Source organism: Chrysemys picta, chromosome 12 (assembly GCF_011386835.1).
Source record: "Chrysemys picta bellii isolate R12L10 chromosome 12, ASM1138683v2, whole genome shotgun sequence".
NCBI lineage: Eukaryota > Metazoa > Chordata > Testudines > Emydidae > Chrysemys > Chrysemys picta.
Genome location: NC_088802.1, coordinates 52,183,632 through 52,327,810, shown reverse-complemented (window position 1 = coordinate 52,327,810; position 144,179 = coordinate 52,183,632). Strand labels below are relative to the sequence as shown.

General features: G+C 41.5%; 1 long non-coding RNA gene across 1 annotated transcript; it reads left to right on the top strand.

Moving 5' to 3' along the window:
• Positions 1-73,808: 73,808 nt before the first annotated feature.
• On the top strand, positions 73,809-140,604 carry LOC135974809 (uncharacterized). Its single transcript, XR_010591925.1, has 2 exons — positions 73,809-74,357; positions 138,980-140,604. It is a non-coding gene; the product is annotated as an uncharacterized LOC135974809 (long non-coding RNA).
• Positions 140,605-144,179: the final 3,575 nt, after the last annotated feature.

Here is a 144,179-nt window from a genome sequence, read left to right as displayed (position 1 = left end):
GCCTCAGAGCACCACCCCAGGCTTTCAGTAATCCCCAACACTGCACTCCCTGTTGCGTCTCACTTGCTTAAATCGGAAACATATTTTCAGTTTAGACTAATCCCCATTAAAGATCACTGAAATCATACAAGCTTTTGTGCTGATTCTAATAAAAATAAACATCGTTAGAAGCAAATTAGTCTTGTAACCCAGGCACTTTAATATAATTCTCTGAAAACCACTGCTGAGTCGCTGTGATTAGCTACCTTCCAAAGCTAGTGTTCTGTGAGCCTGTTAAGCCTTTCCCATGTTATTGTTAGGTTTTTAGTTATATGTAATTACATAACATTAGGGTGTTTGGTGAATATGATAACTAATATATGTAAAAGCAAAAAAGCTTGCGTCCTGTCTTGGGGATAACTGTCTACAAAAATACCTAAAACCACTGTATATCGGCTTCTATATGAGATTGAGCTAAATAATATAGGTTAGCTCCTGTGCTGGTTCAAATTGATGTAGCTCATTTGCTATTTTGTGGGATAAGGTTTAATATTTTCTATGTTCTGTAGAAAAGGAAACAATACTCATCAATACAGTATGCTTTTCCTGAAAATCCTAGATCCCCTACAGTCTCCAGCTGCAGAACGTCTCCTGGCTTTGCTACTGTTTAGAACATAGTGCAAAGTTCATCTTCCTAGCCAAGATTGGTTTTTTTTTTTAAGTTTGTTTGTGTGTATTGAGGACTTTTCATGGAGGAATTCTTTTTGGAGCCTGCTTTGTGGTCAATTTGTGTTAAGGTTTTTACTTTGTGTTCTATGCTAGGCACATCTAACCATCACTAAGAGGTGCAAATCCCTTAACAGCATGATCCAAAACCTACTGTGTTGAATGGGAGTGTTTCCATTTTCTTCAACGGGCTGTAAGTGAGTAACCGAGTAATTTTATTATCATAACCTTTGTCCTAACTCTTTTCTTGCCTGCATTTATTATTATCCTCACCTGTTACATCACTTCCGACTTTAGATTCTAAGCTCTTTGGGCTAGAGACAATGCATCTACTTGTATCTGTATAGTTCCGACCATACTTTGGGTGCTCAAAAATAACAATTAATAATATGACAAATTCTTATCATTCTCATCTCTTCCATAAGTATAAATACTGCAACTGGTCATGTAAGAGCCCAGGCCTTTGTAGAAAATCTATTAACAATCTGGGAGCTCATAAGCTTGAATTTCAAAGGGAATTCACTACTCTCTGGCTTCTACTTGCATGCAAACAACTTTGTGTTCATACAACTGCCTGCCTTGTATGGGTGGTAGATTCCAGCACAGGCACTCACAGATGATATCTGAGCAATATTTTATCTACTGAATTAATCAGCCTATGGCACAAGTCTTTGAATACTGAGCTATTACAGTTATACATGTACATTTGGCCTACGTGCTCATCTATTACCATGATAAACACTGATCAAGAAACAACAGTTGAATGCCTGAGGGAAGGCAAAAAGATGGTCTTCGGTTAAAGCATTCAATTGTGACTCATGAGATCTGAGGTCAGCTACCAGCTTTATCTCTGTGAAGCCTTGGACAAGTCATTTAATTTCTCTCTGCCTCAGTTCCCCATCTGTAAAATTGGGGTAATACTTCCTTTCTCCTGGCATTGATCCGTCTTGTCTATTTAGATTGCAAACTAACTGAGGCAAGGATTGTTGTTTGCGATACGTTTATACGGTGCTACCAAAATGGGGCCCTGATCTCAATTACAAGTTATAAATGATAATAAAAATAGGAATAATAATAGGAATCTCGAGAGGACAGAAGGATCCGGTGTGCAGTTCTAAGGCATCTACCCTGTTCATGCATTACATCTGGCAAGCGCATCATTGTAATTTTGAAGGTTGTGTTCCATTTTGGATGTTCTTAACCAGTGCCCTTCTACACAGCATGCTTTCCCACTGATTTGAACAACTGTATTCCATTGTGTCCAATATTCTGTATAAAGACAGGGCCATACTTTATGGCCTCTTCATTCAATGTGTAAAAAAGCAGAGAGAGGATTACAATTCGTCAAATTACTTTCAAGCTGCCCTTGGTGTTTTCCGAAGGGGCTGAAGTGTAATTATATTATTGTCCCTTGTTCTAGGCAGCCTTCTGTGAACAACATTTGCTTTCATCTTGAAAGGTCTACAAGGGACACAGTAGTCTTTGCTGGTAACATTGTTTTACTGCCTTGTAGCACATAAATTAAGATCAGACTCAAGGTTATACCCTAAAGCTACATTTGAAGCCAGTTACTTGCTACTTAATGGATCTTTATGACAGTCTGTGTTGGCTTGAACAGGAATAGCTAGCAAACAATAGTTAAAATTCAAACAGCCGTTAAAATCTGGTTCTGACAAGACACAGCCACTCAGTGACTAATGGACTTTCTCCCACAAAGACATATCTATTGAAGGAAAAATGCTTCAAATACGTGTCTCAGGTGACTCTCCCATTGCTGCTAATACAGAGGCAAATTCCAAAGCCTATTGAATGCTACTGCAGTATGTATCCACTGTGAATGTATACACAAGATTTAAAGAGGTGGCCTTAACCCTAGCTATAGAAACCAGTACAAACCAAAATACTAATTCTCCTCTTGGTGAGCAAGGGATTTTCCTTCATGAGAGGCAATACAAATAGAAAGATAGATCCCGTTTTCAGACATTTCTGCATAAACAAAGAAATCCAACATTCGGACGGTCTTTTCAGCTGGCCAAAAGCATCGATGTGCTAAGTGCACCAAGTGCTGGAGGCACTTGGAAGGAAATGTGTGTTATTCACCAATGCCATAGTGCAAATATGGGGGTAAGTGCAAATAACGGGTGCAACTTTTGTTAGCTGCATCATTCACATTTCCAAAAGAAAAAGAAAAAAAAAAAAACAACTAAAAATAATGACGCTATTTCTAGTTGCTAATTAGCCACACATTTTAGTAACAACTGTCTCTAAATGGTGTCTGGAAAACCTCTATACCAAACCATCCTGGGCATGGCAAATGCAAAGAAAGCTATTAAACCCAAACATGACCCTATCTTTATTGTAATCATACCCTCAGTGCATGTGAGACATGTGCTGTATTTTATGTATATGGTAAATTTTTGCCCACTGTTTTTGCAGCGCTCCTAGCCCCTGTGTGGCTGAGTTTGCAAGGCCCTGCATGGCAGCACACCAGTTCTGTGTAATCCGTCAACAGCTGTTATACCAACCATGCAGCCGTTTCTGCATCCTCCGCATGGTAGCCGTCAATACAAAATGCTGTAGGCTGGCTCACCCACATTACTGCTCTCAGATGACTCGAGGCCAAAGCACCACACACACATTATCTTTGTGTGTTCATCTAAATGCAGAATTAGCAAATTACTTTGGCCAAATGTGTCAAATGTAGGTGCCTAATGCCAACCACCCTATATCCATACTTAGGCATCTACGTGTGTGGCCAGAAATAGTCAATAGAAGCTCAAGTCTCACTACTCTGAAAAACAGGCCCCTTGTTCAGGTGCCTAACTTTAGGCATTTAAGTTTGAAAATGTTTGTGTCCATGTGGTAGCAAAATTAAAAGCCATTTAGGGCACAATTTGTTCCATTTAAGCATGGCCTTTCTTTGGAGTGGTGCTGTTTGTAACTCCCAGGCAGGTAGCAGCCACCCACCACTTTTACACCAGTCTGTAGAGTGTGGCTTATTTCCCCACATAGACAGGGTGGGGCCACAGCCCTGCCTCCTCCTTGGGGTATTCTGTGTTCTGAGGGAAGTAGAGATGGAGCAGCCCCAGTGCTCCAGAGTGGTCCTTATGTGAGCCATGCTGTAGAAATGTAGGGATGCAAGGGAAGGGAGGTTCTGTAGGTCTGTCCCACAAAGGCACAGAGAGTATCCATGTAATGCCAGGCACAATCTTGCTTTTAATGACGAGACTTAGAACAATGAAGTGTGTGTCCAAGGATGGAGCCCAAGCTCATCAAAGGCTCTTTGATAAGAGGGATTGGGCAATTGAGTGGCTAACATAGCACAGAAAAAGTGAAAACTTTCTTTCTTTGATTTTTTTAAGACCTAGAGAGATGTCAGATACTCTATCTACATAGTTCCATTGGCTTCAATGAAGGAACACCAATTTTTCACCACATAAGGATATGGTCCTTATATCTAAAAGGCTAAGAACCAAAGGGACTATGTATAAGACTGGCTATTTATTGAAATATATTAAGGTGAAATCACCAGCACAGGGCAAGGACTGCTTCTTCCTTTGTATACAACATTCAAACAAGTAATAAAGAATGATAATAAAATGTCTCACGTGCTTTGATCCATTTTGTTTAAAATCAGCTGGAGGAATAAAGATAAAATTCAAGTAAGTAAGGCCACACTAGTGCTTTTTCCCTTTCCTTCCGAGATTACCTTTAACTTCCCAATGACAGTATGTCCTGCAGGGACAAACCTTCATTCTCACCTATAAAACTTGCAGCTGTTTTCCTGTTTTTATAGAAAGCAGCAGGCAGATCTACTATATGGGAGTAAATAGTCCAGTGCAAAGTACTGTTCACCTTGAGAGATGACGCCAAATACTTAAATAACTTTACTGGAATAAAGGCACAACCTTAATGACCAGTTGAGATTGATGTGTAAAGGAAGTAAAAAAAAAAAAAAAGGCAAGCCAGTGTATTGTGCACAGTATGTACATGCTGAAACATCAAGTTAATTTTGGTCCGGTCAGATGTGCAGTAACAGATGGAGTCAAATATTAACAAAGCAACTAAGAAAATAATAGTCCTGATAAGGTAGAATAACTTACAAGGACTGCAGTGAGATCTGTGGAGGAGCTAACAGTGTGCCAATCAATATTTAGCAGGGGTGGAGAAGGCAGCCCTGTGTTATGGAAATTATCTAATTATCATGATCTAGTGAATTGGAACTAAGGGCACCTGGGATCACCTAGAACAGTGATACTCAAACTGAGACTCGCAAGCCGCAAGTGGCTGTTTAATGTGTCTCCTGCGGCTCTTTGCAGCACATGATATTAAAACACTGTGTGATTTAATTATTAACCCATCTGAATTATTAACCAACCGGGATGCTTTTACTATGTTATTAACCAATTGTAGTTGATAAAATAATAATACTTGGTCAGTCATTTTGCTATGAGAATAAGATATAGAATATTTCCCCATCATACTGTTCAAATATGAATACATAGTACAATAGTAAAATAAACAATGAAGTCATACTCCTGTGTCTTTTTTGGGGTAATGTTGATTGCTAATTTGGCCCCTGAACCACTTAGGGCTGAGTTCACTGATCTAGATGATCTGGTGGTGCCTTCTGGCCTGAAACTCTAGGATTCTGACTCTGCCCTGGACCTACTGTGTGACTATGGGCAAGTCACTTCACCTTTCTTTGACTCAGTTTCCCCTCCAAGTCTTTTTTTCTGTTTTGTTCATTTAGACTGTAAGGCCTGCAGGGCAGCAACTGTATTTTATTATGTGTTTGTGCAGTGCCTAATGCACTTGGGACCAATCACAGTTGGAACTTCCAATATTTATATTGTAAATATGACAGTAGTTTGGTTAATATTTTTAAACAATGCCTAACTGACTTAGGAGCCTATGGACAATTTTCATAATTGACTTAGGCTCCCACTGAGTGCTGTAATGGTTTTGGTCCAATTCTCGTTGTTAGGCTTCGGGTGTGGATGCTGGGTATTTAGTGGCCTGTGATATGCAGAAAGTCAGTCGAGATGGTCCCTTCTGGCCTTAAACTCCATGACTCTATGAAATGAGCTTACTGCTAAAGATAAAAAACAAGGTAAAGGTAAACCATTGCGTGCTTCAGCAGAAATAACAAAAAAATATCAGGAAGGCAAAATTGTGCTCTTCACAAACTGAGAATGTTAGGGCTTTCTTGACCAGATTCATTGTTCACTGCAATGCTTCTAAAATAATGCAGGAAAACAATAGAGAGCGCTTGCTCTTTGTCCCAGCTGACTTATACATGTAGCACATGCTGTACTATAACATTGGCAGGAGACCAATGTTTCTATTACTGTACCCTCCGTTTCCCTCTTCTCCAATCATTTCCATTAAAAACCCATTTGATGAAAGATCACAGCTTTATTTACAAGCATGTGCCTTGATGCTGCAAGCCCTTCAGTGCCTGCACTTAATTTTGCACTTGTGGGGTGTCCCATTCAAATCAATGGGGTACTCACACGTGTAAACTTAAGTGTATGTGTAAGTCTTTGTAGGATCCAGACTATAGTTTAATGATTCTTAAAAAACTAGTTCTGGTGCCAATTCAAAGTGAAAAGAACAGGAGTACTTGTGGCACCTTAGAGACTAACAAATTTATTTGAGCATAAGCTTTCGTGGGCTACAGCCCACTTCATTGGAAGTGTAGCCCACGAAAGCTTATGCTCAAATAAATTTGTTAGTCTCTAAGGTGCCACAAGTACTCCTGTTCTTTTTGCTGATACAGACTAACACGGCTGCTACTCTGAAAATTCAAAGTGAAAACTTCTAGGGCATGACTAAACTTGCCAGTTAATATCAGTGTCTAACTCATAAATATTACTCCATTGGGAAACTTCCCTTTCAGACAGAGAGAATGCCTACTGTGACAGACCCAGATCAGTGGGGTACAGGAGTCTGGTAGAGGGCAAATATACTGGTCACTGGATGAGTAGCTTTCTGTTCCCCGAGTGACCAGAGCAGGGGCTGCACTAGAGTAATCAGGAACCTGCTAGAACCAGTTAAGGCAGGCAGGCTAATTAGGACACCTGGAGCCAATTAAGAAGAAGCTGCTAGAATCAATTAAGGCAGGCTAATCAGGGCACCTGGGTTTTAAAAAGGAGCTCACTTCAGTTTGTGGTGGGAGTGTGAGGAGCTGGGAGCAAGAGATGCAAGGAGCTGAGAGGGAGAGGGTGTGCTGCTGGAGGACTGAGGAGCACAAGCGTTATCAGACACCAGGAGGAAAGTCTCATGAGAATAAGGAAGGTGTTTGGAGGAGGCCATGGGGAAGTAGCCCAGGGAGTTGTAGCTGTCATGCAGCTGTTACAGGAGGCACTATAGACAGCTGCAGTCCACAGGGCCCTGGGCTGGAACCCAGAATAGGGGGCGGGCCCGGGTTCCCCCCAAACCTCCCAATTGACCTGGACTGTGAGTTCTTCCAGAGGGGAAGGTCTCTGGGCTGTTCCCCAACCCACATGGTGAATCTCTGAGGCAAGAAAATCTGCCAATAAGCGCAGGACCCACCAAGATAGAGGAGGAACTTTGTCACACTACTTATAAAGAACCATGTCAACCTTGATATTATCATTTCTACTGTAACTGCATTTTCACGGTAAAAGTATATTGCAACATATCTTACACCTAGAACGGCAAAAGACAAGCAAAACTAAACAGAACCTTCACCTAATGTTTATATAGATCCTTTCAACTATGGAGATCAAGTGCTTCACAAAGAAAAGCAAACATCATCATTCCTATTTCATAGATGGGGAAACTGAGGCCCCACGAGGTTAAAGCTGACCTAAGGGAGGTCCTCACCACAGTGCATCACTAACCATGCCTTGAATAGATCCTCAGCTGGTGTAAATTGGCATATCACCATGGACTGGAGTTCCGATTATATACAGGAGAGGAGAATCCAGCCCAAGGCTTCTTGATTCCTATTCCCATGCCCTGTGCAGTGATTCACTCTGAGTGTGGATCACATTACACATCCTATCTGCGAGCAGAATTTGTCCCAGCCTCTGGCAAAGCCCAAACAAATGTATCCTGAATGCAATATTATCTTTATTTTATTTGTTAAATCAATGGGACTACTTGTGCAGTAAGTTACTACTCAGGGTAAGGATGGTAGAAATGGGCTCTGTATTAGCTATTATTTGCGGTTTTATAATTGGTCTGAAAAAATACTGCCACACTCCAAACCAAAAAATAAAAAAAGAGAAACATGTTTACTAAAGATATATACTGGAGAAAGGTTTGGATTTTCTGATCTAATCTAGAAAGTGATTTAAAATCTGTAATGGATATAAGGAAAATGTGCTTAAAATTAGCACTGTGTGAAATTCAAAATGTTTGTTTCAGAGAATTCTATGAGGAAAAAATGTGTGGCGTTGTTTTGTTTTATACCATCCAAATGGCACTTTTTGAAAAATCGCTGCAAAATTATTATTTTTCATGTTAAAAAGGTGATACAATGCAAATGTTCACATTATCAGAGCAAAACCATCGTTACATTGGAGTGAACCGATATGTACTCCCGATTGTGCTCATGTTTGCTCAAAATTTGGACCTGGTTTTGTACATCAAATATGCATATTTAGAGTTTTTCATAAAAATGTAATTATGTTGAGTTAATAACAACATGCAAAAAAAGACATACAACTGTTGATATCTTTGGATTATGTTATAACTATTTTGCACATTTCTCTCTAAAAATAATCAGTACCCTCTTCAAATGTCTTAATTTCAGAGCTTCTGCATTTAGGATGCAGTATAAATCCCCTTGAGAATGTGAGAAGAACCCACTTGCCCCAAAAGACCTGGCTGTTGTCCCCAGCAGACCTGAAAATACACCTTGTACAAATGAGCCTTTAGCTCTCCATTTGATTTGATTTCTTACTATACTTACCAAGACATTTTGATAGTACTAAGAACTGGTCCCTAAATAAATACCAGGATGTTAGATTCTAAAGTTCTATAAGGCTCCTCCTTTCTCAGCAGTCCCTTTACTGACTTTTAAGACCAGCTGGAATTGTCAGTTTGGAGTGACAATCATCAGCAGCATCATTTTTTCCTTACACATACACATACACACAGCCTCTTATTACGTTTATATCCAATGCCACGTTAGAACAGCTCTGTGCTAGACTGGAGTTCCTTTCTATTTTGTGTAGCTAAATTAATGTTTCTTTATTAAAATTCAAAAGCTTCAAGCAAAATGCCATGTGCTTTGCTCAGCCTAATTATACCCGGGTATTATTACTCATAGTATATGTAAAACTGAGATCACTCCTACTACACATGAGTGGTAGACCCTGTGTGTTCTTCCCTCATCAGTGACTCTATGGCCCACCTTTGGGACCACTAGGCCTGGGTTCTTTGTGCATGGTCTTTTTTAACTTGTGAGAGAAACTGCGTTAACAGCTGCCCAAAGGAAGCCATTTGCAGTTCCCAACCATTTCTACAAATCCAGGAATAGAGCTGACCAGAACACAACAGTTCCATTTGGTGACAGCTTTGGAGGTTTCAAATTTTGTATTTGTTGTGCATTGGAAGGAAATGCATAGGATGGTTTTTGCCAACCAGAATTGTATAAAAAGAGCTGTTTTCAGGTCAAAATGTTCAAGAACTCTCAATCGCTGAAGTGAAAGAGCTCAGGGGGTTATGAAGCTTTTCTCACCAGGAATAAAGCTTTGAAATGTGTCTGAAAAAATGTAAAGTAATCATTAGATTTGGCATTCTCAGCCTTCTGTGACACAGGTACCATCAAAGCTCAATATAGGAGAAAGTAAAAGCAGAGTTACTCCAGGAAAAGAAAATGCTGCATTAGAAAAACTGACCAAGGTCAATTCCACTTGGACTAGGAGGCCAAGCTGTGTTGAAGTCTGCCAGCTCTCTCTTGCAAAATCTAATATTTCCATGAGTGTTTCTGAGAAACTGCTACGTTAATTCAAAGGAAAATGTCAGCAAATGCAATGTTTCCTTTATTATTTTTTTCAAGGAAAATTGAGAAATTTCACCCAACAGGCAAACACTGGCCATTTCAACACATAACCTTGGCATATTTCCTCATGGAAATGAAAACTTTTCATTTGTAATCATTACTTTTTCTTTGACTAGAAAACACAACTATCTGAGGCAGAAATGCAAATTGTCACACTTTTTGAAAACCAGATGAATTCCTCCCCTCACCCCTCCACCTCCCACCAGCATGTTAAGTATTTTTAAACACTGTAGGTGAATTCTGGTCCCCATTAAAATATATCGGGTACTTTGACAGCCTTACAATTTTTAAGGTAGTTAGGCTCACAGCACCCCTATGAGATAAGACATTGCTATTATACCCAGTTTAAAGCTTCAGAGATGCTAAGTAACTTGCCCATGGTCACACAGGAAGTCTGTGGCAGAACAGGGACTTGAACCCAGGTCTGCTAAGTTCTAGGTTAATTCCCTAACCTTCTTCTCTGATTTAATAATGTTTAGCACTTGCTTAACTTAATATAAATTGATGCTAAATCATTCGGTTCTGGTCCCATTGAAGATGGGAAGAATCCCATGCATTGCTACAGACTAGGGACTGAATGGCTAGGCAGCAGTTCTGCAGTGTACGAGAAGCTGGATATGAGCCAACAGTGTGCCCTTGTTGCCAAGAAGGCTAACGACATTTTGGGCTGTATAAGTAGGGTCATTGCCAGCAGATCGAGGGACGTGATCATTCCTCTCTATTCAACATTGGTGAGGCCTCATCTGGAGTACTGTGTCCAGTTTCAGGCCCCACACTACAAGAAGGATGTGGAAAAAATGGAAAGAGTCCAGCAGAGGGCAACAAAAATGATTAGAGGGCTGGAGCACATGACTTATGAGGAGAGGCTGAGGGAACTGGGATTGTTTAGTCTGCAGAAGAGAAGAATGAGGGGGGATTTGATAGCTGCTTTCAACTACCTGAAAGGGGGTTCCAAAGAGGATGGATCTAGACTGTTCTCAGTGGTACCAGTTGACAGAACATGGAGCAATGGTCTCAAGTTGCAGTGGGGGAGGTTTAGGTTGAATATTAGGAAAAACTTTTTTACTAGGAGGGTGGTGAAGCACTGGAATGGGTTACTAGGGAGGTGGTGGAATCTCCTTCCTTAGAGGTTTTTAAGGTCAGGCTTGACAAAGCCCTGGCTGGGATGATTTAGTCGGGGATTGGTCCTGCTTTGAGCAGGGGATTGGACTAGATGACCTCCTGAGATCCCTTCCAACCCTGATAGTCTATGATTCTACAATTATGGGAGTTTTGCCATTAAATTCAATGAGAGCACAATCAGCCTTTGAGATTTAAGCAAAGTGTCTTTCTTCCTCTCCAAGAAGGAATTTATCTCAAAAATGCAGTAGAGAAAAATTCTCTTTCATGATTTGCTAAAGAAATTCAAAGGCATCTCTTGTCCATTTTCATTTAAACCAAGCAGAGCATCAACCCAATCTTCTCCAGAGGCATCAGATTGCCTGGGTCTCCTGAGAAAATGTATTTTCCTCCAGCAGAATCATCCACAGGATGACTCAACTTTAAAAATAAAGATGGGGGAAAATTAGGGATATGTGCTCAGAGCCAAAAAGCAAGCAACAAAAAGTGTGAGAAAAGAGAGCTTGCTCACCTAATATCACACTTATTTGACATTTTCCAGGAAATATCAAAATACATTTCAGTTTTTTAAGAGTCTTAAGTGAGGTTTATCCAAGAATATTTTAGTCCAAATCTGAGTCAAATAGAATAAAAAGCGGGAAAATAATGTATCCTATGAATTTGTACCGATCAACAGACAAACACACATAACAAGCAGCACTGCGAAAGGTTGTTCTTAAATAAATGTCTTTCTTTCATTTCATTCTTCCTTCTTCAAGCCACTCTGAGCTTTTTGTTCTCCTTGAGGTTTAAAAACTCTTCTCTTCTCCCTAAACTCTAGGTATGGACCAACCACTCAGACACAATATGAATCCCTCTTCTCTAACTCGGTTTTGGAGCTGAACTTGCTTGAAAAGTTGAAATAACTTCATTTTCCCCCACTTAGGACTTCCAACCAGGACTGGTTCCCGGAGAGTTGAAACCAGAAGGGAACCTATTCTCATGAAACTCTGCACCCCATTGTGTAGACTTGGGTAGAGTTGTTGAGATAAGCTTCTACTAAGAGTCCAATCTTCTGGATATGTTTCCAAACTCTCTTCTTTGGATGACATTCACTTCTGTGCAGTGAGCTAACACAAAACCTGTGCATCACATACCATCAAAATAAGGTTTAAGTGAGACTTAATGGTGAATTTCATCCTTTATGCGGTTATCCCATTACCAATAAAATAAGAACATAAGAACGGCCCTACTGGGTCAGACCAAAGGTCCATCCAGCCCAGTATCCTGTCTACCGGCAGTGGCCAATGCCAGGTGCCCCAGAGGGAGTGAACCTAACAGGCAATGATTAAGTGATCTCTCTCCTGCCATCCATCTCCACCCTCTGACAAACAGAGGCTAAGGACACCATTCCTTACCATTCCTTAAAAATCATGTTTTAAACTCCAATGTATAGCAAGCCAAGGGGTTCTGGGATCACCTCTGATTTCTATCACAAATTTCTGGTAGACAATGTGCCCTTAGTCCTTTCTAATACTATGCCCAAGTTTCCCTTTTTTCTTCCTTCTCCCTTTTGTACTTATACATCAATTTAACATCCATAATAACGAGTAATAAGAATGCAACATTGAAGAATCCTGCTTAGGAGCTTCAAAAATGTCTCACCTTGGGAGGCCAAGAGTATGCTTGTCATCAATGTCACCATACTTCTTTTCTGCATGGCCAAGAGGAATAATGATCGGAAGTACCTGATATCATTTCACCCACTGATTTGAATACCTGAAAAAAGATGGGAGGAAGGATAAGCGGGAAATGACTATAAGTAATTGATCAAATGAAGTTCTCTCCAGGTAACGAATTCATCTGGCTCACTCTTAGAGTATATCCGATACTGATATATAATGTAATATAATTATAATATGATACTGAATTTTATAAAACCACAGACTCCGACAACATTTATTCTCTTAGAACTTTCTGAAAATAGGGCACCTGATCTGAAGCCCTTTGAAGTCAGTGGGAAGATTTCCCATTCAATCGGGCATACTACTGACTTTACTTCAAGGATTAGATTTATTTAAATACATTTCACCTGCCTTCTGGTTACAGTGATCTTTACAAGTACCTTGTCCTCACTCCTGTATCTCTTTCAGTTGCTTTGTCAGCACCTGCTCCTGTTGATCGTGGGCTGTTTTTTGTTTTGTTTTGTTTTGTTTGTTTGCTTGCTTGCTTGTTTGTTTTTTAATGGTTTGATTTAGTTTTCCTAGGAAAACTGTGCCTGCTCAATTTTTAATAGTTTGATTTAATTTTCCTAGGAATATTAGTGCCTGTTGTCTCCTAGTGACTAACTCTCTAGATTGTGGCTGTGAACTTTGATATTTCTTGTCTTGTGAAATGTATCCTATTCTCTGAACTGACTAAATCTACATGTTTCTATTGCTGCCCTTTGGCAGCATGCTTTGGATTTGACCACCCTTCCAGTAAAGTTAAAGTTAGTTAATGGACATCATTTGTTTTTTCCAACTAATCAGGATCAGCCAAGTATCTAAAAGGATAATCCCACAATAGTTCAGCACGCAGCCAAATACATGCCGTAAGTGGAATTGTCCACCAAATCTGCCTTGACAAGGCAATTACCTATTTAGAGGGCAATGGAATTTTATAAAGCCAATTAACAGGTTTCCAGTAAAAACAAATCCCTACATTTTTATAGCAATTTACAATAACAACTTCCTTGTGAGTGCAGTAAATGTCATCCATTGCCGTAATCCCAGATACAACTGTGCATATGGAGATACAATACCTTCCTTTTGTTGTTTTACTATGCACTGGAAGTTTTGTTTTCTGAAGGACGAATTGTATCTCAATTTCAAAACACCATGGAATTGTTGTGTGATACATACATGGACTCTGATAGAGGACATAGAACTTTAGAATCTAGCATCTTGGTATTTATTTAGGGACCAATTCTGCCACTCTTACCCTGGGCAGTACCTCACTATTCGAGTCATTCTGTTGGCTTCATTGGTTCATGTGTTAAGGTTCTAACCAGGGCAAGTGTTTTTGCCTTAGTATTGTGCTTTTCTTTGATCACCTGAAACATTGCTCATTGTTGTCAGAAGCTGGGAAAGCTGAGATTTTGGAGCAGAAAGAAGCCACACAGCCTGCTGATTTAAAAAAAAAAAAAAACCCTAGAGTAAAACAGCTCGAATGCTGACCTGAAAACTGCTCTCCTCTCTTTGATGGTTGCTAGCTCCTAGCATTCACTTCTACTTTTAGTACAAGTTAGCATGAAACATGTTCTTTTCTTCTGGCACTACAATGTGTTTGTAGGAGTAAATGTGGGTGTGAGAACGTTGGAGGGATGTCATTTTCCAGAGCTTAAAAACTCAACAATCTGAAGAAGCTACCAAAAATGGAATGTAACAAAAAAGGGAGAAACACAACCCCAGACATTTCTATTTAACAGGGAACAAGCAGGAGAGAAAGAGATAGTGAAACACAAACAGGGCCTCTCCTTATGACACCACGGAGCCCTCAGGCCTAGGCAAATGACCTGAATAGAGGTAGAAATTGTGTCCGGTCCCATCCCACCATGGGTCCATACTAGCTGAAAGTTGCAGGGCGTTCTGCAAAGCTTATACCTTTTTCCCTGTGCATTTGGGCAATGGGAGAGCATGGGGGGAAATACAGTTTGAGGCAGAACAGGGGTATTTCTTCATTTTGTTGCTCTGTGCCAAAACAGTTCATCTTTCTTTTGTTTTCTCTTTCATGACATGCTGTGGGATCCATTTTATATACAAATTAGAATTGAATCATATTGCATTGTGCTCTAAGAACTGCGGTCCCTTGATAAAACTCTGTCTCATACAAATTCAGGGTGGATTTAAGTGGTGTAACTTGTTCCCCTTTCTATCCTTCACTGTGTAAATTACACTCATTTAAACCCACTTGAGTCCATACAATTTATATTCTTGTGTACGTCTTCTTTGTATTGAGTCCAGCTTTGACTGGTTTGGATTCAGCTGACAAGGTTCCACCCCGGGGGTGCAATTCTTACTGAAGCCAGTGATAATTATGGCTGCTGATATAACATGCCTGTAAAGTGTATTGCAACCTTCACTAGTGGCTAGTTCACAAATTGGATAATCGTTTACTGTTGCTTCTGGCTAATGAAGTAGCGTGCCATTTTGTGATTGGCACTTGAAAGTCCTATGTTTGTAGCTTGCCGGCATCTTGTAGTGGGTTCTATTTTCCACCATGGAACTGTATCAATAGCTAGGTTGCTGGGAAAAATACGTGCAAAAAAAAAAAAAAGAGAGAAAGAATCCGCTGGGTGATTTGCATTTTAGTGCTAAGACACAAGAAGGAAGACTAACGAGTGAAGTTCTATGACAGCAGATTCCTTACGGCGTCTTCATTTCATTCTTGTGGTTTTCAGTTGGCGAGAGATTGATGTTACCCTCGTGACAAAGCAGCTGCTTGCCACAGCTCCAAGTGATTGCAGTTGGCTACCCTACTGCACCCAGGAGAAGCGACACGCTCTGCCTGCACTCAGGAACTGAATGCTGTGATGACATGTCATTCTTTTCTTTGTCCTCATGCAACCTCTCAATGTTTCCCAAACAGAGCGCAAGCATCCTCTGATTTAAGGCCAGATTCCTCAGTGGAACAATGTGGAGACTCTGGTAACTATACAGGCCAGATTCGGCCACTTGTGTTCATGATGTGACTTACTCCACAAGTAACCTCACTGAGATCTCAAGATCAGCAGAGTCTGGCCCTATGGTAGTTTGTGGGGTCAGCGGTGGGGCTCCTACTATTTGGATTCATTTGCCTGTGTGTAATGCAGACAGACCCCAGTCGTTGGCAGGCAGGATCGAAGCGAGGATCGCTGGAGCTTAGTGCAAGAGCTTCTACAGCACAAGCTAAAAGCCACCTCTCTGTTAGCTAAGGCTGTAGAGTAGACTCATTTCTCCCTTTCTAAGTGGTCTCGGTGTCACTAGATGGGACAGAACGCCACACCCAGGAGGTGTGTGGGTTACATGTGCATTTGTGTTTTTATTTGATGTGGGCTTTTTAACACCTGGGGTGAAATGCTGAGAGATGTGAGGCCAAATTCATGCTGCCGTAACACCAGTGACTTCAGAACTGCAGGGACTTTGGCTCCCCTGGTATTTCAGTTCCCGGATAGTGGCAATTATGTTAGAAGAGCAGATCTAACATTCTTTTGGCCCCTTTGTAAGCTGCCTGAACCAAAAGAAAAGTCCAATAATTAACACAAATACTGAGATATTTCCTTTTATTTACGTCTGCGTAACCCAAATGCACAGTCCTGCTGCTTTTCAGGATTGCACTATTGCAAAATGCCATGGAAATCTAGCCCTTGATTCTGCTGTTCTTACTCACATGAGTAAAGGAACGGAAATACTTGTGTGAGTTAGTGCTGCTCAGCATGAGAAGAGGTGTCAGAATGGGGCCCGTACTTATTAAGAGAGGAGCTGAAACTCTGTAAGTTCAGCTTGGCTCAAAGTCAGCCCTTTCTTATGTTTTTGTTGTTTTGTTAAAAAAGCTGGTAGATACTAGTTTTTCAACTGCCAAACATACATGGAAAAAAAAAGTCCTTTTCCTTTGGAAAAGGCAACCAAAATAACGATTGGATAAAAATAGTGTCATGTTTATTTAAAGCAAAATATTTTCAAAACACCAGAACAATTTTTAACGGCGAGAGTAATTAACGACTGGAGCAATTTATCAAGGGTCATGGTGGGTTCTCCATCACTGAGCATTTTTCAGTCAAGATTGGATGTTTTCCTAAAAGATCAGCTCAAGAAATTATTTCAGGGAAGCCTGTGCTGAACATGAGGTCAGACTAGAGGATCATGATGGTCCTTTTTGGCCTTAGAAATGTAAAAGACTTCACAGAGTCATAGATTCTAATTAGCATACGTTCATATAAAATACATTTTTAGTATAGCTGAAAATGAATTATTTTTATTATTTTTAAATCCTTTCCGACAGACATCCTGCTACTTTTAGTTTCCCAAGCTATTCTCTGGGCTTCTACTATGTTTCCCATTTAATATCCCTCTCTCTCTGTAACAGGAACATAGGAATTGCCATACCGAATCAGAACAGTCTATCTAGTCCAGTATGCTGTCTCTGAAAGGGACCCCATCCGATTCTTCAGAAAAAGGTGCACGATACTTTGTAGAAGACAAATATAATATTGCCTGCCCATATTGGATTTCTTCCAAATATCTCTTAGTTAGTGGCATGAAAAAATAAATTGTTTTAATATGCTACTTAAAGTATTTCATCATCCAGATACATGTCTAATCCTTTCTTTAATCCTACTAACCTCTTTGCCACAGGGACAGGATTTTTCTTCTGCGTTTCTAGCGCTGAGCACAGTAGGGCACAGGCCATGATTGGGGCTCCTAGATACAATGGTTATATCAGTAAATAATAATATATATCTAGTGGCAATGAGTTCCACAGGTTGCATTGTTTTTAAAAACATTTGTATCCATTCTAAATTTGCTGCTTTTCATGTTCTTTAAAGAGTCCATTGTTGTAGTAGTATGACTAAGGAGAAATAGGAGCTCCTGATTAACTTTTCTATTCAGTATCTTTTTAGGCTCTCTACCTATATCCCAGACAGCCATTAACTCAATATGGATTAATTACAAACCTCTCTCAGTGCTTTGTAGCACTGGTCAGATACTGCAAAATCAATGTTTAAAAACAATTATCCATTGGCCAAGTGGATCTTTGGTTCCAGAATATTTGTAGGATTGTAATTTATTATTTATTATTCTGATCATCATCAAAGTGCTTAAGAACCTAGGGCCCCATTGTGCCAGGTGCTGTACAAACACAGAACAAAAAGACAGTTATAGATTTTAAGGCCACAGGAACCATTATACTCATATAGCCTGAACTCCTGCATATCACAGGCCAGAAAACCTCCGTAGTAATTTCTGCATCAAGTCCATAGCTTCTGTTTGTGCTCTATCATACCTTTTAAAACAACATCCAGTCTTGATTAAGACTTATTCCTACCCCTTTTGATTCACTATTCACAAATATTTGCACAATCTGGTTTTTATTTGCATAAATATTAAGGAAATGGCTATTTGCATGAACATCCATATTGGCCTGCAACCAAAGGTAGTCAATGCATTGACAAGTGTATTCACTACTCAGTGTCCATCAGGTTCTCTTTACTATCAGTCATTCCTTACTCCTCTGTTCCAAAAATTACAATTATCTAGCTACAGTAGAGAAATGCCATCAAGTGATGGGAGTGAACTAATTTCTAACCCACAAATAGAGTTGGGGGAAATTTTCAGTCGAAACGTTTTCTCAACAGAATATGGGATTTCATAGAAATCAGAATTTTTCACAAGAAAATGTCAGTTTTGACAACATTTTCTGATGTCTTCAATGGGAAAATTCAAAACAAAATGTTTTATTTTGAATCAACATTTTAAAATGATGACATTTTCAAATGACTTTTCTGAATAGACATTCTTCAGAATGTTTTTTTTTTTCATCAAAAACTTCTGATGTTTCAAGTTTTCAGTTTATTTCAAGATGAAAACAAATGTCAGGCCGTGGGATGGCAATTCTGGTTTTCCAAACAGATTTAACCATGAATAACAAAGAGTGTAGGTTTAAGATGAACAATTCACAAACAATCCACAGACTGAAAACTGCCTGTGTAAACAATTCAGGAAATACCTATCAGGAACAAACACATTTGCAGATGTCAGGATTGTGATTTCCTCAACCTGGTCAATTTTCCAAGTTTACTTGATTAATTTCTGTTATCACAGTTTATTCTCTGAACTAAGTATGGTGACATGGTGCTCTCTCTTTTTAAAAAATTGTTTGCTTTCTTTTCACCTTAAGGTTTCTGGTGACTTTTGCTGTTCTGGGTTTCCTTGTTTTGAGTAGTACAAGTGTGTGAATGAATGCAGAATTAACAATATTTTGTGTTCAGAACAGAAGTGGTGGAAGCGTCCTAAAAGTGTGAGGGGGAGGCCCACAGGTACCCGAACCATGGCACCGCCCTCCTGATGCCCCTCCCCCTGCACCACCCCTTCTCCCCAAAACCCTGCTCCGCTTGCTTCTCTCTGCCCCTTCCACCTTCGCAATAAGATTGCTCACCCTTATGGACGGTAATTATTTTCTGGACTATCTATTTACCTCTTTCTTTTGCTATTTACAAAATTCACCCCTCACACAATCTCTAGGCTCAGGTATTAAAATATAAAACAAGATACATATCTTAATATTGACAAATTTCATCCTACAAATTTCAGCTCCTGGTAAAAAAAAAAAAAGGCACCTACATGCCTATTTTTCACAAATGTCTCATTGGAGGCTAAGTCAATTATGAAAATTGGACATAGGCTCCTAAGACAGTTAGGCAAATAAAAATATTAACCAAACTATCATCATATTTATAATATAAATATTGGAAGGTCCAACTGTGATTAGGCCCAAGTGCATTAGGCACTGCACAAACACATAATAAAATACAGTCACTGCCCTGCAGGCCTTACAGTCTAAATGAACAAAACAGAAAAAAAGACTGGGAGGGGAAACTGAGTCAAAGAAAGGTGAAGTGACTTGTCCCCTCTATTCTGGCACCCCAGTTCAGAAATCATGAGTCAGCCCTCCCCAAATCATGAGATTGCCTTAAAAGAACTCAACATTTACATGGTTTTTAATTTGCTTTATGGTTTATAAACCTTCAGGTAACAATCGGGCCACATTTTCAAGCGTTTCTCCACAACATTATGGCTGGAACTTTCTTTTTTTTTTTTAAATCAGTTCTTAGACAGCGTCATAATACAAATAACAATACAACACAAATGAAACTAGGTTATCAAATGAGCCTTTGACTCAAGGAGGTGGAGATTTAAGAACAGCCCAAAATATTATGATACTGGTGATAAAATCATGAGAGTTGGTAACACTGGATGAGATTTGAATGAATCATGAAAGGGAGTAGAGTCCTCTTGTGTTTCTTTCTTCTTCCTATGAATTGCTGCAGTGTTTTTCTGTCTATATTTCTAGCCTTCTTATAAACCAACAAAGGACAAAGTGGCACATACTTGCACCTGTGGAAGTTACTCTTGATAGTGCTGATGAGGAAAGGCAGATGCAATGGGTTAGTAACTGGGAACAAGGACTACAAAAAGGTGTATTAAGAACAGAACCGAAATGTCATCAGGACGGGGACCTACCCAAGGAATGATGGTCTAGGGCTGGTTGTAAACCAAACGTTTAAGTTGGTACTAATAACAACTTGGGTTGTGTGTTTATTTTTGATTTTGGTCTTTTCCCCAGTATGAGGAACAGAGAACAAATAAATGCAATTTATTTTTTTCCAAGTGTGTGGAGTATCTTGGCTATTTTACCAGCTGATCTAGCCACTTCGGCTCCTTGGCAACTGTGAATATTCAAAACTCAGGCTTTGTCACCTCGTTCAAACTGATCAGATAAGACACATGCTGTTGCTTCTGTTCCATGACCAGAGGAAGGTGCACGCACTTCCACTGTGAACATACGCACATGTGACTTTGACACCCACTTTGGGCAAACATTTTTGACAGGCAAACATCTGGCACTCAAACATTCACAGAAGAGAAACACACCAGGGGAGTGATGGGGCACTTTGACCCTGTTTAAAAATTTTAATGAATATTTGCAGATGTATTTTTCATTTTGTACCACACACTCATCTCTGCTCATGATGAAAATTGATATATGCTTCAGTGTAACCTTCAAAATAATCAGACATTACCTAACACATTGGCAGGGACTGTGATCAAAGCTGAAATTTCTCTGCCTTATATACAAACACTGGCATTCCACCTGATGCATTCTACTCTCTGACACCTTCATATTATGCTGCAATCAGATCACCATTACAACCTCCCTTACTCACCCCCAAGTTTCTTTCTACAGATACTTTTATACAGTAGTAAGGTGACTCTATTCGAAGTGTCATTGTAAAGGGCAGTGGAGATTATCTGCTGTAAGTAATATGGTGTAACAGCCTATGCCACCTTCCTGTCCTTGTTGGAAATACGTGTTCATATTCTTCACCTTTTGCCTAAATCATGCTTTCTGAGCTTCACTCTCAAATGATGGGTCTCTGTTTATCCAGATCAATGTAGACTAAGCAGGATTATAAAATCAGATTTATCCAGGGCCCATAATACTGTAGTTCCAAGGAACACTTTCTAGTGGGTGTGAGGTACTTAATCTTATAGATTAACTAGAAGGATCTATGGCTTTAAACTGCTGTTTTGCGTCATGTCCCAAAAGCAGCTTTATGAACTGGTTGAAATATTAAAGAGTCAGAGATTAAAAATGGTTTCAGACAGTGGATTCTGCATTGGAAGTCCAGGGTGAAAGCAGTGATCTCTAGCAGTTTGCTGTGATTACAGTTCACCCTTGTCCCAGAAAACTCTGATTGAAATGCACAGCTGAAAGAACATGTTTTGGGGAGTGACTGAATATTACCTGAGAAGTCTATGGATCATGTGCTGATGTGTGTCTTTATCCTGGGAACGTACCTCTTATTAAACCAAATGCCACGTTACTGTATTCTCCAAGAGTGGTCCAAACACTGGCACTTTACCCTACCCAAACTGCATCTTGGCAAGGAGACCCACAAACTCCAGCCTAGAATTTAACAGATGAACAAAAACCAGCCATCTCTCTCACACATAATACTCACTATTTACTCCTTAAATGCATGTGCCACTCACCTGTGTGACTATATTATCTTATTATCGCCCTCATCCTCCCGTCCCCCAAACCTTTCTTTTCTTTATTGCTATTGTTGGGGCAGATTCTCCCTGGTCCTTACTTGAGTGCACAGTAGGTAGCGGGTACACACGTGGCCCTGTCACAACCATAGGTGGGTGGGGGGAGAGACTCAGCCTTGCCAGTGACCAGAAGCTATGCCCCAGCTGAGTGTGTTAACGACTTAATTATAATGACAGGCTCCAGCTGTGGGGGACCAGAGAAAGGGCTACTTAAACAGAATTGTGAACTCAGTCTTGGGGAGTGGAGTTCCCTCTCTAGGAAGGGCCTGGTGAAACTGGGCTGGAAGAGACCCATAGGGAGCAGGTGTGGGGAAGCCCTGAGACCCTGGGAAGGGGATGCAGTGGGGGAAACCTGCTGGGCAAAAGCCACTTAGAAGAAACTCTGCTGGGCCCGGGCGTAGGGACAAAATGGCAGAGAGCTTCAGGGTAGCCCAAAAAGGGAAGAAGAATTATTAGATTAGAGGTTTATTTGAATCTACAATTGGACCTTTTGTTACCCGGAAGGGGATTGAACTTTTAAGTGACCTGACTGGAGGGCTAGGCCGTGGAAGGCCTGGATAAAGGGACTGGTCAACAGCAGGCATTAGAGGCGACGTCCACTGTGATGCCGTGACCTGATGCGAGGGGAGTGCTAAGGCTGTAAGAGCAATTGTCTACAGGCCTCCTCTTCACCCCCTTTGTGTAGTCCACATAACGGCCAAACCGAGAGAGCACAGGGATACTCTGGTTTTACCATGGTGCCTCAAACGGGGCAGAGAGGAGGTGGAACCATGATTCACGCTGGGGTGGCCCGCCAGTCGCAGCAAACATGTAGCCTCTGTGCACCAAGGAGCTCCAAGAATCAGCAGTCTCCACAATGAGCAATTCTCTTGCCCAGAAAGGGATAGCAGTGTAGCATCACCATATGCAGACACAAGGGAAAACTGGGGGACAGCTACACACGCACATACGTGTAGGATGTTTACAGTCAATACTAAACTGACAACCACTCTTTATGCCATAGCTACTTAAAGAGCATGAGTACACCTGATCCCTTATCCCCAGGTGATTTTATTTATTTTATTGCCTCTGTTAGATAGGAGGTGATCTGGACAGCTATCCTAGCCCTGTCCAGGTGGGACCACACAGTGAATGCTTTTCATCATAATGACTTTTTAAAAGGAACTCACACAGAGCAAAACACTTCCCTAAAATTATTTCTAGACCATTAAATGACCATGAATCATGACATAATTAATCCTGGTTATGAAATCTCAGCGTTTTCTTAATGGATTGGCACAGTAGAGAAGAATCCTTGGTAACAGTAGCTTTGGGGCTGGATATTGATATACTGTTTTCACTCGCAGCCTCCTGTACCATGCTTTCCAGTTACAGTGGGCTTTTATCCATGTTTAGGAACCATGTTAATATCATTTTAAATGTGGCTGTAGTGACAGTACTTTGTAATGCAAATTATCTGATTTACCATAGGCTGGAACTGGGTAAATACTGTACCAAAAAAGTAGAGCTGGTCAGAAAAAATGGTGGAGGAGGTTTCCATAGAAACTTTTGTTAAAAAATAACAGTTTGTTGTGGGGGTGGGGGGGACAGTTTTCACTTTTTGGCTAAAAACCAGAAGTTTTCAATTGTTTGATTATAAAAAAAAATGGTTTGGGGCTGAAAATGTGTGTCACATGTACACAATGGGGGACTCTATCCTAGGAAGCAGTGATTTTGAAAAAAAAGATTTGGGAGTCATGGTGGATAATCAACTGAACATGAGCTCTCAGTAGTTCCCTTCAGGGGATTGGACTAGATGAACTCTCGAGGTCCCTACCATTCTGTGATTTTATGATTATGACCAAAAGGGCTGATGTGATCCTGGGATGCTTAAACAAGAGACTCTTGAGTAGGAATAGAGAGGTTATTTTACCTCTATCGTTGGCATTGGTGCGACTGTTGCTGAATTATTGTGTCCAGTTCTGGAGGCCACAGTTCAAGAAGGATGTTAATATGTGAGTTCAGAGAAGAGCCATGAAAATGATTAAAGAATTAAAATACATGCCTTATAGTAATAGAACAAGGAGCTCAATCTACTTAGTTCAACTAAGAGAAGATTAAGGAATGACTTGATTACCGTCATTAAGCACCAACATGGGGAACACACATTTAATAGTAGGCTCTTTCATCTAGCAGAGAAAGGTCTAACATGATCCAACGGCTGGAAGTTGGAACTAAACAAATTCAGACTGAAAATACGGTGTAAATATTTAACAGTGCACATAATTACCATTGGAACACCACTCAGGAGTCATGGTGAATTCTCACTGACAATTTTTAAATCAAGTTTGGATATTTCTCTAAAAGATCTGCTCTAGGAATTATTTTGGAGAGGTTCTATGGCCTGTGGTATACAGACAGTCAGGCTGGATCTTCACAATGGTCACTTCTGGCCTTGGAATCTATGAATCTATGAAAAAACATGATGGAGTATGACTAAAATGGTTCCTTAAGGAAAAAGTGCATGTTAGGTCATTTGTGTGGAGACTCTCTGAAAGTCAATTTTAAATGTGCTTTCCACAGCTGTTCACACAAGAAACCTGATTATAAACATTATAATTGTACAATCACAGGAGCAGAAATACTGTGTGACTTGTGTGGCCAATCACAACAAAGAAAATACAATCTGAATTCTGGTTTCTGAATGGCAAGCCATGGAGTAAATTAAATTCTTCAGAATACAAATGGAATAACACTGAAGAACAAATAACTGACTGGTTTTAGTTACCGCTTCACAACAGCTTCTACATCATTATAGTATTATTTTGATTTCGGTAAACTGTGTTAAGAGCTGATGTAAAGGGCTACAGAGAGTAAGTCATTTGCAGCCTGCAGAAGCTAGCTCATTTTCACAGGCGTTCCCATGCATTTGCATCACATCAGGGAGTGGAATGTTGTTCGCAGCCATTGTGGAAGTGACTCAATGCATCCAGTCAGCCACAACAAAGGATTAAAGCCATTAAAATTGTTTTACTTCTTATACCCTGTTAAGAGCTGATGTCAAAGGCGGCCAGAGGAAGTCATTTGCAGTTCACAACAACAAATTTTATTGGCCCACAAAACCCAGAAAGTATGCTACATATTTGTGAGCGCCATCTCCTGGCCCCTTACCTTTTAACACATACACAAATAAAAAGCACTCCTGTAACACACTGGACTTTTTCCTTTCTTTGCCCAGGGAGCTGCCATTTTGTGAGGGAGAGCTGATGCAACAGCTTATAGGGGACACGCAGTCTGAGTGTTTTTTCACAGGGGATGGAAACGATCTGACCGTAATCCATGTCATCACATCTTATGGGAAACTTTGTAGCCAATTAGACCAGATCGAACATCTGTCAGAAATGCCAGTTGCGAGTCATATTTACCTGAGAAAAGGTCAGTAGGGTGAGTGGCGTGAAAATAGGGGAAATGTTTGGGGTGTGGACGTCAAAACGTTCCTTCAATGAATGATGCTCATTTTCCTTACACTCGCCCCAAATACTTGTTAAGTGTTCTTATTGAGAAAAGGCCATTTTAACATGAAGAAAAACACACACAAGCAGAAGGAAGCCTTTAAAACATATTGTACCTCCTCTCAGCAAGCTGTTTGTGCACTCCTGATGTAACATTTTCCCCCTCCTCTGGAAGATGCTTTTGAATTAAGCATTCTTTAATGACAGCCAGTTGTGTTGGCTTCCGCTGAGCTGCCTTTCAATATAGCTTTTAGCAAATGGGTTACTTTAATAAAAGAAATATAATAACGGACAAGGCTGCCTAGGTCACTGGGAGAGGATGGAACATGATGCACCAAATAAACTTGCTAACAAGCTGAGTGTGCCATGGCCACTGTTCATTTTCTGTACATGTAGCACACAGTGCACTGAGCTCAGCGCTGACTAATCAATAGCAATATTATTCATTAATGTTTGCCCAATGTCCGTCTGCTCTAGAGTGCTCCTGGTTTCCAACCAAGGCAAATATAGATCCCTGGATGATGTTCTTATAGCCAAGCAAAGGGCTTCAGACCATGCCATCCCTGTTTCTCCCCAAGCTCCATTAAGTAACCACATAGTGTGGTTTTGCACTTCTCCTCCAAGAACAGGAGGAGAAAAGATTTGAGAAAAGAAGAGATTCTCTTTAGCCTTTAGAATTCTGCATTGACTGCAAAGTGAGAAGAGATGGATGGATGGATAGATACCAGGTGTCCACACAATCATATTGGGCTTCATATTCATCCTTCTCCTTCCATGTCCCATCCCTGTGTTGTTTCCTCTTGTTGGTCTCACTCTTACTTAGACTGTAAGATCTTTAGGGCATGTCTTTGTCTGCTCTGTAAAGATATCACAGGTAACTTCCATGCTAAATAAAGGCTTAAAAAGATTAAATTTGTATTAGTAAATATCAGTAAACATCGATTTTACTAAACACACAAACCGATAAAAAATATTTTCATTGATGATAATCAAAATTTGGAGATAGTGAAAGTAAGAAAAATGCTGCTTGAGAACTTAATAGAGTTTGATTTAGGTGTCTTTAGTGTGTTTATTTTGACACTGATGTCGACAATTTGTGGTTTAATGGTTATAAAGCTTCAACTTTTTGAATCTCTACAATCATTAGGTAATTATTGTCTGACCCCGTCTACTGTCTGACAAACCCCCTCCCAGTAAGTTCCCACAACTGTGAAAATTTAAATGGATAAAAATAAAAAAAATAAAAACGTTGATATTATCCTTGAAATTATAAAATAATAAAAATTGAATTCTGCCAAACCTAAACATAGGGAAATATCTGAGGCATCTAGGTGTTAAAAGCACCTACCAAAACTAGGTAATTGAGATTGTTGGGGTAGAGATTCTCTTTTTCCATCTGTAAAGTGCCTAGCACAATATGGCCCTAACCATTACTGGGGCTTTTGGGGATATTTGTAATATAAGTAATACTTCATCATCATATTTGTTAGAAAAAATTCAGTATATGCAAGTGCAAGGGAATGCAATTCTATAACAGAGAACACTGAATTATCTCCATCTGTCCACACCATGATTCGGATGAAACTAAGGACAATTCACTGAAGTGCACAACAGAGAACAAGGAAACCACAAAGGATTGATTTATTTTAAGGCGAAATATAGGCATGTATTTGTTGCTGTCTACAAAAATAAGGCCAGCGTCCTCATGTTTATTGTTTGTAAGGGTTTCCAGATGGTCAAACACCATACTATGCTGCTAATAGTTCCACAGGGAAGGGAACTGGTGCATTTAAAGCAATAGATCTAATTTCCTGATATATGAGTAAGTTTGAATCATTCTTAACTAGCACCTTAAAGAGCAGTGACATTAGCATTATAGTTGCAAAGTTTTCAGACTCAGGTGTGCTAATCTTTTGGCATTTCTAACTCCAATTCTGGATGGAAACTGGGTATGAGAGATTTTCTCTCAACGTTATAAATTTAGTTTAAGAAATGGGTGAGCATTCGTGGTGAAGTGGGGTGATTATTTTTTTAAGGGCCACTTAAATTAGTCCTAATTTAACAAATCTATAAGTTGGTGGGGAAGTAATATGTACAGAGTAGTATATGATTATATACAGATGCATAAGCGTTAGATTGCAAAGCACCACTAGTAGAACTAGCAGAAATATAGAAAAAGATACTCCAATTTCAGCAAAATCATAGTTTCAATTCCATTGTTTATCATAAGAACATAAGAATGGCCATACCGGGTCAGACCAAAAGTCCATCTATCCCAGTATCCTGTCTACTGACAGTGGCCAATGCCAGGTGCCACAGAGAGAATGAACAGAACAGGTAATCATCAAATGATCCATCCCCTGTCATGCATTCCCAGCTTCTGGCAAACAGAAGGTAGGGGCACCATCCCTGCCCACCCTGGCTAATAGCCATTGATGGACCTATCCTCCATGAATTTATCTAGTTCTTTTTTGAACCCTGTTATAGTCTTGGCCTTCACAACATCCTCTGGCAAGGAGTTCCACGGGTTGACTGTGTGTTGTGTGAAGAAATACTTCCTTTTGTTTGTTTTAAACCTGCTACCTATTAATTTCATTTGGTGTCCCCTAGCTCTTGTGTTATGAGAGAGTAAATAACACTTCCTTATTTATCATCATGGCCCAATTTCCAAATTATCTGTGATATTTTTTTAATGAAAAAAAGCTGACCAATCAAAATTGACAATATTGGAGAGAATAAAACAAACTCCTGCCCCACCACCCAAAAGCCCCCAAATGGGGGAGAGGGATAGTGTCCTAACACCTTTTCATGTAACGTTTCTCTTGACATTTTTGGGGAAAAGGGGGAAATTTTGAGAAAAAAAATTGAAATGTTTATTAAAAAAATCCTCTTGGTGTTTTAAAGGCCAAATTTTGTCACAACAAAAAGGTTTATTAAAAAAGTAAATCTGCTCTAAACAGCTGCAGTACATTTCTTGTTACCAAATTAATGATCATCAGTCTACAGGCCATGATTCAGGAAAACACTGAAGTTTCAATGGGGCTATAAGCATGCGTTTAAGTATGTGCTTAAAATTGAGCAAGTCTTTAAGAGCCAGATTTTTTCTAGTATTTATGCTCTAAAATGGATGTTAGGTGCCAAGATGCTGTTGAAAATCCCAATAGGTGCCTTAATACCTTTCAAAATCTAACCCTAAGTGCTTTCCAGAATAAATGCTTTCCCAAATCAGGGCCTTAATTCCTAGGATCATCCTTAACAACTTTTGTAAGAAAGTACATCTCTACCCCAATATAACGCGACCTGATATAACACGAATTTGGATATAACGCAGTAAAGCAGCAGCTCCGGGGGGGGGGGGGGGGGGGCGCGGCGGCGCACTCCGGTGGATCAAAGCAAGTTCGATATAACGTAGTTTCACCTATAACGCGGTAAGATTTTTTGGCTCCCGAGGATGGCGTTATAGCGGGGTAGAGGTGTATTTGCCATTTTAAATGATACATTACAGTTTAAATAGTGATCTTTTACTGCTAAGGTAGCTTGTAAGTGGTGGGAGAGGGAAATTATTAAACCAAGCAGCTGTATTGAGAATGAATGGCCGTTAAGTTGGCTGTAAAAAACTTTTTTTCCTCTCTTTTATTTCTTTTTTTGTTTTAATTTAGTTGTGTTTGAACCTAAATTAGAAACCGCTAACGACTGATTATCAGGCAGTTCCAAATTTCAGGCCACTAACTTTTGCGTAATGTGAATGCTAAGCTAAAGTTGGCATGTATACAAACTCGCTCCATTGTGTGAGATGCTGTGATACAACCACTTCAACTTACATTAGCCTGTGGGAATACAAGGAAATACCATGTCTCAGAACAATACAGATCTTAGGTAAAATCCTGGCCCAGTTGAAGTCAATGGAAGCTTTGCCATTAATGTCAATGAAGCCAAGATTTCACTACTCACTTTTTTCCAATTTTGAAAAATATATTGGCTAACTGGTGATAGAGGATGCTCAAAATATTGAATTTGGATGGGGAAAACATTCAGGCTGGAATTTTTAAGGGGAAAAATGAAGCTAGGCACTCAAATCCATTAGAGTTTTGATAGGACTCTCAGTTAATGTGAGTTGGGCACATACTTGTATTAAGGTTCTTTGGATAACACCACCTTCGAGCACTCCAGACAGTGCGGCCCATCAGTACACATCCCAGAAGCACTTTGTTATTGGCTCCAGTGGGAAGCAGGACTAGCCCCTTGAAACTTATCTGAATATATCTGAACTATGGATTTTCAGTGCTTTGTGGATCAGAAGTGAGAACAACCCACCATAGAGTATTTCTGGACAAACTTAAACATTTGAAGGCTGATAAAATTCAAACAAAAAATATTAACCCAGTGTTTTACTTCAAAAATTTTCAGAAATTTAAAGTATGTTCGGATTTCAATAGTACGAGTATATTCTTGTTGTTCTTTCTTCCTTTGTATTACAGGAGCACTTTAGGAGCCCCAATTGTGCTAAGTGTTGTACAAACAGAACAAAAGGACATTCCCCACCCCAAAGAGCCTACAATGAAATTTTAAGACAAGACACCAGCTAGATCAGACCAACTGGGATCACACAGAAACAGTGAGATATTATTGGTCAACAGGATGGACAGTGGTCTGAGCACACCAGCTGCCTAACCAAAGGTTTTCTTTCCAGGCTTCATGATAAAAGGGGAGTTTTAAGAATGATTTTTTCTTCCAACAAGTTACCCTAGACCCACATAGAGCAGGGGAAAAAATCTCTTCTTTTATCCAGCTGCTCTTTTTCAAGCTAGCCCCTTTTTGTCCCTGCTTTGACCTATTAAGAAAAAAAGAAAAGATGAAATCTGTGGGTTTGCAAGAAGTTATGTTTTTCTACATGAGTTTTTCCATGGAATTTGTTTAGGAAAAATGTAGAATGCCCCCAAATGAGATAATTATCGGGTTTTGTATTTATCAAAACCCTTCTTTTTCCTGTGATCTAACTGCTAGTATCCCACTGTCTACTGGAGGAGGACCTGCACGTGCCAAAACAACAGAGAGACAGTCACATATATCCTCATTTTGCAAGTTGCCAAGTCCCCACAACTATGATTGAAGCCAATGGGTTAGACTTTCAGCTGTTGCAAATCAGCAGAGCTCTGCTCAAGTGAACGATAGTACTCGATTTACCCCCGTCGAGGAGCTGGGCCAATGGAAGTCAAAATCATTCAGAACCTTGCAGGATTGGGCCTATAAGAACTCAGGATGGAGGCAAAAAATATTTAGTAAAATAAGCAGATTTATCCCTACTGCACCCCCGTTGCTGTTTGAACAAGTTTAATGAACTGTTTTATCTTTCGTTGGACTCCCCGGTTCCAGATAGGACAAAAAAGAGATATATCAAACAATAAAATATCATTTTCAGCTGGGCCCAGAACTTGGAATAATCAAAACCCTCACCAGGAAAACTGCTCCTTATCAGATTTCCAGCTCGGTTTTGCAGAACCATGTGGTTCAAACAACTCAGAAAAGCATCCAGAGGGAAGTGTTGGCTCCTTTGAAGTCAATGGGAGTTTTGTCATTGACATCCATGCAGCCACGATTTCCCCCCTAGATACTTATATCCATAGCTTGAACTGAATCTTGCCTCATGGAATCTGAAAAGATAGAGATAGAAGGGATCTTGTTAGTGGCTTGCTTCTGCCACCTTTACCGAGTAGTCCCTTACTCGGTTTAATCCAATACTGCAATCCTTACACACTATTCAGCGTTTGTCAGGGTGGTATAATCAGGTAGTCCATCCTTCTACCAGCACTGGATTGTTTCCTGTTCTCCAGTGTTTTGCCCAGTTGGCTTTTAAATGGCCGTCTATCTAGATTTTTGAAAAGAAGTCCATCACCAGTGTACCTGGGCACTTACGCAGCTTCACAGCCTGTTACACATCATAGTCAGGAAGTTTCTTTCTGATACTGATCCTTAGAAAAACTTCTGAATGTTCTATGATTCACCCTTTATATTACGGGCCAGATTCCCAGGGAGGTGTAAATGGACCTAGCTCCACTGATTTCTAAGGGGCTATACTGATTTACACTAGCTGAGGATCTGGCCCATTGATTCCGTATCACTTTCACCAACAATGCAGAAATTTACCTGCATACGTATCTCTGATTCTCTCTTCTACCATGGATAAGGCAGGGCTTCCTGTGCATACCTCCTAGGGTGGATAATAGGGGGGCTTTTGTACTGCACACATGTAATTCCTCCTTGCCAAGAAAAGAGGCCACAGCATTTCATCTGCTTCTCAGCAAAAATTACAAGGGATGAAAAACTATGTGACTGATGGGGATAAAGAGCTGGTGGGGTTAGAGAGGCTGAAATATGCAATTTACAAAACATACAGTACACGTAACTCACTGTAGCAAGTTTGTCCCCTATTTTATATGCTTTTGAACTTGCCAGAATTAAACAAGTAAGTAATCTTATTTTAGCTTGTCCCGTCTTGCCTACCCCCACGGCCACATGAGACAAAAATCAAGGAACAACAAGAGAGAAATTAATGCTTAATCTCCACATTACTTCTGGCTTTCAAAGCATAATTTCATCCAGGTGACTGCAGGGTAGAGCAGTTAGATTCTGATTCACGAAAGCCTCCTTATTCAGGAAAGCATGTGCTTAACTTTAAGCCTCATTGCAGATAATGGGACTTAAACCTATACTTAAAGTGAATCATGTGCTAAGGTAGTTTCCTGAATGGGGATGGCCTGAATGGGGATATGCCTGTGTGCTTTCTTGAATTTGGACCATAGTGTATCAATAGTTTGTGTGAGTGAGTGTGTGTGTGTCAGAGAGAGAGCTCAAAGGATTTAAACTGCCGTGTCTGGCTATCTGAAATTTGTCCGCTTCTTTCTTACTATTCAATGACATTTAAATGTGTTGCCTTTCAAACTGATAAAAAGGAACCGTGTACATTTTACACAGCACGCAATTAACCTCTGCAACCCATTGGCACAAGATAGAATTGAAGCCAAGAGCTCAGCAGAATTCAAATAGGAATTAGAATTGTAAGTCTGGGCAGGCTGAAAATTTTCCATTGAAATTGTTGGTTTTTTATTGGGTTTTCAGTGGAAGGTAAACCCAGTTTTTCATGAAAAGTGCCGGCTTTCCACGGAAAAATGTCATGTGGGAATTGTAGTTCAGTTGCTCCATATCCCCATTCTCCTTTAAGGGATGGGCTCTCTAGACAAACTACATCTCCCATGACACACTATAACCAGAGATTCCCAATGATGCAGATCTTCCTCTCTCCAAGATGAGAGGTGTATCATGAGAGATGTAGCCCATGCTGTGAACCCAGCCTATAGAGGGGAGTGGAAGTTGGAAGCACCTGGACTACAGTTCTGGTGAGATACTGCAGCAGCATTTCCAAACTGAAATTTCAGCTATTAGATGAATTTTTGTTATTATTGTTCATTTTCAGCCAAAATTTACCAGTCTTTGAATTTCTGCCAAACATTTAAATTTTCCATGAAAACCCCTCTCTTTCCTCCATGTTTCAACCAGCTCTCCCATAAATGGATACTAAGAATTCCACCTTAGATGAATTAAAACCTTAGAAATCTTTTTGTTTTGGGGCATACAACAATTTCTAGCTGGTGGAGTTTAGGCCTGTTTTTTTCCCACACCTGCCTACTGCAGGCTTCTTTTATTTTCCTCTCAAGCATCTAGTACTGGGATTGTCAGGGATTGTCTGTACAGTGGGGTAATGCATACTGTGTGTGGGGGGTGGGATTTCTAAAGTGTACTAACATGTTGTGCATTAATTGGTCTGTGTATTAATCAAAATGCAGACTAGCCCTCAGAGACAGGATACTGAACTAGATGGTCCATTGGTCGGATACAATATGACATTTCTTATGTCTCTGTGCTTCTGCTTCAGCATGGGCTTCAGTCGTGCTCCGGTTTTGGCACAAGCAAGTGGAAAAAAGACAGTGATTGTTCAAAACCAATACAACTCCAAATCAAGATATTTCAGTATTGATTATTATTACTATTGGACCTCAGCTCTGGACATGCAGATAAGACACAGTCGTTGCCCCTAGGGGCTTTCCATATAATTCAGACACTAGCGATACAAATGAGAGCAATAGAACAAGCTGAGGACTGCTGGAAATGTGAAGCCATGGGGTTATTTAGGAGACAGCATTGAAGGTAAGGCTTAAGGAGGAAGTGTTTCAAGGAGGGACTTAAAGGAAGTCGGAGAAATCATTTGGCACATAAGAAGAGGGAAATAGTTACAAATCTAAGGCACATTGGTTATAAACTTCCAAACTTAGCCATCCATCCAAGGTATTTTGTTTCTCTAATGTCAAAATTAATAATATTCCCCAAATCAGACAGACTGCAGAAGTCTGGCAGCTGTTCGCTTCCTATTCGAGATTATTATAACTCACATTTGTGTAAATTTAAAAAAATGTTTAATATTTTTTCGGCAACATCTCCCTGCTCATAAACCATCAGGTTCAAGCAAACAGCAGAGGGAGAATGTCGTCCTTGGTACATCATCCTAAAAATCACAGCAGTAAATAAATCCTTACAGTGTCCCAGTAACATACCTGGAGAGAGCCTTCTGATTGAACTAAGCATTTGGGTCCAATCCTGCAGTTCATATACATGCAAATCTCCCAGTGACAGAAGTTTGTACATAGGAATTTTGCAATATTATAAAGGGTCTGATCTAGGAAGGGGCTCGATATCTACAATTCCTACTTAAGTCAATGGGAATTAGAGTGATATTTCGAGAGGTGCGTAGATCCACGGAGGTTTGGCTTTGGGAGCCAGTCAAAAATGGATGATTATTAATTAATTGCGTTACAGAAATGCTTTAAGGCCACGTATGATTCTGGAGCTCCATTGTGCTAAGTATGTACAAACACATAGTGAAAAGCAGTTTCTGCCTTGAAGAGCTTTCAGTCTAAACAAACCAACGTCAGGAGACAGGAAATATTATGAGCACCATTTTACAGAAGGGGAACTGAGCCACAGGGAGCTATTGCGATTTGCCCCAGAGGAGGATTAAATCATGGTCTCCTTACTCCCAATTCGGTACTGTACCCATAAGACCATTCTGAGAATGTACTGAGAATACAGACCTTATTTGACAGCCTTTTCACCACTGTCCCTGTAGCTTTCGCCCATCGCTCTGAGCCTGAGCAGTGTAAACGTCATGATGTCACGTGAGAGAGAAAAGGTGGGTGAGGTAATATCTGAGGTAATATCTTGTATTGGACCAACTTCTGTTGGTAAGAGAGATAAGCTTTCGAGCTTACACAGCGCTCTTCTTCAGGTCAGGAACTCTGTGTAAGCTTGAAAGCTTGTCTCTCTCACCAGCAGAAGGTGGTCCAATGAATGATCGTACCGCACCCACCTTGTCTCTCTAATGTCCTGGGACCAACATGGCTACCACAACACTACAAATATTATGTCACGTGGTCAGGCAAGTACAGATCTGGGTAAGGAAACTCCAAGAGGACAGGGCTGTCTACTTCCCCTGACGGCCGAAGCCTTTTCACTCCCTCTGCCCCATCAATGAGCTTCACTCATGTGAGCCCCTCCCTGACCTTACTCCAGTGTGACACTCACACTGCCCAAGACCGTAGAGCTGGGACCTCCAACTATCAGACTGAATTGATGAATCCCAACAAGGTTAGTTCCGATGGGTTTATTTTATTTTGATCTGAACTCTCTGTCCAGCTATAGGCATTAGAAAGTGTCAGGACAAGTAAGCTGAGCATTTGACTGCAGCAGAGCACAATCGTTAGAGGGGAAGAAAGAAATCCTGAAGAAAGACAGAAAGAGCGAACTCCCTCCAATTCGGATTTAAAAAGTCAGTCGTATGTTTTCGAGACTCGAGAGCCACACACACAGTTTTCACATATTGTAAATTTTATGGACAATAACCAGAGCATCTGAACACAATTACCCCCCTTACTAGTTCCCTTATATTTGGTCCCCCCACGCACCCATCACAGCCAAGGCAGTTATTAAATTGCATCATGGAAAATGACAATTAGTTCCAGGTAAAGCATCACCGAGCTTCAGGCTTTAATTTAAGGGGGGGAAATGGATGATAAACGGAGTTTGAGACCTCTCATTTAGGGGGTATATGATCAGCAGGGGGGACTATAAAGAAAGTTAAAGAGCAATGTGCATATGCAGGTTGAGTCATGCAACTGATGGAGCTGCTTTTCAACAGGATCCACTCTTGTGTTTGGGGAAGGGGGGTGAAGCAAGCCCTGGGCCAGGCTGGTTACTGTGTAAGTCAGACTGAGTGAGAGCAACCGTAGAGAAGTGGGAACATGGGGAATGAGCCTCAATGAAAATAACTGGGAGCCTGATGTCTAGTTCTCAGAGCATCATGTCAACCATCGGTTTAGTCCCTGTGGTGGCAGTGTCTGCTAGTGGATAGAGCACTGGACTGGGACTCAGGGGACCTAGGATCTATTCCCGGCCCTGTCACTGGCCTGCTCTGTGCAAGTCACTTCCCTGCTCTGTGCCTCAGTTTCCCCATCTGTGAAATGGGGATAATGATATAAAGCACGTTGAGTTCTACTGATAAAAAACACTATATAAGTAGAATTGCTATTATAATCTCCATGAATCTTAATGAGTATAATAGACTTACTTTAAGACCTCAGTTTTGCTTTCTGGCACGCGTGGACCCAGATTCTGCCCTGACATCAGTTTTACTCCCGTGTCATCCCACTGATCTGAGCGGAGTTGCTCTTAATTTACCTCAGTGCAACTGAGAAGAGAATCAGAGGCACGGGTACCCCATAATCTGTCAGATCATCTTTTCTACTCATCTCTAATCCAGCAAAGAAATGTGGTGAGACTCACTTTGCTGGGATAAGCAGCCACTGGGAAAGGCAAGAGGTATTGTGGATGCAGCCACTCTGGAAAAGTGGAGCCTGGCATCTGAGCCTGGCAAAATATAGTCTTAGGGGTCTTTACTTTCGACAGTAAAAATAGTGAGACAGGCCAGGGCAAAGATCACTCCGCTGGGGGAGTGGAGATTGCGTCCCCTATTGCCATGCAATGGCCAGAGGTTCTGCTCCCTCATCCACCAGAAGCCATGAATCCCAAAGGATCTGCAAAAGCTCTGGAGATTACCTGGGCCTCCATGTTAGCTCCAGGATTTCCTGGCCTCCCTATGGTTTACCAACAGTGCAGCTCCATAGGACTGCACCTCTGACTCCTGCCCCAGCGATTTCTCTTTATGGGAGGTTTTGTAGGGTGCAGGAGGCCATGCTCCCAGGATGCGTTAGCCGTCTGCTGGATTTTTCATGGGACATGTGCATGAAGGAGAGGTAAAGAAACAAAAGCATCCCCAGTCAGGCCACCCTCCCTGTTTAGTTCCCAATCTGCTTCCTCCTTTGGCCCCAGAGAGAGGATTCCATGGGGAAAAGAGAATCTACAAAGAGAGGCCCCTTAAACACAAGTGAAACTGTACCCAGGCATCTAGGTCAAGGCATTTTATTTGTGGGTACTTGGGATTTATCAGCATCTGGCAATCAAGTGCTAAACACACTGACTTTGAAAGCTCAGTAAGGATTAAACAGGGCCCATGCCCCTGCATAAACAGGATATATTGGTTACAGTGGGCAGATGGAACCAATGTAAACTATATTTAAGGTGGAGGTGAATGAATACAATCCTATTGAAAAGAAACGACTAGTTAAGGCGCACGCGCTCACACTGAAAATCCAAATATATGCCCAAAATTGTAATTTGTACAATTTAAAAGCAGTAAACCCCCGAAAATGTAAATGTGAAACTTTGGCGAACAAGACATCAATTTCAAAAGCCACTCATCAGTCAAAAGCCTCAAATATGCCAGTTTCAATTGGCCTCTTTTCTTATGTGGTCACCTGTTGACTATAACCTGAGCTTCACCAAGTCACATTTCAATTCAGTGAATAGTGGCCATAGAATAGTCTCAGTCCCTCAGTCCTTACCGCACCATTCAGCTGAAATTTGCGTGTTCTTGTTGTGCATGTAAATTTACCGGATTATTATGAAGATATGGGAGCCTTTGGTTATAATAATGGTGTTAGTGAATTGGCATGAGACAAAGAATTGATTTCCCTCTATGATTAACATTACCTCCAGCAATGAGTCTTTTCTTTAATCCACAGTATGAGTCCATTGACGAGAACAGCTCCTCCTTATATATGTCTGCAAAGGGGGAAGATACTGTACATATATGTAGTCAATCTGTTTTTAAAAGTTTTTATAACGTTCTCTCTGTTCCAGATAGAAGTAAATTGGATGCTTTACATAAGCCTTCTTCCTAAAAGGCTGAGCTATTTTAACAGTGCATTCCACCAAAATGAATAATGTTTGGCTTTTGGCGGCAGATAATTCTGTGGTTACAACCTCTGTAGCACATCATAAAATTCCAACCCCATCCTCTTGCTTTTCCTTCATTAAAAAAAAAAAAAAAGAAAACAACCACCTTTAAAATACCACATTTGTCAGATTTGTGCCTGGGTTTTAAATTGTGTGATTTATGCCTTGATTTTCTGAACAACTATACTCGTGGAGGAAAATACCCATAGAGATTAAAGAGACGAAGTGTTGTCTGAGTGTGGTTCATAGCACACCATTATTTATTAACTAGCTGCCTAAGGACCAGCTCCTCCCAAGTTAGGCTGTATTGTGAATAGAGATAGCATATGAAACCAAATCCTGAACTGGAAAACCTCCACATCTTTAGAAATGTGAAATCTGGACTTGTCTTTGGATTGGAATATCACAGTTAGCGTCTGTCTGTGGGGCAGTTTGTCTGTGCGACAGCGCACCCTTCCCTGCCTCCACTGGCCAAGTGCGGCACAGGCCCTGGGGTCCCATAGCCCAGTGGAGCTGTCAGACTATTCCTGGTCCCAGGAGTCTAAAAACCCTTTTTCCAATCCCAAGTCTGTCAGGTGGTTGGTAGGGGAATCCAGGCCCATCCACTCCATTGGGTTCCAGCTCATGGTCCTCAAGTTAGGTAAGCAGGTTCTTCAACTCTGACAGTGCCCTGAGCTTCTTCCTACCTTCCCCTGGATCTCTGCAGGCTCTCCAGCCTATCGGTCAGTTCATCCCCTCCTGGGCTGTTGTCTCTGGGCAGCTCTTTAGTAGCTTCCTGTCAGAAGTTCCCTTCTCCACTCTGCTCAGTCTCTGGTAGCTGCCCCACCCCGCTGCTTCCAGCCCTTTTATCCTCCCAGTTATGAGGCTTCCAATCAGCAACTGCTGGCAGTGCCTGTATTGGTTACTGGGCCTGTGTGGGGTACATACACCCCATGACAGAGTTCCCCCCTTTGGGCAGAAGCAGGAGTGTTCTCTGTGGAAGCGATGTTCTCCCTTACCCACCCACCCCATTCTGTGGAGAAGAAATTCGTATTCCTGTTTTGGTAGCCAGGGCGATGTTCTACTGCAAAAGAGAAAGGTGGTAGGCTGAGGTACCATCTCATTACTCATGCATTCATCTCTTTCATGCGGTTCAGCCATTTTAGTGGGGCGTGATCAGTCATCAACGTGACGTTATTGCCTAGCAGATAATATCTGAGTGTCTCGATAGCCCATTTCACCGCAAGGCACTCCTTTTCAAATATTGCATATGCTTTTTCACAAGGGAAGCAACTTGCAGCTCAAATACAATACTGGGTGTTCTTTGTTGTCATGTTCCGCTTTCCGAGGCGTCTTTCTGGAGTATGAAAGGCCTTTCAAAGTCGGGGATTGGCAGTACCGGTTGGCTGCACAAGATCTCCTGAATGTCCTGGAAGGCCTCCTGGCATTTAGTAGTGCACCACACTTTCTGGGGGCCCGAGGCCTTCATTAGATTGGTCAGCGGTGCCGCCAACTTTGTGAATGTAGGCCCAAACTTTTTAGTCAGCTAGGCCCCAAAAAGCCAAAACTTGGGGGGGGTTTTGGTCTCGGGGGTTGGGCAGTTCCTCAAAGCCTACACTTTATCAAATAAGGATTTTATCATCCCACCTCCCAGCAGGTATCTGAGTTACCACATCTTCCTTTTCCCAACAGCACATCTGGGAGAGTTTGCTGTGAAACCGACGGCCTTTAAGGAATGTAGTATTGCCGTCACTTTCTGTAGGTGGGCCTCCCAGTCCCGGCTGAAGATCACCTCATGGTCTAGATAAGCAGCCTCATAATCATTATGTGGCTGCAGGATTTTGTCCATTAGAAGGTGGCTGCTGTCCCATGTAAGCCAAAGGGCCTGGATATGAACTTGAAGAGTCCCTGTGGCGTGGAGAAAGCAGTCTTTTCCCAGGGTGTTCTCGTCATGGGGAATCTGCCAATACCCCTTGGCTAGATCTAAGGATGTGATATACTGCACTTATCCTAGTCACTCCAGGAGGTTGTTAACTTGAGGCATTGGGTAGGCATCAAATTTTGTGACTTTACAAAAATCTATACAAAACCTGACCAAGCCACCAGGCTTTGGAACCAGTACTATTGGACTGTGCCATTCACTTTGATTATTATCACTCTCTGATTATTACTTGAATCTTTTTTGGTAGGGGCTCTATCGGCTCTCTGACTACCTTCCCTGGCTCAGTCTCAGTGTGGTGGAACATCACGGCCATTTGGCCTGGGACTTCCAAGAAGACATCCCTGAACACGTGGACCAGGAGGTTGGCCTGTCTCCTCTGTCCTGGGGCCAGGTGCTCCTCCAGTTGCACCCTCATCAGCTTGTCCAGCTGTTGCTGCTGGGTGGTATCATATCTAGCATCTGCCAGCTCTGTTGTTAAGCTGCAGCCAGGCCTCCTGCTGTTGTCACTGGGTGGCCGCCTGCAGCTTGTTCTGTCATTGTTGAGCCTGCGACAGCTGTAGTGTCAAGGCCTGCGTCGGCCGCCGCTGCTCTTGTGCTGTGGCTTCCTGGTCCAGGGCAGTGGCCTGCTGCTGGGCCGGTAATTGTAATGCTTCCTTCATGTTGGGCCTTATGAGGCTTCTCAATCTGCGTTGCGGTTCTGTGGGGGACAGGATACAGCAACCGCGCCCCTCACCCACCCTCTGGCCAAGCACGGTGCAGCTCCTGGGCTCCCATGGCCCAGTGAGGCTGTCAGGCTATTCCTGGTCCCAGGAGTCTGAAAACCCTTTCTCCACTCTCAAGTCCACCAGGGAGTTGGTAGGGGAACCCAGGCCCACCCATTGCATTGGGTTCCAGCTCAGGGCCCTCAAGTGAGGGAAGAAAGAGGGTCAGGGTTCTTCGGCTCTGACAGTGCCCTGAGATCCCTCCTACCTTCCCCTGGATCTCTGCAGGCTCTCCAGCCTATCGGTCAGTTCATCCCCTCCTGGGCCGTTGTCTCTGGACAGCTCTTTTGTAGCTCGCTGGCAGGAGTTCTTTTCTCCAGCCTGCTCGCTCCCTTGGTAGCTGCCCTGCCCCTCTGCTTCCCAGCCCTTTTATCCACCCTTTTGCTGTGAGGTTTCCCATAGGTAGTGGCCGGCAGTGACTGTATTAACGTTTTGTTACCTGGGCCAGTATGGCGTACATACACCCCATGACACTGTCTCTATAACATACTGTGTTGGAATGACAGACAAAGCTCTCCGAAACCAATGTGTGACTGTCATGGTTAAGGTCTATTTCTATGATGGGTAAAACCAGGCTCCCAAATCTCAACACTGCCACACTTTAAAATCTGGTCAGCATTTTGTGGTTCGGGCCTAGCTCCAGTTATGGACTGGCTGGTCATTATCACCTTCAATACATTGATCAGATTCTGTTCTCAGCTCTATCGATATAAGTTCTGAGTCACTCCTCTGAAGTCAAAAGAGCAGCTACCTACCAATTTATGGCAATGTAACCGAAAACAGAATCTGCTCCAGTGTGAACACGTGTTCCTTGTCCAGATCCTCAGCTTGTGTAAATCAGCGTAGCTTTCTTGAAGTCAACTGAGCTACAGCTACGTACACCAGCTAAAGATCTGGCCTAGATGTCCAAGGTTCCTGCTGGGAAATGGGAACCAGTCGAGATGAGAATGAACTGCCAGGTGATCATGCCAAGTCTTAAAATTAGTGGTGCCAAAGCAACAGGAGAAAGCTGTTAAAAAAAAAAACAAGATTTTACGTGTAAGTCATTTCAGACGTCTCTGCAAGAAAACAAGGGAGAAGCTAACACAATAGCAAAAAAAAAAAAAAACCATGAAAAGATCCCACACAGGAGAGAAGGCTCCAAGAAAAATATGCTTTCAATCTAAAATACCGAGCCCTGGAAATGTTATTTGCGCTGATTTAAATGGGTTTGTTCGTCATGAAAGTCAGCAAAGCTGCTAGGGATTTGTTTTGGGAGAGGAAGAGACAAACACCAGAAGATGAAGCAAAGAAGCTGAACCTTTCCATCCCATTTCTCGAAGAGCTCCAACAGTGCATGCGAGCTCAGCCCTTCTTCCACCACACAGGGCTTAGTTGCATAGCTCATTTATGGGGTGAATGAGAAGGCTAAAGTGGCAAATTAGGTATTGACAACTTCCAGAAGACTTTGGAGCTGTGACGTTATTCCACGCATCTGAAGAAATCGGCAAACATTTGCAGGGAAAAAAAATAGTTCCTCTTTTGGCAAAAAAGAATGGCTCCAACTGAATTAACTTTCAAAACTGAAATTTAAGGATATTTTATTGGTCTGTTGGATGTCTCTCCAAGTCTTGCTGGAGTCATCGTGTTGAAAAGCTGTAGCCTCAGTTATAATAAAAAAAAAAGACATTATTTTTAATTGTTTCCTCTCGGCATTATCATGTATGGGTACAGACAAATGGAAAAGTAGTTTTCAGTACTCCAATCCATTTTTCCTCCTGCTGTTTAGTTCATATTCTGAGCTGGTCATGACAAACCAAGAGGGAGGGATTTGAATAATGTTAAGAGTTTGTGTGAAATGGAAATCTATCGACACTTGTTCCTCAAACCTTTGAGCCCCTTGAACTGTGGAGGAGAGTAGCACTGTGTCCATCTGTGGATAAAGATAATGCCTCAGCAATATGTAATCATGGCTCCCCACAGTTACTGAACACAAATCTCTACTCTCCAGTGTTGTCACTAATTGCCTTTTAATTCTTGGGGTGGGGGAGATTTATCTCTGGGTGAATTGTTTTTTGCTTGTGTTTTTGTTTTTTCGTTCTAATATTTTCATCGTTTAAGACTGAGATTTTCACGGAAGCGTAAAGATCTGGGCATGTATTTCTATTTGGCTCCTTTGACATGTATTATTATTATATTTATTATTATTATTATTTATAGTGTGGTAACATCTAGGAGCAGCAAGCATAGACCAGGAGCCCATCATGGTAGGCGCTGTACAAACACAGAAAACCCCCCAGCAAGTTTGCAAACTAAGCCCCAGCCTAAAATATTCACATAAATATCCAGGGGTGAGTTTGCATGGAAGAAGGAAAACGAAGATGAACTTGGACAGCACCACGCATAGCTGTAACAAGCCAATGTATCAGTTAAGCTGGTCAGAAAATGGCAAATATATTCGGTGCAAAATTTCAAGAGAACCAAAAAAATTCATTTAAAAACAGTGGGCAAAATTTTCCAGTTTTGCAACAAAAATGAAAACAAAAAACCCAAAACATTTTGGAAAAAAATCATTAGTTTTGTTAAAAAAAAATTACAAATGGTACACAAATTTTCCACCAAAATTTAAATTTTTTAAAGAAGTCCATTTGATTATTGGCAAAAAGTTCAGATAGGAAAATTTCATCCATTTCTAGAGTCAGTTCGGTATTCAGCTTCCAATGTGTGGGATTTCCTTAATAACTGTGTGCACTAATTCTGCTCTCACTGACACCATTGTAAATCAGGAGTAATTCCTATGATTTCAAATAAATTACTCTGTATTTATACCAGTATAATCAAGACCAGCCTTTAGCTCATAATATAGACACACACTGTCTATAAGTTTTATGGTAATGCATTCTAATTGATCCATTGTACTTGGATTAAAGTTTCTGTGAGTGATGTAGTATGCACGCTGCTACTGCTCTATGAGGTAAAGCAATGCCATTTCTGACAGTATGTGGCAAGCTTTTTCAATGCTTGGTTTAGTTCCATTCAGGCTACAAACCAGGGAACCAAACCAAAAAAAAAAAAACCCAAAACACCAAAAAAACTTTCAGAATTTCAACATAGTTAGGATTACCATGTACAAACAATAAAAATTCTCTCTTTACCAACAACAGGAAGAGAGAAAAAAAGAAACTTCATATTATAATTTTTCCATAACAAAAAAGGTCTTTGCTGATCATATTTGGATTTTTTTTTCATAGAATCAAGTCTGTTTAAAAAAAAAAAACTTGGTTAGAATAAAAACAAAAAACATAGAGGGAAAAAAGCATACCACTTATTAAAGGTTTGACATCATATCCAATCTATTAAATAACAGTGTTCTTAAAAGAGAACCATTTACAAATAAAAGAAAGGAAATGGAGGTTTGTGTGCGTTTCCAAGCCCACTGTTGAAGTAGTAAAAGCATAGAAAGCTTCCACTATCCATAGTAAGTAAAGTCATGTCTAAGCATGAACCAGTGCTTCAGTTTCCCAGAATCAGTAATGAGGAAGATACCCGTTCAAAAACATCTGTGACTTACTTTTTATTTATGTATTTCCACCCTATAATTTTTCTGTGGATAAATTTGGTGCTGGTGGAAAAATGCCAACTAAACTGACAGCCTGGGGGGAATGAAACTGTTTATTCACAGATCATTGGTGGAAGAAGGTGCCACACAGTACAAGTAAGAGTAGCAGAATATAACTGTAACGAGTTAACGTGGACTTTGATGTGAGCAGGTCTGGGCTCATAATCTCAGTTGAGGACTAAACGAATTATAACGATGGGAATGTTTAGAGAATACAGACTATAAAGTCAAGTCAAAACCTTCCATTTAACATGCTCTCTGTAGATTTGTTTTTTCCCCACAAGGCTTCTGGGAGAAAAAATCCTCTCCTCCTATATAACTTTGCTAGCTGTTTCCTTCGTACCCTGTCTGATGCTTGAGGCAATACAGCACTGCCCCACCAGAGTGACTGACTACAACTGATAATGTGTGGCAGTGAGTTATTGCCATGTCCAACAGTAAAGCCAAAATGGACAGATGTGACATGAAACAGAATTACAGAAATGACCGCTTTTTGGTTCTTATCTGGACTCTGCTTTTGATAATGAGGCCGGCCTGGTAACAAAAGATTCTGTTCCCCATTAATCCCTATCATAGGAGAAGTCAGGGCATTTGCCCTTCAAGAAAAGAACCCTCCCCTCTTTGATCCTTTGCCATGAAACGACAAGAGATACTCTAATCGAGAGATAGGAAATGCCCATCCTAGAAAGTGATAGTGTGGGGTCCCACTCTGGAACATTGGACAGCACAATGCTTGTCCCGTATGGATAACCAGAAAGTTCTAAGAATGCAAAGAAAATAGAAACTTGATTCTCATCATTTCAATGGAATTGAACGAGGACTAAACAGTGGATTCTTTACACAAATAATAGATGATAAGGCCCAGTGTCCAATTGTTCCTCCCACAGATGCATCACTCTAGTTATTAAATGGTAAATATTAAATGAGCCCGTTTATTGTCATGTAGCTGCCAGGTGCTACTGTCACTGTTCCCCTTGTCCTCCTGCAGCCCTTCAAGTGTCTGTTACACTCCCCTGTTGCAGATTGTCTTAACTGAGGCCGTCATCCTGCAAAGACTTAGGCACGTGCTTAACTTTATGCACCGCGAGCAGTCGAACTGGAGTTATAGCAGGCAATGGTCTTTCTCTGAAAATTGAATTGGGACTGCCTGCAGTGCATAAAGTTAAGCACACGTATAAGTCTTTGTGGGATCAGGCCCTTAGATTGTCATCTCTTCAGGGCAGGAACCGTCTTAGAAAGTATGTGCTAGTATCGTGGCGAAAAGGAATGGGAGCGCTTATTCTCATTGAGGCCTCTGGGGGCGCCTGTACAATCATGGGATGTCCAAAGCAGTCAAGGATTCTCATTCGGTTCGGATGTTGATGCCCACTACTATCGCCCTGCCCCACCCTCGCAACTGGCTCAATGCATAGAAACCAATTACTCGGTTCTCAATGGACATTTTTCCAGATGTAAATGATTCAGCTGTAAATTGCTGCACTGTATATTAGGACAGAACATGCTTTTGTTGTTTGCTTGCTTCATTGATTGATTGATTTGGTGTCCCTGCTAATAAAGGAATAATAGCAATGATCTGAGCCAGTTTTCAAATGCTGCAGATATTTCCCCTACAAAGCTCTGTCCTTTCGCCTCAGACCTGACTTGCAAACCCCATCTTCTAATATTCCAGTCCGAGGCTTTCCTTGGTGTGATGGGATGTTTAATACTCCGTGGGGTAATTCTGCCCTAGGTTACATCTATTCAAACTTCTTACAGTTGTTTGTTTGAATAGAGCATTGTTGCAGCACTGGGGGCGGGGGACTCTCCCGCTCCTCTTGGCAAAGAGGAGCGGGAGAGTCCCCCACCCCCAGTGCTGCAACAATGGAGGGTGGAATAGTTGTGGCTACAAAGTGTGGCGAAAAGGAAGCCCAGAAGAAGAACCAGGTATAAAAAAAAAAGTTCAGTGCCCACCTTTTCTCTACCGTAGGAGGGGTGAGGGTGGGAGCTTCTCAATGGGAGCTGCTGGGTGCGTTGCGCCCATTTGACAATCAGGCAATTTAATTTCGGTGCTGAACGAGCTGCTGCGTGCTGAGCTCTTCTGAAAATCTGGCCCTAAAATCTGAACCCGACTCAGACAAGCTGCCATACCCGTAACTCGAGGGCTCCTTCACACACCTGGTAACCCATAATACAGAGACAAGGGAGAATGGTGTCTAAATTCTGGGAACCCCTTGATAAGTATACACACACTCCAGCTGAAACAGAGCTGTATATTCACATGTTCAATTAGTCTGGAGCTCGAACTTAGTCCATTTTTAACAGTGACTAGAAACCTTCCAGGCAGGTTGTTTTGAAACATAATGGTTTTCATGAGAGGCAGTGTGGCCTAGTGGTGGGGCACTAGACCTGGGTTCTAATCCTGATTCTTCTACTGACCTGCTGCATGACCTTTGGTGAATCATTTCGCCTCTCTGTGCCTCAGTTTCCCCATCCCCAAAATGGGGATAACAGTATTTACCTGCCTTTTTATGCAGCTCTGAGATGTACAATAATAAGTACTATATAAAAACTTATTAGTATTAACTCCCTTTCCACATTTTCAAATACCTTTACTTTATTTTCAAGCAAGTGCTTACACTAGACAAAAGATATTTACCTTCGCCCCAGGCCTCCCAACCACAGGCTGCATGTTGTCCATCCTTGGGTACATAAAGTACAATATAAAGTCATTGTGAAAGAAAGACATCAGCTCTGAATCATTCTTTCCCAAAGACCCTTTCATATGACAACAATGGAAAGTGCCTTTTTTTTCCATTACCATAATTTAATTCCCTATTTTAACCAAGTTGCTTTCTTTCTCCTTGATAACTCACGAGTTCAAATGTAAAAAAATGTATTATTACAAGAGACAATTACGGGGTTCAAAGCATTCTGAAGGCATTCCAGGCTTCCAGCTTCTGGTACTGATATAAGTAGAGGAATACTTGTGGTTTCCTACTTGCATGAAGCAAAAGGGTTCCAAAAGTTGGTGGTAAAAGGCCTAATGAATGTCTGCCTTCATCAGACACAACAAAGATCTCGCATCCTGGGAGGTTAACTGTTTGTATGGCCATGCTGCCCAAGTGCCATAAGACAATTCCCTTTCACAAACAACCTCTTGACCATGTAAGCTTACCCATTCCCTGGACCAGTTTAAAATAACAACAGCAACAACCAGAAAAAGACTGGGTTTTGGTTGGCTTTGTTTAAAAAAAAAACACTTTGGAGTTCAAGGTATTAAGCTTTCTGTTTCCAAAACTTTGTTTTGACTACAGCAGTGTCTAGCACCTTCTCTGTTTTGATTAGTGGGTATATTTTGACACGTACAGGCTATATAAATGACATACAATATAGAAGTACACACAGTCATTGCACAAACATTGCAATGCTATAGCACAGGGGTTATGTTCTACTGAACCTTCTGTTTGTCATTGATTTTTCCATTTTAGAAATACTGATTGGAAACTTCTTCTTGGAAGGAAGACGGAAATCTTGTGGATTATAAACACCAACAAGGGAGAGGAATTGTTTAGGGCAGTGACAAGGGTAAAAGGAGTAAAGGGATAAAGTTAAGTAAAGAATTGACTTCCAAATGCTGAAATCTTATTAAACTATGGAAAATTCTTCCAAGGGACATGTAGAAGCCCCATCATTTGAGCAATTTTCAATTAGACTGGACAAAGGACTAAAAATATGTCTTAAGGAGCAATCCTGCAATGATGGGAGTGGCAGGTGAATGAACGAGATGGCCGAGTATGTTTTCATCTCTAACTCCTGTGATTTCATTAATCACAAATCAATGCATCCCCATAGATACAGAAAAATAAAGATGAGCCTTGTCTTTTTAAAAACAAATTCACTTTTCGCATGTGTTTGGCTTGGATCGATTCTTAGATTGAAGTCCTTGAATTTCAAACAACAAATCTAGCAATGGAATAATAATAGTTATTACTGTTAATAATAATAATACCCATATCTTATATGGAGATTTTGATCAGTAAATCTCAAAGTGCAGAGAGAAGAAGTGACTTGCCTAAGGTCAGCCACCAGGCTAGTAGCAGACATCTGTACAAGGAGGTCATTTTGATGCAGCTGAGGCCAAACAAGAATATTAAGGGTCAAATCTTGCAACCTATAATCACAGGACAAGCTCAAAGTCAATGGTACCTGCTGACATCGGTAAGGGGATTTTAGCAACTGGCTCTAATCGAGTATGCAGTACACTTACATTTACTAGTCAAGTCTTATAAACTATTCCGTGTGCACCTGTTTAAAAAATAATGGTGAAAAAGCAAGTTGAGTGGCAGGATGGATTGGAATAATAGCATGTCAATAATGACAAAAATATTAGACAGTTGTGGGAAAATATAGACTTATTAGGCAGAATGTCAATATGCTGAGGGAAATGTTGATTTTCCAAAGAAGAGAATAAACCTAACAATGGTAATGATTTTAATAAAAGGGAAATCATCCAGAAAGACCAACCCTTTGTCAACAAATGTATTAACATTGATTTTAATGAAGTATTACATACTGCAGTATAATTTTGACTTTGTCAGATCATTACTGCAAAAGAATCCAAGTAACCTCGTACCAGATGGTCCTAGGCTGAACTAATGAATTAGAACTTTAAACATGCCTGTGATTAAGTTACAGACTTATAAAACTACAGATAAACCTGACTAACTTACCAGGCATATTTCTGATTATCTAAATTGCCTGTGCACTTTGTGTAATAGCTTTGAGGATAACATGATGTGGAGATAAAACTCCCGCATGTACAACTATCACAAGTCACCATCAAGCTTTGTAATATTTAGAAGAAGTTATCTGATCTATTTAGCCTCTTTTTCTTCTTGTAAATGATCTACATGCAGATTTCATTTTCCTCAGATTTATTCCTCATGGGCCCGATCCAAATCTCATTGACCTGAATAGAAATCTGTCCACTGACTTTGAGGGGCTTTGGATCAGGCCCTCTTTGAATTTGTTAGACAACCATCTTATATTTTTGAAATATGTAGTCAAGTGATTTATAGAGAGTATTCAAAATCTGAGCTGTGTCACATTGTACTGTTTCTGTTCTTGAATGGATGCATATTTGTTTGTGAAAATTGAAATGTTGGTTTCTCCAAATACTTCTGTGCATGTGTAACTTTGACATTTTTCCCCCCCACTAACATTTGGACCAATAAAACGTGATCACTCAAATGTTCTTAGAAAGCAAAGACAACAGGCGTGTGCAGATGGTCGAAGTGAATTAGTTACACAATTTGAGTGAATAGTCACACATATCTAGCAGCAGTGAAACTATGAGATAATATTAAAGTACACACTAAAACTAAAAGTAAGATAAGATTTTTTTTAAAGCCCTATTTAAATACATGGTATCTAGTACTATGGCAACCTTAAAAGTAGGTGGTTGCTAAGGAGACGAGCTAGTTTTTAACAAGTGGTTGCTAGGAGGTTAAAATTCTGTGCTGTGAAATAAATAGCTGATAATTATAAGTTTCCTGATCTCCGGCTCTCCACAAACAGCATTTGCTGGAGAATCCTGTCAGAACCACTACTCTTAAATTTGTACATTTGAAAACATATAAACTACAAAGAAGCATCTGCATCTAAATCTACAGCATACCCTGCCCTGCCACAATGAGCAATCTTTGCGAACCTGCTAGGAGTCATTCTTCTTTTCTTATTCAGGTATAACTTGAGTACAATGCTGCAAAGTGCTCCTGTGATTGCTATCATCAAAAGACATCAAATATTCTGCATATTACAGTATCAGGACATTTAGCTCAAATTCACCCCTAGTAACAGAGGGCCTGTTTTCTTATAAATTACTAAAGCCCTTATGTGACGTATAGAGCTTTATGTTACTACTGTACAGTGGGGTGAATTTCACCCAAAGACAGAGTATAGAGAGACTCGCCTCAGATTTTCTTATCTTATAAGCCGTTGACTAGAATACTCAGGGATTTCTATAAATAAATATAGAATTTGTCAAGTAAACAAAGTCTCATCAATAGGTGGAGGCAGATCACTTTCTTCTCATTGATGAATATATTTGATTTTTTTTCTGTGGAAAGGAAGAATGGCCCAATGAGTAGGGCACAAGCCTAGAGCTTGGGAAACCCAGCTTCAATGCTCTGCCCCCGACTCTCTCTGTGACCTTGGGCATGTCACTTAGCCTCACTGTGTCTCAGTTCCCCTTCTGTAAAATGGGAATGACAGCATTGCTGTGCCTCCTAGATGTGTTGTGAATATAGATTCAAGACTGTGAGGCATGGTGCTGTGATGGGGGGGGGTATATAGATACTGGAAAAGTTAAAAAAAATTCTGACAGATTTTCAGTATCATATTGTGACTGAATGCACCCCGTATTTACATCCTGCACACTACTGTAATAATCTTTGTGCAAAATATGCCTTGTGGGTTATCATTTGAAAACTAATCACTCACTGGTCAATAATATCATGGTGAAATGCATGTAACAACATTATGTGTGAAGTTATGAACATAAGCTGAAGGTATGACTGCAGTATGGTTACCAGACAAGTCTGGGGAGGGTAAACCAGTTTCTCAGAGACAAAGGATAAGCTGATGCCTTTAGCCAGCTGTCATCAAAGCTGATTGGCAATCATTGGTCAAGTGGCCATTCTTTGGCAATGAAGGAGGGCAGGAACAGATTGATTTCAATTTTAAAAAACGACAACATGGAACCTATTTCATCATGAGATTGCATGTCTCCATCCTAACAGCTGGAACGACTTTATCTAGGAGTAATTTAAAAGGGTGACTGGACTATAAATGGGAGGGGCAAAACACCCCAGGTATTCTTTCTCTCTCTCTGTCTCCATCTCTCGCTTACTCGCTCTTTCACCTGAGAAGACAACGGAACCAGGCATTGGACTTTGGGAGGGGTTCTGACCTCAGAATTTGGCCATCGCTGTTGCTGGGAACATTTGATAAGAATTTCACCTTGAACCAAGTCTAGTTTGGTTAATGTTAGTTACTAGAAAGCGTTTTATCTTTATTTCTCTTATAACCATTTCTGACTTTAATACCTTATACTTGTATCCACTTAAAATTTCTCTCTTTGTGGTTAAATAAACTTGATTTATTCTTTAACCAAAACTAATCCAGTGTTGTGTTTAAACTGAATTGTTTGCTAACTCCAATTGAAGTAGGAAACTGTTATACACTGACCCCTAACAGGGGAAACAAACCTAAAATATCTGAACTGTCCAGGAGAGGGCTGGACAATAAAGAATGCATGTTTTTTGGGGGGAAATTCAGGACTGGGAGTGTGTTGAGGTCACCCTGCAAGTAGTAACCAAGGTTGCTGGAAGCCAGAGTGTGATTGGAGGATGGCTGGCAGGCTGCAGCTATACACAAACACTGAAAGGCTGTTGGTGAGTGGCCCAGATGGGAGCTACAGCAGTAAAGCATTGGGAATCACTCAAGGTTGCAGGGCAGGTGTTGACACAACACCTCACTGGTCTGGATTGCACCCCAGAATGTCACGCCTATTTGAAATGTGTTGATCAACCAACCAATTTCCAGTGGAACGCTGTAAACATCATAAAAACAATCACTAGGTGTTGTTCTAATGGGTCCTCACATTGGCTTTCTCAACTGAGATTCCAGGGACTCAGCAGACTAAAGTAACCTGTTCTCATAGAGCTGAAGGACACTGATGGGACATTTTTGGAGAAGCTTACATTGTTGGTGCCCCGATATATCCGTTATATAGAAAAAAGGGCTTCAGGGTTGTCAATCGGACCCCTTTTGCCAGCACTAAACTCACACCAAAACATTAAAAATAATAATTAATATGTTAATAAGACTTATTTTGGCACTGAAACTATCACAGGTGTCCCTGGTTTTACAGCACAATCAGTGTTTTAGAATCAGGTATCAAATAGCTATTCAATGAGAAAATGCCATCTCAAAATTACCTGTTGCCAAAGATGATCTAGGAAGCCTTCTGAAAGGTCATATGCCTGATCTTGGGAGTATTTTCTTTGGGATGGTGAACACGCTCAGAATTCCACTGAAGTCAGTGACAAAGATCCTGTTGATTTCACTGGTGTGGGTTTAGGGCCATAGTCCCCAGTCCAGCAGAACATGTCTGCATATATATATCTCATAGAGCTGGAAGGGACCTTGAAAGGTCATCTTCATTAGCAGGACCAAGTACTGATTTTGCCCTAGATCCCTAAGTGGCCCCCTCAAGGATTGAACTCAAAACCCTGGGTTTAGCATGCCAATGCTCAAACCACTGAGCTATCCCTCCCCCAACTTTTATCCTTAACTTTTGTACGTTGAAGACAATGGGACTAAGTTAAGCACATGCTTAATTGCTTTGCTCTCCCTTTTTTCTAACTCATCTTTCTTCTTGTTCCCCATTTCTACTTTCACCAACTTGGCTTCAACCCATTCTTTAGTTCCTTCTTAGCTCTAGCCACCCCTTTTCTTCAGTTTTGTCCCAACTACTTTCCCTTCTTCCACTACCATGAACCCTCAAAGGCCACAAGAATTTTCCATTATTCTGCCCTAAAAAGTCTTAGTACATTTTCCCCCACCTCACTACTACAGTGTAATTCTTTCATTTCACCGCCACCTTCGTTAACTCTCTCACCACCCCACTCCGTCTTTCCCCCTGGTTTAAAGACTGACCGGCATTGTCAGCACTGGAAAAGCCACAGGGATATCTTTTTTCCATTGAAAATACCACAAGTACAATATTTCCAATGGAAATATTGTTTCCACTGAACACACCACAAGGACAGTGCTGCTGGGGTATCTAAATACGGAGATGAACTCATAATGGTCATGTTGGATTCATTAAAACTAAAGCCCCTTCTTTTTCAAAAACAGATTCGGAGTTGGAATTTTTATTTATGGTTTTAAAAACAAGAAAAAGAAAAAAACCAAGACTTGGACAGGGCCAGGACAATTTTGCACTTGCTTTGTGAGTAAAATATAAATAGGGTTTAGCAAGTGAAAAAAATTCCATTGAAGAAATGTTCAGAATGGCTCAACAACTGGAAAAGCAACTTTTTTTCTTTTCTTTTTTGTATAACATTTAAAGCTCCTTAGCAGCTGGGAAAGAAATGACTGTAAAAACACTTAACACTTACAACCACTCAGTGGCTGGAAAAGCGACTTGTTATAAACTTGATTTAACATTTCAGTGGCTGGAAAAGACATATATAGACATAAAACTGTAGCGTTCTATAGCTCTGTTTCTAGATATATAAATACAGATAATGTTCTGGATAAACACAAGCCTCCCAGGCATGTCTGGAGATGCCTCCACGGAAGAGGGTCAGTTTTGTTTCCATGCACAACATCCAAGATCTTGTTTTATTTCTAGGAGTTTAAAACTAAGCCATTTAAATTCCCATCGGTCTGAAATTTAGTACACTGTGTTGTCCACTTCAGTGCCCCCGCAATTATGTACCATACCGGGGGGAGTAATTAACCATTGGGGTAATTTGCCAAGGGTCATGGTGGATTCTCCATCACAGACAGTTTTTAAATCAAGATGGAAAGTTTTTCTAAAAGATCTGCTCTAGGGATTATTTTGGGGAAGTTCCATGGCCTGGGTCAGGGATCGGCAACCTTTGGCACGCGCCGGGTCGGTTTGTTTACCTGCCGTGTCCACAGGTTCGGCCGATCGCGGCTCCCACTGGGGGCGGCGGGAAGCAACGCGGGCCAAGGGATGTGCTGGTTGCTGCTTCCCACCGCCCCCATTCGCCTGGAGCAGCGAACCGCAGCCTCTGGGAGCCGCGATCGGCCGAACCTGCGGATGTGGCAGGTAAACAAACCGGCCCGGCCTGCCAGGGGGCTTACCCTGGCGAGCCGCGTGCCAAAGGTTGTCGATCCCTGGCTTGGGTTATACAGGAGGGCAGATTAAATGATCTCCATGGTCCCTTGTGGCCTTAGAGTCTATGAATCTATGAGGCTTGACAAAGCCCTGGCTGGGATGATTTAGTTGGGGATTGGTCCTGCTCTGAGCAGGGGGTTGGACTAGATGACCTCCTGAGGTCCCTTCCAACCCTGATATTCTATGATATTCTATGATTCTATGAATATCTTAAACCTTTTTAGATATAGGGCAGCAGAAAACATTTTGGGGGTGATTTTCTGATCTGTTCAAATAAACACCTTACTTAAACAATTGAAGCGCATTACATTCTGACATGAAAATAATATTATTAAGAATAAACAATATTAAAAATAAACTGCCATCATACTTCTCATCTGATAAGACACATGCTAGGCCAATTTTTTCTCCTGAAATGAATGGAATTGCACTGTTGTAACTGACAGTAGACTTCCACCCAACACAGTAACAAAGACAATATATAAGTATCCAATAAAAGGTTCTATTTAAGTGCAAAGCACTTTACAAATATTAATTAAGCTTAAGCTTAACAGCACCCCTGGGAGGTAAATGTGTAACTGTCTTTAAAGAAGGGACAATTGATTTATAGATTTTAAGGCAAGAAGGTAAAATAAATTAATATGACCTCCTGCATAATCCAAGCCAAAGAATCTCATCCAATCATTTCTGCATCACTCTGTTTGAGCTATAGCTGAGGTTCTCAAACTGTGGTCCGTGGATAGTTGCCCCTAAAGTGCACACCTGCGTGGCCACACATGAGAGAATGAAGGGCCACCCACCTAATTAGCAGAGCCACATAGGCGTGGCTCTGCTAATTAGGTGCCTGGACCTTGGAGAAGACGTACATGTAAGGTGAGGTAGTGGCCTTGGGAGGAATAGGGGGTAGGTGGGAGGGGGCAGTGGGGTGAGAAGAGGGGGTGGGGGGAATTTGGGATATACAGGGTTGCGGCGGTCAGAGAAAGAGGCGACTTACCCCAGCTCCAGAGCTGTGGCTGCCGGGGAAAGATGGCCCTCCTTCCCAGCCTCAGCTCTGTGTCCGCTGTGGTGAGAGAGATACTCCCCTTCTTCCCAGCCCCAGTTCGGGGCCTACTGTGGTGGGGGAGAGAACTTCCTCCTTCCCAGCCCCAGCTCGGGGGCCGCCGCCGCAGGGGAGAGAGGGCACATCCATCACACTAGAAAGGTAAGACTACTGATATTAAAATATGAGTTGTATGCTTTTATTTGTAGAAAAAAACCGTTAACTATTATTGGTTTTTTTATATAGCACTTTTATCCAAAGCATTTTACAATAGCTAGATAATGGTACAAATAACATTTGGAAAAATCATTAAATGGTCCGCCGAGACCCTCAGCAATTTTCAAGTGGTCCATGAAAAAAAAAATTTGAGCACGACTGAACTATAGCATATTTTTTAGCAAGATATGAAATCTAATGTACTGTGCAGAGAGGTTACAGACCTTGCCAAAAATCAAAGTAGCAGAACTGAGAACGATACTAATGCTAATGCTAATTATAATTCGCTCTTGCAGTCCCTGAACCATGAAACATTTCCATACATGAGAAAACTTTATGCATATGAGTAGCAGTGGGAATAACCATATGCATATAGTTCTGTGTACAAGTGTTTGCAGGATTGGGACTTAATAGTGGTTTTAATTAACTGAACCAAGCAGTTTCCTGCTCTAACAGCTAGAAAACACTCCGTCCCTATAATGGGCTCTCACACTCCGGCTTCATATTATCTTCCTACGTCATCAAGCCAAGCATGTCAATAACTAACAACCATCTGCAAGCCAAGCATGATGTAATTAATCACACACAATGGTATAAGTGGTCATGTTTGAGATATATGGTGTATTTATAAGCGCAGTTATTGCACTTATAACAATTATTCTACAATAGAACTGTTTAATATTAGTAATATAAATAGTTCAGTGAATTAAATACAGTTGTTAAATACAGGAATACAATCCTGTCTCCCAGCTGAACACAATCATGTGACGAATCATTAAGTTCTAATATATTCCCTTTAGGAAGTTAATAGTGCTCGGTCTGGAGCAGTGCTAACCAGTTAGATCACATGTGCAAATAAATGCATCTTGACTGCCTGCAGCTGAATTCAGTGTAAACTATTATTCCCCACCCAAGAGGGGAATAGTAATTATTTTATACCTCACATTTCATCACCCTATTTGAATGTTAGTTTTAAAAAACTGTTAAAATATAGAAATCTGTTGCAATGATAGATAGATATCTGGCTATTTTTGATTACAACATTCAGAACCTACATCTTATAAAATAAAAATTAATATGCTAGCTTTGTTAGGAACATTGCAGAGACTCTGGTAATCTTCTCTAGTTATCTAAGTCAGGGGTTCTCAGACTTCATTGCTCCACAACCCCCTTCTGACAACAAAAATTACTGCACGGCCCCGGGAGGGGGGACCTAAACCTGAGTCCATCTGAACCCCACTGCCCCAGGTGTGGGGGGGGGCAACACCATAGCCCAAGCCCCACCACCCTGGATGGGGGAGGGAGGGAGCCAACACCCAAAGGCTTCGGCCCCAGGCCTAGACCCCAGCAAGTCTAAGCCAGCCTTGGCGACCCCATTAAAATGAGACTGTGGGGTCCCGACCCACAGTTTAGAACCGCTGATCTAAGTGAAAATCAGAGATCTTTTAAACTCAGCTGCTGTTGGCTAATTGTTCACAAAACTGGAGAGATTATCTATAAGTATTTGGAGGCATATACTGCAAAGATGGAGAGAAATTGTTTAGGGTAACCAGAGGGGGAAAGGAAGGAGGGTATACCTAGAAACAATAGGGAGAATTTAAGAAAAGGTTTCCTAACAGTAAGATGCATTCGACAGTGGAATAGTTTTCTCTATGAAAGCAGTGGAAGCCTATTCCTTCAGTCATTAAATAATAGACTGGGCAAAGAATTAGCAAATAGAAGAATCTTCTACTGGTGGGAGAATGGGATGTAGGATCTAATAGGTCTTAGACAAGGAATTGTATATACATTAATGAAATCGCTATTGCCTCTGACTTTTAATTATCATAAGATCATAGAAGTCAATCACACTGGACCTAAAGAACCCAGGCATGTAATACAGCTTTATTACAAAAACCAAACACAACTATTGAGAACACGAGGGCTACTGGGAGCAAGAGAGACAGGATTTCATGGGCATACATAAGATACACAATCAAGTTAGCAGTAGGCCACAAAAGCCAATGGAGGTGAGGGGGTATAGGAGCCAAAGTTAGATCTGGAAAGTAAGAAACAAAAAGCAAGGAGGAAGAATCAAGAGAGTGGATGGGAGGGGAGAGGCTCGGAGGAGAGAGAAGAGGGTCCTGGAAAGGGCTCTTGCTTGGCAAGATCCATGGAAAATAAAATTACAGAATAAAAAACTGTTTTAAGAACAGTTCGTGATCCACTGCCAGCAGTAACTGATTTGTACATCAGGGGCTACAAGAAACAATGTTAACTGTAGTCTATGAATGAGCTTCCTTGTAGTACATTTTGTGTTTCCTGGATGCATAACCAGTTTTAAATCCTGGGCAAACAGTAACTCTGATCTTTATTGGCTTTTATACCCCAATTTAAATGTAAGCTAAGTCTTGACAAAGGCAGACACCTCTGAATACTGTGATGTTTGGAAGATGACGAGTATAGATAAGCCAGGCTTTTGTTGCTGTTGTGTTGTATGTTGGGGGGGGGGGGCTCTTTCTTTTTTCTGATGATTTTTCTAAATAGTTTATTTTAACTTTATATTTATAAAATGTAAAACATCCCATAATTATAGAATACAAAATGGTTAAGCAAGTTATATATGTTAGAGCAGCGTTTCTCAAACAGGGGTCGCCGCTTGTGCAGGGAAAGCCCCTGGCGGGCCGGGCCGGTTTGTTTACCTGCCCCGTCCGCAGGTCCAGCCGATCGCGGCTCCCACTGGCTGCAGTTCGCTGCTCCGGGCCAATGGGAGCTGCTGGAAGCGGTGGCCAGTAAGTCCCTCGGCCTGCGCTGCTTCCAGCAGCTCCCATTGGCCTGGATCAGCGAACCGCAGCCAGTGAGAGCCGCGATCGGCCAGACCTGCGGATGGGGCAGGTAAACAAACCAGCCTGGCCCGCCAGGGGCTTTCCCTGCACAAGCGGCGACCCCTGCTTGAGAAACACTGTGTTAGATGGACACTACCATGCCATCCAGAGTCTTGGGGGAGTGGGAAGGAAACATAATCTGCTGCATTGTATCAGATACTTGAATGACCTTCGAAGTTTATAGAATGCCATCCGGGAGGCTTCTTAACAGAACCAGCTCTTTGGGTCTGATTCTGTACTGGGGAAATATCTCTTTAACTTCCCCCCCTCAAATTCACATGTCACACATAGGTTCAAGTTCCAGAGATTTTAAATGAAAATCCCTAACTAAGATCCCAACCACACCATAAATTTTATCAGCAGCTCAGTGGTAAATACATTTGCAGTCAGTCTTTGCCTTTTTTAACAACGCAGTGGTATTTCAGATGTCTCTAGGCCTGGTTCAGAAACGCTTGCACATTATGAGCACCGTTTACTCATGCTTATGATCACATCGAGGAGTCAATGCTACACAGTGTGAATTAAGCGTTAACAACTGGGCCCAGATTTTGACATCATCACCCTGAGTAGGACTTTACTCCTAGAATAGTCCCATTTGGGACTAATCACAGAAGGCCAGATTCTAGTACTCTTGCTCTGTTTTAGTAGCAGCTTATTCCACAAATAGTCCTATTGACTTATACTGGTATTGTTCAATGTAGCTTAATGGTATCAGAATCTGGCCTTGTAACTCCACAACTATTTCATATTCTAAGTAGAGAAAAAAAATGGCACCTCATCGACTTCTGGGACAAAGCCAGCTCTACATGTAACTTTTTTAAGCAATTTGTTATGGCCTGGGTAAAAATAAGGTTATGGTTGATTAATTGTGAATGAAGTTATTGTATAAGGTGCCCATTGCGAAAACATTGGACGGAGAGGTCCATCACTTCAATGCGTGTCCATGGTGTTGAAGATGCAAAGTTTGATGTAAATATTTATGTAAATATTATGATTGAACTACAGTTGATTCAGAGGGAACTCATTAACATCTGGCTACAATATTGCTGTTAATGACATGTGGGGGTCACTGTTTTGTGAGCATCGTTGCCTTTAGCTGCAACAAGGAGACAATTGGTATTGTGGCTAAAAAGCTGGCCTAGAAGATTTGGGTTTTATTCCCAGTGCTTCCACTCACCTGTTACATGACCTTGGGCAAGATCCTTCACCTTTCTGTGCCTCTTTTCCCGCTTCCAGACTTTCTCTATTTAGATTGTAATCATGGAGCTGATAAGGAATTTTTCAGCAAATGATTTTTCATCAAAAAATGCTGATTTGTTGAAACCTAGTCTATTTGTGATTGGGGCCAGGTTCAGCAAATTTCGTGACTTGAAAAAAATCTAAAGGAATTTTTTTTTTCAAAATGTTTCATTGAAACATTTTTCCAGATTGAAATTACGCTGTTTCAAAATGTAAGTTAATTAAACTGGAGCCAGGAAGGTTTTTTCTAAAAGATCGAAATAAAAATGAAATATTGCAAGTCATCCAATCAAAATGTTTTAATTGACTCAGTTTTTTTAAAAAATCAGTATTTTAGATCATGAATATTTTTGAGATTTTTAACTTTTCATCCCAATTCTAGATACGAAAAATTTTGAAGCCTCCAAAATATTCACAGAACAGTTGTCAACTTTCACGTGGTAAATAAACACCTCGACTTTCACAATAAGCCAAAAATTAAGCTAATCCCATTTCAAAACAAGGCCAAAACAGGCCAATCCCTCAGAACCCCAACACTCGAAGTGACTAGATCCCCCAGCGTGCAGTCTGGGACTGTTGTGGTCCCGCTGTGCACCCCTGATTCTCTCCTCTCCTTGCCCCTGCTTGCCCCCCCCCCTTCCTCTGCTTGCCAGGAGCTGATCAAAACAAAAGAAGCAACAAGCTACAAGCCAAACAAGCAACAAGCTACAAGCCAAAAACTAGCCAACAAGCAACTCACAAGCCAATTAAGCCAAAAACAAGTCCAATTTCTGTGTTTTTTTTCCCACGGGTTTGGCATGTCTGATCACAGGATGGGACAACTGTTTCCCACCCAGTTCTGTGTAAGCTCTTTGTTTTACTGTAATCCCCAAATCAAGATCAAGGCCCAACTGTGCTGGATATAGTAAGAGACTATATAGTATGTGCTAGATATAGTAAGAGCCACAAACAATAATAAGGGAGCTATAAACAGGTTGGGAGTAACTTTGGGTATCTCCCATTCCAGGACATTTCTCCAGCACCAGAGAGGAAGAATATTCAGTGCTCTTTATTGATTCTAGAGCAGTCATTAAAAAATGGTCTGATGGAAGAACACTTATTTATCATCTTCTTTCCTTCTCAAGGGAAGAGGCTACCAACGGTAGACACTTAAAGGGTCTATAAGTCTTGAATAGGTAAATGGTGGGTATCTTTCTTCTGGAGTCTACATGGTATAATCAGGCCCAAGAAACAAGAGAGACACAACAAAAGAAATAAAGCTAATGATTAGATCTCCTATAAATCTCTGAATTTTTACTGTGGTGCTTAGAATATGGAAGACTTTTTCAGAAGTCCCCAGGTTTGAGTTGCGCTATAAAAAACAATGCTGCTGAAGATCAACACCAATCAGAAATGTTAATGCTTTTGTTAACACTTCATCATTTTCCTAAAATCTAATCTGTATGCAGTCCAATGCTGATCTCACTATCATATTTGAAATGTAGCTAGATTAAAATCCATCAGCAATTTGAATTAGAAACTTATTTGATCAAGAGTAAAAGTGGCCTGAGAAACAGACCAATTTTGGATGCCAAAAAAACAAAAAACAAGACCAAGTACAATGGTTTTTGGACCTCCATAAAAGTTGGGAACCCTTATTGGCAGCCATAAAGTTAGAATATTTGATCTTCACTGTTTGACGTCAAGAATGGCTTTTAAACCTCCCGGTATTTGGCTGGTTCCCTGTTTAACATTTAAGGCACTTATAGATATCATAGTTAACAATGTTGATCAAACATACCGGTCAATAATTATAGGAAAAACATGCACCTTACTGTAAAAGCCATATACCAGTTCATGTGTTTTTCTCTCCCCCTCGATCCTTGAAATCAAGTGGGTTTTACTTTATGAAATAGCCAAAAATATAATTCTTCAGATGCATGCTGCTCCTTTTGGCAAGTTTTGTGTATATCTTCATGTAAATTCATTAGTGTTTTATTGGGCTTGTTGAAAAAGGATTGGGAAGCAATTTTTGGAAAAAAAACAAAAATAGAGATTTTGGGATTTTTCAGGAATAAAAGACAAAATATGTGACTTTACTAAACAAAAATGACAAACTTTTTCAGTTTCTGAGCTTTTTATTTTTCTAGTTTAGATATTTTCCTCCTGTTCGCTCTCTCTTTTCTTGCCCCTTCCCCTCCCTTTTTCAGTGGTAAAATAGAAAAAGGGGGAATATAAGTACAAAGGGGGAAAAGAAGGGAAAAACAAAGAAAAAGAAACAATTCAGATTTTGATTTTTTTCCTCCAAAAATCTGAAAAATTCAGAAAACACAAAAATTTTCCATGTACATTTTTATTTCAAAAAGCCATTTTCTTTATATAAAAAATTGTGACCAGATGTTGTGTTTTCTATATACTAACATCTTGATTTCTGATTGGAGAGACTCAAGCACTCTGTATAGTTATAATTGGAATGACCAGTGCCCCATGTAACTAGAACATTACAGGAACCAACCTCCTTGAGTTTCTTACTATTCCGCTTAAACATGGAACAATGACCCAGAGATGAGAAAGTGGAATAGAAGACAAAGAAGAACTACAATGTGATAAGAGAAAATAAGGAAGGATGAGGATTAATTTGAAGATCTTATTTTTTAAAAAATGAAGGAGGCACAGTATTCATTGTGTTTTCACTGGGAAAATTTGGAGCTTTTTTTTCAAATTTTTCCAGTTTTAAATGGAGTTCATAGCTTCAAAGGAATCCTTGTGATGATCTAATCTGAACTCATGCATAACAAAGGCTATAGAATTTACCTCATTAATTCGTGCTTCCCATATAATAGCTGCACATGAACTGGAGCGTATCTTTTAGAAAAAAAATCCAATCTGGATTTTAAAATGTCCAGTGATGGAGAATCCACCACAACCCTTGGTAAATTGTTCCAATGATTAATTACCCTCATTACTGAACATTTGCAGCTTATATCTAGTCTGAATTTGTCTAGCTTCAACTCCAACTACCGCTTCTTCTTTCATCTTTGTCTGCTAGATCAAAGAGTCCTCTATTATAAAATGTCTGTTTCCTGAGTAGCTATTTACAAGTTATGATCCAGTCACCTCTAACCTTCTCTTTAATAAACTAAACAGATTGGGCACTTTAAGTCTTTCACCAGGCTTTCCAAATCTTCACTCATTTTCCTCACTCTTCTCTGAACCCTCTCCAAGTTTTCACCATTTCAACAGCAGTGTGACTGAGGGGCAATATTGGCTCAGTATATTTCCATTTCAAAGTTTTGGCCCATACCAGATTGGTATGTTTTGCACAGTTCTGTGTTACCTTCGAGCTTTCTGGTCCTGTTTAGATTCTCCCTTCTCAAATGGCTCTACAATCATTGCCCACACTGCTCTATCTCTGCACATTGTCACCTAGTTCCCATTGGTCTGATATAACATCTATGAGCCTGCTGGCAGATGCTACTGTGCTACTGGTAAGCAGTGTGCTATGTACAGATATTTAGAGCACTCTGGGATGGAAGACCAAAAAAAAAAAAAGCTCACTCCATTTTTATTAATCAAGTTCACAGCCAACCGTATGGCCCAAAGATGGAAGCTGCCAGAAGCCAGTAAGTGAACACTTCAATCTCCCTGATCATTCTATTACAGATTTAAAAGTCACTGTCATTGAACAAAAAAACTTCAGAAACAGACTTCAAAGAGAAACAGCAGAACTAAAATTCATTTGCAAATTTAACACCATTAATCTGGGCTTGACTAGGGACTGGGAGCGGCTGGCTCATTACAGAAGCAGCTTTTCCTCTCCTGGAATTGACACCTCCTCATCTATTATTGGGAGTGGACTATATCCACCCTGATTGAACTGGCCCTGTCAACACTGGTTCTCCACTTGCGAAGTAACTCCCTGCTCTCCATGTGTCAGTGTGTAATGCCTGCATCTGTAACTTTCACTCTATGCATCTGAAGAAGTGAGGTTTTTACCCACGAAAGCTTATGCCCAAATAAATCTGTTAGTCTTTAAGGTGGCACCAGACTCCTTGTTGTTTTTGTAGATACAGACTAACATGGCTACCCCCTGATAACTGGAACAGTGTAATGTTCTGAGGCCTGCAAACACTATTAATTATTTATTATGATTATTATTTATTAAGACTGTGGTGTCAAATCTTTAATAAATGAGCATTTCCTTTGTGAGACCTTAGTATCACTCCTTTACTCGCCCTTTATGGTATCAACAGAGGCCCTTTAGTTCGACTGACATACATGCCTCAGTTAAAATGCATTGTAGTCTGTATTTATTCATTAGATTCTTGGCAACAGGTTGGGTTTGTTAAAGGAATTGCTTCATTTTATGCAATACGTTTGGGAGATTATTTCATACGATCTTTGCTCCGTCATTCTGATATAAGACATTTTGGCAGGCCACTTGAAAACACGGTGATGTTTATTTGTATTTATTTAGACTTAAAATAATGAAGATGCCTCGCCACGGTTCGAGGTGCCCTAACATAATTAGTTATGTAATAAATGCTATTAAATTAAACCTCAGCAGCATTAAAATCATCAGTTGCACAGGAACTCAGCCAGCCATCTATTTACCCCCTTCATCACGTAGCATAGTAACAGTTAAGTTTATGGATAGGATATGATGAGAGATGGGTAAATGGACTGCCTCTAGGACTGCGAGCCAAACAATCCTGGGTTCAAGGACTACTCTATGTGGCTTTCAGGAGGTTGTTAATTATTTTTGCTTCAATTTCCCAGTGTGTAAAATGGGGGTTATAGCTAATCAGAAGGGTGTTGTAAGTAGTAGTTTTATGTGGATGTAACAAACAGTCGGAAGGAATGGGGCAGGGCAAACAAGAGGAACAGTCAGAGGAAATATATGGTTACACAGCCTAGCAGTGAGAATAAATTCCCATGAGAGAACAAGGCAGCACTGGCCAGGGGGTGGAGTAGATGACCTAAGTTTTTTTGCCTCTGTGATTCTATTGTTCTTCCACACCCTCTGCTGGGTGTTTAAGGAGGTAATTAGAGCCCCATGTTAAATGAAGTCCGAAATCCAGTGTAGGTTTTTTTCTCTGACTTCATTCCAGTGAAGTGAAGCAGCAGACCAAGAAGAGAGTTCCGTTTTCTATGGGTTCTTTCATATTCAGATTATCTCAGAGTGCTTTGTAGTAATGAGTCAGACGGTAGTAATACAGGAACTGTTGTAGGCAAAAGCCAGAGCCATTATGTGCTCATTGCAATAGCTCACAATAGCTTTGGATGTTTGAGACCATTGTACTGAGAGGAGGCCAAGACACAAGGTTTTCCCTTATTCTACTAATTCTGCCATGGGACAGTTAACCTAGAGACAATCAAGACCTTGCATGTCTAAAAGTAAAGTATTCCTAGTACATCATGGCAAGGGTTAGGAATGTAATACAAAAATCTCAGGCACATCCTTGGCTGGTGCAAATTGTCATGCCCAATATGTCTAGAAATTCACAAGCCAGTAGATCTGGGTGATGCTAGGGAGAAGTTCACCCCAGGCAAAGAAGTTCAGCAATAGGCTTACATGTCACTTTAGGTCTAGTTTGAGGACCGACGTGGGTTTTAAAGGAGGCATAGATATTGTGCTGGACCTCAACACAGGAGTAAATTTCACCCATTATCTCCAAGATACAAATCAGACCAGATAATTTTTTAAAATCATGTTTTGACATCCCACCCCAGCCTGTAAGGGGTGCAGGCTTTACATTTGCCAATAGAAGGCTGAAATTAAAACAGAACCACAAATAAATAAATAAATAAAGCCAGCTTCCAGCAACTGCTCACTCTGAACAACTTGAATTGTGGTTTATGTAATGTACAAATGCTGAAGAAAAAACAAGAATACATCCTGCAGCTGAAAAACAAGGTTTGCACGATTGTAAGAGAGAGCCACATAGTCACCCTGAGCATTCCTTTGACTTCGCATGCCCAAGCAAAAACTAAAATAAAATCAGTTGATCAACCTAAATCCTGATGGTATTTTCAGACATCCCTCTTGATGTGGTTGCAGATTGGAAAGCAACTTGACATTTCATAGCTTAGATATTTCCTCCATTGCTTTCTGCTTTCAGGCCTAAATCGTTTCCACCAGGAAAGAGTTGCCAACTGGATGAAATTGGAACCAGAGTGGATGTTATAAAATACAGGTAGCTCAGTCCACTGTGTGTGATGTCGCCTCATGTTTTGTTTTGTTTTTCATTTTAGTCTCCTGGTATCCCAGCAGAGTCTCTGAAATCTGCAGTGTGGCACGACCCATCTTTTCATTAATATTTCCACGTTTATAAAGGAAGAGAAACATGCTTGAGGGTGGGTGCGTGTGCCCAGGCATGTGAGTGAGTATGCTTTAGCTTTTGATTGCAAACTGGAAAAATGCACAGTGGTTTTTTGTTTTGGTTTGTTTTTTTGATGCAATATTAGTCTTCCCGGCTGGATTGGGGTGAAGGGTCACACTTTATCCCTCAAGAGTTTTGATGGAAATTATACACCTGTGTAAAATGATCACTCAAAACTATTTTTAAGAACATGGATGGGGAAATGTTTCAATTCTACAACTGCATACCCTTGCAGTCTACACAGAGACAACATCGTTGGATCCAAGACCCTGAATCTGACAATTATCTTGTTTTACCACTAAAGAAGGACATCGGCCGTAAAAGGGGAAGTTGCTATGCTTTCCTTGCCCTGTTTAGCTTTGTCCTGAGCAAGGAAATCTGTGGGTTTCTAGTTATTGAGATCAAGATATATTGCAGCTGTCTTGTCTTTTACAGTTTAGGAAATTACCTCCAGCTCTGTTGTCCTCCTAGGATTTCTCCTTCTCATGGGGCTTTGATAGCTGACTTAGATAAAATAAATTCAATGCATTTACTTCAGTGGGAGCTGCTAGGCACTCAGCACTTTTGGAAACCTGGCCAGTGATTCTGATGCCTAAATGGAGCCCCGGGTTTTATAAGTGGACTCCAATTTGGAGTGCCTCCGTTTTGATTGTCTACATTTAGACACAGTGGCCCCAATTTTCAACTTCAGACGAGGCGTGCAAAGCACAACTTAAGAGGTGGGGTGAAGGGTTCAAAGGTAGCCTTAAGCTACCACTACAATTCCCTGAGCTTGGATTGGTTGTGCACTTGGCACAATTTAGAGCAGCCCTTACCGGGTGCCAATGGTATTAAGGGGCCATTAAGACAGACAAGGTTACTGGGGTGCAGGGAAGCTCCATACAATTCTCTATGCCAGCCACCAGGTTAGAGAGTATCGTGGGAGCCATGACTCTGGTTCTAAGCTGCCAGAAGATTCTCCTACAGCGGGCAACCCTCCTGTGGTCATCTCTGCTCTCTTTAGAGCCATGTTGCAAGAGCAGCAGAGCACTAATTGACCTTAACCCAGCAAAAGACAATGCGGCCAGTGTTTAAAAGTGGGCAAACAAAAATGGAAATATCCAAAACTATACGCCAGTTAATGTAGGCTTCAGTGAATTGCACAAGCTCACACAATGAGCCCGTGACAGGACAAGGAATAGAACCGAGGCATCCTGACTCCCCGTCTTCTGCTCTAACCACTATACCCCATTATTTTATTGTCGAAATATTTATGGAGATGCCTTCCTTCCTTCGGCATTTCATTGCAATTACTTTATTAGTGTGGAACACAAGGAAATGTTCTTTTCGAACTATTACCTGCCTAACCAAAAATTGTGTCATCTGTAATAATAGCATGCCAAGGTATGGTCCTAAAGGAAAGATGCTTTGTTTAGATATACTGTGGTCTGACTACATGATTGACCAGAGCTGTGACTCTCCCAGGCGAGAGTACAAGTATTGTTACTTGTGTGGGACTTTGCATTTCAGTGATACTGAGAATGATCATTCACTGCCAATGCTCAAAGCTTGGAGCAGGTTTCTTTAGGAAGTAACTCTGGTAAAACATCCGCTGTAGTATGTAAACATTTTTTTCCCTCTTCGGTATAGTCAAAAATTAAAAAAAGGAACTGTGTAAACATCTCAGAGCTGCTTTGCTTGTCCTTCACTCCTGAACCACAAAGTAGAAAGCTCAATTCAGGAGCTGGTACATACTGTAACTTCCTTCTGATCTGTGATCCAGCACAAATACAGAAATCAAGTCATATTTCCAACAAGTCAGTCCAGGTTCTCAGAGAGGAAAAAAGTCCTTAGGAGCTGACCCAGAGCTGACCTTGCATTATAATAGACCTCTTGAAACAGGTGTTGCCAAGGAACTCACAAAACAATGTGAGAAGTGGGAAAATACCAACACCACAAAAGCATTTACATTGTTACCAACCTTTGGAGGAAGTATTCTTTATTCCAGGTCCTAAAATGTATCCGTTAAAATAATCTATACTAACTACAACATTGTGTATGTGTGTCTATCTGTGTGCACATACAAACAGAATTAACATATGCATGTCCATTTATTCTTAAAAGATCCTTCCACGCCACCAACCTGAATGTTGCTGTCTCTTGGGAATAACTAATATATCAGATTCTCTGCAACTCAGAGTTATTTGGTGCAGACATACAATAACGATTTAACAGAAATATAGTGGCTTCTGAAATGATGTGCGATTCTTATGCTAAACCACTATTAATAAGGCCTTTTAAAAAATGGCTACCTGCAGAAGAATTGTACAGAGAACATGCAGATGATATGGTCAGCTAACATACAAAGGGCACCGTCTCCCCATGAGATGTGATTTGTTGGTCTTCTGGTTTGTTTCAATCAGCTGTTAACCTCCTTATAAACCAAGGATGGAGTCATAAAACCATCTAGTCTATCCCTCTGTGCTGAGGCAGGATTAAATCTATTTAGACCATCCCTGACAGATGTTGGTCTAACCTGTTCTTAAAAACCTCCAATGACAAGGATTCCACAACCTTCCTAAGTAACCTGTTTCCAGTGCTTAACTGTCCTTATAGTTGGATTTTTCCCCCCTAATATCTAACCTAAAATCTCTGTTGCTGCAAATTAAGCCACTTACTTCTTGTCCTACCCTCAGTGGACAGGGAGAACAATTGATCACCATCCTCTTTATAACAACCTTTCATATATTAGAAAACATGGCCTATAAGACAAGGTTGAAAGAATTAGGCATATTTAGTCCAGAGAAGAGAAGACTGAAGACTTTTATCAGGTCCCCCCTCAAAGTCTTTTATCATCTTTGTTGCTCTCCTCTAGACCCTCTCTCATTTATCCACATCTCTGTTAAAGTGTGATGCCCAAAACTGGACACAGTGATGCAGCTGAGGCCTCACTATTACTGAATAGAGAGGACCAATTACTTCCCATGTCCTCCTGTTAATACAACCCAGAATGACATTTCCCTACTGAAATAGTTGAAATGGCATCTATTACTGGCATGCTGCTTAGTTTGAGATGATTTTGATGCAAGATTAGGGGAAAATACTTTAAAAAGCCAACCCCCTGATCTTTTCCTTTAATGCTTATAAACACTGCCAAATACAGCTTATCATCCATCCCAAGTTTACACAATCAGTTGTTTGGAGAAATGTATTGAAGAAATGCTGGTTGACCAAATCTGGATTAAAGAAAAAAAAGGACTTCAAGTAAAAAGCAAGGAGATTAATTTAGGGTCTGGTTGACTCAAGGGGCATGGAGACTGGCTATGGAGCCTTTCATCTTTAGCTGATTCATACCATCCCCAAATAGGTGTACCACTTAGCACAGGGGTTCTCAAACTAGGGGTCGGGACTCCTCAGGGGGTCGTGAGGTTATTACATGGGGGGGTCACGAGCTGTCAGCCTCCACCCCAAACTCCGCTTTGCCTCCTGCATTTATAATGGTATTAAATATATTTTAAAGTGTTTTTAATTTATAAGGGGGGTCGCACTCAGGGGCTTGCTATGTGAAAGGTTTGAGTGGTTCTCAAATACAAAAGTTTGAGAGCCACTGACGTAGCAGATCCTTAGAGGCCGATGTGAAATGAGCTGATAACCTTGGCGCAGTGTCCATATCACAAAATCTATCCTGGGGCTGCATTGGGAAATCTTCACTCTGTAGACAGAGGCCCTGATCCAGCGAAGCAATCACAAATTGTTGCAAAGCTACTAATAAATCTTGGCTACAATAGGCCTTACGTTATACACAGAGTTAAGCAGTGCTTAAGTACTTTGCATAAGCAGGGCTATTATTATTGTTCATTCATAAAAATACAGGGTAGGATTCTCGAATGAGCATAAAGGAGTTAGGCACCTAAATCTTATCGACATTCCTTGGAAATCCTCTATGAAAATCACATACCAGAGGCCTTCCGCATGAGCTGCTTACAATTCACTACATATCCGAAAAAGTAGGTTCATTGTAAAGAAAAGAAAATGCAAAATCTGATTTAATCTACCCAGTTAGCAGAATCATATCTTTTTTCCCCGGTTGCATCCTCATCCATGGTTATTCTTTTAATCTTTTGTATGGATTTTAACAAACAACAGGACAATTACAAGCTCTACGTGATGTCCACCATTTAAATAAAGTGCAATAGCAGATGACAGACTCAGATACATAGATGACTCTGTTGGGCCTATCGAATACAAGATAAATAAAGGAAGAATCAGGTTGCATATTTGGGATAGCAAATGGAAAAGCACTGAATGATGGGAATGCTGGATGCTGCGGTCATATTTCTATCCTATCAATTAACATTATTAGAGGAACAGGATGGTGGGACAGGTGGGCAAATTTAAGAATGAATATCACCGGCGGAAGGAAGTTTCTGTTGTATGTTCTTTTGTTCATACTAGAGACGGTGTACATTTTTCATTCAAAACATATATATTTTTTTTGGCAAAAAGGAGCCATTCATTATGAAAATCAATATTGTGGAAAAAATTTATATTAAAAAAATTCTCATTTTTACCAGTATCAAGAACCTTCCATTTTTTAAATTCAAAACATTAGCAAATTTTGAAATTTTCACCAAAAAAAATCACAAAAATGACAATGTTTCTTGAGACAGCATTTTCAGTCAGCTCTCGCTGATTCAAGTTATATGGAGAGAGCATTATTTGTAAGCCCTACGCCTGTGCAGAAACAGTAGCAATGAGAGTCCACTCTTGACTCATGCCCAAATATCTCTGACATTTTGATATTCAAAGACACACACATTTCAGTTTGTCACATACACCCCCGTTAAACACACAGCAAGCATGCTAATACTTTCAGTAGAGGGAATTCAGAGCGGGGGATTTGAACATACATCACCAGGCTTTCTTAGATGAGTTTTCTCTCCATCGTGTTAAGAAGCAGTTCTGCTGATCTAAAACAACAGGTTTGTTCTTCTGCATTAGTGGCCACACATCTACTGGTAGCAGTGAATACACACTAAGTGTGGGCTTTTCAAAAGTAGGTTACTTAGGAACACACGTCCTATTATCTTTCCGTGGGACTTGTGCTCATAAGTCATTGAGGTGCTTTTGAAAGGCCCACCCTAAGTACACCGGTATGTAGGAAAGAATATCTTATATGTGGGATTATCAAACTTGCTCAGTTTTGGACTAACTCTGTGCCCATGGTAGTCATCAGTAACAGCATTGACCTAATAGAAATCATTGTGAGTTTTACCATAGACTTCTGTAGAAGCAGTTAGACCCACTCGATGTGCTTTTGAAAATTCCACCTTCTGTGTCTAAAGCCTATATTCCTCTGAGTCTTGTAAGTCAGATGGGCTAATTTAAGAAAGCAGAGAGAGTTTTGTGCTGTATATCATTTACAATTCCTAGCAGAGGTTCTAAGAAAACAAAATAATGTGGTCCTTCCTGAAAACTTAAAAATAAATGTGTAAAGAAACACCACCAATGATTAAAGACAGAAGTTACACTATTTATCTTTATTTAGACATTAAAATGCCAGTGTCTGAAAAAAATAATGGAAAGTTAAACAAAATAGACACACCCACAGCATTTAATCAAAGGCAGGTCAAGAAGGCCACACCCGGTACATTTTATCAAGGGCATGATAGGCATGTTGGAGTAGTAAAATGCTAATTACCTACAGACTTTTGTTTTAAACTTACATAACTCAAGAAGAGACCTTTATGGAAAAGTTATAGAGAATTTAAGAGAATGAGTCCCTTTCCATAGGTTTCTTTAGCCATTTTATGAAATGAAATTTAATGGATTAATGCTACAAAATTCTATAGGACTATTAAAAAACACCCAAAAAGGATCTTAGTATCTTCCAGAGGTAGTTAGAATAATATCTATAGAACATTAGTCCATTTCTATAGATACCTAGCCAACCTTATCATATCCTATACGATTTTCCTGTACGAGAAATGAGAGAGCATCACAAAGAAAGGATGAAAGCTGAAGCCATAGAAAGGAAGTCATTTAATGACATTATCTTGCAAGTGTCCATATAATGAGAGGTACCTCTCAACCTTTAGCAGCCAGGTTGGCTATTTCCAGGAGTGATTCCACAATGATGAGCAGGGGTTTTGCCTGCCAGGGAGTTCATTGCAGGATCAGGCCCTTAGAGCCAGGAACCTACTCCCACTGTTGTTAGAAGTCCCGTCATTTTTACAGAGGAAACAAAAAGTTGTACTAAATAAAAATCACACACTGTGTCCTGTCAAGGAGCGGGCTAGCGGGTTAAAGTGGCAGCTATCATTATAGGAGCTACAGGTTGCTTGCCTTTGGCAGCTTTAAATTATCTTCATTTTTACATTAAAAGCCAGGGGGACTGTGCTTTCAGTGCCCGGACCATTATTATAGTGGAGTGGTAGCTCTGTTTTAAAGGTCTGTTTAAGGTCAACCTTCCTAAATCCTGTGAAATTATCATTAGCGATCTTTTCCATTGGTGTCCATAATGTGGTAGGTGCTGTACCAACCCAAAAGAAGGCATTGTCCCTGCTCCCAAGGTTTCGCACACTAACTCGCACCATCACACCCAGTACCCTTTCCTGCAGTTTCAGGCAGGTGAACTACCATGACGACCTAGAGGCCTTCTGGCCTTATGCTCTGTGACTATGACCATCCAGTCTTTCCAGGTTAGCTCCAGGGTGGGGGTATGTGGTCGGCTTTCACCTCTCCCCCACCCAGGTCATATCTTTTTGCTGCATAAACAGGGACCTTTGGTTTGCGAGTGTAAATATGGAGCCTTCCACCGGCACTAAATTTCTCTTATTTTGTAGAAGGGATGTTTCTCATGGGATTATAATGTCACTTTCAGCCATTTGGGAACATTGCTCATATTCAGAAGTTCTTGGATAATCCTTTAGACCTAGATTGTGCCTGGTCCTTACCCAGGTCTCCAGGGATCAGGGGGAGGAAGGATCTTCCCCTGCTCTCCCCTGCCCATCCTCACCCAGCCTTCTTAAGGTCCAGCCAAAGCTGCAGTCCCTGTGCTCAGGGAAGAGCAGAGACTTACCCTTCCCTTCTCCCTTGTGGGCACATAAGGTGAAAATTTCAAAGCACCCAAGTCACTTAGGCAATGTCTACACTGCATGATAAATCCAGGTCTGTGGAACCCGGGCTTGTGGCCTCGGTATTTCCAAGCCTGCACTTGAGCATCCACATTGCATTGTAAACCTGGGTTTACAGTCGCCGGACCTGGGTCTCACCCCCATGCTAACGCATCCGTACCGCACTGTGCAGACCTTCCAACTCGAGTCTGTAGCTTGACCTGTGTCCACACTGCAAAACGACAGGGTGTGGCCACAAGTCGCAGCAGGACTCAGGACTCAGACCCATAGGAGGGTCCTAGGACCCAGGTCCTGAGTGGTTGCTGACCAAACTGATTTGTGTGTGGAGCTTGGGCTCAAACCTGAGTCAGAACCTGGGCTTAGTGTGCAGTGTAGACATATCCTATAGAAGCCTGAGTCTCATCTGAAAAGTGACTTAAGTGTCACTGAAAGTCATTGGAACTTAGGCTTAAAAGGGCCAGATTTCAAAGGTGCTTAAAGATCGGCACCTACTGGGATTTTCAAAAGGAAGTTAGCTGCCTACCTCTTCTTGATTTCAATGGGACTTTGGCATTGAACCTGCATAGGCAATTTTGAAAATCCCTTTCAGTGTAGGCAACTATCTGCATCTTTAAACGTCTAAACACCTTTTGTAAACCTTTCCCTAAGATCTTTATCTCCAGGCGGCTGATTCAAGTCGAGCTCCGGCCACAGTAATTCCTGTTGGGTGGCCTAGATGAACTGACCATTTATATGGCAGTTGATCAGACAGATAGAATATACCTCTTGTGGACTAGCACTTCCAGATATCAGTGGGAAGGGCTTTGGAAACATTTGTTTGCACTAAATGTCATTAAAGCAAATGCAGGAGCAAATTCTGCACTAGATTATACCCCCTCTGCAGTTCCGCTGAAGACAACGAGCTGCATCAGTATACAGGAGGGCCGAATTTGCCCTGTATTCTGTAGTAGACTTAGTATCCCCTATATTTTTTGTTTGTTTGTTTATTTTAAAGGAAATTGTCAGTGCTCTATATTGAATTATATATTTTGTTTCTGTTTAAAAACAGCAATAGCAATGCACAATTCACTGACTACTAATTTCACCCTCGCCCTCACTTTCTCTCCCTCATGCTAGGGAAAGTGAAATGAATCACATTTCCATGAGGTAAAGAACTGAAGCTTATCAGCTCTGCCTCTCTAGCCCAGCAGATATCGCTTCAATCAGTGGGAGTGGAGAAAACCGGCTTCCCTGGGACACAGGTCTTGCAGGAGCTGCCAACAAAAACAACAGAACTTTGTTGTCAACACAGCCTTGCACTTACTAACATGAATGAAATATAAATATTGCACAACCAGGCATTTAAAATAAAGCTGCTTTGAAAATATTATTTTTTTACATTATGAGTGGCTAAGTGGAAGCAGCAACTTTTTTGTTTTGTTTGTTTTTAAACCACCAAAAGTTAATGTTTACAGCAGCCGGGGAGCTGGAAAACCAACTTAAGAAACACTTAACGTTTAGATCTACTTAGTGGTTGGAAAAAACAACTTTTTTAATGCTCCGGCAAGTGGAAACAGCAACTCCTTGAAAACAAACCTTTACCATTAAGATATTTCTCAGCAGTGGAAAACCCTAACTGCATGGAGACATATTTCTTAGACATTTCAGAGACTGCATATCAGCGGCTTCAGGAATAAGCACATTCCGTCGGCAGATACATCAATGATCAACGCACAAGAAAGAAGAAATAGTTTCCATACGGTATGCTCGATGCATGTTTGTTTGCCAGTAATTTCCTGTAGTCACATTTCTGTAAACTATATGGATAGTATTGAGGATAAACAATCTGATTCAACAAATGTATTACTCCAGTTTTACTCTTTGATGTCAGTGGAGTTATACCAATATAACACAGTGATGAGTCAAGCACCAAAATAAAGAACGGTAGTAACATTCTGCCAGTAACACTGACAGTAACACAACCTGCTCTTGTATAGGTCTCTCTCCTACAAAACCCAGTTCTCAACCCATGAAAAAACTCCATGCTTTGTATTCCTTTACGCTGCTAATCATGAAAAGCTCCCTAGCGGTGAAATATATTTAACAAAGGAATAGTTTTCCAAGACAATGGTGGAAATCCCATCTTTAAATGAGACATTTAAAATTAGATAAAGTAATGTGTCAAATAATCCTACTCTGGCAGGGAAACAGTAGAGAGGAACTAACAGGTTTATTTTCTGTTTTTAACTTCCTTACCTACTGAAGCCTCACATTTTGGCCAAAACCCTTTCTCACACTTCCTTCAGAACACATCAACAGGTTAAATCAGCCACTGAGGGTGCTGTTGAATTACATCCTATTCCCCTTCACTCCCATACACTTCACTTATCCACAGCCCCTTCTGCCATTCAGCCCTGGACTCTCCACTTAAAATATTAGCAAGGTCCAACTAATGTAATTTGTGCTACCTGCTTATGTGACCTAGATGCCTGTCCATTAGGAAGTGGATGGAGATTTCATTCAGGCCATTGAACAGTTTGTCGGTCATGACCTATTTGGAAGTGGATTTGCACTGGCAGTCTACATCTGAATGCTCCATATTCCCTGAGTCCCACCTCCAACCCCACAGCCAGCAATGCCCGGCCCAAGAGTGTGATTTTGTTAACAGACCTTTGTAGAATAGCAACATGAGCCAAATGACCTCATGATTCCTTCTCCACCTGCTGATGTAATAATATATCAGCTGAGAATTAAGAAAATGTCACTACGATTTGGAATCCTATTTAGGGCCAAACCCAATAGGAAGCAGGGCAAGGACAAATACTAACCACCGGGCTTAGGAAGTGCCCCACCAGCAATGAAGGGTGTGTTCCTTTTAATCAACTCAGAACAGGTACTGTACGCTCTAAGTCGTACCGGCCAACGGAATTTGAGTAAGAACATGCGCATGGCCCTTTCCTTCTAATTCTGATCTATTGGAGGCCTTCCTCTTCTTCCTACTTTATCCTATTCTTTCCGAGAAGGATTGCCTTTCCTTCTTCTGGACTAGAAACAAGAGCTAATGTACGAGGCACTCATACTATGTCATTTCCTTTTCTTGAAACAATTGGGTCTTTGATCCAGTTATGTGAGCAAAAATCTGCTGCTGTTCTCACTGCTATTTAGGAAAGCCTTCAGTATAACTATATATATATAGTTATACACATATATAATATATATAATGCAACTAACAATGCTTACTGCAGTGGCAAGTCATTAATTCCTGCCTCTGACTAAGTCTCTATCCTAAGGTTAGGTAATTTCCTACCATAAATCTCTACTTTCAAGAGGGATTTTAAACAGACCCTTCCTAGTACCAGACTCCTCTTGGCTGGATTTGATTCTAAAGAAATACCTGGTAATAAACGAATACCTTGTTGGGATCCTCATCCTTGTCAGAGATGACAGTTGACTACAAATATATTTTTCTGCCTTTTCTCACTTTCGCCTTTTTAGGTTAAAAAAACACCTCTTCAAAGTAAACTGTGCAAGAGGCAGGGCTAGGAATGCATTTCATTTCAATCAAAACATCGCAACGTTAGCAGCCATGGAAGGACCGCATTTCATCCGCAAGTGCCTAACCTTCCAGAACACCTAAACCATCGCTACGCTCTTTGCCTATTTTTAAGCTTCCATTTGGTCCAGTTTTCATATACAGTTCATGTATAAGCAGGAACTGCCTAGAATCCAAAAAAAACCCTGCTGATTGGGTATCATTTCTCCATAAAGCTCCATTTGGTCTAAATTGGTTTCCAATGAAATCAGTGGGAAAACTCGGATTTACTTCAGTTCAATGGGAGCAAAGTTTGACTAGTATTTTTGAAAATACCACTCTGAGCGTTTGGAATCCAAGTCACCATTTTTTGGAAATGACTGTTTGGGGTCTTACCCAAACACTGTTGCTTCCATCTGAAACATTCCCTATCGGAGGCTGAGTCCAGAAACGTGAGGAGATTTGATACAGAAAGAGGAGATGAAAAAAAAATGACACTTGAATTGTTTGGAAGGTTTGTTCTTTCCAAAGGGGGCATTTCCCACTCACTCTGAATGAAGTAGCTTCCTAAGAGAGAGAACGCAACCATGGAAAATGCAAAGCCATGCAAGTCTGTCCACGTTATTCAACTGACGACATGTCCTGTAGTCAGATTTCAAGGGCTGCAGAAATATGGTGAGCCAGGTGCCATTGATGTTGAAAGGAATCACTCACTTACCCCCAGTCAGAAACAAAGCTGTTTGCTCTGCCTCATGCTCTTAGGCGTGTTAGAGACAGCAGTTGGGGGTTTCAAAAGCACTTAGATTTGGTCTGCCTCTGCTGCCACTGACGTCAATGGGAATTTTACCTAAATAGGCCAACACTGAGCGCTTTTGAAAAATCTCACCTTCCATGTAGATGAGCTTTCTCAGAAGTTCCTCAGAATGTATTTGGAGAAAAGAATGGTGCAATCCACCACACGGTTGGCATTAAGTGGGGTTGGACTGATGGGTCTGGTGATCACTACTGTAATATGGAACCTTTGACCCCCACATCACAATTTAGCACCGATTGGCAAAATATTACATTAAAATAGGCTGAGGGGAGGGGGAAAAAAGAAACTTTGTTATAGTGGTTAAACTACCATGTGCTTCGATTGTAAGCATTCTGGGGTGGGGACCAGCTTTCTGTTCTGTGTTTGTACAGCACCTGGCATAATGGGAACTTAGGCACTATTGCAATACAGTCATGGAGCTTGACAGTTGTTCAGCCTACAAGGTCAGTCACAGTAGGTTTTTTTTTTCTTTTCAATTCCAGACGCACAGTAATGCTGTATTAGAAAAGATGAAGGTAATTTTGTGCTTTTCAGGAGAGCCTGATCCTGTTCTCCTTGGGATATTTGACATGGAGTTCTTTATGGGCAGGAGCACATCCCTGGCACACAATAAATGCACCCTAAGCACTTGCTCTTTGAGTCCTTTAGGTGGAACTCATAATGCAAATAGCTGGATATTCCTCAACCACTGCATGGAAAAAATAATGTAACTTGAAGTACAGTATTCACATATATTTTCATCATACAGGCTTCAGACAAGACAACTTGCCATGATGTTCATTGCTCTTACACATCAATTCTTGGTTGGCAAATCTCTATGGAACCACCTATCTGCTATAAGAGGAGTAACAATTAAATGAGTTCTCGTTAAGTCAGTACAGAAGCAGTGCCTTGACATGGTCTTAGCAGATACGGTGATGTTGAGCATGCTGCCTTTCAGATCTGATGTATAACTGAGGCCCTAACCGCTTGTGGTCGTGAAAGTTCCCACTGAACTTTGATAAAGAGTAAAGGTGTTAACAGTGTTCTGGACAAGCTCCTAAATGAGTAATTACTATCGGGCTTCCAAGATTCCCTGCAATTTCACATGGAAAAAACACTAACTCCCTTCCTTAATGTGTTGTGTGCTAAAGAGTTGTCGCGTTTCACTCAAGAGTTGGCTGCATTTCAGCTATGAGTAAAGGGATCCCTGTATGTAGCTGGTATATTGGTTTCCTTTAAACACTCTGGGATCCTTCTGGATGCAAGAGTCACTGCAGAAATTCAAGACAATCATCCCAGTGACCTTTGCTAGTACTTTTCTACAGAAATCAGTGAATATTTGTATTCAGCAAAAGAGCACCTAGGACCCATGGAAACAAAAACACTGACCACAATTACAAATGGTTTGATTTTCATTTACAATGAGGCCCCTTTGCACCATTTTGGTGGTGCAAAGTGGGGTAAAGGGAACAAAAGAGTCTTTAACAGGAGGCCCAAATTTTCTCTTTCCCTCAAAGCTGTTTTCCTTTTCTTCTTTCTAATTTTCTCATCTTCCTTGCCTCCCTCTTCATTGCTTTCTCTGTCCTCAATGCACAGACTCAAAGTTTCGGACTATTAGCATATTTGGTATAAGAAACAGAATCCCATATTATTCCTGAGTAGAGGCAATGAATTCACCTGGCTTTCCCTGTAACTTTTAGCGAAACTGTTAGAATTCATCAGCTTAGCTGAGCCTACATCTGTTACATATAAGGAGCTTAAAGTCTCAAGGTTACCACTGTCTTTTGGAGCATATTCACGTCCCTTGATTTTGCTGATGTAATGGGCAGAGGTTTTTACATTTCCCAGAATCTGGACATTTTCTCAGTGGTGTATTTTTCAAGGTTTTTTGGGTGTCATTGAAATCTGCACTCTAAATAGTCCAGTTCTTCCTCTAACAGTCTGGAAAAGCAAGAACAACACAATACAGCCTCAGACGGATATAAGCAGATTCTGTTTTAATTGGAAACATAAATCTAGTCCAGGATTTACCTGAAATGTTTTAGCTAATAGCATCTTCAGTAGTGTCAGCTAGTTAGATGATCTATACCCACTTAAAATGAACTCAAGCTACATTTTTAAATCAACAGATGAAATGCCCAGTTATGTTATTTAACAGAGATAGCCTATGGACCTGAGTTTGAATTCAGATCCCTGTCCCTCGATCTGGGGGTTTGATTCAGGGCCATCTCTACTTTTGAGGGCCAGTTTATAGTTCTAGGAAGCAAGTGCCAGATAGATTATGATCTAGCAATCATTGACCAAGGGCTTCAAAGCATCAGATCATATTTACTTTAGGGGATTTGGGAGCAAATTGAGGGGGTTTTAGAACAGTATTATCACTGGTTTCGCTAGGGCATAGGTATCATTTTAATTAACATGATGGTAAAAAGGCTGAAAGCCACCAGAACCTTGTCCGCACTGTTGTTTATATCAGGGGTTGGCAACCTTTCAGAAGCGGTGTGCCGAGTCTTCATTTATTCACTCCGACTTAAGATTTCGCGTGCCAGTCATACATTTGAACGTTTTTAGATGGTCTCTTTCTATAAGTCTATAATATATAACTAAACTATTGTCGTAGTAAAGTAAATAAGGTTTTTAAAATGTTTAAGAAGCTTCATTTAAAATTAAATTAAAATGCAGAGCCCCCCGGACCAGTGGCCAGGACCCAGGCAGTGTGAGTGCCACTGAAAGTCAGCTCGCGTGCCGCCTTCAGCACACACGCCATAGGTTGCCTACCCCTGGTTTATATCAATGCTAACATTAGTTCAGCAGAAACATTGCTAGAACAGATGGGTAATTTTCCCTAAAATTCCCTAATATAGTTAAAGTGAGTGTACATTTAATTTAAGCCAAGATTAAGACCCTGTTACACTGGCACAGTGGTATAAAGGAGCTGTAATATAAATTAGAATCAGGCCCAAAAACTTTAAGGCCCTTTTATCAGGCCAGAGAGGAGTAAAGTGCCCTTGGTGTAAAAGGGAATCAGATCCTTTGTCTATGAACCTATTTTTATTTCTATTATCATTTAACTCAGCTTGGTACAAAAAGAATGTACTTTTTCAAACACAGTTTCTCTTCCCAGTATTGTTTCGGAAAGTTTCACTACGTTATGTAGAATAAAACAATGAAGGATCATTTAGAAAAAGCAATGGGAATGCAACCCATCATTTGGGATTGCCTCTCAAATTACATCTATTTGATTTGACTTTCTGCCCAGGTTTCAGTGGAAACTTTTCTTTTTTTCCATTTAACGAGCAAATCTCATTCATTGAAAACAACTCAGACTAAAAAAGTGCACTCACATTCTTTCTTTTCATCCAGCCATGTTTTTATCATTTCATTGTTTTCCCTGTTGGAAATCAGTGACTACAAATAATGTTTTAAAAAACAGGCAGTGAATCTTTGGGTGAAAAATATAATCATTTGTACAGAACTTAAACCTGGGCAATATGTTCTCAGTTCATCCGAGTTGTTAGTTGTCAGTGGAAGCACATTACCTGTCAGCAATTTGGGGGAAAGCTGGAAATTTTAATGAAATCCAAAGCAGCTGTAAGAAGTACAGTACACACTGTACTTACATTATAGACTGTCCACTACAGTAAATGCCATCATCAGGAAATAGGGCTGGTCCATTGGAAACAGCTCTGGTGTATGTGCCTCATTGAAGAAATAAAAACGTTCTAACTCAATTTAAGAACACACTACATATTTTAAGTTAATCATAGCAGACTTCAGCTGTGTGCTTTTGTCTCTCTCTGACACAGACCCAAACACGGGATTTTAGGAGTAGCTTCAGGATGGGATTTTCAAAGGGGCCTCCGGGGCCCAAATCCCATTGAAATTCAGCCAGAGTGGAGTGCGTAACCACCTTAGATGACTTTTATAATCCCAGCCGGTGGGCAACATTTTTAAAAGCACTTAAGTGATTTAGGAGCCTAAATCCCATTTTCAAAAGTGACTCAGGTATTTAGGAGCCTAAATCTCATTGAGAGTCAGTGGAACTAGACGCCTAAACCCCTAAGGGCCAGATTTTTAAAGGTACTTAGGTGCTTACTAATGAAGATAGGCACCTAGTGAGATTTTCAAAAGCAGCCTAAATATCTTTTCAAATCTGGCTCTCACCCACTTTTGAAAATGGAACTTAAGCTCCCAAGTTATTGAAGCACTTTTGAAAATGTTACCTTAAGTCTTCTACGTGAGCACTGTCTGTATGTCTGTGTGTGTGGGCAAGCACTGAAGTCCAAGTGAGTTAACTATGTGCTTAAAGTTAAACGTGCTTAAGTGCCTGCTGAGTAGGGCCTACATTTATAAATAGGGCATGCAATTTAAAAACAAATATATATATATATTTTTCCCTTGCTTAATTGCTTAAAAAATAAAGATATTGCTAGAAAGGAGCTCAATTCCACCCTTTCATCCCTATCCAACAAAAATTAGGAAGGCAGAAAAAAGTTCACTTGCAATGCATTTCTTTGCACTTGCTTTACTTTGTGTGCTCTGAAAATGCATTATGCTAAGACTTCCTGTAATTACATGGTGGCCCATGTCATAGCCAAAGGAGAGGAAAAAGAGAATGCAAACATCATAGAGTGAGGAATACATTTAAATCCATTATTAAGGCTTTTAAAAGGCCAATGTGTAAATAAATCCTCAGATAAACAAACTCTGTTTGCATCACTCAAATAAAACCTCACTAAGAATAGAGCCCCGGTAGTACTTTTTTTCTTCTTACTTGCACGTGAAGTTCTATTCAAGTCATCAATAGTCTGGAAATCTGACACTATGGCACTGCACCAAGTGTACAAAACAAGCCCCCAGCCAGTGTAAGTAAGTGCCTAAAATAGCACCGGCGATATTCGATTTCCAGGTGTGTGTTTTTTTCTTTTTGTTCTCTCCCCTGTAATGGGATTGGATTTTTAGCACATTGGGGACCAAATAAAATAATATTAGTTGCTGCCCTGGTAAAAGAATCCATAACATTGAGCACCTTTCCTTCATCCGATGACTAATAAACCACCACCACCCTGAAATTAGTCTATGGGGATAAGTGGAGTAAATTGTTCAGCAGCCAGTGGACTTTGAGCTTTGAACTAGCCATCTGCAGATGGAAAGAGAAAATGATGTGGAGGAAAGCAAAGTAGCTGAATGGCATTCATCCAAAAGTCATCATAGGTTCAGAGTCCAATATTAATAATAATATGTCGCATCAGAGCTGCTTGCCCCTTCAATGAAGTGGCTCAGAGTCTTCAGTGAGCCTACCAGTTACTGAGTCCCACCACCAACCCAGCAATACCATCTACTATACTGTAAGAGAAGGAAATGGACCAATACTCTTTACCATTTGTTTCCAGTATGAACCTAGGGAGGCGGTGGAATCTCCATCCTTAGAGGTTTTTAAGGCCCGGCTTGACAAAGCCCTGGCTGGGATGATTTAGTTGGGGATTGGTCTTGCTTTGAGCCGGGGGTTGGAGTAGATACCTCCTGAGGTCCCTTCCAACCCTGATATTCTATGATTCTATGATTCTATCGATACAGTACAAAGATCAATCCTGTTCCTAAATCTCTGGCATTTCATGTAAAATCAAGGAAAGAAAGTAAGCTTAAAGGCAGTTAATGTTTTTCTGGGTCATCATCAGCCCCTAGAAAACAAAAGGGACTTACACAGCCATTGCAAAATGCTGTAAAGTGGCAAAATGTGCTCTCCCACCTTTGAAACTAATTTACTTTTGCTGGTGTTTTAGTGCTGATTGCTGATGGCGCATAGAATAAGAAGGTTAGAGCAGAGAAAGAGGTTTTGGCTCAAGATGAAGTGATCTAACAAATGTAGAAAAATGAAGAATAGAAGGGAATTTTCCCTGCTTTGGAACGAGCGCGCCTTTTTGCTCGCTAACAATCCAACACTCCGTGCCACAGTGCTGTTTCATATCAAGATTTCAAAAATCATTATAAATTGCGTAGGTATTGGAGGTGCAACAGATTAAGTTTCCTTTGTTGTACTTAGTCCATGGAAAATATTGCGAATGTCCTGTGTCATGGGAGATTCAACTGACCCCACGGGCCCAGCTTGTCTGTTGGTGTTTTAGCAAGCCTGACCCATTAAATACTCCCCTTTGTTAGTTCACAACCAACCCTTTTTTAAAAACGAGACATTTGACTGTCTAAAGCTCAGTTCAGGCAAAGGAGAAATTCCATGACATCATCTGCAGGTGGGACAGGGAGAGGTATCTTCACTGTCAAGTTTTCACTTGACTAGCTCTTCCCAGCAAAATAAGTTAAAAAAATAGACCACTGGCCCCCAGCCCAACAGCAGCATCATTTCAGATGGACATCTACTCCAGCGGATGAGCAGCCTTTAGAAAAAGAAGCCAAAGAAACTTTTTTTTTAAAGAGGACACTTTTAAAAAATCTCGGATTATTTTCAATCCCAGAACAACATTTAAAGCACAAGGCTTTTCTTTTCTTTCCTTTTCTTTTCTTTTCTTTTTAACCTCATCAACAATTCCAAACAGAGATTAGTTCTGGGCAAATCTCAATGCCAGCCTTTGGTTTGGATTAGCAGAAAGAGGTTGGCATCAGCTTTTGAGATCAGTAAGACTTCAGTGGAGTTGCACTGATGCAGGTGGGAGAATCTGGCCTCGCATTAGAATAGGCTTTCTGTTCAGACTCCTGACACTTCCACGTCTGGTCACAAGTGGACATACCATCCTACTAAAATAGCTAACCTTGCAATATTTCAGCCAGACAGACCTTTAAGAATGAGGTATTTACTTTTTCCAAACAAGTTTGCTCAACCTAGGACAAGTAGGACTCTCTGGCACCACCATTCTAGAGTATATTTCAGGACGTTCATCAACTGATAACATATAATGATAAACTACTAAATATAAGGCCTGATTCTGCCCTTTTGGAAGTCAATGGCAAATTCATTAGGTCCCATACTTCAAACAGCCTGTGCATACCTCCACTCATTTAAGAGGTCTTCGGCTGGCTTTCTGAATGGGGTGATTTCACCCCAAGTGAAGTTGGAGGCAAAGTTTTATAAGATTAAAGGTTCTTTTCACCCAGCAAAGCAATGGGGAAAAATGTGGGGATCTATTTTTTTGTATGGTGAATAGTATTATAGGAAAAGCATCTGGTTTATAATTCTAAATTCATGTAGGTCAAGGTTATAGGGTACAAAGTTCAAAGTGAGATTAAAATGGTTATTAGCGGTTTAAAATGCCTTAAGAAAAACATTTCAGACTCCTGAGTCTTCCAAATGATTTTCAAAGGGGGAGGAGAGAGAGGAATTGATTTAAAGCCTTGAAGAAACCCACTTTTAATTCCACAAGTTATAGATCCATAAATCATTCAACTAATATCATGCTGGCCACAAAGGCTAATATATCTTATAACACCAGTAACTGAAAAGGGGCTTCTCTTGTTCAGCCATATCCATAATTCATTATAATTGGGGGTAAAGTGGATGCTTAGACAATTTTAATTTATCCACAACTGGCAATTGTATTCCTTGAGAAGAAAAAAATTAGAATGATATGAAAACCATCTGGTAACAACATTTCTTTACCAGCCTGGTAACAACTTGATGTGAATGGATATTGTTCTGAAAGTTGGAAGACTGAGAGTTAGTTATTTTAGTTAGTTAGTCTGTACCCAATCCTGCAAACACTTTGTCCACATCCGATCTGCTGGCATGTGGGCATCTGTGGGAGTCTATGTGGGCTAATCTCATGTAGGGGTGGATCTGTCCCATTGGTTTGATCCAAACATAGCGCAAACAAGGCCTTTTAAAATGCCCCCACTCCACTCTGCCATTTCATCTTATTACTGTCCCCAACAATCCAGCTAGCCCACCCAAGGATGTGAGGAATACACCATCAAAAGAGATGAGTCTGAACCAAAACTTCTGATTCAAACAGCCTTGAAATGTAGGGAAGTTTTGCTCTAGAGCTAAACTTTGGGTCCGGCCTCCATGTCTATAATGAGCTAAATAAAACCTTTTATTATTACTGCTAAGATTGATTCCTCTTTGCAAAAGGGGTCATCTGTTTGTTCGGTCTTTGTACAGCACCTAGCACAATGAAGTCCTGATCCAAGATGGGGGCTATCACAATACAATACAAATGTTATGATTATTTCATTACTGCCTAGAGGTACAATCCAGATCAGGGTCTCATTGTGCTAGGTGCAGTAAAAACACATACTACTACTTCTCTCCCTTCCTTGGTCTATCCTATCTATTTAGATAGTAAGCTCTACAAGGCAGCCACTTGCTCTTACTATTATCCCCATTTTACAGAAAGCAAACTGAGAAACTCCTGTATCTGGCTCCAAGGTGACGCCTTATCCTTTCTGTACTAATTACCATGCAACAAAGCTTGCCAGATCAGGAGTGGAGGTGGCTTTCCTAGCTGTCTTCAGCAAGTCAGCTTTTAAAAAGACCCTTTGATTAATTCCTAGTGGATGGAAACTGAGAAACTCTCCTTTCCCTTCTCTACCCCACTTCCTTTCTTTTGTCTTCATTCTCATTTCTATACTTTTTTGTTCTTTTGTCTTTTTTGGCTCAACAAAACAAACAAAAGAAAAAGAATAAAATCTAAATCAAAAAGAAAACAAAATGGGGGGAGGAGGGAAGGAAGTAATCCCTTAGCATACGTCTACACTGCAGTAAAAAAAAACCTGTGGCGCACTGAGTCTGTGAGCCCGGGTCAATCAACTGGGGCTTGCAGAGCTCGAGTTGCAGGGCTAAAAATTGCAGTGTAGATATTTGGGTTTGGGTTTGGACTCAGGCTGGAGCCCGGACTCCGAGACCCACCTCCCTCATGGGATTTCAGAGCCCAGGCTTCAGCCGGAGCCCAAATATCTGCACTGTCATTTTTAGCCCCCGGAGACTGAGCCCCGCCAGCCCGTCAGCTGACCTGGGCCTGCTGTGGGTCTCTTATTACAGTTAGGGTGCCCAGACAGCAAATGTGAAAAATCGGGATGAGGGTGGAGGAGTAATAGGGGCCTATATAAGAAAAAGACCCAAAAATCAGGACTGTCCCTATAAAATCGGGACATCTGGTCACCCTAATTACAGCGTAGATGCACGTTCAACAAATGCTTGGTTTGTACGTTTTGTTTTGTTTTTGCATACCTTACACTTCCTGTCTCTGGCCAGAACAGGAACCGGAACTGCAGAAATACTGCAGATGGGGCTGTTCTTGGCCTATTTCTGGCTATGGCTGAAAGAAGAGGTGACCGAAATCTCCAGAGAGAGACTGCTCTGGTGAGTTCTCCCGCCCAGTTTTGTAGACTCAGGCGGTTCAGAGAGCTTGGCTGCTCTTTGGGTAAGCATGTGAACTTGGGAGTGTTTGTGTGAAATTAAACCCTAACTTGGAACCTTTTTGAGGCCTGCCTGTCAATAATTCTGACATCAAATGTGCATCCCCACATCAAAGCACAAGCCAGCTGCTGACTTCCTACTAAGCAAAACAAGGGAAAACAGATTTTCGATGTGTGCTGTTTATTTTAACATGTTTTTTAGCATTTGATTGATTTTCTAAAACAAACCTGAAGGAGATGGCTTGCTTTATCAGGAAATGAGAATAAATATACCCTAGCAAGTTAAGACTAAGCAGGCACACAGCGCAACAGTTACTTCCTCAGTCTGGGGGCTAGCCACTGAGGGCAGAATTCAGGCTATAGGTTATGAGTGAGATTTTAGGAAGTGCTTAGTGATTTTGTCACCTCTTTTGTTGAGTGCCCAACTTGGGAAACCTTGAATGGAGCTGATTTTCAGAGAATCCGCTGCGCAGCACATTCTGGGAATCTGGCCTCTATGTCATTTAAAACCAAGCATTCAAAAACAGTCATCCAAAATCACCAGCCACGCTTGAGAATCTCGGTCTATACTCTTCTCACTGTGAAAAGCTACAGTGGATTTGCTTGCTCAGCGTGTTTTAAACTCACTATTCAGCCTACGTTGAACAGTTTCCATTATGCCAACAAATCAATGACTTTAAGGCTGTTCTTGGTTCATGAATCATTCACAGAAAATTTCCAATTTCTGCATATATATATATATGATGAGAGAATCAGACCCTTTATGTTCACTGATGATTCTGGAGTTATATATCGTGGGGTTTGTCTACACTATGCAGGCTCTGCTGATACAGATATACCAGCGTAGCTATACTGGGAGAGCCCCCTAGTGTAAACACAACCTATGAACCAGCTCTCTGGCCCCATGGCACCTTATATATATATATATACACACATGATGGCCTAATTTCTTACAAACTATTGGAACTAATGAATGTTATCTATCTGTCTAGAGATAGATAGGTAGATAGATAGTATTCATTAGTTCCAATAGTTTATAACAAATTAGGCCATCATGTGGCATTTAGCTTGATCCATGATTCATTCCTGACTGTTTGAAGCTACTAAAGAGACAATGACTGTTATAGCATGGGAAAAGTAACAGGATCAATTAAAAAGGAACTGTACAGGAATGCATCCTTTTTAAAAACCTGACTGCAATCAGTGAGTGCATTCAGCAAACCAGAAGCTTTATATCAGTTCCATTTAGCCAAATATAGCAGTCTGGTTTTGCAAAATTGACCAGGTTCTCCCACGTTCTGCTTCATATTGCACTGTCTTGAGTCAATGCTCCCGATAATAAGATCATGTTCTGTGCTTACATTTGTGACTCCTCCAGTTTATCGCTCAAATCTCTCTTAGAGAATTCTGTTGCCCGTGGTAATGAACTTCAATTAGTCATATTAAGTGAAACAGTATCTCAAATGAATCAAATTTGGTCTGAAGGACTGAATCGCAGCAAAGATAAGATCGAGAAGAATGTTAGAAGAGAACACAGCCGATGCAGACTTTGAAGGAAATGAATTAGCAGCCATTAGTACAGCCTCTCTGGAAGGAAGTGGAGAGTGCTGTATGTTTAGAGAACTGCAATGAGAAGGCATGTTTCTTTAGCACACTCTGGGTTTGCAGCTCCTTTGCATTCACTCTGCACTGGTGTACATAACTATCTCAGGTACAGGGCAAAGTGGGTGTAAAATGATGAGAGAATCAGACCCTTTATGTTCACTGATGATTCTGGAGTTATATATCTTGGGGTTTGTCTACACTATGCAGGCTCTGCTGATACAGATATACCAGCGTAGCTATACTGGGAGAGCCCCCTAGTGTAAACACAACCTATGAACCAGCTCTCTGGCCCCATGGCACCGTATAAATGCAAAAGAGTTGAAATAAAAATGTCCAGGGAGAAAGGAAAATGTTGAGAAATATTAAAATTCCATTTCTGGGCAGCACTGGGCTAAATCCAAGAAACCACCCACGCACTACACCCAGAACTAACAAATGGCAAAGTATCTTTGAGCTGTTGTCCTGTGCAGAGCCCATGGAGGAGGGATACTATGACGTCAAGAGTTAAAAACAGCACCAAGCAAAATTTTAGAGCCATCAGGAATGTGAGGACATTAACTTCCCCCCAAAAACACTGTTTCTCAGGATATTTGAGTTCACTTTGTCTGGGTCTCATTCCTCAGTGGCTTTATTTCTGGGAAATTATAACCCTCTTTAGCTGCATGTTTGTTCATTAGTTAAAAAAACGTTTGAAAATACCCCTTAGCTTTTGGCTATTGCCACTGAACTGTTCTCTGAAATGCCATCCTGAAATATTGCTGCTCCAGCCTTGGAGAGCCTTGTACTGAAGTCTGGAGGACTAGAGTATTTCCTGGATCTTTTTTCGGTAGGCAGAAGCTCATAGAAATAAACGGTGCTCAGAACTGAGGTGATGGCAAGTTGATTTCACTTTGATTTCATCCTTTTCTCAGTGGGTGATAGTCCCAGGTACCATAACAGCAGAAACACCATAAGTCTCACTATATTTCTTTAACTTTCTGACACAGTTGAAGTGCAAAGAGATGGCTTCCTTTAAAGATCCAGAAGGAGGATGAAAAACAAAACAAAACCAAAAACAGAGCTAACTGATAGACACGGAGGGGGGTGGGGGGCCATCTAATCTGGCCCTGCCTGGCCGTTCGAGTGGTGCAGATTTGGCATGGAACAGCCGATCCCAAAAATTAAGTCTCAGTCACACAATATTGCCCAAAATGTCCCCCGTGCCAGAACCCTGGTATCTGGAATTGTTACAGTCTGAAGTCATTTCGGAAATTAAGAGTTCCAATCAACTGCATTCCCATGCCCACTGTACCCATGTCATTCCCTGTTTTACAATAAACTGTTGTACCTGTCATTGTGTGAAAAATGAATCACAATTCCTGTACGGATGGGGAGGAGACAAAAATACAGGGAATTTGCTCAGTCTCTGAAGTCACTGGGAGTAGGCTGAACTAGCAGCGACTCGGAGGACTTGGCTGAGTCCATGTGTCAGTTCTTTCACTACTTTGCGAAGGAGTCATTGTAGTTTTACCTGCGAGTCCATCCCACAATCAGACGGAGAGCTGCACCGCTTGCCTTACGGTGAGATTTTACACCCCTCTATTTAAACTACACCCAAGACTGAGTGGGCACTTGGAGTTTGGTCCAAACCAGGCTGAGTTGGGGTTAGCGTCAGTCAATAGGAAACGCGTGCAGAAGGGACGCAGGCCAGTGATTAAATCTCTAGCATGGGAGGCAGGTTCAGTTCTCCATTCTGTCACAAGCTTCCAGTGTGACCGTAGGTGCGTCAGGTAGCTTCCCCGTCGGGGTGCTGGCACAATCTGTACAGTGGGGGTGTCGAGAGCCATTGAACCAAACTGTAAAGCCTGTATATAATGGAAACCCCTTCAAGCTAGGGGGTGCAGCAGCACCCCATCACCTCTAGTTCCAGCACCTATGCTCCCCGTGCCTCAGTGCCCCACCTGTACAACGGGGTGAATAGCACTGCCCTACCTCACAGAGGGGTTGTGAGGATAAATACATTAAAGACTCAGAGACAATGGGCACAGGGGCCATAGAAATGCCTAAGGGAGCTAAAAAGGGTAACATGGATGGTTCTGTCATGGTTTTCAGCCTCACCTCCGTGGCGTTCTTCTTATGACAAGAGCTTGTATTTAATAGTTCCGTTATTTGTATTTAACTATTACATAGCACTGCTAGATTCTGCTCTGCCCCTGCAGCCCAGGGGCCACGTCCCAAAATGGAGAATTCCCTTGGCAGCCACACCCCATCCCCTTATACAGTACTACGGTAGCAACTGCCCCAGAAAAGCCCAATGGGAGCATGGCCTGGCTTTGTACACCTGAGCAGAATACGGCTTGCAGGGCTTTCTGCGAACTCTATGCCAGCTGCACTGGCTGGTGTGGGGAGAGAGGAAAGACCATAGACCTGCTTCTTCCTTGCCTCCTCCCGCCCCCCAACACACACACGTGCTTTGGGGTGACTCATGATTCAGAGGATACTAGCAGGAAGCATTCCTGTGCTTAGGGATAAAGATGCCAACCCCTGTACAGGAGGCAGAAGAGAAGAGGCTGCCCATTCCTTGTGCACCCACACAGAAGCCAACAGCGCTCGGGCCCTAGGAGCAGCTGTAATTTGGGGGTGGATAGGTTCATTGGGTACATGAAGCTAGTGTCTAGTTCTTTTTTCCCACCTTTAGAGACTTGCATTCAAATCCAAGCTGAGGACAAGGCTAAAGGCAGCTTCAGGATTTTGGAAACTCCACCCCCCTCACACACACCTTCACACAGCTCAGTCGTTCATGGTGTGGAGATTCTTCTTTCCTCCCACATCACTTGTAGTCTGTCTCCCTAACCCCCACTCCATTCTCTCTGAAAAGCAATGGGAGTAAGAGGGACATAATCCTTCCTTCCAGGTTTTGGTATCTTGGGGATGCCTCCCCCCACCCAATCAGTGCAGCTGCAGGACTAATCTCCTGTCCACCCCATCCTCCTTGAAACCTTTCTATGTCGTGGCATCGCAGCCTTCCATGGTCAAGGCTTGCAGGTGGCAGCTAAGTCCCATTAGAACGTGTTGCTCTTGCACCAATTTGCAAAATGTTTCATGATTCCCAACAACCAGTTCAGAAGAATGTGGATTTGCTGGCCTCCCAACTAGAACAGGGTGAATAGTTGGGGAGTTGTGGGGAAGGGGAAGAAGGAGTTATTCCTGAACGTGGTACTGAAGCACCATTTGATCCAGCCACACCTGGGCACTTTTTGGGTTCACTTTGTGTGGCCAGATTTGCTTTGCCTGAACATTTCCGGAGGAAATTTTACTTACTGTATGCAGTGAACTTAATGGGCTTCTGAAGAGAGAAAATGAATGCAAAATCTCCTACAGAGCCTATAAACCCACTTTACAGCTTGCTCTGTCCTGCAGGAGAAAACCCAGAATTTTTTTTTTAAATCTGGAGTCTCAGTGCCATATAAAATACCATTGCTTGTGCAAAAGATCCCTTGCTGTCTTTGTGAACCAGCCACTGTAGGACAATAGCAGTCACCCCCTTAAACGCACAAAGCCAGAGTATCCCAGGTGTTGCATAAGGTTAAAGTTGGGGCAATTTGGGTCCATGATACTGGTTGTGTTTGGGTAGCAAATATCAGAGTGTTCATTTCTTTAATGGCATGTACCTTGAAAGAAGATTGATGGGATGAAATACATTCACCAGGCATGAGGACAATAGAGATTTGCAAGCTTTCTGACACCGAAAAGAAATTCAATTATATGTGTGATGGGGTTAAAAGCTCACTGAAAACAGAGAAGCAGAACAGTCAGAATTGCAGGTGGGGCTGGGGAGGGATGCCACTTGAGAACCTGCCTGCTAAGGAAAATGAGAGGCTTAGCCGGGGACAATCTGAGAAAGCCCCACCTCCTCTAAGAGGGAATATAAAGCAGAGAGATGGAAGCAGAACACATGGTGACTAAGGGACAGGACATGCCTTGTTTGTTCATATCCTGTTTATAAATTAACTGAACTTCCCTAGTGTGTGAATTCCATCTGAGGCATGCAATTTTTTTGGCCTAACAGCCACTGGACACGGCATGAGACTTAAATACATTTCCTCAGAACAATGATCTTTATTTAAACAAGCTACTGGCCATGCCCTGCATCTAGGCCTTTGTGCAAATGCTGCCTCATACCTTTCTGTAAGGTCTAGCCCAGGGGTCGGCAACCTTCGGCACGCAGGCAGGGCAATCCGCTGGTGGGCCGCGAGACATTTTGTTTACGTTGACCGTCCGCAGGCATGGCCGCCCGCAGCTCCCAGTGGCCGCAGTTCGCCGTTCCTGGCCAATGGGAGCTGCAGGAAGTGGTGCGGGCTGCAGGGACATGCTGGCCACCGCTTCCCGCAGCTCCCATTGGCCGGGAACAGCAAACTGTGGCCACTGGGAGCTGCGGAGGGCCGTGCCTGTGGACGATCAATGTAAACAAAATGTCTCGCGGCCCGCCAGCGGATTACCCTGATGGGCTGCGTGCCGAAGGTTGCCGACCTCTGGTCTAGCCCGAGGCACCTGCCTGAGTGAAATGAAATGGAGGGGAAACACAGGCACACTTAGGGCTGGATTTGCTATGTAAGCAGGGTCTGAATGAATGCTCCCTTGACAGCTAGCTGGGAGGGGGAGAGACTTTGGGTGTGTTTATATAAATACAGTTTGCTCCTGCTCTGCTTAGATATTTAGCAGATAGAGCAGTGTCTAGGTAATCAATTTTGGTTGGTGTTGGGTACCAATCACTTTAGTACTGAATGCAGGGGTAGTGAAATGCTGTTACCAACATGTTGTAATTATTGTAGGAATACAGGGAAGCAGGACTGTGTTTAACCTGTCCCAAATGCGGGGGAGGGTCACCTTCAGCTGAAAGGACCTCGTTAAACCAGGGGGTTGAATGCCAGAGCCCTGTGAAAGTAAGAGGTGTGTGGACTCTCCCTAGGAGTCCCCAGACTGGTTTGATCTATTTCTCCCTACTCTTCAAAGAAAGAGCTAACTAGACTTCATTGGGAGCCTCTTTTGTTATTTTAAATGCTCCATCATTGAGCCTGCAAAAAGCTGAAAATCACTAAGTGACGGATGTGCAGAGTTCACAGCAGAGAGGCAGGTGGCAGCAGATGGTGACTGATAAGTCAGCTGGCGAATGAGTGGCTGGTGAAGTGGTGAGCAGAGTGAGCGGCCAGCAGGGCGGCTGGCGGAGAGGCGCAGCAAGCAGCAAATGAGTGCCCAAGCAGCGAAGCGAGTAAGGTGCCTCCTTACCTCCACCTAGGGTGGGAGGTGAACTCTACAGATGCATCTTTGAACTCTGGGTCTGCACTGACCAAGGACAGCAACTGTGAGTAGGGTGCAGAGAAGGGACAGGCACATTAAAGGGACTTTTGGGTGGCTGGACTTAAGAACCTGAGGGGAAAAGGACACTGCCCAACTTACTTGGGGGTGGGTCTTTTGCTCATGGATTATGTTTATGAACCCTGTATGCGGTGTTTTCCCAAATTAACGCTGAATTACCCCCCTCCTTTTATTAAAAGTTTCTACACTCATCCTCTGTGCTTGCGAGTGGGGAAGTATTGCCTCTCAGAGGCGCCCGGGGTGGTGTGTAATTTTCCCAGGTTACTGGGTGGGGGCTCAAGCCGGTTCTGAGTTGTATCGATGGAAAGGAACCCCTAGATATTGAACCCTGCCCTGGTTGCTGCTGGCTTCGCCTGGCAGAAGGGTTACAGCTGTAACGATAATACTCGCTCTTACACGGCACTTTTGTAAGTAGATCTCACAGCGCTTTGCAAAGGGGATATGAAAGGATCATCATCCCCCTTTTGGGGGAATGGAGAAACAGAGCGTGACAAAGTGTCTTGCACACAGCAGGGTGAAGAATAGAACTCAGGTCTCCAGGGCTCTATCCTTTAGGCCACGCTGTCTCCATTAGGCACCCAAATAAGTGGCCGGCTTTTCATAAAGGGTCGGGCGCTGGATGCTGAACGTGTCTGAAAATTCAGCCACAGTCAAGGAAATTGAACTCTTCTGAAAACCTGTCCCTCTCTGCTGCCCTTGTAGAAAAGCCTCTGTAGTCATTGCTGTAGGAAACACAGCAAGGAGGTGGCTGCTGGTTTGTTTGTCTTTGCTGCATTCAATTATAGTGCTGTGATCTCCAAACAAGAATTTTTTTCTATCAGACACGAAATGTTTATTTTGCTGGTCAACAATTAATCTGCTGCCTTTGATATGTATGGCATCTTACATATTTCTCTCTCTACTCACTCTCAAGTGACTTGATATTCCAACAGATACTTCTGCAAAAGCGGGAAGTCAGATGGCTTGGAAGCTAATTAATCAATCAGTTTACTAGATTAGCAACCTGAAAGGAATTCTGATGTGGGCCCAATTCTTCAATCTGCTGAGACATCTGCAGCCAATCATGCTTACATTACCCCATTAACAAACAGCATGTGTGCTAAGCAAAACACTGAGTAGTTACACTGTTGAGAAAGCTTCTTAGCTTTTCCTGCAGTCTCAACGTTACCTATGTCTTTGGGGGGCAAAAAGGCGCAGAAGCAAGGGCCAGCATCTTTCTGATGGAAAATCTTTGCTCTGATGCTGAATCTTTATGTTAAAGCTCATTCTAGTGTCCATGTTTAGTTCTTAGATACTTTTATTCTTTCAAAAATGACTTTGATTGAAGCCAAGTGAAGAGAGGGTTAGCCTCTGGAGCTGTAAAGATTTAGCAGCTTCTAGATGTTGTGATAATTGATGCTTAATAAGGTCCTACTAAATTATGGAATGTCCTCTATTGTTTTACTGTTATAGAAGGTGCTTTGATCCTTACTTAAGCCAGTCTTCTAGTTCTATGTGTTTGCCCTGTAGCTTGGTGAAAGGCAAGCTGTATGGACTATAGTATCAAGGATTTGATTTCTCCTATAAGGCCAGCTTTGTTTTGTTCCCCTTATGCAGTCAGTAGCAGCATAACCCCCAGACATAGTCAGTAAAGAAATATCTGTCAAAGGGGACTTTTTTACAGGCATGGCAGAAAAAGCCACCTCTCCCTGTGAACTTTAACATTGCAATTTATATGAAGCTGCTAGGATCACATTAGATAGCACCGTGAGCTTCCTCCACATGCTCAAGGCCTATTTCCCAACCCCATTCACCATATCAGAGTAGAACAGTGAGCTCTCAGTGTCTTAAAGAAGTGGAAAGAGGAAGGGTAACTGTAGGATACACACATGTTGATCCCCTCGGCAGGAAGGGCTCAGACAAAATGATGCCCCCTGGCAGGTTTCAGTGGGAGCTTTGTGGGTCACAGTGGGGGATTTAGGTGCCTAAGTAGCTTGGTGGATTCCAAAATTGAGCCAACAATTTGATCACATTGTTTTTGCATGTGTGTGGGGAGGGCAGTTAAAAGTAGCTTTTGGAGCAACTCAGCCCATGGCATTATACCGGTGTAATCAGCAGTAGAACCATTTGCTTCAGCTATGCAGGGGAGACACTCTCTAGTGAGTGATGTAATAATGGATGGCTTTGAGGGATCCACTCTGTTCTCTCTGACCATTTGCACTCAGTGTCCTGAGCATTCTTGCATATGCTTGAAATAGCAACATATTTGGCTCTGTTTGCTTAGCTGTGGGGTGCAGACAGGGCAGGGGCCTAGATCTACAAAGAGATTTAGCATGATTGATTTCAATGGGAGTTAGGCACCTAAAGACCTTTAAGGATCTAGGCCAAGATCTTTACTTCTTACCTTTCATAGACTGTGTTGAGTATCAATGTTTTTCATCATGGCCCAGGGCAACAGAAAGAGTTTACCTGTTGTATGTGGCGCTGGGGCACAAAATGTCTCCTCTGTTTGCTGTGAATAATTCTCTGAGCTCCCAACAGTGACAATAAAGGCAGGCTAATGAATGGTTTGAATTTATCATGCCTGTGGGCTTGATTTAGATAAGCATCTATGTTTTCACGGGTATTCCTAGTAGATATGGGTCAAAATGCTTCAGCAAAGCAGTGGGGGGTAGCTCCTTCCAAGACTTTAGGCTGCCGGAAATGTGTTTGTTTTTAATTCACTGAAGCAAAGCTCAGGTGTATTAGGTCCTCACTCTGAATCATTAGCTATATTGGCCTCTACCACCGCTGAGATATTGGACTTGGTGGTTCAGAGTCAAGTGGTTTCAATAGATGTAGGCTGGCATCTCCTGTATCAGCCTTCAAAAGGCTTCCACTGTGGTCCCATGAATAGACCACCAAGACAGAACAGGAGTCGCTATGAATAAAATCATGCTGGAGCCGAAGTTCAACTAAGGGAAATTTCATCCAGGTTTCCCGGAAATTCTGCAGAATTCCTGGGAAAATTTTAGCCACCCAGGAAATGCTTACTAAGATATTTCTATGCCAAATGCACCTCAAAGTCAATTTTTTGTCAGGTGTAATATGAAAAGGCTGCTTCCTGCCCTATAGGATGGGACTCTTACCTTTATTACAAGGAGTAAACTCTCAAAAAAAGGTATCGGTTTGTTTTCTCGGCAACATTCTGCTGTGCACTTAGCATCACGTAATAACACGGACTGTCCAGTTAATCAAATACATCATACTGTCTACTAACAGAACTGTAGGCAACTAATATCTCTCTCAGCAGTGGAAGAAGATAGAAGCAAATGTGCTGAATTAGGTATGGTTTGGAGTTAATCTGAGCCATATGTAGTTCCAGATTAGGTCATAGTCTCATGATAAGATTATTAATTTAGCCCTCCATTTTGCATACTATACTGCATTTCTGTGATCTCTAGTAGCTGATCCCCATGCATTATTTATATGGTATGTATTAGTCAGAAGATAAGCAATTTTTGACTAACATCCAAGAGTTTTATTGTTAACATTAACAGGGTCGGGATTTCCCCTCGGATTTGGTAGGAGGTGTTTATGTTATACTATACAAGCCTGATCCACTAACTCCCACTTAAGTGGATGAAAAGATTCCTATTGACTTCAGTGGCTGCTGGACTCTCCTCTCACTGTTCCTTCATCCAAAATGCAATAGTCTTCCTTTGACAAAATAAAAACACAAGATATAGTTTGCAGCTTTTCATATCTCTCAATCTACACTTTGATGTCATCGAAAATCATTTGCCAGGTCGTGAAATCTATTACAGTACACATTAAAATTGAAGATCAACAGGGACACGCAGTTTATACTAACAGCATTTCTTTTAAGATCTTGTCAAAAAATGGTTGTGTTCTGATTTGACACAACCTTCAACTATGGTGTCTTTGTTCCTGTACAAAATAAGAAGGAAGAGTATGACTGCCGTATGAGGAGAGATTAATAAGACTGGGACAGCTTGGAAAAGAGACGACTAATGGGAGATACGATAGAGGTCTATAAAATCATGACTCTTGTGGAGAAAGTAAATAAGGAAGTGTTATTTACTCCTTCTCATAACACAAGTACTAGGGGCCACCAAACGAAGTTAATAGGCAGCGGGTTTGAAACAAACAAAAGGAAGTATTCTTTCACACAACACACAGTCAACCTGTGGAACTCCTTGCCAGCGGATGTTGTGAAGGCCAAGACTATAACAGAGTTCAAAAAAGAACTAGATAAGTTCATGGAGAATAGGTCCATCAATGGCTATTAGCCTGGATGGGCAGGGATGGTGTCCCTTGCCTCTGTTTGCCAGAAGCTGGGAATGGGTAACAGGGGATGGATCACTTGATGATCACCTGTTCTGTTCATTCCCTCTAGGGCGCCTAGCATTGGCCACTGTCGGAAGACAGGATACTGGGCTAGATGGATCTTCGGTCTGACCCAGTATGGCCGTTCTTATGTTCTTATGAATTAGTCTTCTTAGTGCACACTAGGGTTGTCCAAAATGAGGGTGGGAGTGATTCGTGGAGAAATGTTGTGTCGGCATTTGAAGTGACAGTAGTTCAATTGAGGGTATAATGGCACATGGAAATAGACATCAATTTCTGATCATGCATTTATCAAAAGCACTTATAAATCAGGAGAGGCAATACCGCATAAGAAGCAACGAATGCATTCAGATATATTCAAAAGTACATATGATTGAGGTTTATATTTATAACTAATGCAGCATTTCTATGACAATGTAGTGTACAAGGGAGTATGTTTTCAAGAGGTCTCCATTTTTGATGATACAATTTGCATCACAAAATTTGCACCTACATTTTTACACTTACTAATGAACTGTTGGAGCAAATCAGAATCCTCGTGTCGATCTTTGCATTACCTGATTTGTACCTGCAATCGGGTAGCTAAGTTGCAAGTACCAAGACCTGTGACCGAAATCTAAATTTTATGGGCACAAATTGCACTGGAAAAGAGAAATTATCCTTTTATCTGGGGCAAAAATCTGTCTGGGGATTGGTCCTGCTTTGAGCAGGGGGTTGGACTAGATGACCTCCTGAGGTCCCTTCCAACCCTGATTTCTATGATTCTATGAATCTTTTGAAAATCCAGTGCATGAGAGAGGCTATTGATGCCCTCCCAAATGACCTGCACCAGGTTCATAGATATCCCAAGTAGAGCACGCAATACCTGGCCTATTAAACCAAAAGCAGCTTTGCTCTACATTGTTGTAGCCTGGTTTGGATATAAACCAAGCAAAGTTATATAACACAGAATGTAGCTTAGAGGCAAGTTCCAAACAGAAAACTAAAGATCAAACCAAAGTCAATCAAGTATTTAATGGGGACGTCAATGCAGCACTGAATGTTCCCATGTAAAACTCCCCAGTAATAGCTCTGGCATTGATACCTGAATATCCAGTCTGTTTCCCAGAGATCAGTACTTTGCAGGCACCTATAAATCATGGAGAGAATAAAAATATATAGTGATGGACTAAGCAAGAAGCTTGGTCTCCAGGAAATATACAAACAATGGAAGCAAGTGTTCAAACTCTTCTTGTCCCTCAAATACAGACATGGCCCATGGAAATTTATTCCACAGTTCAGTGGTATCTTTGGCAGCTGCTGGTTCACTGCAAAGCCCGGGACACACAATCCATCCCTTGAACATCTTCAAATAAGGAGCAACCATGTAAATAAAAGTACATAAATAAATTAAATAAATGCTTTGTTCACCAATGATACTGCACAAGAAAAAAGGTTTACATTCATCTGAGAAATTAATTTTAGAGAATAATTCAAAGAGCTCTACTAATTAAGCCAAATAAATGCAAATGTGTGAATCAATTTAGTTTAATAGGCAAGTAATGCTATTTTACACTTTAATATGAAACGATTATTCAAAACACATCTGTGGAGTTTTACAACCCACGCAGAGGATAAGTCCTGAAATAATGCCTTGGGAAAGAATACAATGTGACCTTCGACACACTTGCTGCAATCTCATCTATTTAATTATTTCACACAACTACCCACCCTAAAACCCAAATTAAATGCATAATTAAGAGTCTTAAATGAATGTGCTATCACAATCTGACATGTAATCATTTTGGTTTGTCTTGGTTTAGCCCTACTGGTTCAATGTCACACTTTCTACATTAGAAAGCAAGATGCTTAATCTGTTTTTCCCCCTGTGCACAAGTCCTTTTTCTACCAGCATGTTTGTGCTAAATAGTTGCCAAATACCTGCCTGACAACAAGCTGGCTGATCTGTGAGCACGAGTTCTGTCTGATGGCAGTGTGATGTGTGCCAACAGCACCCTCTGGACTTTTCATAAGAGATTAACTTCACTAGTGGAGAAATGCATCGACGGTATTTACTCCCAGGACCAATTTTAGAACATAGACTGTACAAAGAAGGTCACACACCCACAGTCTAACTGCCTGGACACATAGGCAGCATCACCTAATGGGTCAGCAGCATTTATTTAATAAGTAATACAGGCGCTGGAGGGATGAGATAACCGCTGTCTTTGCTTGAGTCAGTATTGTACGTTATCTTTTCGCATGTGGGATATCCGGGCATGTAGTTCTCCTAAACCCTTGGTCCATTGGGAGAGGAGCACCTTTAACCAAGGCAGGGGGTAGATTTTCAGGGCACCGTGTAGAGGACCAGCTGCGTAAGTAAAACAGTAGTAAAACTAGGAGATGGTTGACTAGAACGCTTTGTAAATTCTCCCCATTGAGATGAAAATAAAGTATCAATAATAATAATCCTTGACCCCCCATTCCACCCCCCTCCAAAATAGAATGTTAAGTGTAGCAAATAACACATGGGGTTCCAGGAAAGCTGTCCATGAGTAATGAAAAGCACGGCTAACTTTGCCGCCACTAAAATAAATTGAAGCCGTTCAAAACAATGGCTTTTAAGGTTAATCTCTGATAAACAGATAAACCAAGAATGAGAGAGAGCAATGCCTATAGAAAGAGCAAATGGGGGTGAGAGATATGAAGAGTAGGCTCTGGGGTCTGTAGGCCAGATTTAAAGACAATGGAGTTATGCTGGTTTCGACCACCTAAGAGTCTAGCCCTGTACATATTTCAGAAACTGATTTTGATCTCATCAGACTTTTAAAGTAAGAAATAGTTTACTTCTTTGTTTATTGTTCATTAACATATTAGCGAAGGTTTTTTCATTAACATTCTGGTTAGTGTGCTTTTAAAATAAACTGAATCCACAGAAAGCAGCAATCGCTGGTAGATATTAACATTTCTTGTAACCAAACTGGATGAATGGTCCTTAGGTAAATCTCAGTCCATTTATCTAAAACAAGGGCTGCAAGGATCAGGAAAGAATTTTCCCAAACTGCACATCTTTGAATCATTGGTCAGGTGCTTTAACAGGGGTTTTTTGCCTTCCTCTGAAATATCCAGACACGGGTTGCTGGACTTGATTGCGTCACTGGTCCAATCTGTTATGGTGAATCTTATGTGCCTATAAGAATTACTGCAAACTCTGCATAAAAAGGAAGATCAACCCACACTATTAGTCACACATACAGTAAAACTTGTAAAAGTAAAATAGCAAAAATGCACATTAACTCATTCAGTTCCATGCCCAATTGTGTCAAGGCTGAGATCTCAAAATGGAGAGATGTTTGACCTATCCAGCTTTTCAATTTGAGTTCTTTATTTGGGGAAAAATTCTCTGCCTGTCGCCATGCGCCAATGTCCATGCATCAATCGCCTTGATATCTAAGCACCGAACACAAGAATCAAAACATCTCCATGTCCTCCTAACAGGCCTATAGTCTAAGGTCTTCCTTCATTGTAGGATTCGTTCATTACTCTTCTTCAGAAGGATATATAAGTCACCAGTCAAGGGCAGGCTTTTGTGAAGAGATGGCGCATCTTATGTTGTGTACAACATGAACCTTTCTGGACCTCCTATACTAGATAGCTCCTCAGATGGGCATCGATCATTCAAAACATGTTCCACCAAGCTGCAGATGTTTTCAGCCTGGGTAAAATAAATGCCAGTAAAGGCTGGTGAGAGAATGAAAACTCTTTTGTGATTTGTCAACTCATTCATGTGTTTGATTTTAATAGAGAATGATTTCAAGTTAAAAATACCCTGGCTACCACCACCACTGCATGTTAATTGATTTAATGGATGTGTTTTATGGCATATTTTGTTCACTGAGGCTAAATATTTTCCCATCAGCTAACTTGTTTTTATTATGCTTTGCAACTGTCCATTTTACTCAGCCTGTTCCAAGTGGCTAGGCAGCAGTTCTGCAGAAAAGGACCTAGGGGTTACCGTGGACGAGAAGCTGGATAGGAGTCAACAGTGTGCTCTTGTTGCCAAGAAGGCCAACAGCATTTGTGGCTGTATAAGTAGGAGCATTGCCAGCAAATCGAGGGACATGATCATTCCCCTCTATTCGGCATTGGTGAGGCCTCATCTAGAGTACTGTGTCCAGTTTTGGGCCCCACACTACAAGAAGTATCTGGAAAAATTGGAAGAGTTCAGCAGAGGGTAACAAAAATGATTAGGGAACTGGAGCACATGACTTATGGGATAGGCTGAGGGAACTGGGATTGTTTAGTCTGCAGAAGAGAAGAATGAGGGGGGATTTGATAGCTACTTTCAACTACCTGAAAGGGGATCCAGAGAGGATGGCTCTAGATTGTTCTCAATGGTACCAGATGACAGAACAAGGAGTAATGGTCTCAAGTTGCAGTGAGGGAGGTTTAGGTTGGATATTAGGAAAAACTTTTTCACTAGGAGGGTGGTGAAGCACTGGAATGGGTTACCTAAGGAGGTGGTGGAATCTCCTTCCTTAGATGTTTTTAAGGCCCGGCTTGACAAAGCCCTGGCGGGGATGATTTAGTTGGGGATTGGTCCTGCTTTGAGCAGGGGGTTGGACTAGATGACCTCCTGAGGTCCATTCCAACCCTGATATTCTATGTTCCCTCCCATCTGATGTTGATATTTGGTCTGGCAGTGGAAACGTAGAGTGTATAGAATGCTATGGAAAGCAAAGACCGTGTGGAGTCATATTAGTCTAAGCCACAGCTTGGAAATGTCCTATGCATATACATTAGTCAGTGAAAGAGTTTTGCTTGGCAAATCTACCAGTCCAAAGGCCAGATGCTCTTTTCTTTCCCCCCACTAATGACTGTTCAGAATAATAGCTTTCAATGAAGAAATATTTAAACAAATTAAGGGGTACCAGTAGTGCTGACACACAACAGCCTCTGCAATAACAGAAGAGAATGTGTCATCATAAAGCAGGAATTGATGCTTTAGGACGTCATTATTTCTGAGGGCAGTAAGTTGCTTCAAATTCAAACAAACCAGGACAATGCTACATCAGAAACTGCGTGTTGCTTCTCAGCAGAATAATTCTAATATCTGATGGACTTCAAAGGACATTACAAACTTTAGCCACTTAAGATCTGGTTCCCTTGCCACTGAAGTGTAGACCACACTGGGATAGAACATGGAAACAGTTTAACAGTGCACAGAAAGACTATGCAACAGCTCAGGATAGGAAATGAAAGAGAATATCATATCCAACTGATATGATACAAGGTATGGAGGTATATAGGGAATAACAGATAATGGTGGGTGAACCTTAAGAATCTCCATATTTGAGTTTAGAAAAGCAGCCAAAAGGTCTGGTAACTGTCTCATCTGAACTCCCTGGAGTGCTTGAGTCTACAAAATTGAGCTGGAAATCCCAACAAAACAGGATTTCTCGTAAGATTTCTGGCATATCAATCAGTGATCCCAGCCAAAAAAAAAAAAACCCACAAAAAAATTGTTTTTGTGGTGTTTTGGCTGTTCTGTTACCAGTCCCTGGTGGAACCTAGAAGTGAAGACAGAGAGAGAGAGAGATTTCAAAATCTTCCCTTTCAATTTAGTTATAAAAATTAGCATAAATTCAGGGTGCAGAAGTTTCCTATATTTTATGCACCTGTTTTCTCATCGTGCAAATTACCTGAATTGGAATGGACACAGACACAAAGGCTAACACCTGTAACCATGCATATCATACCACCAATGGAGTTAAATATATATCCAACATTTCCAAGAGTTACCAGTGATTTGGGCTGTCTCCATTTTTGGGTGTCCAAATACCCTAAGGGACTTGAGTTTCAAAAGGCCCAGCGCTTTCTGAAAATCAGATGCCTTTGAGACATTTCAAGTTGGACTTCCAAAAGCACTAGTCTCTTCGGGAAATCTTTATAAATATTGAGAGAAACCCAGAATTCTGAGTTAAATTAGTGATCAATAGAGTCATTAAGGTTTTCTTCCCTATTGCTTTGCATCACTGCATATCCACTGACCCAGAATGTATTGATACTAGGCAAAATTAAATCTGATTAATAGCATGAAATGTGTGAGCACTAAGCAGTGGGCTCTATGAGTGATAAATACATGACAATCTGGAGGCCATGTTGGACTCCTGGATGCAATTATGGATGTTGCGTAGGGTTGCGAGGAGTCCAATTTTCAACCAAACACCCGGTCGAAAAGGGACCCTCCCCAGCCCTGCGAAAATGAGTGAGTGAGTGAGGGTGGTGGAGAGTGAGCAATGGGGGGCCGGGGTGGAGTGAGTAGGGTGGAGCCTCAGAGAAGGGGCGGGGCAAGTGTATTCAATTTTGTTTGGTCAGAAAGTTGGCAACCCTAGTTGGGAATGTCAAGTTGATCCCCTGGTGGTCTGCTGTAAATGTGGTGCTTCTATGGAAATGATTCCACAACATGTTCGTTCACTATTTGGTGCTCTCATGTACTCATACATCTCTCCCCTTGCACAATCTCCTTACAGACTTGAGGTCCTTCATTGTCACTAGGTGTTGCCATGACAAAAGGGACATTCAATATTCTATATTTCTCACCCACCACAAGGACTTAGCAAAGGGGAATGGGACAGAGAATACACTAGACTGAGAATGGATTCAGCATGCAATCTGGATGCTCAGTATGAAGGCTCAACGTATTTGAAAGTCTCACATGAATAAGATGAAATAGCCATTCATGAACCAGAACTTAAGCTATCTGTGGTGTCTTGTTACAACAGAAGCTTCTTGTTGCCCCGAAACATTTTATTTCCCAACATTATTTTCCGTGAATAATTTTATCAGATTCCTTCAGAATTATTCAATGTCCTTCTTTCCCTTGCATGGTGAAAAATCACACATCCACAATTGTTATTCACCCGCTTTATAGACATCTATGCACAAAGTCCATGCACCATTTAAATTCCACTCAAACCCTATTTTGTGGATTGAAGTAAAATGTAGGAGCTGCATAAGCCTTGAGCTGGGCGTCTACAAACAAAATGATTTAGAATGAAATCACCTTAGGGCTCTGGAACCTGGTCTTACTGTCCGCATCAGTAAAGCACCTGGACCACTGTTGGCACTACACAGAGAATTATATTTAGAAAGAGACTGAAAACACCACAGTTGTGTTGACATTTAAGTCTCATCATTTTTTCCAGGGTTTACAGGAGCTATTTCCACCTGCTAACGAAACAGGATAGCAGTAAAATACTTCCTTTGAATGACACACAAAGCTGTGTCACAAATACTGAGGCCCAATGCGACCAGGATGACGTCTTAGATAACTGCTCGTTTCTTGCCTCTTGGCTGTGACTAAGTGGTATGCTCCAATGTTTTTATCCTCCTGCATTTCCTGTTTAGCATGTCTGTCTAATTGAACCAAGAAGTAGGGATACTCACTTCAAATTCTGAGCATTTCCGGGAGCTGTCTACAGTTTGGGGCTCTTGAAAATTTACAGAGAAATAAAAACCCGCGCAGAAGCATTCAGCCACCCTGTACTTTATTAATGTGTGAGAAATGACATGGTAAAGGTAATGGAGCCATTACACGGTCATAAAGAATAAGGCCACAGTCTCTCCCCTGTGGATTGATGCTCTATATGGTGCTCTAAAGGCCAAATATTTATCTGGCCTCCTTTATTGAGCCCACAGTCATTACCAGGAGAAAAAAAGGTGAGGGCCAAAATGATTAGTGTACGTCAGCATAGCTGCCCTCAGATCATGCACACAAGTTAATAAGATAAAGGTGTGTAAGAAATTGTACAAACAGACATTGTTACCTGTAGTACAATGTGTGCATTAAAGGAGGCTCTTTGAAAATATGGCCCTAAATATCACGGTTAGGTCTTTAGCCAAAATAACTTCATTCTAAAAAAACTCGACTGCTCCTTCAGTTGATAGCCCGAAAAACCAAAGAATTATTTGCTTTAGTAAGTCCCAACTGAGGCTTTTTTTTCACTGACATAGAAGCAAGGCGAAAGCAAAATGTGAAAGTGAATTATTATAAGTTATGGGATCCAGAGCCATCATTTCACTTCCCTCCGAGGTTACATACAGTCCTGTGGTTTCTGACTGCAGGGTCTGGCCCTGTTTATTATCCATCTGCTTCAGATACATGTAGGTTTCCATGAACTCTGTACACTGTGACTTCTTCAATGCCTGAAGTCTGACCAAACATGTTTTTAAATATTTTATTGGTAAGGGGAAAGGATTTAATGTATTTTCAACCCAAACCATCTATAGAATGAAATCCTTCCCCTCCACAGAGATTGACAGAGTTGAGTAGGGAAATTTGCATTGCTGGCTTCAAGTAAATTAAAGTACGCTTCACTTTTTCCAAAAACGTATTGACATTTTCCATGAAAACCAAGGGCAGTTTCCACAGATGAAAAGCTGCCATTTCGCTCCAAAGAGTTAGTTTTGATGCAAATATGCTACAATTTCCCTGCTTAAAACAAAATCCTATAAATACATATTTTTAAAAAAAGATATTTTGACTCCTAATTAATATAGACTCAAAGCCTGGGGAGCTGTAATTAGCAAAGTTTCACTGAAGTAACTAGGGCAGTGCCAATTTACCCTGGCCGAAGTTCTGAAAAATTACAGGAAATTGGGTACTCAGGTATACAAGTGTTAGGATTCGTATTTCCAATTAATTGCTGACCCTCTAAAAACAAGAATCAAGTTGCGGCTCATTCATAATAGTCTTTTTTTTCTTCTTTCAAAAATGTATGTGAAGCTGAGACATTATTTAAGATTTTTTTTCCCCGCTTGACATATTTAGACTAGCTACTAATCAAGGAAAGAAATAGCATAAGCAAATTTCAATGGTGGATGAAGATTAATTGCTACACGTTGGTAGATTGTTTTCCCCCAGACTGCTAATAATCTGCACTGAAACGTTGTGTTTTTGTTTTCATTTAACTGGAACGTGCCAACCAGACACTAGCTGAAGTTGTGTGGTAGACATACGAGTAATTCGTTATGTACTGCAGTCTTACATTAACAAAGTTCCCCAGAAGCCAAGTGGAACCAGTTGTCTTACAGTGTGGTCACATTTGTTAACAAACTTTTCAACTGAGCTGCTGTTTTCCCCCGTTGAGTCACCAATTTGCCCTGGCCATAACATTGTTGTGGGTTTGGGGTTTTTTTTGTTTGTTTGCGATTTTTTTTTCCTTCCAAAACTCCTGAGGAGTATTCTGTGTAATGGCTGAAATATGCAACAGAAGGTTTCAAAGTCTATGAACCAACTTGAGAAACTTAAAAGTAAATGTGATGCCTCAGAAAAAGCTATTCTCATGCACATGCAGAAAAATTTCTGTGTTCCTGTAAAGAAAAAGAAATGTTTGGGGTTTACATAATGTGGAAGGCTTATGTAAGTAATGAGGAATATGCTACTGTGACCTCTGATCAGCTCATAACAGGACCACCAAACCAGACACACAATCCAAACCTGTCATAGTCTATATTTTCCCGCCACGCAGGGGGAGAAGTTAATTGCGAGAGCTGACAAGTGAGAATGAGGAACTACAAAGGTTTATTGTATTTCAAAATAATTCACACTAGCCAAGTGAACAACTGCCTTCAAAGAATTTTTATAGTGAATTCCAAGGCTTTTTTTCTTGCTCAGAAGCCATCATGAAAATCAACCCAAAGATAGCAGATCACAAATTGAATGTGAATCAACCATGCGATGCTATTGCGAAAAAGGCAATTGTCATTCTGGGCTGTATTAACAGATGTCTCATATGTAATGCACTGGGGGTAATTGCTCCATTCTGCTTGGCACTAATGAGGCCTCAGCAGGAGTACTGTATCTAGTTTTGGGTACCACACTTTAAGAAGATGTAGACAAATTGGAGAGAGTCCAAAGTAGAGCAAAAAAATATTGATGAGATTTAGAAAACATAACCTGTAAGGGAAGAATTGGTCCTCTCTATAGAAGGTGGACATGATAACAGTCTTTAAATATATAAAATATTGTTGGAAAAATGACAATGATCAAATTTTCTCCACATTCACCAAGGGTAGAAGATGAAGTAATCAGCTTAATTTGCAGCATTCAGATTTAGGAAAAACTTTCCAACCATAGAATAGTAATCACTGGAACAGTGGAGGTAGGGTGACCAGACAGCAAATGTGAAAAATTGGGACGGAAGTGGGGGGTAATAGGAGCCTATATAAGAAAAAGACCTTAAAATTGGGATTGTCCCTATAAAATCGGGACCTCTGGTCACCCTAAGTGGAGGTTGTCTTGTGATGACTCCCTGGTGCACAGGTTTTAGAGCATGCCCCCCTTGTCAGCTGTCTCAATAGAGAGGCTGAGGGCTGGATTTTCCTAATCAACACTAAGACACATAGTTGGGGCACAATGGGGAAGCTCATACCACCACTTCTCTGTTGTACCTTCTGCATGTATTGGCAGAGCACTTCTGTCTCCAGGGCTGCCAGTGACGAGCATCAAACTCGCAAGAGCACTGGTCAGTCATGGAGGTGGAATTTTCAAAATGCTCAGACTTGGCTTAACTTTCTCCCCATTGTAGACAACATGGTAAAATTCCCACTAACTTCAGAAGGAGCAGAATATGACCAGCATGAAGCACTTTTGAAAATCCCACCCTAGATTTACGCAGACACATACATGCAAAATTAAGACAGAAAACAATTAATTCAATGAAGATAAGATACTTCCTGACTTTGGGCCAGTTCTTATAGACAACAGAAAAAATCCTGAACCTGGCCACACCTAGTATGTGAAAAATGTGAGGTTCTCCAAAAGCATTGTCAAATACCTGCTGACAAGCAATGAGCATATTAATAGATACTGGATCTGCAGTTACACAATATGGCATCCATACAGACTTCATCTTCATCACAGCCACATGTGGTTGTGTCTCATCTTTCGGTCCCTCGCCAGGATTCCGCACTAAACAATATTTAGTGCAAAAATTAAAATCAGTCACATACTTGTAGGATTTCCACATTAAAGCAAGATCAGAGCAATGGAAACTCTGACTCAGACTCCCTGTGTCACAGCCATCAACGCATTTTTCCATCTGGAAAAATATGGGCTTAGCAGGGTACCTGGAAAATTAACAAATCCAGGTGCTAATGGACCCAAGGGAAAGCAAATTCTGTAGTTGAAGAACACACTGCATAGCATCCTCCCTACCATCGAAACTCCAGCATTAAAGCATGCTATTAAATTATGGAGTCACATGCAGTGTTTCATTCTGTATGCTACTCATCCCTATGTAGAGGGCCATCCCAAGGTGTATGTATCATTATGTCCCACTTACGCTCTATTTTGCACATCATGACCATTGCCCGTTGTGAACGCTTGTAGAGGAAACGTCACAACGAGAATTATGTGTCAGCAGTTACGGGCTCAGCAACCCAGTGCAGTCCCAAATCACCATTTCATTCAAGTTTCGTCAGCTCAAAGGAAAGTGAGAGATGAAGGGAAAAGGGGGAATATTTTTTTAAAAAATTAGCATTTCCTAACTACAAAACAACCCTTGTAGAGGCAGTGGTTGGGGGCAGGGAGTGAGGAGACCTGGGTTTTGTTCCAAGCTCTGCCTTTGAGCTGCTCTGTGACTTTCAGCAAGTCGATTTTCCACTCTGTGCTTCAATTCCCCATCAATCAAATGGGGTTACGTTCCTTTGTAAAGGTCTATGGATAAGAAGCATAGAGAACTAAGTGTGTTTTTGTTAGCAAGGGGCTTACCCTTGTGACACCTTCCTGTTTTCATTGAATAAGGCACTGAAGCTAATGAACACATGAGGCAGAACAAGAAAGGTTTGCATTTTTAAAAGATCCAAGGTAACCAGGGGAAAAGATGAAATGCAATGGATGGAAAGCCAGCCTGTTTAGGATGCCATGCACTTTGCTAAAGACCATGGAAGAAAGTGGTCAGTGGGCCACTCCAGCAATTTAATAATTCCTGGGCATGGAAAAAATGCTATGAAATCCCTTAGAGGGAAAACTCAGCCATTGAAGAAGATGGAAAGAAATACAAACAGAATTAGCAACATGGTGTTTTGATTGTTGCAGTTTAGGAAATGTGGAAACTGAGGAAATTAGATGAAAGGGGAACTGAATCAAATTATTCTATTCAGCCTAACCATTTACAGCAATTAGATGTTGGTGGACTCCCAGGGAAGATTCATATTCCCATGTAAGCATCAGTGCTCGGTTTACGAAGCAGTACATGAAAAGAACCAGGGTGGTCTTTTTGCTCTCATGTCTTGGTCATGTTACTGGGCCCATAACAATCTGTCTACTTTAAACTGAACTGAAGAACAGGAAACGTCACTGCTAAATTTGCACAGGCCTCTATTCTCAATGCTTCCTCAAAGCAGAGGTTCTCTGCCTATACTCTGTGGGCCATTGAATAAGTCAGGAATCCTCTGTCTTAACAACATAAAGTTTCTAACAGCATAAAGTGCAAGGGTTTTCCTTATTGACTTATTGAGTGAAAGAGCTACCGCTGCAGCCACTGAGCTCTAAAGCAGATAAAGATAATTTTAACAAGACAAACTCAGTTTTCCTAGGTATTCCAAGAACTGAAGGAGAGCGGAATGCATGCATTTCCCTTTCTCTGTTTTGTTTTTTTAATAATTCAGGCTCACTGTACCTTGAACTCCTAATCTAATCAGGCTACTTTAATCTCAAGTCATTTACCATTAAATAGACCATATGACACCAAAACAAGAAAGTATCTGCCTCAGACCTCTGATTTTCTTACCAAGAAATAAGGAGACCCCTTTGCCCTCCATCCCAACCACTCAGGCTCCCCCAATGCCTGATCAAAAAGATGAGCTTTGTACCATGTGTGGAAGGCCAAACAGAATCAGGTTGTTTCAGTCCAAGCAGGTAAGTGGACTCAAAAGTCAAGGGCCCCTCACAGACTTTGCTTGCCAAGATCTCACATTTACCATTACTTGTAATTGCACTAAATTGGCATGAGACATTATCTCAGGCCATTCAAGGCTTTATATGTCATCTAAATCCAGCTAAGAAGCTAACCTATTCCTCAGTTACCTTAATGAGAAGTGGTAGGCAAACACCTAGAGACCTGTTATGGTCTCTGCCATCTCCGGTGAATAGTTCAGCCACCCCCCAATATTCGCCTCAGTTTTTTCCAGTCTGAGGTTCAGCCATGCTCTGTCCCATGCCCAAATCTCACTCAAACACCAATAGAGCCCTCAGGGCAGAAGAACAATTACTCAACATTTTGAGATCAAGCCGCTTAAGGGCTCAGCCCATCTCTTTGCACAGATATGTCAGCAGCAATACCTTCTGGTGCATATAGGCCTGATATGTATCTTTTCTTCATGGCCAGTAGTTCTGCACAAGGAAAGTGTCTATTTAATGAAAGCTCCACTCCATCCTTAGAAAATTACACTAGAAATCCCATTCCCCCACACGTCCTAAGAAATCCAGTTTGTGTGCGCAGGCACGTACAAACCATAGATGCTGAGTAAACTCGGAGGAAGAGCTCATCCAAACATGAGCATGTTGCCAACCATGGATAAAGTGCATCTGATTCATCTGCTAGGGAGGGAAGTAAAATTATTCCTCAATCTGTAAACAGAATGAGTACATTTTGCTCACGTTCCTGTTCTTATAATCAATGCACTATGAAGAGCTGCTATCAGTGGAGGGTTGTACAATCAGCAGTAAAAGGAGTATAAGCAAGACTAGCCTATACTAAGGAACAGACTTGAGGACTATATCCACTTGTCAACGCTGGTTCTCCACAGGGAAGTAACTCCCTGCTCTCCATGTGTCAGTATATAATGCCTGCATCTGTAACTTTCACTCTATGCATCCGAAGAAGTGAGGTTTTTACTCACGAAAGCTTATGCCCAAATAAATCTGTTAGTCTTTAAGGTGCCACCAGACTCCTTGTTATATTCACTTGATATTCAGTTAACTGTCCTGATCCACCATTGTTGCCTGGAAAAAGCAGACTATTATTGAAAACTGCTCTGCTAGTAACTATATGTGTATGAGTTTATATATATGGTGTAAATACACATTTGTAAGCAAATAATATCTACTGTATATAAGCAAATATAGAACTATTCCAGCTCTACTGTAGTTTCATGAAAGTTTTCCCACTAGTTTTTTATTATTATTATTATAATTTGAACACAAATTTCCCTTTCTTTGCTGGCAATCTCCCCTGGTAATTACAGCAAATAAAAGGTGTGGGGGGAAGCCATCTTAATTCAATCACCATCAGTTTGTTGACTTTTGACTTAGCATGTTTCACACTTCAGCATGAAGAAATTTACAGAAGCCCCAGTAGCGCCATGGCATCTTTACATTTAAGAACCACTTCAGGTGATTTTACTAACCCTCCACTTTGGGATTTGACAGGGACCCCAGTTTAAGACAGAGTTCAAAATTGGCAGCTCATCTCAGAATGTTCTTGTCCATGATATCTACAAAACATATTATGAAAATCCAGGGGCTATCAAAATCGGAATGCTAAAGCTTTTGAACAAACCTGTATTTCACCTGTCTCTAATCAGATCCTTCCCAAATATCCAGAGTTAGGTTCTAAATTCCCCAGTGCAGAAAACAAAACAAAAAATAGGAGTTTAATTTTCTTGGCTCCCAATGTCAAGATGGAGGAGACTGCATCATTGTATTCGGCTCATGTTGTTAACACACATGCTTACAAGTGTCTCATTCAATACATTTGCTCAAAGTGCTTCCAAAGAGGGAAAAAAAGAGAAACGAAACCACCAGGTTTCTCGGTCTAATGCATTTGATCTGACAACACGCATCTATAAGGTTTTCTATAGAAACACACAATTCTGGCAGCATTCACTAGAACTTTAGTTCTCTTGGTTTCATGTGGATCTTACTCAATATGCCATAGCATTGCTTGGAGATAAATGCTTTCATGCCATTCTGGGTGAAAATATCAAGGTCTGGCGTACCTTCTTATAAAGCTACTGTAAATCGGAATATTTTCTAATGTCTCTACTCAGACATACTGAGAATCTTCCAGTGCAATTGGCTTCTGGTTTGTTTTGTTCTTTAAATATGTCTGCCAGATTTATGCTGGCCTGGAGCCTCAGCTGGTGTAAATTGACATAGTTGTATTGAAGCCAGCAGAGCTATACTAATTTACCCCAGCAAAGGATCTGGCCCATTATTATCAACTCATCATGAGAGGCAGCCTGGTCCAGTGGATAAGCACTAGACTGAGCTCTCTTGCGGCGACTGTAATATAAATAATAATAATGTTAGAATCAAAAAGTCTGATGCCTTTCCCATAAGTTAACTGTTACTTTCAAAAGATCTACCTGAAACTGGCTTACCATCCCATTCAAGATGGCTCCATTTGACCCCTACATGACACAGCCAACTAGAGTGACCACCAGTCGGCAAGTGTGAAAAATCAGGACGGGGGTCAGGGGTAATAGGAGCCTATATATGGAAAAGATCCAAAAATTGGGACTGTCCCTATAAAATCGGGACATCTGGTCACCCTACAGCCAACCCTCATAGCTGTCCTTGCCGTACGACCTATACAACCTAGCTACAATGACATTCATCAAAGGATTATGAATTATTCGTCTCATAGCTATGCACATCCAAATGTGCCATGCATTTGCTTACACGGAATGGGGCCTGCTTCCATTTATAGTAATTAATCACTATTGCATTAACAGTTTCATGATTAGGAACAGAGCAGATGTGTTTCCACTAACAGGTCCCCAAGTGGACCTTACCCAACGTCTGTGAAGTTAATGGAGATTACATTGCCTAAGTCAAGTTTTAATTTTCAGCATCCTCCCATTTCTAGCCACACTACCAAGCAAGCAAACAAAATAAAGTGGGAATCCTATTACAGACAGAGTTACAGTATGCAGGAGAAACTTACTGCCAAATAATAAAATGTGTCCACTCGTTTAATGTGATTAGTAATAGCTAAAACTTGCATTGGTATTTTTACAAGGATCTGAAATAAAACATTAAAATAAGCATGCAGACCTCTTTATACTATGGTGGTAATTCCAGGCTCTAGACTTCCCCCAATTAACCTCAATATTTCAGCAATGAAAGGGAGTGGCAGCTGGCTCCATGGGGGAATGTCTGCCTTCAAAATATTATTCCATCTCAGGAAGTTTTCACACGCAGCGGTTGCCATTAAAAAGTCAACGCTTCTAACAGTGGCAAGTATGCAGCAAACTTTTGGGTGCTATAAAAATAATGACTAACTAATGATGGTAATCATAACAGTTACTGCACAGTGGCATTTTATCTATCTTTCTACCTTAGGGTTTTATCCTGCTGCCTGTCACCATAGTATCTGAGGGCCTTCCCTTTAAAATCAAGAGCAGTAGTGAGATTCCTAGTGGAATTTATAGTCTCTGGCTCTTCCATCTTTTGAGAGTAAAAAACTAAATGCTGATGGTAGGTAGAAGAGACGTCAAATTGTGGGTGTTGTTCTTGCTACAGCAGTAAGGTTTTTTCAAAGAGGAAGATTTTGCAGCATTTCCTAACACTGGTCAGATTAAGATGGAGTCACCTGATCTTCTCTGGAAGTCATTACTATTGTTATTATTTATTATTTGTAGTATGGTAGCACTGAGGAGTCCTAAACAGATCCTCACAGCTGAGGATACTTTGTCCCCAATAGAGTTGGTTGGGAATTTTTCTAAGAAACATCTTTTCATCGGAAAGTGTTGATCTGTAGAAACTGAAACTTTTCGTAGGAAAGGGTCCTCTTCAATATATTTCTCAATTCAAAATATTTTGGAAAAAAAGTTTCAAGATTGTCAGAACATTCCACGTCAACATTTTCAAAACAAAAAGTCAATTTCTGTGGTTCAAAATGACGTTTCCTTTTGAAATTGAAACTATAGTAAAAAATGTTTTAAATGGTGGCAGAAATCAAAATGAAACAGTTCAAAATTATCAAAACAAACAAATCAAACAAACTTTGACTGAGTTGAACTGATTCTTTTTAGATTTTTGGTTCATGAAAAACATTGAGATTTCAAATTTTCCCTTCTATTTGGGACAGATTTTTTTCTTTTTAATTTCACCAATTTAGTGGGATGGGAAAACCATCTAGTTTTCTAGTCCCCACCTCTCACGCACTTTGAGCTCTGCATTGTCCCAGAGGAGTGGAGCTATCTCAGCAGTTTATACAACGTGAATTGGTCTTTAATATAGCTGGAGCTTGATCTATTAATTGCTTCAAAGATTAGGACCAAAACCTTAAATTAGCATCTGAAAATTACTGGCTGCCAGTGGAGGAACTTGAGCGCCCGCTTGATGTGACTGTAGCAGCCTGCAGCTTGGAGGAAGTAGACAGTTGACATGCTACTCTTGTTCCTTATACTTAGAACAGAAAATAACGGAGAGATCTTAGATCTGTTTGGGTTTTATTGGTAGAAGCTGACATTTTAATGGCAAGCTGTGTGTGTGAGCATGTGCGCTTGCATGCATGCTTGTGGTGACCCTGTGTCTTCACAGTAGTCCCTTATGGATCAGACCTTCAAGATCTGTTACGAAAAGGATATAGGGTTTTTAAAAATATCCTGTAAATTTTCATAGATGTGACTCAAAGCTCCTCCCTGGTGCTTAGTAGCTTCTCCCCATGCTCTCCGTGCATGGGTTCCATTTTGTGATGCCTGGTGTCTCCACACAAGGTAACTCCTCATTGTGGCTGACACAGGAAGGGTGCTATCCTTTGGGGAAACTGCATAATTCTACCACTGCCAGTAACAAGTCTAAAACCTAGCGCAGTAAAGTACATCCACACAAACCCCAGCAAAGAAATGATGCACCCAAAATAACAAACGAGGACTTTCCTTCGCCAGATCCTATTTACCTGTTCCCAGTAAAGGGCTAAGATTAACTAATATCTGCTAAACAATCATAAATCAACAGATTCCCACCTCCAATCACTCAGAACTTTTCCCAACCCCAGCTCCCTCCCCAGTACCTTCCAAGGCAGATTGTAAATTGGGGATGAGTCCGGAGAGGTCCTTATACAGGGTCTTCAGCCATGGCTGGGCAGGGTCCTCCCCTGTCTCCCTGGACTGGAGTCCTTTGGAGGTCTCGACTGACTATTTGGTAGCTGGTGCCAGGTTGGATTTCTGCCACTGTGGACGCTGGTCTCCGCAGGGCTGGAGCTGCCTGACCCATGCCCTAGATAGCACAGCAGTTGAAAGATTCTCTTTGTGGAGAGTGGGAGTTAATCAGAGACTCCCACCCTGAGCAGTGCTGCTTCTCTCTCAGCTCCCCAAACTCAAAACTGAAATGAAAATTAGTCTCTATGTCTCGGAGTCAGGCTGTCTCCTCCCACTGAGGCTCTGAGCAACCCGGGCTCATCATTGGCCCAACAAACTGCTTTTCCATAGCACCCCATGCACAAGCCTCCATATTAGTCTCAGCAGAGGGAGTTAGTCCATTCTGTCCCCACCCCTCATTCCAAGCCTGTGGGGAAATGATGTCAGCGGTATCTCACAGCCACTGTAGTTGTAATCCAAAATGGTAGGACCCACTAGAGGCTCAGTACAGCATTCCAGGAGCAGGTAAACTCCAAGTGGGGGTTACACAGAGAATTAGACCTCTGCTCTAGAATGCTACAGAATTGTTCTAAAATCCTATAAGGATCACATTCTCTGTTAAATTCTATACATTTTACAAAAAATGTCTATGGACCCCTCTTGAATTTCTATAGAACATTATTGGTTTTGGCTCTGTTAAATCGCATTGGCTTTTTCATTAAGATGGGTGAGGTTCATAGCCTCTGTAGTCTGCAACCACTAGAAAGCATGGCTGAGAGGTGTCAGGGCAATAGCTTGGATAATAGTATTTGGCCACTAGAGGGTGACAACCTCGCGGTGATTCATATACACACTGTAAGAGCAAAGTCAGACACACCAATATAGTGTGTTGTTATTTAGATTGCATTAACTCAGTATCGTTTACTCAGTCCCTGCACGAAATTCTTGCAATATGAGAGAACGGAAAAAAGATTAAGTCTCTCAGATACACAAAAATAACATTGCCCACAAAAAATAAAATAAAATAATGATCTCCTTAGCCATGTCTCTAAAAAAAAAAAGCCTCCCCCAAAGTGTCACGTTTCTAATTAAGGCTCAATAAATTTGAATAAAGTGAGAAAATCAAATCTGGGCTCTTACCGCTATGGAACTTGTTACCACAGCATGCGTGAGGTTACGTCTGGGACGAACTTGTCAGCTTTGCTCACATATGGGACCGGGTATGAAATAAAACCCAAGTGTTTTTACTCTCTACAATAAAAGCCAAGCTAACGTAAAATAAAATTAATTGCAACAGCGGTAACTGCTTTCATTTCCCAATGAACTTTTTGTACAGTACCAGTAATCAAGATCAGTTTTTTTCCCCTTCAGAAAATGTTTCAGCAGAGCAAAACTATGGATTCTTAAGATACATGTACACATCTGTTCTTCCAAATGATCAACATTACATCCATCTCTGTGTGATATGCAATTAATCATCCCAATGTATTTTGCTTTGTAGTTTTATACAAATCCGGTTGTTTATGGTTATTTATGTAATAATAATATTTTCCACCCCGACAGCAGATTGTGTAACAGAAGTGAAGAATATTATATCCAGTTCACTGCTGGAAAAAGTTAGGTAGGAAGTTGGAATTTGGCCTGTACTGGAGTGAAGATAAGGGAGGTGTGATTATTATTAATTATATGCAGCCCTTTTACATCTTCAGAGCAAACAATTATCACCACAGTCTAGTGCAGGAGTTCTAAAACTTCATTGCAACGCGACCCCTTTCTCACAATAAAAATTAATACACAACCCCAGGAAGGGGGACTGAAGCCTGGGCCTGGCTGAGCACCACCGTCCTGGTCTGGGAAGCCAAAGCTGAAGCCCAAGTGTTTCAGCCTCAGACCTGGGCCTGTAGCCCAGTCCCCCCATCCAGGGCTGAAGGCAAAGCCCAAGCCCCACCATCCTGGGCAGTGGGGCCGAAGCCAAAGCCCAAGGGCTTCAGTCTCGGACAGGGGCCTGTAGCCAGAGCCCCACCCCCTGGGGCCAAAGCCAAAGCCTGAACCCCGCCGCTCAGGGGCCGAAGCCCTTGGGCTTCAGCCCCCGGCGGTGGGGCTCGGGCTTTGGCTTCAGCCCCAGCAAGTCTAACGTCAGCCCAGGCAAACCCATTAAAAACAGGGTGGCGACCCACTTGGGGGTCCCGACTCACAGTTTGAGAACCGCTGGTCTAGTGACACTGGCAAGCATTGCCATCTCCATGTTGAATGTATAGAAAACCAAGACATGTCCAAAAGTTATGGTTCTTTCTTTCTTTTCTGTCTACGTTTGTGTCCCACACTCATCATCATGGTATACCCTGATGAGTTCACAAGATCCAGCCCCTCCCCCCGTTTCAATTGACTTGCGCCTCAGGAAGATATTCCATCCACCAGTCTTTCTTCTGTGGCATGTATGACATACAATATTTTAAATGAAAATAGACTAACCACAGCCCTTTGAGATATTTACCACAGAAGAACGTCTTACAAGAGAACACCCAAGATCTGGTGACGGGCACATTATGAACCCAGCACCTTTTGGGTTTCCTCAGCACAAATGCTGCTTCTGTGCTGGTCAAGACAACTGGCCTGAATGCCAACGCAACACATCAAGTGAGTGTGTGTCAAAGATTAATCTGCACAAATACAGTAAGATAAGGGTTAAATATTGTACCCCTCTATCAATCTGGGATGCAACCCAGCAGCATGGACTGTTCCAGAAATATAATTCATTGCTGAGGCTATTACCACGGGCACAAACTCCTCAAATAGGTTGCATCATTCTTAGCCTAATATTGCCATTCCTGGACAGTCTGCATCTGCTTTCGAAGGTTGTTGGAAATTTGCATCTAGTTGCTAGAAACAGTTATATCAGTTGCTTATTATTTTTACAACCCTCAGCAAAATACTGTTTTAGCTCTGTGTGCCAAGAACAAAAACGCACACACACTTTTTAATATATTTCAGAATAGAGAATGCTGGGGAGGATGTTTCACGAGTATGGATTCTCCTAAAACTACCTAATACTGGCTAAATAATTTTGATAATCAGACAAACAATAGCAATATGTGTATGTCCCAAAGGCTATTGAAATCAATGAGAGTCTTTCCATTGACATCAATGAGATTTGGATCAGTCCCAATGAGTGAGTGCAATTTTGTTTTTTAAAATACTGTTCTTTATTTTATTTCATTTACCCCGGCATGCAAATAGTCCCTACCTGGAATTTGGGAAACAATCAACCTACTTACATAATGGTGATATAGAAAAGATATGTTTTTCAAATGTAACTTTTGTTTCTGGTTAATTTCTTTTCGGTATGGTCAAGTCATGTGGATTTGTCATATAGCTGAATCCTTACGGGTTTACAGTCCACGACCCAGACTCCTACATATCCAGTCATTTTTGCCCTAGATCAAGTATGAGACTTTTTGTCATGGTTTGGAACTCCGTCAAGCCCCTTACCCGGCCAACTAGGGGCACTGATCTGGCAATTAAACTCACCCTCCCTAACCATCTTGGCAGATTTTGACACTGTTCCTGCAAATCCTTGAGCAGCATGGAGCGGTGCAGGATGTGCAAGGTTGAGGTGCCCAGACCCGAGTGAAGGCTACGAGAGGGCATGAGGAAAGTTAAACTTAGGCATTGTCCTCCACACTGAATCGTAACAAATTTCAACTCCTTTGTGCATCCATTCACCCATAACGTCATATGGTAAAAAAGGAGAGGGTGGAGGTGTTTGAGACGCTTTGGTGGCCAGTTCCCTACTGATTGGCAGCTATCATTGTCATGTACACCTTTGCTGAGTGGGAAGGTACAGCCAAGCACCTTCTTGGCATCTTAGGCCTCACTCTTGCTACCGGGGAAGAGATGGCCATGTAGCAGTGGATTATCATGATCGTCACTGCAGGATCAGAATTCTGTGTCCTGCTCATCACCTTACACTTATATGCATGGTACTGTGTAAAATCTAGCCCACAGATGGCATTTAAAAACAAGAATATAATAAAAAATTATACAATCCCTCCCCCCCCCCCCCCCCCCCCCCCCGCGCGCGTGCACACACACACACACACATTAGTTGCTCATGAGGAGTTGGGTACACCAAGCATCTTATCCAGGCCATTTTTCATGCTGGTCTTGTTCCTTCCTGGGTTTTCCCACATTTTAAGGCCAGAAAAGACCATTATGGTCATGTATCAGAGGGGTAGCCGTGTTAGTCTGGATCTGTAAAAAGCAACAGAGAGTCCTGTGGCACCTTTAAGACTAACAGATGTATTGAAGTGGGCATTCACCCACGAAAGCTTATGCTCCAATACATCTGTTAGTCTTAAAGTTGCCACAGGACTCTCTGTTGCATTATGGTCATGTAGCCTGAACTCCTTCATAACACAGGCCAAAGAAAGAAAACAAGAAAGAAATGTGTATTTGCATATTTTAATATAGCATGTTCACATTTTTATTAAAGAATATAACATTCAACAGGCTGTGATACAACAATTCAGACTGTTTGGCAGTAATAACCCAGTTTCCATTTGTTTGAATGTAAGATTTAGGGTGTGGAAACTTTCTGCTTCCCTGGAAACTCTTCTGGAAATGGGTTTTCACTCCATTCAGCATCTAAGTGTTTAAGAGGTGACTGAAATTTTGAAAACGGTCAGACTGGTTTTGTGCCATTGGCAACTCCCGTAAACTTCTCACTATGTGAGGGGGGGGGAGGAAAATCCATATTCTTAAAAATGTAGCTTTGTTTTATTTTTTATCTTCCTCTTCTTTGTGTCCTTTGAAAAGCAGGAGCTGAAAACAGCACGTCACTTTTCACATGGAATTATTATTCACCCTCTGCATCCAATATTCTACATATGCAGCTTCCTCTTCATTTCTGATGTGATTGCTCAGCACAATTGATTAGTTGTGGCTGGCTAAATGCTCTGTTTATCCAAAAGAAGCGTTAGTAAATAACCACCACCATACCAGGGATAGGTGAGGTTTGGCTTAGTGCTCTAGCATCTGGAAGTATATTTCAAATGATGACAGATGGATGTTGCCTTTTATGGGTCTGAAATGAAAAGGGTACTTAGCATCATAGTCCTCCTCTACATGGACAGATCGGTTTTGTGGCACTGTGCAACAGCCTTGTTGCAATCCAGCTGGTGCTTAGTGATACTTTGCCCATGGACAAGAGTTTATACATACAAGGACAGTCATGGGGGGGGGGGGGGAGAAATCATTAAACATGAGCAAGAGAAACCCAAACTAAGAAACAAAATCACCAAAGACTTAGGGCTTGTCTACATGAACATTTAGTTTGCAGCAAGATGGAGTGTGAATCCTACCCCACACTAGCCTGCCACGGACTGTACTCTGCTCTATTTTGTTTCAAAGAGGACTAGATAAAAAGTGTATTAACGGAATCTCAGTGCACCTCCTCAGGGTCCACACAGACAGCTAGTCTGTGTCAGGCTAGTGAAGGGTAGATTCACATCCCAGCTTGCCACGAATTAATTGTTAGTGTAGACAAGCTCTTAGAAATCCCAAAGCAGGAATAAAATTGGTGGTATTTAGAGTCTGTCCAGCAACAAATATGCCTCCCCTTCCTCCAAACCAGGGCTGGATTTTCCTCTTATTTGTGCCTGATTTATACAGGTCTCACTGAGAGATGAATTGGGCCCGAAGTTCTTTGTCTGAAGCTTCTGCCTTCCCAAACTCCAATTCTAGACTGAGGGTCGATGGAATTCTTATTGTGGCAAGAGGCCTCCACCAAGATTAGGTCCACTGTGCTAGACAGTGTATGTACACACAGTAAGACAGAGCCCCTGCCCTGACGATCATAGAGACCTAAACAGACAAAATGTGGGAGAAAGGAAGAACAATCATTCCCATTGTACAAGTATGGAACAGAGGCGTGGAGAGATTAAAGGACTTGCCCAAGGTCACACAGGAAGTCTGTGTCAGAGCTGGAAATCAAACCCAGGTCTCCTAAATCCATCCGCTGTACCTTAACCACAAGACCATAGTTCCTCGCAGAGCAGCCTTCTTTTCAAAACATCTGTCTTTTCTTTTCTTGTTGGACTGTGGCCCCATAAGCAGGAGATGGTACGAGGCATAGAGGGACCAGAACTCCCAAAAAAGATGTAGTACAATATGACGCTTGATTTGTAAAGTGTTTTGGGTTGAAAAGTGCTCTAGTATCATGTATGTAAAACACAGCGATGATCACTATCGTACTATAGCCATAATTATTGTTCTGTTAATGTTTTGATTCATATCTCATATACTGTATAGGTGAGACACTATCACATTTTAATAGATAACTATTGAAACCTATATCCAAATAACTTTCTCTTTATAGCTGTAGTTGAAACACAGTTGACAGGATAGAGAATCATTCCATTTACCATGATATGAAATATTTTCACACGGTAATGAGAAAGCTAATCAGTTTTGAGCACCAGTTTCCATAAGCTGTCTGCCTAGTTCACACTGCCTGATTTATCCATCCACCTGTCTTTGGTTTCTGTTCTTTCCCCATTTCACTTCCCTTTCATATATTTGCATGCCTTACCTTTGGTTAACCTTCATTATACAACAAAAATTAATCCTGAACAAACTAACATTGAGAAGGTTAAAGAAATAATTCTTTTCCGAATGGAAATATCTCAAATTCCTCAGCAAAACCATGAGAAACTAATCTTAAATTTGATCAGATTTTCATAAGCGATTTTAAGTGGTGATTCATGCTTTCCTAGTAAACAAAGGAAACTTGTCTATTACAGTTTGGGTATCTCTTCTTCAAAAAGAAGGCATTATTTGCTTTGCTACCTTTGTGGTTCCAGCTAGCGGAGATGTATCTTTCTTCTCAGTTGCCAATACATTATGAATATTAATAGCGCTCATTGAAAATGGAAGGCATATTGAATGCTCTAGAGTCACACATAGAAACTTAACATTTTGTATTTGCCTACAAAGGGGAAAAACAAAATAAATGGCAGATTGCTCCAGAGATAGTTTGTGATCAAACCAAAAGAGCTTTCTGAGCTTCACAGTGACTTGATACAGGGATAGGCCAGAAATATTCTAACGAAATATCCTGGGATAGTGCCCATGTCAAGGGCATTAGCCTGACCTCCTGTTTTTGTAATACACATGCTTCCTGGAGCTGAGTCTAGATTAGCAGCTGGAGCAGATGCCGTGGCACAGAATTTTCAGTTGTCACGGGGCGGCATTTCCTTTTGTGCCCTGGCTGAGGTCTTGTTCCTCATCAGGATTTTCATTAAGGATTTTGGTAGGTCTCTCTGATTAACTAACCCACCGTGTTTGAAATCAATCTCATAGGGCCAGATTTTCATCCCCTTTCTCATGTTGACTAACACCTTACTTCATAAGTAATTGATTTTGACTGTGATTTTCATTGATTTTGACTGTGATTTGTGGGTAAGTATCAGAATCTGGCCCACTGCGTATCATTGCCCATGTTTGGTATAGCATATTCTAACTATGCTGCAGTGCAAAAACAACGAGGAGTCCTTGTGGCACTTTAGAGACTAACAAATGTATTTGGGCATAAGCTTTCGTGGGCTAGAGCCCACTTCATCAGATGTCTGAAGTAAAAGATACAGGAGCAGGTATAAATACATGAAAGGATGGGGGTTGCTTTACCAAGTGTGAGGTCAGGCTAACGAGATAAATCAATTAACAGCAGGATACCAAGGGAGAAAAAATAACTTCTGAAGTGGTAAGACAGTGGCCCATTACAGACAGTTGACAAGAAGGTGTGAGTAACAGTAGGGAAAAATTAGTAATGGGGAAATAGTGGTTCCTGGATCTAAAATCTGTGCTCCGATTACTAAACCTGTTCCTCTATTATCTGCTAGATTGTCTTTTATTTTAAAAGATATTTTATCCATTTACAGAAGCCCATTTAGGATTTAAAATAAGTCCCTATATCATCCTTCTCTTCTGGCTTGGGAATGAAGGGTATCAGTTGTTAGGAGCACAGTATGTTTGAGTGATGATGGCAGACATCAGACATCAAACTAATGTCTCATGAGTCTTGGGAGTACCAGAAGGATGTGCTATGAGAGTGACATGAACATAGGCCCCAACCCTGCCAAGACTTAGGCATATGCTTAACTTTACTGTGAGAAGCCCCATTGACTTCCCTTTATGATAAAGTTAAGCATACTCATAAGTCTTTGCAGGGTTGGGACCTTAAAGCAGAAGCTAGTAAAGATGAAAGCTGGCTGGTGAATGTGTCTGCCTTGGTGAGAAGGAATGAGAAAGCTAAACTAACTATGAGCACAATGAGCCACTATCTCCAATTTAAGAAACTCCCTATCCTCAAAATGTTTTAGCAGAGAGAAAGTTGAAAACATACTGAATAAATAATTCCTGCAATATAATTAATTGCAGGAGTGTTGGAAAATTCTGCACTAGCATATTCAAACCATAAACATGTGCAAATATGAAAAACTGTCACCTGGCCCTTTCTTTATATTTGGCATTTTACACATGTATGAACAAGCCCCTAAAATGATAATAATAAATAGCGTGCTAGCTTGGATGCACAGATCCTCCACGAACAATAATAAAGGAGGCAATTGAAATCATTTGTTTTATAATTGATTATTTACAAAAAATAAAACAAAAGCCTATAGCCATCTGTTCTTCTCAATTTAGCTAATTTAACATATGATACAAAGCAGACTGGCCAACACTGACCCAGATTGTGTTTCTGGTTTTCTAAACTTATACTACTCTTGACCTTTATAATTAAAACCTAAATAAAATGTGGCTATTTTTAAAAGGCAAAGATGGCTTAATTGTCTCATCTGTTGAAATTATGAGTAATTGTTCACTGCCATGCCTCCTTTTGAAAGGGAGGTCCAAAAACAATGAGATTGCACAACAGCATATGTTGGAAGAATGCGATTCACTTTCGCTGCTCAGCTAATACTATTGAAGCCGGTCTCTTGGGTTCTGCTGGCTGCGGTCCCACTACTCAGTTAGCTGCAGGGCTAGAAGGCATCAGCAATTGAGGATGGCATCCAGAGGGAGTAATGTACCTCAAAATTGACTAAAAGGGTTCTGTCTGAGCAGGTGGAAGCATGGTCTACTCGCCGTCCCTGTTGAGTTTCTTGGTCACTCTGCATTGAGATTTTCCACAGGGTGCCATGTACAATGGTAGTGGTTGTTTGATGTATGGGATGTTGATGGGCTTAGGATGGATGGAGAGATAGGCAGGCTGGCAGACCCGGACCAACAACTTATTTCATATAGGATACTAAATAGCCCTATATCCCAGCCAACTAATTCTCAGGACCCCTGAAAGGAATCAGATTTGTAAAAGAGAGTAATTTCCTGGGATTGCAGTCTACTTCATCACATATTCCGGGTCCGGCGGTAAGCAATCGATCTTCTGGGATCGATCCCGGAAGTGCTCGCCATCGACGCCAGTACTCCAGCTCGGTGAGAGGAGTACGCGGCACCGACGGGGGAGCCTGCCTGCCACGTCTGGACCCGCGGTAAATTCGAACTAAGGTACTTCGAATTCGTAGCTGAATTTGCGTACCTTAGTTCGAAGTGGGGGGTTAGTGTGGACCAGGCCATAGATTCACTCTGATTTAGTTTTCAGGGCTGTAATCAAGTGAAATTCATCCCTAGGCAAAGGGGCCTCAAAAGGCCCACTCCCACACCTGCTCAAGTCTCATTGTAAGAAGTTAAGTGATGCCTTCAGACTTGTACAGACTCTCTACATTGGGATGTGAATTTCACCCATTCTGAAGAAGGTCAGCTATCTCACATCTCCTCAGAGTTAAGGACAACAAGACCAATTTTTGCACCACCTCAAAATGTAATGATAAGCATGGGGGAAGAAAGTGACAAAGATGACACACACTGTGTGTGACAACCAGACAGGGAGGTATTTGAAATAAGCCAGTTAACATGAGTCTACTAGTTCTCAAGAGTTTGAAAGGAGTTGGTGTCGAATGGGGGGGGGGGGAAAGATCAGTATTGGGTGTGTTCTTAATTCCCATCTTTATGAATGATCTGGAGCAAGCGGCGGGTGACTGAAAGTTACTGATGATTAAAACAAGAGAGGAGTCGCAAATGCTGTTGAGGACAGAGAAACACCAAGGGCCCAAGACAGAAATATCTAAAGATTGATGGAAGGAGTCCAGAGAGGAGCAATAGAATGACTAAGCAGGACATGACCTAGAAGGAAAGATTGTAGGAGCTCAGTGTTGAGTAGCATGGCTAATAGTTGACTATGGAGTATGGGGGAATAATGATTAAATTAACATTCTTTTATGATATACTAAAAGGAATTGTGAAGATACATGTCTGAACCTCAGTGGATGCATATTCAAATGACATTACGTTACCTCCATTGCCCACCTCTTTGTCTAGCTTTGGGCTTGATCCTGCAAGATACCCAGTGTCCCCAACTTCCTTTGACGTTACTAGGGGATGAGAGTGTTCAGCACCTCTGAAAATCAGGATCAGGACCTTGCCTTCTTGAATTCCCTTGTAAACCGACTTTCACACCCTGTGAGACTGTAGGTGAATAATAACTGGGGAAGGAGACAAATTGCTCAGGGTGCTAAACGAGGGGGAAAGTAGAAGTTCTGAGATGAATTAAGTTAGGGGAAATTTAGCATGAATATCAAGGAAACTACACTAATCAATCAAGCAGCCTCATAAGGAAAATGGAGAAAATCCCATTATTTGTGACCCTTTCAATTAGACTAGACATTAAAATGTTAACTAGAAAATAAATATACTGTAGGGAACAAACCTTTCTGGATGGTAGATGAACTGGATGACCTACGAGATCTTTCCTATCTGTAATGTCTGTTTCTAGAAAGATGTGCCGTGTCATGTGTTAGCACTCTCAGCTCACGCTCTAGTATCAGATAGATTTAGGAAGGAATGTAATCTGCCTAGATCAAGATTAGGTCCTATATAAGCAGTGGTAGTATCTGCAGTAATAGCAGTTTAACTTACATTTATTTTACATCAAGGAAATTTAAGCCAGTAAAAGAACATATTTTGGCTAGCCTGAGTCCCTAGCAGCCTCCTAATGGTTTACCCAGCTGTTTATTTTTGAAGAACAAACGCATTTGATAGAGTATGCGTTAATAACTGTGAGAGAAACTTTTTTTTCTTTTGGCATTTTCTTTGCTAGATTTGTTCCAGTTTGTTTGTTTGTACGTTTAAATTGCACCCAAGTAAGAGGTTAAACAAGTGCAAAGCGGGGGGGGAGACATTAAATTGAGGAAATCCAGGCAGCCAGAAAAGTCTGGAACAGCCTAAAATATGTCCTGAATTCTGCAAAAATAATAAATTTCACAAAGTGATGCCCAATTGACAGAACATATCCAAAGGGTCTTTATTTTGAGCGGCATGTTTGAGATTTACTGCAACACTTGCATGAAAATAATCTACTTCACTACATATCACTTTATAAGATAGCTGTATGCTATATGTGTTCATATGCAATGAATTGCTATTCACCTGCCACCTTTTTCTAGGTTTTGCATGTCCCATGCAAAAATACGGCAAGCTAGAGAATTCTGTTACATCAGGCACCCTTCTGCTCCTGATTTAGTTTGTATCTGAAATACATATTAAAAAGAGATAGGGCAAATGCTCCTAATGTGACTTCCATACACGTTGGCAAGTCCTTCCCCTATATTCCAAATCTCAGTAGCCAGATTTGGCACACAAAATCCTATAGTCTGGGCTCACATCTATGATGTGACTGCGACAGTGCTCCAAGGAGTGACTCAGGGTTTTCACACCCTTAATTGAGAGCATAATCTTGCCCCCTGTCTCTGAGCCTCTACTACTAGAGGTGTGCAAGAACAGGCTGGATGAAATGCTAGCAAAGTGATCCCACTTTTGGTTTACATGCCTTTATCACCTCCTGGCTGGGCTACAGCAATGCAATATACTGCAATATGCTCTTTACACTGGATCCCACAGAACAGCGAGTTAAGTTCAAGGGTCTTGGTCCTTGGGCTTAATACATCTAAAAGATCATCTTAAATTGTGGGGTGAAAACTGTGGACAACTCCTCCTCTCAGGCACAATGGAACTTTGTACCATGAGGGTAAAGCTTGTCTTCAGAAGACAGTGCTTTCTCAAGGGACGGCCCAAGATTGTGGAACAAACTCTCCAAGATACTATGGACCATCACAAGTTCACCACTTTCTCTTCCAAGTGCAAGGTGCCTTTCTTCACCGTGTTCTCTCTAACATAAACACAGAGCAGCATAGACACTTAAAACGCCCAAAACAAAACCCGATGCACACACAATTTTCTCTCTGGGGAGAGTATGAGAGAGAGGACAAACCATTCATGACAGATGTTAGTCATTTCACTTAATGAACTGCTGGAGGGTGGTCAGCTACCACCGTGAGGAGAGTGCTGTAAGAATCAGTATAGAACAGCGTTCAGTCTTTGAGCATAAAAAGAGAGAACCAAAACGATGCAACATTCAGGCTTATCCTGTTCTCTCTAAGAACTCTACTTTCAGAAAGGGCTGGAAAAAAGTTCCTATACATAATCCTACAATAGCGTCCCCCTCCCCATTGGGAAGCTATTTATTGTAACAAATAGAATCTCAGTTGGTATGTGTATAATATCTTGGCAGATGTGTTATAGAGGTGTTATGATGTCCATTGCTCAAGACAGCAAAGGTGAAAGGCCTTTTGAAAGAGGTAATAATTAGCCAGTATATAAAAAACAATTTGGTTAATGTACAATCATGCTCATATTAAAGTCAGTGGGAGTAAAAACAATATGTCACCTAAATAACAAGCCATAAAACAGAACAGGATTTTATAGCACTTCACGGGATGTTACCCACATAGCATTGTGAAGAGGGTGTGTGGAGATGGGTCCATTCCCCGGCTACCAGAGGCAACCTCATCATATAATCTCATTCACAAACTTATCAAGCTCCATCTTAAAACCAGTTAGATTGTTTGCCGCCCCACACACATCAGATTGGAAGACTGTTGCAGAATCTCATTCCTCTGATGGTTAGAACCTTCTTCTAATTTCCAGCCTAAACGTATTCATCGACAGTTCAGGGAACAGTAAGAGGCCTGTAATGAGTGACTCATGAAGAAAGGTTAGAAAAGTTAAATATGTACAGCTTGGGTTATGTATTGACAAAGTTGGGTTGGATAAATCCAGAATAACAGCACTAACTTCAACAGTTACGCTGGGGACATATTCTGGGCTGGCTGAGATCAGAGGGCTATATCATCCCATTGATTATTTTTTCAGGCAGAAGTCCACTCTGAAGGCAAAGCCCCATGTACCGTCTATTGTAGAAGTATAGTCTTGGGGTGACAAAGGCATCAGTCATAGTAGAAACATACCGACATCGGATAGTCACAACCTCCTGGTCAGATGAAGATGGAAAAAAGACCTCACTTGACTCCACAGTTATATTATCAACTAAGAGATGATAACCAATAGTATCCCCCAGACTATGAACACTACTAACAAATGGTGAGCACATATACTCAATAAAAGGGGTAGGTATTGTCCTCACCATAGTCTCCGATTGCTTCCCCATCCTATCAGCATAACCTCAATGTTTTTCACACTAAGCTTCAACCAGTGAACTCTCATCCTCCATGCCCCATTTTCAATAGATACAAGGTCAGGCATTCGACAGCACTGGCTAGATTAGATGATAGATTGACTGGTGGTTGGTTGGTTGGTTGGTTGGTTGTTTTTAAATCGCCATTCCTACCCTTTCCTCACATCTGCAAAGCCTCGGAGGGACAAGCGTGGGCCAGTTGCCAATTGGCCTTACAGATTTAAAAGGCGAGCAGCCAATTGGCTGCTAGTGGGTTATTCAAACTGAAATAGAAAACAAACGTCTTGCCGTAATTACCCTTCAATGTCTACTGTTTACCCCAGGAATAAATTAATTGCTGCTGTAAAACACCATTCCCTCACTGTCCAGCAGCAAAGTCTGGGAGGGATGAGGGTGAGCCAGCTGCAAGTTGGCCTATGCCTCTGAATGGCCCGTCACCAACTGGCAGCCAGTTTGATATTCACACTGGACTAGGACTTCAGCATCTCACTACAGATACCCCTCTTGCATTGTCTCCTGTTTACCCTATGAATGCCCAAAATGCCACAGCATAAATCATTGTTTCCCTTATGTTCTAACGAACCCTGATCACCGACAACAGGCTCACATACCGTTCCACCTCCCTTCCACTGCCAAAGCATTAGCTATTGGGTGGCGTGGGGAAGGGGTTTTTTGCAGCAACCGTTAATTTATTTTGGGGGTGGAGAGAGGAAACTGTGAGGTAAATACAGCAAAATGGGGGGGAGGGGATTTCTCTCACTTCCATAAAAACACCCAATGGGCAGTTAGGTGGTGATTCAGGCCCAAACAGTGCTCTTTTGATCCCTTTATTCCTGGATGTTTGGGTGCTGGGATGACAGAGGAAAGTTTGGGGATTTAGGGTTTCACATCTGTACATTTGAGCCGAGGCAGCCAGTCGGTTTTACGAAGTAAGTAGCACTAGTTACACCTGGAGGCGAAGGACGGGCTTGTGATTAAGACGCTGGATTGGGACTCGTGATATCTGGCCTCAGTTCCCAGCTCTTCGACTGATTATCTGTGTTATCTTGGGTGAGTCACTTAATCTCTCTGTACCTCAGTTCCCCATGTGTAAAATAGGAATAGGGATACTACCTTTCAGCCACCATTTATCTGTCTTCTCTGAATAAACTGTAAACAGTCTCTCCCAGTGGGAATCTCCATGGGGCACTCCCATAAAACAAACGGACAATAACAATAGTCCGTCCACTACATTCTCTACACCAATCTTGGCAAACTCTGTTCATCCTGGTAAAGTAATTTTTTGATAGGTGAGCGAACGTATTCAGCTGGTTCCTTAATGTCGTCACGATAAAGAGGAATGAGAAAAATTAGTGAATGGGCTAGTGAACTGGCAGGACATTTTCCAAGGGGACCTATCTGAGCTGTAAAACTAGGACCTGGGTCTTGTGGATGTGAGAGGTACCTTCTTTTTGGAAAAGGTGAATTGAATGTTCAGAAAAGTAAAGGCTCGTCTACCCTTGAAACACCAGAGCAGCATAGCTGTGGCATTGTAACGATTTAGTGTAGACACTACCTACACCAACAGGAGGTTCTCCCATTGGCGTAGATAATCCACCTCCATGGGAGGCAATAGCTTGCTACTTAGCGCTGTCTACACCGGGAGTTAGGCCAGCTTAACTACGTCGCTCAGGGGTTGGATATTTCACAACCCTGAACGACGTAGCTGGGTCAGCCTGACTTTTGAGTCTGGACCAGGCCTAAGGATCTGACAACAGATCTAAAGCAGCCCGAAAGAGGCCGGCTCAGGCCTCTTTTGCCTAGCTGAGATTGACAGTTGTATCACATTGCATACTGGGGGTTTCCCACTAGGGACAACACTCAGCAAACTCAAGAAGATAAATCTCGGCTACCGCAGCTTGCGCCAAGACCACCAGAGAAAGAAAGTGATGTATCGACCACTCAGGTGCATTTGTTTAAATTCACATTTTCTCTTCCCAGCATTTTTGTCCGCTTCTTGCCTCACCCCAGAAAAATGCTGGTTTTAACTGCAGCATCTACTTGAAAACTGTGGACCAAATCCTCAGCGAATGTCGATGGAGCGAGGCCAATTTATACCAGATGAGGATCTGGCTGGTGTCTTTTTTTCAAAGCCTCAGCATACGACCAGCGTGGCCAACTGTGGCACATCATTAACATTCATTCTCCTTGGAGAACAAAGGAGAAACTGCATAATGTAAAAAAAACTATCCTGCATAATGTAAAAATCCTCTCAAAGCACCCCTTGCTTTAAACAGAGGATCATCCTCTTGCCAACGTACATGCAACCTGCTTTGTCATACAGGTAGAAGAGCTATACAGTACTGCCTTTCGGTGGGCTTATCCAGGCTCCCGAAGGGAGGTTAGAGAGGGCATGAAACAGAACAGCTTACACAGGCAAAAAGAACTAGAGGGCAAAATGCTTGGACTTCTCTAAAGCCTTTCATCCTAGCGTCACAAAGTAGTACACAAGTGTCAATTAATCCCCACCACATGCCTGAGAAGGAGTTAAGTATTATCCTCATTTCGCAGATGACGAATCGGAGGCAGAGAGGTTAAGGCCAGTGGTGGATTAAGATTCCCTGTGGCCTAGATCCAAACTCATCTTCGGACCCTCCTCCACACAAGGCACTGCGGTTCCCAGTATACACACAGGGGCAGCAGGGCCCAAGTAGGGTGAAATATTGGGGGTGATGATGCATGTTTCCACCCACACAACCTCTTGTGGAGGCAAGAGCGGAGCGGGACCCAGCTATGTTTCCTATGTGCGGGGGACAGAGATGAGAGGGGGACCCAGAGGAGCTGGAGGGGCCACTGGCCTGCAGTGCATGAGATCAGACCAGCTGCTGGGCAGCCAGTAGGACTCCTGGGCACAGCCCAGACCCACCTTCCAGCCACTGTGGGTCCCAGCAGAGATACCCTGTCTGGGGGAGGGGCAGGGGCACATGCACCAGCTGCTAGGGTGCAGTGGGGGACATGACAGAGCTCCGGCACCTGGGCTGAGGACATGGGGCACATAGGTCACCAGCCACCATGGCAGAGTGGGGGATGGACAGAGCTCCAGCCTCTAGGTGGGGCATCAGGGACAGAGAGGTGTCAGTGAACAGGCCACAGCCGCGAGGTACTGCCATAGCAGTGGCAGTAGAAACTACCAGGATGCCACTTCCCAGATGGAAGCCAGCTGCCCCCTCTCTGCCCAGACCCTCAGACACCGAAGTGGCTTTGAGTCCATACATGTTAGGGGCTTGATTCTCCACTGGGAAATAAATCACCCCTCCCTTCTTCTCCTCCACCCGGCCCTGTCATGAGTTAAAGCTGCAAGGAGATGGCTTTAACTCAGCTACTGGCAGTAGGTCCCTCAGGAAGGCCATCACACTCCACCAAACTCTCACCCTCCTCTGTCCTCCCATGACACACCCCTTCCTCACCGCTTTCTCCACCCCTCATACACACCCTGCCTCATCCTGGTTTAAGCAGCCGTTTCAGTGCAGGAAGTGGTGGTGGTCACCCAAGCATATACCCACATAAACACAACATGACTTTCTTCCAAATCGGCAGGTGTATCAAGCCCTCACCCCTCACACTGCCACACGCATGCATGGACGTACAGTTGGCAGTCTGGTTCAAAATCCTCCGCTCGGATCCAAACAGTTGCGCTCCTCCTAGGTATTCTGTTCCCACCGCTTGTGTAGATTTCCCAGTGATAGGAGTTGGTATCGTCCACATGTAGAGAGAGCAGGGCGCTGAAGCTGTTGACCGGTGCGATCACCTGAGAGTCAAGTGTTTGCCTTGTCAGTAGACTCAGCAGAAGGGTCACAGCTTGAATGGGCCAGGGAAGATGAATAAATTATTAATAAAAGAGGGCTTTGTATTGTTCCCGTTGAAGCTAACATCCCCCCATTGATGTTAGTGGGGCAAGTCTGAATTACAGTGCCAGGTTCACTGGCACTATACATAGGGGGACGGATAGCTCAGTGGTTTGAACATTAGCCTGCTAAACCCAGGCTTGTAAATTCAGTCCTTGAGGGGGCCATTTAGGGATCTGGGGCAAAAATCTGTCTGGGGATTGGTCCTGCTTTGAGCAGGGAGTTAGACTAGACTATCAGGGTTGGAAGGGACCTCAGGAGGTCATCTAGTCCAACGCTGAATGGGCTTGATTTTCCAATGCAGCCCCTTCTACATTGGCACTGGCAGTATAAATTGACTCTAAATCCAGCATAACCTCCCAGTTCAAAAGTGATCCTCTGGTGGCATACACCATTCCCCTTCCTGTGCCACCATGGGTGTGACATGCCTTCACCACCTCAATCCTCAGCAGTGTTTTCAAGTCCTGTGGTCATCTGTAACTGGCGTAAGTTACTGCAACCCTTAGGCTGCTCTAACATAGTAGGCAGGAAGTGGTCCTGTGCAGAAGTGCACCAATCTCAGCAGCAGGCAGAGGTGAAGTTGACACATGCATGCGCATTATGGGCAGATCAGCCAGACTTGACCGAGAGCTGACCCAATGTAAGTGAAGGTGGCAGAATTGGACTTGCAGCTATGAAGTAATCGTTATCAATGACAACGCTGTAGCATGGTTGGAGTTTAACTATGTTTTAGAGAGATGCACACGACATACACACACTAATAATAATAATCAGACCTAGCTTTTATTTAGCGCTTCTCATTAGGAGATCTCAAAGTGCATAACCAAGGTCAGTATCATTATCCTCATTTACAGATGTGTAAACTGAGGCACAGTGAGGTAAAGTAACTTGCCCAAGATCGCCCAGCAGCCCCATGGCAGAGCCAGGAAATAGAATCTAAATATCCTGAGTTCTGGTCCAGGGATCTATCCTCTAGGCCACACTGCCTCCCACACTGACAACTGATTGCTTAGGGTAAATTAGACAGCATAAGAGTGTAGACATAGCAAACCTTACAGCTCTTCAAAGGAAATTCAAAAACAGACATAAAGGAAGGGGCTAAAAATCAGATCCAAACCTAATTATCCCTAAAAATGCATTTTCCTCCCTTTGTAAAATGCTGACTTTTATTAGTAGCTCGGAAACCCTCTAAATGCTGAATTCCAACTTTTCTTTGTCAGATTTATGTAGTCCTGTTGAGAAAAAAAAATAGGACCTGTGTATATTGCTGAAAGATTGTAAAATTTAATAGCAAACAGATTACGTACTTAGCAATAGACTAAGCACAATTAGGCCTCACATTCCTCCCACTCCTATAAATAACTCTCCGTTTCCTCTCCATGTCTGCAAATTTCATTAGTATGGTGGAAAGAAAGGGGAAGAAAAAAAAACAAAAAGAAAACCCAAGCTCCCTTGCCTCACAAAGCCCAGATCCCATCAGTCAATCAAGAGCTTTGTTCAGCCTGGGGGGGCAAACTAAAATTACTTTTCCCCTGCACCCTTGGGCCATGTGTTCTTGGTCAGGGAGGGAAAATTTTCTACAGATGGCTTAGGAATTCACCTGCTGAAAAATGACAATAGTCTATTCACATAACCTGTAGCTCAGGCTCCTGACAGGAGCAGCTCAGCGATCTCCATATTTCCACTGCCTTTAGATTTTTTTTATTTGCCTTTTTTTTTTTGTTCTCAGCAAAAACTCTGTGTATTATTTATTGTCTGCAATTTCACACCAGAGTCAAATTCACCCCCAAAGGCCTGTGCAACATTAGTGTCCTGAAGACTTCAGGCTAGGGTTTAACTGGCTTTTAAGAGGTTCATAGGCATTGAGCTGGGCCTCTACACAGCAGTGAATTTCATCCTCTAAAGCAGAGGTCTAATCACAAGACCCTCTCTCAAGGAATGAATAGGGGTTTACGCAGTGCATAGGATATTGTGGAGACCTTTTTGCGTTGATGGACGGGCATTTCACTCCCCTGCAGTGAGCCAGAACAAGGCCACTTCAGCCCCACTTAAATCTTCAAAGTCGGTCTTAAATGGGACTTTAGTGATGCATAGTGCAGGGCTATCACCTTGAAGTGACTTTTACCTTCAGAGTTCTAGTGATTAATAAAAGCCTCTACTAACACTTTTGTTAACTGTAAGAAAAAAGATCAATTTAGGACGGCACACGAAAATATAAAATGCTGGAGGCGAGGGGTGAGACATGCAGAAAAACACAAGCAATCGAGTTGATCATCAGCACTCCCACAGCCTTCTGCCAGTTTATTAGATAACAGGGTGCATGAACCTCAGAGTTAGGGAAGAGCTAAATCTGTTTAGCTGGATTGGCGTTTAGATTGAAAAGCAAGAGATCTGAGATCTGAACAGATGCTTAACAAGTGTTCCTCGACTCCCTCGGACAAATAAATTCAGCCACCTTCAGCTTTCTGATGGTGACAAGCCATTTTCAGAGGAGAGACATATCACACCCAGTGTGTTCCTGGTAAACAAATGGTGAGCTCACTTCTGTTTTTGTGCTAAACTTTGTTGCTTTATGACTCTCTCATCTTCCCAACCTCCCCTGCCATGGTCTGTTTGGCTTCCTGTCTGACATGGAATTGTTAGCTCTCTGGCACTAGGACTGTCCATGCTGATATTTTTCTGTACAGCACCTACCACAATAAGGCCCTGATCATTGATTGGGATTCCTAGGTGCTACCATAATACAAATAATTAGTCTTAGTCACACTGATTATTAATATTTAAGTCCTTTATAAGTTCCTTGGACGTTTTTCCTGCTAATTTGGGTATAACTTTCCAGCTGCTGCATAAACGATGTCAGAAGAAGAAGAAGAAAAATCTGGTTGTTTTTTTTCCCTCGACAGCAGAGATATCTTTGTTTTCCTTTATGTAAGTTCACAGCGGACTTGCACATTATCCTCTCAAACCATGTTGCGTAATTAATAAAACCAATACAGTCAAAAGAATTATTTTCACTTTTTCTAAGAAAAGTCAAGGTTTCTATTCCTTCCCTTCCCACAGGCTCCCTCCTTCATCTTTTGAAGAGAGATGCTTATGAGAAATGATGGGCGAGCTTCCAGAAATAATTAGACAAAGATGGTGGAGTAAACCTCAAAAGAGAAAGAGTTGGCTGTTGCAGACAGGGATTTTGCACTTGTAGTGCTAAATGTGGCCTGCGGGAAGAAACACTGAGAGTTGAGCATGTTAGCAATCCAAGATACAGATCCCTTACTATATCAGCTGAATACAAAGGCCTAAAGACAAGTAACTATATCCACATTTAGGTACCTAAATATAATTGCCTTGATTCTTAAAAGATCTCTTCACCCACAATCCCTGTTGAGACATCTCTGAAAATGCAAGTTATTTTTATTTGGTGGCCAGAGATGGTTTTAGGAAGCCTAACATTCAACATCCAACATTTTGGCCAAAATGTGTTTGAATCATCTATAACTGGTCAGAAAACCTTTTTTTTTTTCCCCACAGAAAATTTTGACAAATATGAAAAAAATCAACCCCCCCCCCCCAATTTTTTTCAGTTCATGAGTTTTCTGATAAAACAAAATCAAACCTTTTCAAAGAAAGCAGACACTCTGCAAAAATTTTCATTTGGTTGAAAAACTCAGTTCTCCTTCAGAAAAAAAATTTCAACAGAAAATTTTCAAGCAGCCCATCTCTGCTCTTCTTGGGGGAATATATATACAAATATGAAAAAGAGGTACATATGTAGTGTTGTTGTAACTGTGCTGGTCCCAGGATATTAGAGGGACAAGGAGGGTGAGGAAACATCTTTGATTGCACCAATGTTTGTTCGTGAGAGAGACAAACTTTCAAGCTACACAGAACTCTTCTTCAGGTACGTAGACAGACCCTCCTAGAGTTGCTAGTTTGCCTTCCGGGCTTCAGGGAAGACAGTTGCCTTTCTTAAATCTGTGGCACTTACCAGTTCGTTGTCTGACACTTTATGCCAGGGATTTTTTTTTCTTAACTCGGGAACTACAATTACCTCAATTTACATCTGATCTCCTTATCTTGTTCTCGCATTATGATTTGCATTAACTTTTTAGCAATATAAAAATAATTGCATTGCTTTTTTCCAATGTCTGCTCATCCCAAAAAAAGAAGAACAGGAGGACTTGTGGCACCTTAGAGACTAACAAATTTATTAGAGCATAAGCTTTCGTGGACTACAGCCCACTTCTTCGGATGCACGAAAGCTTATGCTCTAATAAATTTGTTAGTCTCTAAGGTGCCACAAGTCCTCCTGTTCTTCTTTTTGCGGATACAGACTAATACGGCTGCTACTCTGAAACTGCTCATCACAAGTGACCGGTGGACACTGTGATTGAAACATCCAGTTGACTTGGAGAGGGAGTTAAGGATTGGAGAAACCTATCGTTCTGACTCCACATTTAATGAGCTCTGGCTCACTCCGTTACTTTCTCTTATTTCTACACTCCTATCTGTAGAACAAAAGTGGTGTGCCCCTGGACATGATCCAGCTCCTTTCTTGTCTCCTTTTATCCCAATGGGGAAAACAAAGTTATCTCTATTGGGCTAAAAAGGCAAATGAATGTGAAACTTTGAGGTTATATAAAATTCCAGTCAACTGTATCAATGAGATGAATCACACAAAATGGCACACTATGCAAATCACATTCTTTTTTTTTAGAATGGTCAAACTGAATAAGGCCGTACAGTGGGAGAGAGGCGGGCCTGTTAAACAGATAATGCCAAATTTGATGAAAAAATACTTTATATTTCCTCTGCCTTGAAACCCTAGCTTATATTTTCCACTTGGACTGGAAAGAAACAGGTTGTAAGATATCACTTAACATTTGAAGGGAGAGGAGCCTCCCTTTTCCAGATGCAGTTACACAGAGACAGCACGCATGATGGTCACTGATATTGTTTTACACAGTATGAGCAGTTCCCATTGTTAGAGTACCTGAAAATTCTGGATAAGCACACAGGCTAGGAGACGGCTGTTTAATGTCTTTCACCACTTGGCTTAGAAGGATTCTTGTCTCCAGGGGAGCCTACTGATGAAGGACGTTTTCTTGCTTTGTTCAAGTTCATTTCAGCAATGCTCCTTCCCTCTAGCCCTGTGGTTTTGCATTACCTATATCCATGCATTCCAGTGTGCTCCTTTAATTCATGAATTGTGACCTTCGCCATCTGCTCTGCAACCTGTCATACTTGCAGACGTCAGTGATGAACGATAAACAAAGTAGCTCCTACAAATCCAAGGTGGGAGGGCTTGTGCATTAATGTTGACTTCGCATCTAGACAAGACATTAGTTTGCAGGCTGAGATTTACCATGTTCTGATTTCTGTTTTAACTGCCTTCCCATTTCCTGGGCCCAGATGACTTGTTCATGAAGAACTATAGGCATCTGTAGTCATTTCTAACGACTGAATCAAATTCCTAACCATTGGCTGTTAAAAACATTCAGCACAATGAAGGTTTAGAGCAAAATTCACCTCTCTCTCCTGCACCGCTGATCTCTCACCTGCAGTCCAGCTCTGTAGTGTGTATTTTGCACTTGTTTCTCCACATGGAGAATAATTGCATTCATTTGCTAGTAAGAACTCCCATTGGTAACGATGGCAAAGTACTCATGTGAGACTCGTATTCAGGACAGTGTTTTGCACTTGAGGTATAAAACATAAAACACATTCTGTAGACAAACAGTTCTGTTAAATGCATTCCTTCTTCTGAATATGGTATTAAAAACCTGGTTTCCTTAATTTCAGATCCAATGTGCTTCTTCTCCTCGGCTGGGGCATGACAGTAAATGCTGACGGAAGAATGCTAAGCAGAGCTGTTTAAAATGTTCTCCTGCCTCTGGATTTTGTTACAAGCTCCAAACTAAGACCAGATTCATTGATAGGTTTGCTGAGATAAACGAGACTTTCAAGCAAAGCTGGTCTAATGGAGGGATTCGTCGCAAAGCCAGGTCAAACTCAGTGGTTTTGACTGAATTCCAAAACTCCAAGTCAAACGCAGGAAGTGGGAACTGACCTCATAGCAACACAAAATAAAATATTCCTATGGGCTGAAATTCACCCCAATGCAGAGGGAGCCAGCACAAGCGTCCCACATAGGTCCTTTTTTTGAGTGGCACATAGGCAGTGTGTTTCACTGATCTCTAGCTGGAAGGCATAGGGCAGAGAAGAGCTATGCAAGGTTCCCTGCACAGGGCTACCAACACACTGCAAGATCAACCATGCTATTCCAGTTGCTCTCAGCTACACCTTAGTTTTTAATTGGTAGAGATATATGGGGAAGTTCCTAAATGCAACAGCACAATGTTCCTCAGACTTGATTGGCAGCAAATTTGTTCTTCCAATCCTGGTCTTTTCTTGATCAGAGATTGCCATGTGTGGCACATTGGTAATCTACGCCAATGTCCTCTAGGGTTTAATATAAGCTCAATACAGGAGTAAATTAGTGACATTTAATATACAGGAGGTCAGATGATCTAATGTTCCCGTCTGGTCTTAAACTCTACGAATCTATAAACTAGGGTGAGACCAACGTCATCCACCACTAGATCTACTGACAGTGGTGTCTTCACTGTGGTGAGTCGACTGCTGACGCTCCCCCTTCGACTCCACCTGCGCCTCTCACTCCAGTGGAGTACTGGAGTCAATGGGAGAGCGCTCGGGGGTCGATTTATCGCGTCTAGACTAAACGCGATAAATCGACCCCTGGATCGATTGCTGCCCGCCGATCCAGCGGGTAGTATAGACATACCCTAAGTGGTCTCAGTGCCACTAGCAAGAGACAGAGCACCACACCCAGGAGGTGTGTGGTTTACATGCACACCTAAGCACTTTCCTGGATCAAGGCCTAAAATAGGATCTGAAAAGCATAGGCTATCAGATGTAAAAACTAGTGCATTAATCTATTGCATGACCCCTCTGTCTCTGCCTCACCTAATCCCCCGCCCTCCTCAATTTTATACATATGGATATTTCATATCGAAGACCAAGTGCCAAGCAAGGTACACCTCTACCCTGATATAACGCGACCCGATATAACACGAATTCGGATAGAACGCGGTAAAGCAGCGCTCCGGGGGGGGGGGGGGGGGGCTGCGCACTCCAGCGGATCAAACCAAGTTCGATATAACGCGGTTTCGCCTATAACGCAGTACGATTTTTTTGGCTCCCGAGGACAGCGTTCTATCGAGGTAGCGGTGTATAAATACAGAAGAATATTTTCCTGGTTCCTGCGACACATTGTTGAAAGACCTCCAGCAGAGGAACAGCTTTAACAATGGCTGTCAATCTATAATGAGAAACAAGCTGTCTAATTGAAACAATGAATTAATGGAGTTTAAGTTACTCTGCGATTAATAAAGTTTTTAACAATGCTGACTTCCCTAATGGGTTTCTTCACTCACTCTTCACACACAGGCTTGGCAAGATGCCACTGCTGAGTGTTTACTGCATGTGAGCTTACTGAGCAATGATGTAATGTGATTAAGATTTTTAATTGGTGAATATTATATAAGGCAGAATCCTCTTAGCAACAGTAGATTGGACTGAAAGAAATGAACCATGTCAGAATACTTTAGAATTAGGCCTCAGATCTCATTTTCCTCCATTGCTTATTTTTTAAAACCCTGCAAGGTATTTAATTGTTTAAAGTAACTGGAAAGCTATTTTACAGAGAAAAGAAAAGCATCTATTGTTGTTCAGGCATGTCCTAGGCAATCCCAATAAGAATGGCCTCCTTCTTATAATATGCAGCTAAACATATTCCTAAATTCTTATTTTCTTTCTGCGAGGCAGTCTTAAATACAGAGCAGGCTCTTCACAAACCCAAGTGACACCATCTTACCCTTCTTTCTTTGGGAAGTGACAAAGGGCAACCAGATGTAAAAAGACTTCCCATCATAGAGAACCTTAAGTTGCTCCAGGAGAAAAAAATAAAAGATTGATCTGAAATTATATAACCACCACTAAGAAAAAGGGTCTGATTAGTTCCCCAAAACCCATTCCTACATGCTACATAATACTGATTATACCAAGAGGTTATCAATATCGAAGTCTGCATTTTATTCTAAAAAAAAATCACCTGCTGTCAACACCATTAAAAATAAGTAAATGCCATATAGCAGTATTGACTTTAGTTCCTATATTCAGAATGTGTAATATTTACATAATATAACTGTATAGGGTGTATATTTTACTCCAATACATTACTTTCAGTGGCAAGGACTCTCTCTATATATACATATAAATAAGACAATAGTTATTCCTTCATTCCTTTATGGATGTGAAACCTGGGTACCTATCGACAGCACCTCAAGAATCTGGAGAGGTACCACCAGTGATGCTTCCAGAAGATCCTTCACATCAAGTGGGAAGATCGCTGCACTAAGGCCAGCATCCTCGCTGAAGCCAGTGTCACCAGCATTGAAGCAACGATCCTCATGCACCAACTTCACTGGCTGGACATTGTGTGTGAATGCCGGAGTCTCGCCTCCCAAAACAAGTCTTCTACTCTCAGCTCACCTATGGTGGCCAGAGGAAACGCTACAAAGACACACCGAAACCATATCTTAAGACAACTGATGTGGACATCACAAGCTGGGAGGAGCAAGCCACCAACCGACCTCAATGGCGTCACATCCTCCATCAGGCAGTGGATTGCTTCGAGGAGAAGCACCTTGCCCTCGAAGCTGAAAAGAGAGAGAGAGAAGGAAGGAAAAAGAACGAACTTTCTCCCAGCAGGCAGCTGACCCACCAGGAAATGTCTGTTCCTACTGTGGGTGGATCAGTGGTTCCAGGATTGGACTCCTGAGTCATCTCAGGACCCATATGTAAATCTGTGGTAGACACCATCCTCAAATCGAGGGATTACCGATGATGACTATGTCTAGTTTGGGCTAGATTCACCAGTATACTCTGCATGCTTTGCCCCATCCCAGTTACACAAAGCAGTCATAAACCTGACCTAAATGGCCAGTTGAGTTGGGTATTCAGCTGCTGCACATCTCTGGAGTGGCACAAAGCACCTTGTTCTTTTTAAAGTTACCTTCTAATGAGTAGATAGCTCATATTTTCCATGCATCTCTTTCTGATTCTACACAAAGAATATATTATGCTTTTACTCTATCGGGCTTCCCCTGAATGCTTTGGAGAGGGCATGGTGCCAGACACAAAAAATTTTGAATGGTGACTCCTAACTTATGTAGATAGCAACTACAGACCTTATGATGCTTCCTGTCACTTGTTCTATCCCATGACTTTTTGTGCTCCTGGGAGGTCATCAACTTACATCACTGAAGACTTATCTGGTCCAGAACAGGCAGTACAAAGTCACTCCATCCCATCTAAATAAAGGTGCTTCAACCCTGAACTTGAAGTATCACTGCCATAGTTTATCCTCCACCCATTCAATCTTTGGCCTTGCTGAAAGACTGCTAGCTAGGGTGCAAGTTTTGTGATTTGGACATGACAGAGCCATATGCACATTTGGTCAGGAGGCAGTAATTTTAGTAACAACATGACTGTTTAGTTAAACCTGGCTACAATAATAAGTTAAATCTGAAGGGGGTACTTTTCAAAGGCACCCAGCTCCCACTGAAAATCACCAAGTACTTTACTCCCATTTCTGCCTTTGAAAATTTGTCCCAAAAACTAACCTTTGGAATAAGCTTCAGTTTCCAGTGCTCTTCATGTAATGATTTGAAATGGAGACAAATAATGTGTGAATTGTACTGTTTCATTGAGGACACCATGACATTTCTGAATGGGGAAACAACTCATCTGGTAAACGTAAAGGCATAAAATCCAATTTTAAAAAATTACGTTGGTATAAAATTGTATTTGCCTTGAGCGTCACTATCAAATCAAAAGAAAATATTACATTTTCTGAAGTGATGTTGGGTCTTTATTTTTCTTCTACCCTTTTGTAGAGTTAATAAAATACATAATACATTGCATTAAACTAGTTATTTAATTGCTAGTTAGGAAATCCAATATATTCTCAGAGTTATTTTCCACTTGTCACTTTGTGAGGGAATTTTGCTTTGACGTCATTAACAGGCAAAAGCACTCTGCAGACAAAAGAAACCACAAATAGAGGAAAATACGTCAATATTGTTTTCCTTATAGCTTGCCATTCATTGGGTGGACTTTTGTGCACTATTGTGAGTCTGCTACTGGCAAGAGTCCTTTTTCAGCCCTACCATGTGCAATAACAGAAGACCGTATATGCAGTCACTCCTGGAAAACTTTTGCACACTTGCAAATCCTTTGGGAACTGTCTTCAGTGAAATCTATATATTTAGTTGGATTACCAAGACTTGTTCCTCTTGAAAATAAATCTTATGCTGATATTCAGCACTGGAGCTTAGACATTCTTTCTTATTCATCTTTTTAAAACTGTTTCTGGACCAAATTCTGCCCTCAGACTCTTCTGTCCATCCTCATTGCCTAGTGTAACTTTGGACCTACTTCATAGATATCAGTGGATTTATACCAATGTAACTGAGCTCAGAATGTGGCCCAGACTGTAGAAACATAAGAATAGTTACACTGAAGAGTACTAATATGGTCAGTGGTGCATCTAGTCTGATGTCCTGCCTTTCACAGTGATCAAAACCAGATACTTGAGAAGCAAGTACAAAGAATGTCATAATGATCAATTATAGAATGACTTGACCATAGAGAAGCTTCTTCCTAACTCCCATTAGTTACTGTCTCATTTGTGTCAAAAGGTATCAGAATTTATATTATATCAACTTATACATACATATGAATTATATATTAGAACTGGTTGGAGATATTTCAATGGAACCATATTTCATCAGAATATACCGTTCTGTTGAACTCAAAATGCTTCACGAAATCAGGTCGATTTTGCCAGAATTTTGCTTCAGAAGAAATCTGGGCCGGGGGGGGGGGGGGGGGGGGAGGGGGCGAAGTTCTGACAATG